Genomic DNA, 142,287 nt, shown 5'->3' on the forward strand with positions numbered 1-142,287 from the left:
TTCAATCGATTCGATACGATTAACATTATATATTTTATTATAAACCAAATTATATAACCGACTCCAAAAGAACGATTATTACCTCGTACATAGCGGACTATTGAAGAAATATGAGTTAGAATCGAGAAATCGGTCGAAAAATCCAAACTTTAGCTTCGTTATACTACTTCATTTCGTTTCAAATGAAATGAATATATGTTAAGTGACATTTTAGTCGTAGCTCAATCTCGCATTTTAATTCAAATTTTTAATTATCGTCCTAACAATTAGGCTAATAATCACCCATGGCACCTCAACTTTAAGGGTACGGGCGCTAAACCCTCTGATGTTTAAAAACGGGCGCTAAACCCCCTGATCTTTGTGGCGGCGCTCACTAAACCCCTTTTGGACGAAATATGACTAAAATACCCCTGGCGCCGTTTTTCCTGGTCAACTGACTTTTTTTTCAAAAAAAAAAATAGTGTTGCCACGTCAGCTGCTACGTCACCAAACTACCCTAAAAAATTAAAACACCCAAAACACCCCTAAAACACCCAACCCAATCAAATCAACCCAATAACATCCAACCAAACCACTTTCACCCGAACCACCACCCCACCGCTCTCCGGCCACCACGTCCGACCACCGCCACGGACGAAACATTTTCCGGCCGGTCTGTTCTTCGTGAAAGAACAGATCCCAGGCCTGTTCTTCCACGAAGAACAGACCTTGGATCTCTTCTTCGTGGAAGAACAGATCCCGTCTGTTCTTCCACGAAGAACAGACCCAGATGGGTCTGTTCTTCCACGATGACCGGAAAATTTTCCGGTCATTTCGGAGAAGATGACCGCAAAATTTTCCGGTCCGGCGGTGGCAGCGGCGGTTGCGGTGGTGGCGGTGGTTGGGTGGTGTTGGCGGTTGGGTTGGTTAATTAAATGGTTAAAAGTGGGTTGATTTGTTTTGTTTTTGTCTTTTCTAAATTAAATTAGGGGTATTTTAGGTGTTTTATTTTTTTAGGATAGTTTGGTGACGTGGCAGCACTATTTATTTATTTTTTTTTTAAAAAAAAGTCAGTTGACTAAGAAAAACGGCGTCAGGGGTATTTTGGTCATATTTCGTCCAAAAGAGATTTAGTGAGCGCCGCCACAAAGATCAGGGGGTTTAGCGCCCGTTTTTAAACATCAGGGGGTTTAGCGCCCGTACCCTTAAAGTTGAGGTGCCATGGATGATTATTAGCCTAACAATTACAGAATCTAAATCCATATTTCATGAAAATTTACCCAAAAATCCTATAAAATATAAAAACAATAAAAATATTTTTTTCTTTCATGAGACTTATATTTATTTTTTATAAATCTTTAAAATATTGGTCCCGCTCATTCCTACTTAATTATTTAAATTTATATAGCAAATATTAATCTTGAAAATATTCTCTAGAGAATTATAAATATTTTATTTTAATTTTCTAAATTTTCTTTAGTCCCGGTCACACCATTTTTTAAAATTTAAATTTTAAAATCCTATAATTACGATACAATTTTAGGAACACTTATAAATTAAATTTGCACTTAAATTTAATGTACGTACTTCTGACTATTAAAATTATCGCATGTGACATATCCTAATCACTTAAATTTACGGGGAGTTACAATAAACGCCGGACGGTAAACTGTTAGGACGTGGGTTCAAATTGCCTCACAAATGCTCCCCGTCTCTGATTATAAAAAAAAGATTCGGATAGAGTTGGCGAATTGATAGTTATACATTAATAATTTGTTTAGTCATTTTCTCCTAAAATTGATTGATATCAATAATTAAATATTCCAATTTTGATACAAAAGGACACATAAGTCTCAATTGGAAATATAACAGAAGATAATTGTAAAATAATCATTTAACTTAAGTCTCAGTCCAATTGAGTGTGTGCGAAACATAGCATGCATACACGTATAAGTGCCAAGTAAAATTTAAAAATAAAATAAAGGACTTTTAATGAATATTTTGAATTATTATTATAGGATTTCACATAAAACTAGTTTAAAAATTATTACTTCTAACTAATCAATTTTTATAACATTCATTTTGTTTAAAGCAATAATAATATTTAATTTTAAAATCAATTAATTTTTTTTAAATTGATAATACTTTTCTTAAATAATAATAATAAAAATTATAATAAGTTGGAAATTAATGAGTTTAACTAAGTAAAATTAAAAAAAATAAAATTTTGAACATTTTAAAAATAAAATTTTGAATATTTTTTTAAAAATAAAACTAAATAGATTATGTATACATACTAAAAAACTAAATTTATATAAATTAAGAGTGTTTTAAATTAAAAGCTAAACTCATTTAAAAGTCTTCTTATTATTATTCTTTTATTTCATTTAGTCTTAATAAAGTTTGGAACATAATACATGCGGAAAATATACTCCAACCAAAAAAGTTATAACGTAATACATGCGAGCCTTTAATAGTTTTTGAATAAATTATAGTTAAAATCATCTTTAAATTGGAGACATTTGATATTATTTTTAAATTTTAGAGTAACGAGAAGTATGGAAATTTTTTAAAATAAAAAATTAAACAAGAAATAAATGAAATAAAATCAAATAACAAGAGGACTTGAAGGAATTTAAATTAAATTGCATTACGTACTATAAGTGGGTACAATTAGGAGTAAGTAGAAACCAAACCAAATTAAAAAACCAAATTAAATCGAACCAAAATTTATTATTCAGTGATAATTTAGAAAAGTTTAGAAGTTTGGTTAACAGTCCGGTTTAAAGATTGTAAAATAATAATAACCGAAAAACCGGCTGAACCAAACTTTTAAAGAATAAAAATAATTGTTTTGACTTTAAATCTATTATTTAAAGAATTTTTTGTTATTTTATCTAAAATTTTAATTTTTTTTATTTACTTTAGAAATAAGTCCAAATCTAATTTTAAAACCAAAATCAAACTGTCCGAAGTCACCAAAAAAATTCGATATTTGGTTAAAAAATACAACTCGATTGAAAATTTAAAATATTTCAACACAGCTAATTTCGGTCGATTCAGAATCAGACCGACCGAAGCTCACCCCTAGATGCAAGAGTCATAGGTGAAAGTGAGCATGTGTTATCATAACTGTCAAAACAGCTTTTTCATCAGATACAAATTCTGCTGTACACATACATTCGAGTCACCATGATGCCGATAGTTTTGGGAAATGATCCACTACGTCACTGCCTTTCCTTCTTCCTCCCAACCAACAATATAAAATCATTTTCAACAATACTCTCTATTTTAAAGAGTATTTTTAATTAATTAAAAAATATTTTTAATAATAAAAAGTGTAAATTAAAATTATATCTAATGAACTCTTTATATTTATTTATTTTTTTAATTATTTAAATTTTCCTCTTTTTTTAATTAACCTATTTCAATAAAGATTAAACATAAATTTTGTAGATTGAAATTGAAATTTTTTTAACGGATCTTATATCAACAGACTTTGAAAGGAATAGATCAAAGTGATGAATAAAAAAGTTATTCTGATTCGAGAACCAAAGCTAATATCTCAAAGTTGTATTCGGATCTTTGTAAAAAAATTTGATTTTCAGATCCTTTTAAGGGACTGGAGGAACAAAAAAACTATAAATAAAAGAATTGAAAAAAACTAAAAAAAAATCTTAAAATTGAAAATTAAGTAAACAAAGAAACAAGAAAAAAATAGCAGTATAAATTTTTTTCAAACAAAAATAATATACTACAAAAATCTTTAAACGGGTTTAGCCAAAAAAAATACTAATTTCCACCAATGAATTATACAAATCCAAATTTGAGCGTAAAAGAGCTTAATTATTAAGTATCATTTCGAGGTCCAACGCGATTCAGGTTACTCAAATAAAGTCAAATTTAAGGTTGAACTCGATTTGAATTTAATAAAATTTATTATATTTAATATTATTTTTAAATATAGATAAAAAAATTCAACCAATTAAAAAAATAAAAATTTTAAAATGTAAAACATAAATAAAATAAAAATAGATTATTTTTTATGTACATAAAAAATTCATTTTAAATTCACGAATCTCATAAGTTTTGTTTATTTGATATTCTATTTCAATTCGATATTAAAAAAAAACTTTAAAATTAGAAATTTTATTAATTAACACGAACTTCCAATACATGTATTATTATATTTTTGCAGTTAAGGACACCAAACAATATTTATTTGAAAAAATGATGATGAAAATACCGGAATTTATATTATACCTGTGTTTACACCAGTAATTTTTTAATAAATAATTATTTGGTGGTTGAAGTTGCAATCTTCTTTATTGCAAGTGGGGGACCAATGTTGCTAAAATTAAAATTTTATATTAAATTTATAAAACACGTTAAAATTTGTGATTCTTGAAACAATTAAGCTTAAATTTTTTTTATTAACTAGTTCAAAACTGGATTTTCTTTTAAATTAGGTCTTCAAAATAGGGCGGCTCACGGCTCACGGCTCACCTATGAGTGGCTCGGCCATTACACTGCTGGTGAAGAATGATGTATTAGGTAGGGCGGCGGTGCACATGAAAATCTGCCATCTTTATCATTCAAAAAAGGTTTTTTGTATTTTACCCGTTTGTTTACGATTAGTTAGCTCATTCCAACATTTCTCCACAGAAAAATTATATAATATAACTGTTATGCCGTATAATTCATACAACAAATTAATAGTGCGTTATAATATGAAAAAAATTTATAATAAAAAAAATAACTAAAAAATTTCTATCTAAGTGTTTATTGTTTTGTTATGGCTAACGAGCTGAAAAAATCCCGACCTTTGTTTTAGTTTTCAATTCCACTCCAACGTAGCAATTTTTTCAATTATATCCTATTTTAGATTTTTAGTTTTCAATTGCACCTGATACACCAAATTGAGACTAATTTATTTTTTAATTTATTTATTTTCAAGATTTATCTAAAATTTATTTAAGTTTAAGTACTTGTTTGAATTTGGCCAAGAATTTTAATAACTAATAAAAATTGCTACGTTGGGGTGGATTGAAAACTAAAAATCCGAAATAGGATATAATTGAAAAAATTGCTACGTCGGGGTGAAATTGAAAATTAAAACAAAGGTCGGGATTTTTTCAGCCCATTATCTTTTTGTTATAAAAATAATGTGACAGTTGTATGCGATAGACACTCATTACAATAATAGCATTAAAATAATCAAAAAAAAATTATACTTCCCGCCATGGACAACCTCTGTCAATCAACACAAAATACGAGGCAGGACTTTCCTTCCTTTTAACGGAGTCCCTAAACTGCAATTTATCAACTTTCCAACTCCTTATATTTTAACTTCTTCAAACTCTCTATAAATAGCTGCATCATTTCACTCACTTTCAATCCAAATCTCCAATCTAAACCACCCCCGTTGAAGAGCAAAGATGACAGTTGGTGCAGGAATTACAGTTGCTGACGGGAATTTAACGGTTTTAGGGAACACAGTTTTACAAAATGTTCATCATAATATTGAGATCACACCAGTACAAGGTGACGCTTTTATCAATGGAGCTTTTCTTGGTGTTCAATCTGATCAACTTGGTTGCCGTAGAGTCTTTCCTGTTGGCAAGCTAGAGTATGTTCTTTTTTTTTTCTTCATTTTGTTAGTTAGATTTAGTGTTTTTGTGATGAGGGTAGGTGTTAAAAATTTGGATTCTTGGTTTGTTTTTGCAGGGGATTGCGGTTTATGTGTGTTTTTCGGTTTAAGTTATGGTGGATGACTCAAAGAATGGGGAGTTGTGGACAGGATATACCTTTTGAGACTCAGTTCTTGATTGTTGAAACGAGAGATGGGTCTAATTTTGATGATGTGAATGAGCAGTCTGCAGTTTATACAGTGTTTTTGCCCATTCTTGAAGGGGATTTTCGGGCTGTTCTTCAAGGGAATGAGCGAAATGAGCTCGAAATTTGCTTGGAAAGTGGTATGAATGTGTATATACACTCAATTTGATGATTTAATTTATGAAAAGATCTTGGTTGTTTTAGAGCTAATTAAAGTTGGTTTGGTATTACAGGAGATCCTGATGTACAGGAATTCGAGGGAAGTCGGTTGGTTTTTATGACTGTAGGATCAGATCCTTTTGATGTAATCACAAATGCTGTCAAGTAAGTCTCTATATCACTATCTGTTGTATTTTTCATCATTATATATGCAGTTTTGCAAGTAAATCGACTTTAAGCGTGGCCAATTCCGCTCGATTGAATCAATTGAGATTAACCTGCAGGCGGTGAATGGTTATCTCTTTTCGTGATTCACAATTGGCAACCATTTAACTGGCAGATTCTCCTGCAATATTCGATTTTAAGATCATTAGGGCATTTTAGATCTTATAGCATGTGAAATTTGGTCAGTTTGATTAATGAGAAGCATATAATTTAAGGGCTCATAATATGTTTTTTGTTCTTATTGCTAGTTTTATCATTTAAAAGTTGACTAAGGTAGGCTGTTTCTGCTTCTGCATCAGCTTATTTGATTGTACTAACTTGAATTTGTATTATTCACAGGACTGTAGAGAGACACTTGCAAACATTCTCCCATCGGGAGAGAAAAAAGGTAATTCGTAATATCTTTTAAATTTTGTTCGGTGCCGTCTTCTTAAGATTTCTGTTGGTAAATTATTAGCGTTCATTTTGATTGAAATTACACTTTGTTGTATAGATGCCAGATATGCTGAATTGGTTTGGTTGGTGCACTTGGGATGCTTTTTACACCGATGTTACAGCCGAAGGCGTAAAACAAGGATTAGAAAGGTATTTATGTGTTCTTTGCAGCTTCAAATACTTGCTTTCAAGCATTCTATGAGATTTATTGGTGGCGCACGAAACTTCTCGAATCCTACTTTTTTTGTCATTTTGTTTATGTTTTGAGAAATGTTTTTGAAGTTCTGAAGCTCAAACGATTCTAGTCTATTTTTATAAAGAAACATTGTTTCGGCGTTGACGTTATTTCATTCCAGCGTTTCCGTTTATGTATTATATAGGTGCTAATGAGTTGTCCTTGCAGCTTAGAGAAAGGTGGCATCTCTCCTAAGTTTGTTATAATCGACGACGGGTGGCAATCGGTCGGTATGGATACCACTAGTATCGAGACCAAAGCCGATAATACAGCCAAGTAAAGTTTTGAACACAAGTTTTGTATTTATACTTTTATCATTTTCCACTGGCTAATAATTATTTCGTTTCTTGCCCGTTTTCGTGTTCCTTCAGCTTTTCAAACAGATTAACAGATATCAAAGAAAACCACAAGTTCCAGAAAAATGGCAGAGAAGGCCACAAAGTAGAGGATCCAGCTTTGGGACTTCGCCACATCGTCACCGATATAAAAGAACATCATCATTTGAAGTATGGTTTTGTTATTGAAAATATAAACCAATTTTTAGGTAGTAAAAAAGAATCTCACAAGTACTTATGTGGATAACCTTTTGTAATATTATATTTAGGTACGTTTATGTCTGGCACGCGATTACCGGATACTGGGGTGGCGTAAGATCCGGTATAACTGAAATGGAGCAGTATGAATCGAAAATGGCTTACCCAATTTCATCTCCTGGAGTTCAGCTAAATGAGGATTGTGGTGCTCTACAGAGTATCACGAAGAACGGGCTAGGACTTGTGAACCCTGAGAAGGTCTTTAACTTTTATAACGAACTTCACTCGTATCTTGCATCTGCCGGAATCAATGGTGTCAAGGTTGACGTCCAAAACATTCTTGAAACTCTTGGAGCTGGCCATGGTGGAAGGGTTAAACTTGCTAGGAAATACCATCAAGCATTAGAGGCTTCAATTGCTCGAAACTTTAGCGACAACGGAATCATTTCTTGTATGAGTCACAATACTGATGGTTTGTACAGGTAATATCTCTCTCGAAACTTATAATCTATGCTTCACGGAAACATAAACACTGAAATAGAAATTGGTGAAAACAAAGTGCCGAAACCATATTTTTTACAACATTGTTAATAACTCATAGATATGATTGGTATATTTGTGGTTGATTTATGTTTTTTTTTTATCTATAGTGCAAAAAGAACTGCGGTTATAAGGGCATCGGATGATTTTTGGCCGAGAGACCCAGCATCACACACAATTCATATTGCATCGGTTGCTTACAATACCATTTTTCTTGGAGAATTTATGCAACCAGATTGGGATATGTTCCATGTAAGTAAAGAAATTTGATTTATCATTTTTGTTTGATTTGACAAGATATTCAACTCATTGAAGGGCAACATTAATTCACATTGTTTCTCATGACAGAGCTTACACCCAATGGCTGAATACCATGGAGCAGCACGAGCAGTCGGGGGATGTGCAATTTATGTCAGGTAGAGTTTCTTTTTCTATGAACATATTGCTAATTAATTTCCTTTCTAGTAGATAAATAAAAGGCGATGTTTCTCGTATTTATTATTTGCATCTATAATATTGTACTAGTGATAAGCCTGGACAACATGACTTTGATCTATTGAAGAAGCTTGTACTTCCGGATGGCTCTATATTGAGGGCTAAACTTCCTGGAAGACCTACAAGAGATTGCTTATTCTCTGATCCTGCCCGAGACGGAAAAAGGTATTAATTATAATATATCCGGGATCTAGTTTGTCGTCTTTAGTCCTATTTTCTTAAAAAGAAAATACTCTTCATGTTGCAGTCTTCTGAAGATATGGAATTTGAATGATTTCAACGGAGTCGTAGGGGTATTCAATTGCCAAGGAGCTGGATGGTGTCGGGTTGGAAAGACGAATCTTATCCACGATGAAAAGCCTGCCACAATTACCGGCTATATTAGAGCTAAAGATGTTGATTATTTGCCTAAAGTTGCTGACGATGGATGGACTGGGGATAGCATTCTGTACTCTCATCTTGGTGGTATGTTTCTTTTCGTTGTTGTGCATTCCGTTCAAATCAAACCAAACCAGAAATTTATTTTTATCAAACCCGACCAAACTGATTTTACTAGGTACTTAAGGATTTCAAACCAAATGGAATTAGTCGGTTAAGTTTTGTTGTTTTGGTAGTATTTTTTTGGGTTCAGTTCGTTATTTGGTTTGTTTTGGTTTTGTATATCTTGGTTATATATTCTTCTGCATTGGTTTAGCTTTTGCACATTTTCGTAGCTTGATTTTTCGCAACTCTGAAATGCAGGAGAGGTAATTTATCTCCCAAAAGTTGCAACTGTGCCAATCACCTTGAAGTCTCGAGAATACGAAGTTTTCACAGTCGTGCCCGTGAAGGAATTATCCACCGGGACTAAATTTGCTCCGATTGGTCTGGTCAAGATGTTCAATTCAGGTGGTGCTATTAAAGAGTTGAAATATGATTCTGAATTAAGTTCCACAGTTTGCATCAAAGTTCGAGGATGTGGCATGTTCGGAGCATATTCATCATCTCGACCTAAAACGATTAAAGTTGATTCCGAGAAGGTGGATTTCGTTTACCAAGAAAGGACTGGTTTGATCAGTATTAAATTGAGAGTTCCTGAGGAAGAATTGTACCTCTGGAACATAACTATTGAAGTATAGAGGATGGTGATCATTATTCTTTACTATTGATTCCGCATACGCGTCTCTCTCGACCGCTCACATTACTCTAGAGATTGAGCAAGAGAAATGTTGGTATGTGGAGATTTATCCTGCAGATCTTTTATAAGTCTGCATATTATCTCTTTAGATGATGAAATAATATTGTAAGCAATGCCATGTAATGTACAAGTTCAGAGGTCAAACTATGTATTAAGCCATTAGGATTCCCTCATATTCATTTGAACATGAGAGGTCATGTTCATTAAATCTACACCATTCATTACAAAATGAATGGTGTAGTTTGAAAAAGTCCAAATTTAGTTAAATTAATCTGCACCATCCATTTTATAATCAATGGTGTAGATTAGTGAACATGACCCATCATGTTCAAATGAACATGAGGGAATGGCTTAATACATAGTTTGACCTCTGAACTTGTACCCTTTTACCCATCTAACTCCTAAACTTAACGTCTCACCTATCGAACCTATGAACTTGTTAAATAATCCGATTTGACCCCTGAACTTGATAAATATGCAAATATTGAACCCTTCGTGTCCACCTGTCACTTGAAACGTTCTAGAAGAAATTGTGTACGGAGGGGTTCAATGTTTACGTATTTATCAACTTCGGGGGTCAAATCGGGTTATTTAACAAGTTCAGGCGTTCAATAGGTGAAACGTTAAGTTTGGAGGTTAGATGGGTAAAAGGGTACAAGTTCAGGGGTCAAACTATGTATTAAGCCATGAGGGAATCCCAATCCATTTGAAGAGTTTTGTTTTATTATTTACTTTTATTAATTATGACATAAAATATATTTTAAAAAAGTAATTTTAAATTTAATAAATGAAGGTTTAAATCCATTGCATTTAAAAAAAATTAATTATGAAATTAAAATGTAAATAGTCTAATTTATTTCTAATATTTAGTATATTGTATATTTGAATATTTCTAATGTTTAATATATTTTATTAATGTGTAAGAAGTTATAAATTTAAAGAGTTTTTGCATACATCATTAATGTTATAAATTATAAAATCAATTATTATTTCAAATTAGTTATAAATTTAATTAATTATAAGTTTTTAAAATTATTTATTATGAAATCTTAAAAGTCTTTAATACCAATGATACATACAGGGGTGGTATAAAGTTACCAAAGAAACCAATGATTGATAAACATTAGATAGTATAGAAACTTAAGAATAGATAAACATACATATATTCTAAATAAGTGATTTCAAGTGTTTATTTCCTATGCTATCTTCAAGTATTGTAACAACTGATGACCCTGAATTCATTGACATTTTTTATGCTTTTCTTCTTGATTAAACATCACCAGAAGAAGGGGAATTATCCCTCTTGTACGCCCTTCTAAAGTCACACCAATTTGTTTGTCTTGGCGAATTGAAAGAGCCGTTGCCATATTTGGTTGAGTCGAGATGTCCGTAAAGATTGTTGGTGGATTCCAAGTATAAGTTTGCTCTGGGATGAGGGTGGTGTTAGTGAGACTTTGTTCAGCAACAACATTACGTGAGTAGATTTGAATAAGGGGAAGCGACATGTTGTTTTTTTTTTTGATAATTTGAGAAGGGGGAGCGTTTGTGGAAGGAATCGAACCCACGACCTAACAGTTTGTTGCTTAGCGCTTATACCACGACATGTTGTTGATTGTTCAGTATGGCAGTGGCAGGATTTTTTCCCTCAAGGACCAATTTTTCCGGCCAGTTGGTAGCCCACGAATGGATACATCATACCGTTGTACATAAACTGAATTTGCTATCTCATCATATTAACAATCGCGACAAGAGGCTTCTTCATGGCCAAAAATGCTAAATAAAAACAGAGAAAGAGGTAATTTTTCACACCTAAAATTAACCTTGATGTGTTGAGTTGGTGCCAAGATAATTGTACTTCCTCTTGGTAAAGGCGTGTAGAGATCAATTTTGACATTTCATTTAACCAGAATACCTGGTTGTTTTAAGATAATATATACTGATGTATAAAAATCATTACCCATATGTTGTCCGATTTCTCGACCAACCTTTAACCGAATTATAAACCACCCATATTGGAGATGAAAGTTAATTGAAAACGGTTTTCTAAAGTGAAAGAAATTGACCGTTTTTTTTTTGGAAACTGCCCTGCCATTTGGAGAAGCGGGTATCAGTTTCCGTCGATTAACGATCATCCTTATTCAAACAACGCAAATTCAATACCGAACTACAGAATCAAAAGAAATTACAGCAACACAGACAAAAAATTAACACCAAACAAAAAACACAAACAGTACTCGTAAAGAAAAAAATTAACAACAAACAATTTTATTACAGTTGGATATTACTTTTTCGCCTCCTATATGGATATGAATTTGATTAGTCGAGTTTCTTTAACAAACTGTAATACAAAAGATATTAAACAAACTGTAATACAAAATAAATGTGATGGAAAATTGAATTTAGATATAGAATCATGTAAGTCTATCCTCTTCCATTTGTTAATGTAGGTAAAAAGTGTGTTTTATGGGTAATTACTTTGTTTGATTAGATTGTTGTACTTCTACAACATAGTAACAGAAGCATTCAGAATGAAAAACATTATTCTTTAGGATTGATTCCGACTGCACGTCTCTCTCTCCCGTTCTCATTTTTTTGATTCTGACTGCACGTCCCTCGCTCTCGCTCCCATTTCTCTAGATGTGGAGATTTACACTGCAGATCTTTTTTAAAGTTTGTAAATTTTCTGTTTACGTGATAAAATAAAATTGTAATGGCATAAAAATTATCAAATTTTTTAGTTTCCTCTAATATTTCATGTTCAACTAATGTTTTTCAACTAAAATATTTTAAAGCAAAATTTTGTTCCGCCTAATATGCATTTAAGCTATAATCATGGATGTGCTGCTCATATATATAATACTAAAAACATGCCATGGATGTGAAATTTTTAACAGCATTTTTTTCATGAATAAAAAAAACACATTACTCACTCTGGAAAGCAACTTGTACAATTTAATTTTTTGGTAATGGAGATGATTTGTTATGAATATAAGAAAATCTTTTTCACTTAAATATAAAATATTGTTTTATTTCATTAAGTAAACTCATAATTAAACAAAATAAAAAATAAAAATATTTTTTAAAAAATATATTAAAAATATTTTTTTTATTTTAAGTATATTTTTTAAAATTTTAAAATAACTTTTTTAATAATTATATATTTATTATTTATTATTAAAAAAATTTGTTAAATTTTAATTCCTATTCGCAAAAGTTCATTCCCATGAGGTAAGGGGGGATGGATGATTTCAATTAAAGGAGTAATCACATTTCCAATTCCTAGTGTAATTTGACAAAACAAACACAAACAATGGGAATCATTCCAATTCCTATTCTCATCTATTTTTGGCGAACCAAACGGCCTTACTTTTAATCAAATATCAGAGTTATTCATGTGCTTTAATATGTTCTTTAGGATTGATTAAGTGCTATAAGCTATCATGCTTGTATAAATATACTGTAATCAAGAAAACAGAATTGCTACTTCATGAAATACCTATCAGTTAAATTAGAAATTTAAAGTATTTATTTTAAGTAAATATTAATATTTGATAATAGAATTAAATTAAAATTAAAAATTAATTGAAAAACTCGAATTACTATTCTTTTATAAAAAAATTGAGGTGTTTTGGTTGCTCCAATTCAGCATCACCAGTATCAAATTGTGGTAAGTAAAAACACCGATCCACCAAATCAAATGAACCGAACATATATTTTTCGGAACATTCAATTACAAATTTGGGTTTGATTGCTTCGATTTTGACAAAAAGTTTGGTTTTTTATTGGTTCAGTTTAAGATTTGGATATCCATATTAACCAAACCAACCAAAAAAAAATCAAAAATTTGATTTTTTTAATCTTTTTCTTGTTGTTTTTTTCGGTTTAACCAAACCGACCAAATTACCATCCTATTCCATTAGTTTTTTTCTTCTTATTTTATTCAATCAGTTCGGTTTTTATTTGAGTTTCTAATTCAATCTTTTTAATTTTAAACATTCTATCGACCGATTAATTCAATTTTAGAATTTTTTGTTTAATTTTAACCGAACCGACCGAATGTTCACCCCTAGTATCAATAGGCAGCATTGAAAAATTTATTCATTTTTTTTTTTTCACAAAGGCTAAAATTTCCATTAATAATAACGAAAATTACATGAACGGTTTCTCAACATATTGAGTCAACTATTCTGGAGAAAATGATGAGAGCTGTAAAAATACAGTCATCGACTAGGGCTAAACTAACCACCATGGGTTATAGATCATTTTCCAAGCATTTTTGAAGTATTATTAGAAATGAGAGAGAAAAAACCACGGAAAAAGAAGCCACGTAGCTCATTTCTTAAGCCTCAAACCAGAAAACGCAGCGTTTTAAACTGTTGAAAGCCTATTTGTAAAGAACTATGGTAAATTTATATATATTTGTATCCAAAGGCAAAAACCTCATAAACCCATAGAAACCAGAGAGATGTTTCAAAGCAGAGTAATATCATCTCTTATAAAGAGAAACAAAGCAGCATTTAATACTGTAGTTTACAGTTTCAAAGGCAAAGCTTTACCCTTTAAAGATTTGAGACAAAACCCATCAAATAAATCATTCTTCAATGGCTTCAGATCGTTACCTGAGACATTTAAGGTAATCAAGCACTGCCCTTTTAATTTTTTGCTTATAAGATTGACCCAGATGTCATTTTCGCAATTTGAAGAACAGATTTGAATATATTTTAACAAATTTGGAATAAAAGTTGGATTGTTGATGCTAAATAACGAAAAATTTGATATTTTTACTAGTTTTTCATATTTTATTTTATGGGTATTACTTTGTTTCATCGGATTGTTGAATGGTAACTGCCATTTTGCAACTCAATTTGATATCTAACCAGCTCGATTCAGAACTAAATTTGACAAATTTGATTCCTTTAATGCGTTAGGGTCATCATGTCCCATCTATGAGGAATATGTCTACTGCTGCAGCATCTATTGGTGTGGAAGGTAAGGAGGGACTAAAGCTACTTGTAACAGGCGGACCTCGAGCTCAAAAAATGGTTGGGATATGGCTTTTTGGTTCTGCTGCCTGGGTTTTTAGCATGGTGGTGCTTGGTGGTGTCACACGTCTAACTCGATCTGGTCTTTCAATGACTGACTGGAAATTTACGGGTCAGCTCCCGCCGCTTTCAAATGAGGAATGGTTGAATGAGTTTGACAAATATAAGCAGTCGCCTGAATATAAGCGGTAAGACATAGCTGCGAGAGGTGCTCCTTGGTTTTATAGGTTCAGTTGCTTAATCTCATGTATTATCTTATGGTAAAAAAACTTGATTAGGCATTGTAACTTAGAGTAAGACAACTAAATAGTGTAGAAGTTCTTATGTACTAACTACACAGTTTTTTCTGGCCACTATATGATTGGAAGCTTTCAATATATCTATAAAGTGGTTGGCGAAAATGTCAATGAAAGTTATATGATTTTATGCATTTTGTTTTCTTCTTTGCCTTGAATATATGTGTTAGTCCTATCCGTTGGATTTACAAAAATGTTTAACAAGCTGAGTTGATTATGACTATTTGCAGTATAAATAAAGGAATGAGTATTGAAGATTTCAAATTTATTTATTGGATGGAATATGCACATCGTATGTGGGGAAGGGGACTGGGTATCATGTTTGCTCTGCCATTTTCTTATTTTCTGCGGCGGGGATATATAACATTGCGACTTGGACTAAAATTATCCGCTCTTTTTGCCCTTGGAGCTGGGCAGGGTTTCATTGGCTGGTGGATGGTCAAAAGTGGTCTAGAGGTAAGCACTTAACTTTTCTCCTGCATTCTTTTCGTTGCATTTAATTAATTTATGAGATGAGATTAATAATAGGTTTACTTAACCACTCCCCCATAGGAGCCAAATTCTGAATATGCTCAGCCAAGAGTAAGTCCTTATCGGCTTGCGGCTCATCTTACTTCAGCATTTGCCATCTATAGTGGCCTATTCTGGACTGCACTTTCAGTTGTCATGCCTGAACCGCCTGCAGAATCACTTGCATGGGTTCGTGGGGCGGCAACCGTTAAGAGACTTGCTCTTCCAGTTAGCCTCATCGTAGGTATTACTGCTATATCAGGGGCATTTGTTGCTGGCAATGATGCGGTATGTTAAATTTCTTTTTGTCTTGGTTCCCTCTTTTCTCATAAGAATGTGATCTGTATCCTCCAAGGATGCGATGAGAAACTTTTTGCTCATCATGGCTGCTGGAACAATGCAGGGTCGAGCATTTAACACTTTTCCCAAGATGGGCGAGTCATGGATTCCTGATGATATATTTGTCATGAAGCCTTTAATTCGGAACTTCTTTGAGAATACATCAATGGTTCAGGTAAATCCTCAGCGTAGAACTTTGTGTTGCAAACTCATGATTGTCTTGATAATTTCGGAATTAATTTTGTTAAATTGTTTTTCTCCAGCAAAACGAGAGTTTAAGACGAAAAGCTCATTAATTTTGTTTTGTTCTAAACTTACTAATTTTATGGAAAGTGCTTTCTGCAAGTTGTCTAGACTCTAGTATTAAAAAACCATAAAGTCATTCTGTTTCTTGCGTTAAAGCTGTGTTCTCTTGGTCAATAGCTCAGTTACTTATGAAGAAAATAATCATACACTAGTGTCGATAACTGACATTTAATCCTGTAATTTTGTAGAATATTTAAATATTAGGGAAGAATCTACGTTTTTAATTACGGATCATATATTCAAAGTTTTTACTTGTTGCAACTCTGTAAAACAAGCTATTATACCAGGAAGTACTGATTGATTTTGTTTAATGGTTGTAGCTTGACCACCGCATCCTTGCAACTACGACCTTAATTTCAATTTGCGCATTACGGTGGTTCACGAGAAAGTTGGACATACATCCAGCAGTCCGATCTTTGATTGGAACCACCCTAGGCATGGCTGCTCTTCAGGTGATTAGCGTAAAATATCCTTAAATCTCGTTCATGCTTGTTTTGTCATATCTTGTTTTCCATGGTGTAAATTGCTATCATGTCATTGTAACAGGTCACCTTAGGGATTTCAACACTTCTATCATATGTACCTGTATCACTTGGCTCTGCTCATCAGGCTGGAGCATTAACACTTCTAACACTTGTTATTCTGCTAAACCACACAGTACGGAAACCTTCCGTTTCCCTTCTTAAATTACTTCCTCTGAAGACCGTGTGATTGATCGAGACCTATGTTGCATGGAAATTTCACGAGCTTTACGTTTCGGCGTCTGTTTCTCTTTTTAGAAATGCTTTGGAAAACTTCGAAACTCTATATTTATAAATTATTCTTTTATATAAAAAATACCATTTTGTAGTTTTTTTGTTTTGGCGTTTCTCGTCCGATCTATGCTATGTAGATCGAGGCACTGAAAAAGGAGAATTAGGTTAGTTGTATCAAATACAGAAGTCATTAATTAGACTGTCATTGTTGTGAAATTACAATCAGCTATCGAGCAGCTTATGAATTTCCTTAGTTGAAATTTCATTCTTTATGTAATTGTACATGGTTGTTTGCAGTAAATAAATCCTCAAGTGCTTATGTTACCATGCCCCCTTGTTGAAAATTAGTGGTGTGCACTCTGTATTTGGGTTTGGTTTAGTTGTTGAAAAATTTGAAATAACAAAATGGCATAACCATTTTTCAAATCCAAATTTTTTGACTTTTATCGATTACGACCAAATCTTCTAATTTTTACAAGTATGTCCAATTTGAAAGCTGTTTTTGCAATTATGACAAAAACTCTAAATTTTATTTTTTAAATGCAAACATTTTAATTTTTATCAATTACGACCAAACATTTGTATTATCTCTTTTTAGAAGTTAGATATACTTTTTTAAAATTTGGTTGTATTGATAAAAAAATGAATGTCTTGAATTTAAAATATGAAACTCAAAAGTTTTGGGTTAAAATACTTTGCAGGTTATCGAACTATCAATTTATTTCAAAAAGTATACCAAACTTTAATTTATTTTAAAAAGGATACCGAACTTTCAATTTATTTCAAAAAGGCTACCGAACTCTCAATTTATTACAATATTGGTCTAATATTTTCAAGTCAAATTGTCTAGAAAAAACACCACCTTTTATCTGTTTTTCAATTATATGATCTTTACCTTATAAAATCGTCAATTTTGTCCAAATATCCATGAAGACGGATGCGTTTAAGTCCATTGTTATTATTTAGATGATGAGTAGAAGTTGTAATCTTGAGAATGCACTTTGATTATGTAAATGTTTAGAAAAAAAATTTCATTTTGGCATTCTTCTGTTCAATTGATCTGCTACTATTACAAACCAAACTCAATTCTTGTTAATCCAATGCAAGACCTAACAAGTGAAAAAAATTGATTTTATAAATTATACTTGTATTACAAGTAAAGACATTATAAAAGATATTAATTGGCGAGATAATTATAGAAGAAAAAAAAAGGAGCCACGAGAAATACTTGCATGGCCACGTAGGTTAAGACTCCTTATATTTAAGAATGATACGCTATCAGTATCATATAGAAACACAATCTCTGCTAATCTGGAGTTTCCTTAAATAACACGAAACAATCTTTACGTTGTAGTATTCTGTTCCTCGTACACTTCAAAAACTTCCCTATAAATATATTCAGCTGACTTCAAAAACTTCCCTATAATTAATATATATTCAACTATTTCGGTCTGCAATGTTGCTTTCAAAGGTGTCGTTAGTAGTTTTGTTTTGCAGCGTGTGGTGTTTGTTTCATGCAGTGCCATCTTCTGCTGTTAAACAGCCGTATGTAGTTTACCTGGGATCCCATAATCATGGCCCCGACGCTTCTGAGGCTGATTTTCATGCTGTTACCGATTCTCATTATGAGTTTCTTGCCTCCTTTTTAGGAAGGTATAGTATAATGTGAAACCTCAATTTATATTATGAATATGTATATGTGTTTAATTGATTATATGATTCAATTATTTGTTTTGATGCAGTAATGAAAAGGCCAAAGATTCACTCATTAACTCGTATCAAAGGAGTATCAACGGGTTTTCTGCGTTTCTTGATGAGGAAGAGGCAGCTGAAATTGCAAGTTAATATATATATTCTTACACTAATTAATTAATTTATAGACCTTTTTACAATTTGATATAGACTACTTACACTTGTTTATGTTGCATGCAGAGAATCCAAAAGTTGTGTCAGTTTTCGTCAACGGGGCGAAAAAATTGCACACTACACATTCGTGGGAGTTTCTGATGCAGGAAAAGGATGATATCGTCAAGGCCAATTCCTTATGGCAGAAAGCGGAGTTCGGTAAAGATGTCATTATTGCCAACCTCGACTCAGGTATGTATAGACTGTTTTAATTAGGCCTCAACATTTTTAAAATTAGATTTGGTAGTGAAATTCACATGTGTATAATTGAATTAATTAGGTGTATGGCCGGAATTGAAAAGCTTTAGCGACCAAGGTTATGGACCTGTGCCAGCAAGATGGAAAGGATTATGCAACAAAGGAGTACCTTGCAACAAGTAATTGGCACTACTTATATTATTTTGTTGGCAACTTTTTATGTATATGTAAATCTATGTTAATTGATGTACTTTTTGTAGGAAGCTTATTGGAGCGAAAAACTACGAAAAAGGTTTCGTGTCGGCTGGTGGTAAGCTGAATGCGTCTATGAACAATCCTCGTGACTATGAAGGACATGGAAGCCACACGCTATCAACAGCCGGTGGTGATTTTGTTCGTGGAGCCACTGTGTTTGGATTGGCGAATGTAACTTTAAAAGGCGGTTCCCCTAAAGCTAGAGTGGCTTCTTACAAGGTGTGCTGGGCAGGAGGGTGCTTTGATAGTGATATACTGGAAGCTTTCGACCATGCAATTCACGACGGGGTTGATGTGATCTCCATGTCTGTTGGGGGTCCTGCTACCGATTATTTCTACGATAGCATTGCGATTGGTTCGTTTCATGCTGTCAAGAAGGGTATTGTTGTTGTTTGCTCTGCAGGAAATTCAGGACCAATGCCTGGATCTGTCTCCAATCTTGCCCCTTGGATTATAACTGTCGGTGCAAGTACTGTGGATCGAGATTTTGAATCGTTTGCTTATCTTGGAGACGGACGGCGCCTTTTGGTAATATTTCATCAGTCACAAATGCTATTCTGTATATACTAATTTGCATTCGGATGATCATATTTCAAATTGCATTTCAGGGTGCAAGTCTTGCCGAGGGAACGCCTCAGAACAAACTTTTCCCACTCATCACTGGCTCGATGGCTAAGGCTGCCAATGCATCTTCTCTCAATGCGTAAGAAGAACTAAACATAAACATATTCAATCAGTTTGGTGGATGGTGTTATATATTGGAGTTTGACATGGTTTTTAATAATGCAGTGAGCTATGCGAACCGGGTTCATTGGATCCGATTAAGGTGAAGGGTAAGATCGTGGCTTGCTTGAGAGGAGACAATGCTAGAGTTGATAAGGGTAGAAATGCTGCTGAAGCTGGTGCAGCTGGGATGATCATTTGCAATGATAAAATGAATGGGAATGACCTCGTCGCGGATCCTCATGTTCTTCCAGCTACACATATCAGTTATATTGATGGCCTTGCTGTCTTCTCCTACATTAACAATTCCAGGTCTATATATATAACAAATTTTTGTTTTTTTATTATCTTGTATTAGACAAACATATCTCAATTTTACCTTGTATATTTTTATAGTAATCCCACCGGATCTATTTCTGCTTCGAATCAAGTATTTGGCGTGGAGCCTGCTCCATTCATGGCTGCATTTTCCTCTGTTGGTCCCAATACCATCACCCCCGAGATCCTCAAGGTTTGATTGCAAATTTAGATACTTATTTGGTTAAAATGTATTTTACATATATGTTAACATTGATTTGATTGCAAATTTGGATACTTATTAACACTTGTTTGATTGCAAATTTGGATACTTATTTAATATATTTTTAAATATATGTTAACATTAGAAAATATATGTTTTTGTTTCAGCCTGATATAACTGCCCCTGGAGTAAATATCATAGCAGGCTTCACTGGAGCCGTTAGCCCGACTGGTCTAGATTTCGACAAGCGTAGGGTTTCTTACAACATTATGTCTGGTACATCAATGTCTTGCCCTCATGTTGCCGGTGTTGTCGGTCTTCTCCGAAAGCTTTACCCTGACTGGAGTCCTGCAGCAATCAGATCAGCAATCTCTACTTCCGGTAATTTACTGATATTGCTAACTACAACTACTATAACTAATTCCAATGCTGAAATAAAATGTTTCTAATTGTTCGATAAATATATGATATTTGGCAGCGAGATCAAGGGACAACACAGTGCATCCAATGCTTGACGGGTCCACTTTTACAAAATCAACACCGTTTGGTCATGGTTCAGGACATATCAGGCCAAACCGTGCCATGGATCCAGGGTTGGTCTACGACTTGACCAAGACCGATTACTTGGATTTCCTCTGCGCCCAGGGCTACAATGAAACCTCCATCAAAGCCTTGAATGAGGATTCTTACAAATGCCCAGAATCAACCAGTCTTCTTGATTTCAACTACCCTTCTATTACGATTCCCAAGTTATCGGGTACCGTTACCGCCACTAGGAAGTTGAAGAATGTGGGTTCACCAGGCAAGTATCAAGTTGTTATTAAGGCGCCATATGGAATCTGGGTTTCGGTTGAACCAAGTGCTATTGTGTTTGAGAATCCCGGAGAAGAGAAAACCTTTAAGGTTAGCTTTAAGGCCAAGTGGGACGGTGCAGCTAAAGACTATGAATTTGGAGGTCTCACATGGACTGATGGTTCCCATTATGTCAGAAGTCCAATTGTCATTCGTTCTGCTTAATTTAGTTTTTATTTTTTTAGTTTATTGAAGCCCCAATATTTAGTTTAGATGGCAAAAATTTAGTAACTTTCTAATTTCCTCTAATGTTTCATGTTCAAATAATGTTTTTCTACTAAAAAAATTTAAAGCAAAATTGTGTGCTGCTTAATGAACCATAATATGCATTTAAGCCATAATCATGAATGTGCTGCTCATATATATATAACACTAAAAACATGCCATGGATGTGAAATTATTAACAGCATATTTTTCATGAATAAAAAGAACAAATCACCATGGAAAGAAACTCGAACATTTTTTTTTTGGAATGGAGATGATTTATTATGAATATAAGATAATCTGTTTCACTAAAATATAAAATATTGTTTTATTTCACAAAGCAAACTCATAAAAAAAAACATGAACTAATAATCAAAGATCAGAATTATTCGTGTGCTTTAATACGTTCTTTAGGATTGACTAAGTCGTAGCTATAAACTTTCATGCTCGTAAAAATATATTGTAATCAAGAAAACAGAATTGCTACTTCATGAAATGCCTATCTGTTAATTTAAAAATTTCAAGCATTTATTTTTATTAAATACTATATTTGATAATAGAAATTGAACCAAAATAAAAAGATTAATTGAAAAACTTAATTACAACTATTTTTTTTGAACTGTTGCATGAGGTCTGAGGTTCGAACTCCCGATTCTCCTCAAGCAGTGGTTTGTCTGATTTAACTTTAAAAAATGCTATACTAACCCCCGTTAACTCCCTTTTAACAACTAATACTAGAGTAGGTCTATCTCTGATTTTAAAAAAAAAAAGGTGTTCAGGTTGCTCCAATTCAATACCACTGGTATCAATTAGGATTAGAGTAATTAATCCTGACAGTTATTTAACTCTTTTTTTTATTCCAGCCACTAAATTTTAATATTTTTTTTAGTTATTGAACTTTTATTTTTTCATTTTGTTTTTTTTCAGACAAAAATATCTAGGTGGCAGCCGAAATTGAAATGTGGCAGCTAGATTTGTCTAGTTTACTTTGAAAATTTAGGTAATTTTCACCAAGTGCTCCTGAACTTTCGTCTTTTCCCCTAACCGTACTTTAATTCGTACCACAACTGTCCTTGAACTTTAATTTCATATTCCAAAGGTCCTTAACATCATCATTTTTATGGTAACTCTGTCCAATATGTTGCTGACTAGGCGGTTAGGTGGTGCAAATTAAAAATGTTGAGATGACGCTTATGTGGAAAAATAAAAAAAATAAAGACGCCTAGTCACGTTTCTAGTCAGCATATTGGACGGAATTACTAAGTGACGTTAGAGACTTTTGGAATATAAAATTAAAATTCAGGTATGGTTGGGAGACAAGTTAAAGTTTAAGGACGGTTGGAGGAGAGAGACAAAAGTTCAGGGACGATTGGCAAAAATTACCCCTGCAAATTAATCAAACAAGCATAATTTTAGTGTGAAAATTGTTCTAAGGCTAATTTATGTGTATATACATGATAAGTTTTAGGTAAAAAAGAATTTTCGGCTACCACCTAAGCAATTTGAACGAGAAAACCCAAAAAGAAAAAATTAAAATTTAGTAACCAAAAAGAAAAATTAAAGTTGAGTGACTGAAATAAAAAAAATTGAAAGTTTAATAAATATCAGGATCAAATACCATTATGGGTGAGTAAAAATACTGATCGACCAAATCAAATGACGGAACAGATGATTTGGAGCACTCTATTATAAATTTGGGTTTGATTGTTTAGATTTTGACAAAAAAAATAGTTTTTGATTATCGGTTTAGTTTAAAATATGAATATTCAAATTAATCAAACAACTCGAATAAATCAAAAATTCGGTCTTCTAATTTTTTTTCTTGTAGGTTTGCTTGTTTAATCGAACTGACTAAATCACCAACCTATTTCATTTGGTTTTAATTTTTTTTTCTTGTTTTATTTTATCAGTGCGGTTTTAGTTTTAGTTTTTGTTTGTTTCACCCTAGTATCAATAGTGGCATAGAGAAATTTATTTGTTAAAGTGAATTTTATATATGTATTTATTAAATCATAAAAAACAAATGATATGTTTATACCTTTTATTTTACTTTTGATATTATAACTAGATATTTTATATTTATTAATTTATATAAACATATATACAAAATTTATTAATTATTTTGTTAAATATTTAATGACTTAATTATAACATTTAATAGAAAAACTAATAGAAAAATAAAGAAAAACAATGATTAATTAAAATTATTAAATATATTATTTAATTTAGTATTTTAAATTTTATCTTTTCATAATTAAATTTTAGTTTTAGAAAGCTTTTTAAATTTATAATCTAAATTTATTATGCAATAATAATTATTATTGAGAGATTATATTTCAAGAAAAAGAGAATTGAGAGAGAAAAAGAAAACACATGTGTTCTTGATTCCTGTAGGGTTGTATGAGGAGTTAGAACGCATGATAGATTTGTCTTGATGGGGGAGTAAGCATGGTGTCAAGAAAGGAATTAAATTCGCTAATTGGGATAGGCTTTGTTTTAAGTTTGGTGGCTTGGGATTCAAAACCATTCGCGATTTTAATATTGCGATGTAGGGAAAATAAGCTTGGCGTTTGATTTCGTTGAAGGATAACTTGATGGTGAGGGTATATAAGGCTAAATATTTTCCAAACACTTCTTTATTTAGAAGCTAATTTAGGAGCTAATCCTAATTAGTTTGGAGAAGTATTTTGAGGCGCAATCGGTTATGAAATTGGAGGCTTGGGTTAGAATTGATAATGGTTTAAATGCTCGCATTTGATCAGACACTTGGCTTGCTGATGATGGGTCTGGTTTCATTATTGATTCCGCTCCGGTGGAGATGAGAGATTCAAGGGTTAACCAACTTATGATTTTCTAGTCTAGAATGTGGGATAATAGCTTGGATAGGGACTTGTTTTTTCCCAAGTTGCTAACAGGGTTTTGAATGTTCTGCTGAGCCTACGTAATGTAGAGGATCGTTGAGCTTGGTTAGGCAATTTCTCCATTAAAAGCTGCTACTGGTAGATTAGAGGTGAAGTTAATAATGAAGCTACTGACTTGTGTAGTTCTATATGAAAGTTATATGTACCCGTGCTCGTAAAGAATTTTTTTTGGAGGTCCAATGTCAGCTATCTTCCAACATATTATGCATTAGCTTCAAAAAGGGTATTTATAAGTAGGGCTAATGTTATAAAAATTCACAAAATTTACACGTTTTCTCATTTTAATCACATAGTTTAAATTTTCTCATTTTTATGCATGAACTGTCACTTTTTCTCAAATTCATACACGGTGCTGAGGTGTCACGGCTCCATTGGTGTAATTCGCTGAGGTGGAGGTCAATTTACACCAATGAATGAGTGTCACCTCATCACCGTGCATGAATTTGAGAAAAAGTGGTAGTTCGTGCATGAAAATGAGAAAATTTAAACTGTGTGATTAAAATGAGAAAATATGTAAAGTTCGTGATTTTTTTTGACATTAACCCTTATAAGTACTAACTATCAGATTTGCCAAAGTTTTGAAGGATCTTCTGTTCATCTGTTTGTTAAATGCCCTTTTGGCCGAAATTGCTAGAATTATGAAAGTCTGAATTCGCCGATGTTTTAGGTGGTATCTTGGTGGAATGGGTCAATTGAGGAGTTGTTGAGGAAGAGGAGGCCTATTTAACAGCTATGGTTTGATGGAATATTTGGACTAACTGGAACAATATGGTCTGGAATGATAGAGCGGCTCATCCCAAGAGGCGGTTAATGAAATAGACTATCAGCTGGTCGCTTGGCAGAAAGCTTGATCCGGCAAGAAAGCTTCTCCGGCTAAGCTGATGTTGAAGAATCATGGCAAGGTCAAATAGGTGAAGCCTCCTTCTTGCCAGTTCAAGGTTTATGTGGATGCAAGTTGTAGCCTTAATGAAAATTTGATTGACATTGAGTGTATAGTTTGCAATTGCAAAGGAGAGTTGGTTCAAGCAAGGGCTATTGTTATTTCGGGTAACTTCAGACCTCGTATTATAAAAATTAAGGAATTTGATAAGAGTTGAGTTGGATAAAAAGTTTCCATATATCATTGTGGAGTCGGATGCTCTCAAAGTGATTATGGGTTTTCGCAATCTTTTCAGAGCGGATACGGATTTGTTAGTTATGGATGTTGTTGAGTTAGCGAAGCAGTTTCCTAATTTATGTTTTATTTTTATAAGGCGATGCAACTCAGACTGAGCATTATGTTTGTTCCATGTCAGGTTATAATTAGGAATGGTTTTGCCATTTTTGCTCCTTGAAAATCAATAGGTCATTTTTTGCACTTTAATGGCAACATTAGAATTATTTACTACTCATTTTGTTATTAGGTATTAAAAAACTATTTTTTTCGAACTTCTAGTATAAAATAATCATATAAACTTGGAAAAAGGCTAAAAAATGATCCTAATATTGCCACCTAATCTCTTATAGCCTCTTTATATTTTTTGAGACTCAATTATGATCATCATATTAATAAAATCTAAAATTTGCACCTCTATCATGTTAACATTTTAAGTAACAATGTCTTAAAGAGTGCAAATTTTAGATTTTAGTAATAGGAGAGTTATAATTAAATTTTAAAAAATATAAAGGAATTATAAAAGTCTGAAAATATTAAAATCATTTTTTAGCCTTCTCCCTATGAGTTATTCCTCCAATCAAATAACTATTTTCAAATTTTTCACCTTTATTGTTTTCACTCTAATGACTTGAAATCCAAAAAGTTAAAAAATTAGAAAATTGAAACCGGTGTAAACAAAAAATAACCAAGAACTTTTGAAGTTCTAAAAGTTTTTTTTTTTTTGCGCCAATACATACAAAAAATATATTCTCCTTTCATCTACTTAGAATTCAATTTTTTAAAAGCCAAAATAAGAAATAGAAAATTTTCTTAAGAGGATCCATTAGATAAATGAGCAAATTTGTATAAGAATAATATCTAAACCAGAAAATAGTATTAGTAAACTTATAGTTATTGTTATGAGAAAAGAAAAAACTTACTGAATCTTCTATACTCAACCTAGAGTTTTTATCATTGAATTATTCAAAGCTATCTTCAAAATTCTCAGTACCTGCTTACCTTCGAGTCCAAGTAATATTAGTAAAAGTCTTTAGCAAGAAATTTGAAGTTCTAAGCCCCTCCAAGCAAAAACAGATATTGCTTATATACCCCCCTATTAATTTTAAAAATTATTATATTATTATACAATAAAGTTTTCTTAACTTGGTTTTCTTTAAAAAAAATATTTGGTGTATGTTTTTTTTTTGGGTTAAATGCAAATTCATACACCAACTTTGACCTAATTTGCAATTACGACATAAACTTTTAAACTTGGCAATGTCGATAATGAACTTTGCACTTTTGGCAAATCGATACACCGATTATTTTCCGGTACAATTTTGCTGAGTTGGAAGCCGGAATCAACACGTATACTGACACAATGGATTTCAGTATTTACCACGTAATTTGGCACGTTTGCAAATTAAATCATAAACTTTAACGTAATTTGCAATTACAACACTAATTTTAAAATTTTGGCAAAAACAGGCATCAACTTTTACTTTTTGGCAAATCGAAACACCGTTTATTTTCCAACTTGTCAGCCTACGTGGCAATTCCGACTTCAACTCAGCAAAAATGTCCTGGGAAAATATCGGTGTATTGATTTGTCAAAAGTGCAAAGTTCATTACTGACATTGCCAAGTTTAAAAGTTTATGTTATAATTGCAAATTAGGTTAAAATTGTTGTATGAATTGCATTTAACCCTTTTTTTTGGAATTATTACATGGACATGACAGCACTTTATCAACAAAAGATTATCAAAATAATATTCAGAATTATTGACCAAATTGTACAAATCAATAGCAGACTCATTGCAGGTCAAATAATAAAAAAAAGACTTATTGACCAAAACGTATGAAAGGGGACAATAAACTAAAAATATTCCTATGTTTTATTTTTTAGAAAAGCCATCCTATGTTTTATTTAATTAAGAAAAAGAAAACCAAGGTTCATTCCATAAATTTTCCCATTATTTTTAATTTTAACACATATATTAAAATAATAATAATTTTAAATTAATTCATTTATTTTTACTCATTTTAAATATATATTAGTAAATACTATGAAAAATATATTGGTAAATACTATAAAATAGTTATGTATTAACTAAAAGTAATTCATCAAAAAAGAAAAAAACTAAAAGTAGTAAATAAAACAAATAAATTAACTTTAACATCTCTCATATCTATACTATATATAAAAAGCACGGATGGAAGGGAGGGGAAAAGGGGAAAATTACGTTAATGTCTTTTTCACTTATAAAATATAATTATTAATTAAAAATTATTAATATAATCATTAAAATTAGAGTACTAATTAAAATAAACTATTATGTTAACATAAGTTAGAGTACTAAACAAAATAAACTATTATGTTGAGATAATTGTATAGAGTACTACTTTGACTATTTAATGATTACTATTTTAATTATTTTTTAATTATATATAATTCTAAACAAAGTAAACTATTTTAATGAACTACTATTTTAATTTATTTTATATTTTCTATCAAAATTATCTATAATTATAAATTTTGAGTACCAATTAAATTTTTTAAAACAATTAAAATAACCATCTAAAGTTTTTAATAAGATAAACTATTTCAAATTAACTACTCTCTTCAATTTTATTTGATAATTTTGAAGAGTCACACTACGAGCCACGTGTAAAACAAGTAAAACCATACTAGTTTTGTAAAAGTGGACAGCTATTTTTTTAAAAACAGAATTAGTATTTTGTTTTCTAATGCAAAAAAAATATTAAATCTTACGTGTTTTATTCACTCCTAAGAAAAGTTCAAACCAAGGACACTTCACCTAATAATCATTAATCATTGATAGGGAGATATAACTCCACAAACATAACTTTTGTTGTTCATTATGAACGTTTAAAAGTATAAATAATTTTGTTATTTTAATTTAAGTAGTTAAATTAAATAATAATTATATTCTTCAATAATTCTAATAATGTTTATTATATATTGTAATAAATTTTTATTTTATATTATTATAATTTTTATTAGTAATTTTGTTTAATAAAAAATTAAAGTAAATAAATTTTTAATTATGGTACAAATTTTTGTATATCTTTATATCACGGATGGAGTATTATTTTAGATAATAAAATCAAAGAGGATGGAACATGAAGTCATCTCCGACCTTCGGTCATTTGTTGTCTGTAATTGATAGTATCCTTTTATTTCGGCTTATAATTAAAAAAAATTATACCTTTTTTCAATATATAATCAAAGCTTTTAGTCTCTGCGATTTTAGCTCAATTTTGTAAATTAGTAGTAATCTTAGTTTAATTTCAGAAATTACCTGATATTGACATGTAAAATAATACTTATAAAATTTAATTTTGTAATTTATATGTAAAATTACCAAAAATAAAATAAATTGTTTTTGGAATATGATAAAATAATTTTCTTAAAAATACCAAAATATAGTAAAACATTGTAAGAGTACATATATAAATTTCTTAATTCATCTTTAAATTAAAATAATCTAAACTTAAAAGTTTTGATTAAATTTGTTCTAAATTAAAATGTTAGAGTCTTTTAGATGTTCAAGCCTCTTGTTTTTTTGGACATATCTTTTCTTATTAATCATTTTCTTTTATCTTTTTCTTATGGGATAATTACGAAATTAGTTTAAAATCGATTAAATTTTACAAAAATGCGCTTTTTAAAAATTTCACTCGGCACATTTGTTTTTTATCCGCTCTGTATCATAGATGTATTAAAGATGTATCACCAATGATAAAACCAAAAAATTATTCATATGGAACAATTTTATTATGTCATTCGACTATTTTTTAGATTGATCGATATATTGACTGATTTTTTTATAAAAAAATTAGAATAAATGATGTAACTTTTAGACCGAATGACATTAAAAAAATTTAGAATAAACGACATAACTTTTAGACCGAATGACATATAATCTACTTTTTTTAGTTTTTAACCGTTTTCAATTACCATTAGTTAATTTTTTTTCCTCCTAGATTTACATTTTTCATTTTCTTTTGGTTCCCACATACTATTATTTCCATATAAACGCGTTAGGTGGGCCAATCACTACACTAATATAAATAATCCCACCAATCTATCTTTCTAGCCATGCAAAATTGATTATCTTTAAATTACCAAAACATATAAACACTTATTTTTTCTTCACATTCTTTGTTCTTTATTCCTTATTCTTATTTATTTTGCAAAAATTCTCATTTTTATTTTATAACACAAAAATCATAGTATTATTTTCGATGGAGTTTAGCAATAATAACGGTTGGAAATACGACGTTTTTGTAAGTTTTAGAGGCGAAGATACTCGGAAAAATTTCACTAGCCATCTATATAGCGCATTAGGTCAAAAAGGAATTATAACATTTAAAGATGATAAACAACTGGAGAGGGGCAAAACTATTTCTCAAGAATTGCTTAAAGCAATCAAAGAATCGAAAATTTTGATAATAATTTTCTCGAGAAACTATGCATTTTCTAGTTGGTGTTTGGATGAGCTTGTGGAAATTTATGAGTGCTTGAAATTAGAAAAAGGACAGATGGCAATGCCTATTTTCTACAATGTGAGTCCTGATGATGTGACACTACAAACTGGAAATTATGGACAAGCTTTTGATGAGCATCAGAAACGTTTCGATATTATTAATGATAATAAGGTCCAACGTTGGAGAGTTGCTATGACTGAATTAGCTACCATTTCTGGTTGGGATTTGCAAGATAGGTATAATTTTTTTATCTTTGTGTTTAATGTTTTATTTACATTTTTTAACATTTTTTTCATATATAAAATAATATTAAAACATTAATATTGAACAATTAGATGTGTTATATATCTATTTCGAATTGTTATACATGTGTCTAGTGACGCAGTCAACAAATTTAATCATGGAGTAAACCGTAAGAAAGAAAATTATAATCGCTAATTTTTTCATATCAATCAGAATGAAGCTCAAAGTTGATTTTTTATAAAAAAAAATGCGTCTCGGATCAATTATGACTAGGGCAGACGCACGACCCCGTTTTAGTATATGTCTCATCATATAGCCGTTGTGTAATAGTTCCGGTTTAGTTATGTATTTTTCATAAATAAATTAATATTGCGTTCCACATATTGTTTTATATATTTTATTGATATGATCTTTTTTATAAATTATAATTCGATAACTCACTGGTTCATAATATTTGTCGTTTTGAGAAAATTCTTTTTGATCTATAATACTTGTCATTTTATAATATCTATATGATTTTTTTATATTTACATGTTATTAATTCATTAAAAGGATATAAAAATACAAAAAAAATGTCATAATCGTAAATATCAATAAGTTTCGAGAACATAATAATTTAATAAAAATATTTATAAATTTAGACATAGTTCTCATTATTTTTATTTTAAAAAATTTGAAAACATAAACAAAATATTGATTGAAGAATTATTCTAAATCTAATTTATATAAATTCAATTTTAAATGTTTAGAAACTAACTAGCAACTAACTTCATGAGATAAAATTTTGCATGATCATGCCTTTTTTAGAATAAATAATTCAGAAGCACTATATTATTACAATTTCATAAAATGTAATAATTGCTTTGATAAAAAGGAAAAATCCACACACTAAATTTTTTATTACCTAACTGAATCTCACCAAAAACAAATGAAAAAAAAAACTAACTAAACTTCAACTAACTAACTTATAAAGGAATATAATGAAACTGAAGATAATGTTATTTAATTTAGTTTGAGATTGGCGACTCACAATATAATATTAAGAAGTGAATTGTAAAATATTTATTTTGACTCGAATATTATTTTAACAAAAAAACTAAAACAATAAAAGCAAATTAAAAATCAAACCAAATATCAAAAGTCTTGCTTTCAGTCAATACAAACTGTGTTCCCTTTGCCACCACCACCGCCGTCCTTATTGCTCGCCACCGACGAAGACGGCGACCAGTTCTATCGCCTCTCATTTTTTCTTCTTCTCTCTATCTATTTGATCTTAGACAAAGTTCAAGATTTGACAAATACTTTAGAAATGGATTAACACACAAAGATTTTATTATGAGATTAATGGTGAGTTTTTACTTTATTTTATGATTTTTCTTTCTGGGTATATCATGAATTCCAATACTGTTGGATTTTTTTTTAATTAATTGTGATTTCATTTTAATAAATTTGTTCTACCATGGTTTAGTATTAGTTGGTGAAATTTGATAATTTAATATTGAAAGATGTGCCCGCACGGGTTTGGTTTAGTGGTGTAAGTCTCAACCATCTGAGCACTATCATCCCGGGATTTGATAGTGATCCTGGGCTTCGGCTCGGGAGAGTGAGTGCCCGTTACCAAAAAAGAAAATTGAAAGATGATTGTACTGTGATCATCATACATGTTCATCTTTCGATTATAATCTTTACCCTGATGTTTTGAGCAGAGAATTGTTAAGCATTTAGCTAGTTAAATGTTTAATTTTATTTGAATTGTTGTTGTTTGCCATGTTGTTGTCAAAGTTCTTCTATATAAAGTGGTAAGTATTACTTATGCAGGGATGAATCGGAGCTTATTGAAGAAATTGTTAAGGACGTCCTAGGAAAATTAAGAAAATCGAGTTTATTGTCGAGTACTATGAAGGATTTTGTCGGAATGAATCCGCGGTTGGTGGAAATGAGCATGAAACTAGACATGGGGCGGTTGAATGATGTTCTCTTTATAGGAATAAGTGGGATGGGCGGCATAGGCAAGACGACCATTGCTAGAGCTGTGTATGAAGAATTATCTTCTCAATTTGAGGGTAGTAGCTTTCTTGCTAATGTTAGAGAAGTTACGGAGAAACGTGGTTTAGTTCCTTTACAGCAGCAACTTCTTTCTGAAGTTTTAATGGATAGAAATACAGTTGTTTGGGATGTTCATAGCGGAACAAATGAGATCATTAACCGGGTGTGTAAGAAAAGGGTACTTCTCATTCTTGACGATGTCAATCATTTAGAGCAATTAAAACTGTTAGCTGGTAGGCATGATTGGTTTGGCAATGGAAGCAGGATAATAATAACAACTAGAAATGAGCATTTGTTGAAATCCCATGGGGTTGATAAAATTTATAAGGTTCAAGTACTAAATCAGGATGAAGCAACTCGTCTCTTTTGTTTGCGAGCCCTTAAGGATGAGTATCTTGCAGATGATTATGTGCAGCTCTCCCATGAGTTTGTGAATTATTGCAATGGTCTTCCCTTAGCTCTCGATGTTCTTGGTTCATTTCTGTTTGGTAAATCTGTAAATGAGTGGAGAAGTGCATTGTGTAGATTGAAAGAAATACCTAATCAAGAAATTATGGAGAAGCTTTTGATAAGTTTTGATGGGTTGGATGAAGTAGTGAAGAAGATCTTCCTCGATATTGCTTGTTTTTTCAATGGAGAGGAACACGATTATGTGATGAAAGTGTTGGAAAGTCGTGGTTTCTATCCACATCTGGGAATAAGAGATCTTGCCGATAAATCTCTCATAACCATTTCAAAACAGAGGATATGGATGCATGATCTACTTCAAGAAATGGGTCGAGAAATTGTTCGGCAAGAATCGCTCGAGGAACCAGGGAAAAGAAGTAGACTGTGGCTTTACAAGGACGTCTATCACGTTTTTTCAAATGATACGGTAAACAACTTAGCTCTTATGGCCTGTTATACATAGTTTAACCTTATAGTGCTTTTCTATGGCATTTTGTTCACTATTATTATTGTAATAAATGTTCAGGGTACGGAGCATGTTGAAGGCATAGTTCTCGATTCATGTGGACAAGAAGATGAAGAATTGAGTGCTAAAGCTTTCACAAAGATGAAAAGGCTAAGATTGCTCAAACTTCGAAATCTTCACCTTTCTAAAGGCCTTGAATATCTTTCAAATAAGTTGAGTTATCTCGAATGGGATAGATATCCCTTCAAATACTTTCCTTCGACCTTTCAGCCAAATGAACTTGTTGAGCTCTATTTACGTTGTAGTAGCCTACAACAAATGTGGAAGGGAATCAAAGTAAGTATAAATATGCAAATTCTTATGTCAATAAGTTACGGGTTTATTAGGTTATTGATTCTAACTTCTCGAGCTTCTTTCCTCTTGTGTATATTTTATCTGCACAGCCTTTGAGGATGTTGAAGGTCATTGATCTTAGTTACTCTGTTAAACTACTCAAGACCATGGATTTTAAGGATGTCCCAAACCTTGAAGAGTTGAATCTTGAGGGTTGCACAAGACTTGTTGAGGTTCACCAATCGATTGGAGTTCTCGCAAAACGTATCAGTTCATTGAACTTGAAGGATTGTAGAAGCCTCGTGACTCTTCCAAATAGTATATGTGATCTGAAGTCTCTTAAATATCTTAATTTGCATGGCTGCTCAAAACTTGAGAAGTTACCGGAGAGGTTGGGTGAAATGACATGTTTGGAGAAGCTCAATGCGGGGGAAGTTGCTACAAGACAACGGCCATTTACTAAGCTATGGGATTTTCTTCTTCCATGGCAAGAGATTTTCAGGCGGAAGAATCTTAATCCAATGGCTGCGGCGTTACCTTCCTTGTTATCCCTGCGATCTCTGAGGTCATTGAATCTAAGTTACTGCAATCTAACAGAGGAAGCACTTCCCAGTGATCTGAGCTGCTTCCCCTTGTTGAAGACATTTAATCTGAGTGGGAATAATTTTGTCACCATTCCTTCAAGCATTAGCCGACTTTCAAAACTTGAAGACTTCCAGTTTTCTGATTGCAAGAGGCTTCAGTCATTTCCAAATCTTCCATCAAGTATCTTATTTCTTAGTATGGAAGGTTGCAATGCGTTGGAAACTTTACTTCCTAAAAGTAACAGCAGTCAATTCGAACTTTTCAACGTCTGCGTTGATGGCTGCAAGAGGCTTCAGCTATTGCCAGATCTTTCATCAAGTATTTTGAAAGTAAGCATTGAAGGTTTTTCTGCGAATGGAACTATCCCAAATCCGTCTGGAACACATTCTTCAAAACCTTCTAGCTTGACTTTTATAAATGTCTTGAAGTCGATTGAAGTTGAAAGCGAAAATGTTCCACTGGTTGCAAGAATGTCCGGTTATCTACATTACCTGCTTCGGCACAGGCACAGCTCTCTGGTATATTTCTTACTATCTCTGTTATCTCTACCAACACACATAATTACTGAAATTTATTTTTAGGGTTAATTGCAAATAAATGATCAACTTTTAGTGCTTTAATCACAGCTACGTTAACCTTTATAATTTTTGCAATTCAATGCATAAAACCAATTGGCGGTGAAACTCTGCTCTAAAACGTCGTCGTTCCAGAAGTATCCCGGCGTTCTACATCAGCACAATTTCACCGCGGACGCGTTTTATGCATTGAATTGCAAAAATTACAAAGATAAGCAATAAATTTTGCTAAATTTAGAAGTCATGATTGAAGCGCTTAAATCATTGGACATTATTTACAATTGACCCTTTTTTATGCTAACATCATAACATTATAATTTATAAAAATGTTGCAGGGCTTCTTTAATCCAAGTACTCAGGTATCTGTTTGCTTGGCGGGAAGTGAAATTCCCGGTTGGTTCAACTATCAGTCACCGGGGAATACTCTAGAAATGCAGCTACCTCCATATTGGTGGACTAACAAATGGATGGGATTCACATTTTGTGTAGTTTTCAGATTCAATGAGCCTGTAGCTGGTACCTCTACAATCTTCTGTGATTTGCACGCGCACATGGCTGCTGATCAAGAGTTGTTTCTTGGTCGGACTTCTGTACGAATCTTGAAAGAATTGGATGTTACGTCAGATCAACTTTGGGTGAACTATATACCTCGTAGCTCTTTAACTTGTCTGGATAAGTGGGAAGAAAGTACTCGGCTTAAGTTGACGTTTTACTCTGAAGAATTGAGCTTGAAATATTGTGGGATTCGCAAGATGTATAGTCGAGATGCGGATGAGTTAGTTCTGTGCAGTAAGCCGTTGGCGAACATGGGATCGCTGCCCAATGATATAACGATTATTGAAAAAAATAAGAGGGGGCCAGATGATGCTAGAGATGACATGATAAATGAATTGCCTTCCAAGAAACTGAAAATGCAGGTTGATTCAAGAATGAGCTAAAGCTGCTCCATTCTGATCACACGATGTACTTCTTGTGTAATAGTAATATCGTGTTAATGACTATTATTCATGTTTCAAGCATTTAGGTTCTATATTACATTTGAAAGTGTTTATTAGGTGTATTTTAAGAGTTCTCTTAGTTTCTCTTAGTGTATTTTTAATGTATTTCCGATGTGTTTTTTTATTTTATTTTTCAACATATTTTCAGTGTTTTTCCCGTATAAAATTGAAAAAGTGGGGATTTAAATAAAATTTATAATTTTACAAGGTCAGGATATAAATAAACAGGACACATTTGGTTCTATTTTTTGAAAAGATATTTTTTTTTTCAAAAAATAAAATTATTAATAATATATTTAAATTTTTTTATTTAAATTTAATTAAATTATTATTAATATGTTTAAAATAATTGATTTAAATTAATTAATGTTTAAATTATGGAGAAGAATAGTTTTTTGTTCTAATTATAACATGAAAGACTATTTAAAATATGATAAAATATAAAAGTATTTACATGAATTTTTCCTAAATGGAAAAGAGATAATTTTAATCCTTGATTAAATTGAATCGCAAAGGTGTGGATTTAGATACAATTGACAATTTTAAGAGATTGAGATTTTTTTTGAGACTTTCAATGAATTAAACAAAAAAAATTAAAAAAAGTAGGAATAATACTCTTTTTTAAAAAATAATATGATTTCTTATCTCAACAAGAAAAAGATAGAGAAAATACTTCGCCCTTTTAATATAGTTATTGTTTTACTATAAGACATGTCTATATTATACTAATATATACTTCTTATTATTATTTTACTCTAATCATATTTCATTATACCACATGTCACTTTCTTTTTCTCTCTCTTTTTTTCTTCTTCTTCTTCTTCTTCTTCGTGTTTTTTTTCGCCATTTTTTTCCTGTTTTTTTTCTTCTTTTCTTCTCCATTTTTCTTTCCTTCTTCATCGTTCCTCCGTCGCTCCGCCGTTCTTTCATATTTAATTTTAGCGATTTTTTTCTTAATTTGTGGTGATAAATACGATTTATTTTAACTTTCAGATCCAAATAAATTACTCTTGAATTTTTTTTCAACTTTAGATCTAAAAATCTGCATAAAAAATGATTTTCTGCAAAAAAAACAGCATCTGATTATCATACGAATATCACAGCATTATCATATCATTATCACAACACTGCAGAGAAAAATATATATATTTTTTAAAAAGTGTATGATTATCATATATGAGTATCACTGTATTATCATGTAGTTATCATAACATTGCAAAAAAAAGATTAATGTTTGATTATCATATCATTATCACAATATTATCAATGTCGTTATCATAACATTATTATATGATACCAGAATGGTAATATCTATGGTAAGTAGATGATAATGTTCTGATAATATATATGATAATGTTATGATAAAGCAGTTTTTAATTAATATGTCAATATCACTACATTATTGTGTCGTTATCATATCACTGCAGTATGATAACTAGATGATAATGAAGTATGATAAAATTATGATAATTATATAATAACCTACGAAAAAAATAAACTACATAAGGATTTATGATAACCAGATAATAACGGAGTAAAAGCATAAATATTTTAATACCCAAAGTAAAAACATAAATCTGAAAAAAACGTGAGGTATGTTCTGTAACTTTTCCGTGTTGAGATAAAAAGTATAAGTATTTTTATTTTTGAGGTAAGTATCTGAATTTCCAAAAAAATTAACTTGTAAAATTATTTATATAACTATTATTAGGCAATGTTTATGGGCTGGGCTCGGGCCAAACCTGCCGGGTTTTTTTTAGTTTTTTTATACAAGTCTAAGACCGGCTCGAGCCCCACTCGGGCTTGGACGAACTTACAAAAATAAAAAGTCGAGCCTACCCATAAAATAACGAGCCTTTTTAGGTTTGGATTCCGGCCGTATTTAACGTAAGACCGGGCTTAAACGGGTCTGGATGGATACTCAATGAACATGTCTAACTCTTATAGACAAACTATTTGTAAAATAAAGGGTAAACCCCTTAGAAAAAACTCCCACCTTTGACCCCCAATTCAATTGCACCCTCAACTTGCAAAATTTTCAATTTTATCCAAATTTTCACCTTTCATTTTCAATTACATCCTGAAAGTATTAAATTGATCTCGTTTTATTTGAAAATAGTTCAAATTAATATTTTACACTTAACACATATTCTAAAAATTTCAACAATAAAACCATCTTCTTTCCTAAAATATTTCAAAAATAATAAATTTGACATCCACTCTTACTCAATTTTACCATTTTGGTTCCGCAAAATTAATTAAATTAAATTAAATTTTTAAACGAAATATTTGACTAACTTTTAATAAAGAAATGTACAAATTTTATCAAAAAGTCGGGATATCTTTCAAGAAAAAACAACCCAGATTCCTTGAGGAACAGCCTAGACTGTTCTTCCTTTCAAAGAAGAACAATGACTGTTCTTTTTTGATAAGAACAGTCCTGATCTGTTCTTCCTTGAGAAAAATAACCCTTATCTCTTCTTCACAAGGAAGAATAGATGAAGAAGACCGCCGGAAAATTTTTCCGGCGGTCGATTGTTGGTGGACTGAAATTTTTATAAGATATTCAATTTAAAAAGGGAGACACACTATTTTTTTAATTAATTTAAATTAAAAAGAATATAAATTTAAATTAAAAATAATATAAATTAAATTAGTTTTGCCGAATAAAGACGGTCGGTGATATACAATTCGATTCAAAATTTTAAATTAATTTTATATTTAAAAATATTATTTATATTTTTTAAAATTACTTTATGATATTTTTAATTAATTTATATTTAATGTGAAATTTATTAACTTTTCAAATTTTAGGAAAAATGGTGTTTTTATTATATGTTAACATTAAGCACTTTTTAGACTATTTGTTGAAATATAAAGTATTAATTTGAAATTTTTTTTGTGAAAAGAGATTAATTTAGTATTTTTAAAGTGCAACTAAAAATGAAAGGTGAAAATTTGGATAAAATTAAAATTTTTGCACGGGGTCAAAGATGGAGGGTTTTTAAAGAGATTAGCCTAAAATAAATACTTACATTATATATATGAGTTCTTTTTTTTTTTTTTTTGGTAAGCCCATCCGGTTTCCAAGGCTTCGCCTTAACTAATCCGGATTCGACCCGCGTCGCGCACCTGGCATGGTGGGTGAGTCTGCCAGTGGGAATTTTCTGCATTCACAAGGACTCGAACCCGAGACCTTGCTTAAGCGATATCAAGCCGCTTACCACTTGAACCAACTCCCATTGGTTATATGAGTTCTTTTCTATTTACTTGTTTTATTTCTCCTTCTCTTTTCCTTTTCATCGTCCCGCCTCTTCCAGGAAGCTAACAGTACAATTTTTTTTTTTTTCTTCTGTTAAACTTTCGTCTGGTTTCAAGTCTCTCATCTTTCTTTCTCTAAACTATTGAATCAGAAACTAAGGTAAATAATTTTGATCACATTTTTCCTCTCTTTCTATTTCGTTAGGGTTTTATGTATTTGTGCAGCACTTGTTCTAACTTGTTAATTTGAGCAGTTTTCTGAAAATGGATATTGATTCTGATTTTGACAAAACAAACGTTAAATCCGCCGATGAAGATTCATCCATGCAGTTGGATTCGAAGGTATGCTGGTAACCAATTTATAACCTGCTGCTCATTTACTCTAGGTAGCACGGACACGTCATTCAATCAACGTGTCCCGTTCTGGAAACATTTCAAACACTTTAGTTTCGGACACGAAACTTCACTTTTTATATATGAAACCTTAAAATAACATTGTTTTGCGGTGTCTCTGTATCCGTGCTACCTAGCATTTGCTTAATTGAGTTAATTGAATTCTTTTAATCTGAAGGGAGATGCTGAAGAGAAAGAAAAGCTTACTGAATCAATGGACAAGCTAAACATGAAGCAATCGCCTTCGGAACAGGCTGAGTCTTCCTCGATAACTTTCAAAAGAAAACCAGTTGTCATCATTGTTGTAGGAATGGCAGGTACACTCAATTTTATTGTTCTTGGCCTCAATATACTATGTTAAGTGGTTTACATTTTTACTTTGTTGTCATGGAAGTCGAAAATTTATTATGTTTGTGCGAATGTAGGTAGTGGGAAGACAACTTTTCTTCATAGGTTGGTTGCCCACACGCAAGCTTCGAAAATCCGTGGTTATGTACTCAATCTGGATCCTGCTGTGATGACTCTTCCATTTGGCGCTAACATTGACATAAGAGATACTGTTCGGTACAAGGAAGTCATGAAGCAGTTTAATCTTGGACCTAATGGTGGAATTTTGACGTCTTTGAACTTGTTTGCTACAAAGTTTGATGAGGTGAGACTTACTTATGGTATTCAAAGCATATATGTATTTTCTTCTGTTGTAGTTTATAATCTTAGTTCATTAGTGTGTTTCCGCTGTAATTAGTTCTCCATGGAAGTTTTGGGGTTATGTTTATTGGGTTGGTATATCTGGTTTTGTACCCGTTAGCTAAATGTACTGGTGATACGTGTAATGCTGTATTGATTTCATTCTTTATAGATTTTTTTTATATGTGCACTACTTTTGTCTTCTTTTTTTCTCGATATGCTGTCAATGGATCTCATTATCTGAATCCAAATTTCAGGTTATTTCAGTTATTGAGAAGAGGGCAGATCAGCTTGATTATGTCTTAGTAGATACACCAGGTCAAATTGAGATATTTACTTGGTCTGCTTCTGGAGCTATCATTACAGAAGCTTTTGCTTCAACATTTCCAACTATAATTGCATATGTAGTTGATACACCTCGCTCCTCAAGCCCAACTACTTTTATGAGCAATATGCTTTATGCTTGTAGCATACTTTACAAGACACGGTTACCTCTTGTTTTGGCATTCAACAAGACAGACGTGGCTCAACACCAGTTTGCTTTGGAGGTATAAACTAAATATTGAAATTCGCTTGCTAGCTATTATCTGCCAGTTTTTCCTTGCATCTGCTTACATTTTTTAGATTGTGCTTCTCGTGCTGTATTTTTATGCACTGTTGTTCTAAGAAGTTTGATCTATGCAGTGGATAGAAGATTTTGAAGCTTTTCAAGCTGCAGTCAGTTCAGATCACTCGTATTCTTCCACTTTAACTCAAAGTCTTTCACTTGTGCTTGATGAATTCTATAAAAATTTAAAATCAGTTGGCGTTTCTGCGGTTTCTGGAGCTGGAATGGAGGCCTTCTTTAAGGCTGTTGACGCAAGTGCTGAGGAATATATGGAAACATACAAGTATTGTCTCCATTCATAAATGCTATTACTTTCATTGAATGTAACTGCTGGGTTAGCTTGTCTAACATGTGAATTTTAATGGCGTAGGGCTGAACTTGATAAGAGACGGGAAGAGAAGCAACGTTTGGAGGAAGAACGCCGAAGAGAGAACATGGAAAAGCTGAGGAAAGATATGGAGAAATCTGGGGGAGAAACTGTGGTATTGAGCACTGGCTTGAAGGACAAAGCTAGAATGGAGGATAATGAGGAAGAAGAAGACGAAGATGAGTGTTTGGAAAGATTTTCAGAAGATGAAGATGATATTGATGAGGATGAAGATGATGAAATGTCAAGATTCTCATATTAGTCCAACTGTTTACAAAGAACAAGTTTCTCAAGACTTCCATCATTTTGTTGATCAAAATATGAAAAGGACATAAAATTGGTGCTTCTCATATGCATTGTTAATTTTCTTTTAGAACCATTAACTCGGGTATGTTTGATCAGTTTGGAGGCCGGCAAAAAGGTCGAAGAAGAAGAGGAATGGCTTACGAAATCTCCATTTTCAATTTTGTTTAACCATGGTTTGGGATTGTTAGGTGCAAAATGTCATGTGATTAAATTTTAAAAAATATCATGTAATCAAGTTCCTGTTTGTTTGTATTTCTTGGAATGGTGTCAATGATTCTGTGAACCCAGGAAATGCGTCATATTTGGAAGGACAAAACACTAGAGATCTGTAAATCTGAGTAGGTGATTTGGTTTGGAATTATGATTTTGGCTTTGGCCTTCTTTTAAAATTTCCAAGAATTTGAAAAGAAGAGTTATTCATTAGAAAAGATAGTAAAGTATTGGCCATAAAATGGAGAAAGAAACACACAATGAGAAATTAGGATAACAGAAGAAAAATGATAAAAATAAAGAGTCTTGATGGAGAAATTCGAGAAGAAATTGCAAATGGAGTTAGGGAAGAAATTAAAACTAATTGTTTTAAAAAATAGTCTTAAAAGAAAATTAAAGACATCAAATGTTAAAAAAACAAACACATGATAGCTATAAATATGTAAAGATTGTAAAATTTAAAATCACATAAAATTCTGCTGCTTGAGGTAGAAGAAGACTAATAGCAATTGATAAATTTCAAATCTAAACAAGTACAGGAGGGAACCTGTGAAATAATACATTCGATTGAATCGAGTTTGGTAGTATTGACGGAAACAGAAAAATAATGAACTGAGGGTCATTGCAGACTCTGAACTTGTACATCGAAATTAATTAACTCACACTTGAATATTTCAATCAATTAACTATATTTTGTACAATTTGGAAGTTAATCGACATAAAAATGGACAGTATTGTCCTCAGTTGAAATGGTCAAGTGTGAGTTAATTGACCATGACGCACAAACTCAGAGACCGGAATATCTCTTTGCTCCAATAACAATGCCCATTTGACGGTCGTCCTCGCCTATGAAAAAATTGACAAGTAGAAAATCAGCTGATGCATTGAACCTATATCATTAGGTTATTTTGAGGAGCGAGAAGAAATAATATGCACTGCACCTGATCTTAACTACACACTGGGGATGCTGAGTGATCCAATGTCCAGTAGTCTAGGCAAAATCTATAAAAACATGTCACATAAAAATCAATTAAAACTGCCACAAAACTGATGAAGTGAATCGAATCGATACCACAAGACTTCACCTCTCCCAATCTGGCATTAATCCTCAAGGGCACCAACTTATCCGCTCGTGTCTCTCCGACATTTACTATAGCTGTAGCAGCACCACCCTCATAGGCTGCTCTGTGAATCTCAATACGCCTTTATCAGCTAATCAATTCTTTACTAAACACAGTGTAAATACAAAATATATTTCATGTTAAATGCTGTTATCATATCAAAGGAAATAGACTAAGTGAGAAGTATTCTTGATTTCTTAAAGACTTTCCAAACATACTCTGATCACGAACACAATATTTTGTGGTTGAAAATGAGAATGGACTAAATGTATGACGATGCATGATGTACATTTTCTCATTTTTTTTAGAGTTATTTGCATATAAAATCTCAGCCTTTCACGTTGGTAGAGATTTAAGCACAACATTTAAACTTGGGAGTAAAAAAGCCCAATCTTTCATTTTTTGGCATTTTAAGGCACCAAGTATTTTTTCCTTCACCAGACGACATCGTTATGGCGGTTTTAATGACTTAAATGACATTGTATCATGACTTTGGTTTGTAAACAGCCAAAAAATGAAAGGTTAGGCTTGTTTTATGCCAAGTCGATGTGCTTAATCAATATAAACGCAAAAGGTTAGGATTTTATATGCAAATAACCCACCTGGTTGTCAAACAAGGGCAAGAGATGTATATATACCTACCTGACAAGTCGAAATGCAGACATGGTCATCAGAGATGATCCCAATACAAGGAATGCATCACAACTTTTTGCAGCCTCCATTGCCTTGTCAGCTCTATCCTTGGGAACATTATCGCCAAAGAATACTACCTTCAAAATAATCAAGCATGGTTCAAATATTAGAAAATTCAGTCATGTTTCAGTTTCAGCTACGGTGTCACAGTATCATTCGGTAAAGAAAGAGATCACAGGGCACACAAATGAAACAAGTCTATATGCATGTCCATATGACTTTAAAAGTATTTTGAACACAATCAAACTATTTAAACCTTCATGGCAGTCATATAAACTAATTCATTGCCTTATAGTACAAGAATTTAAAAGGAATTTAAGTGGTATAAATTATACATCTTCTATCGGTGGCCTTGTAGTAAATACAAAGTTGGCGATATGCAAATCACCTTGGTTAGCTGAAAAGATGCTAAACTGTAAATTATAAATCATGCATCTCTTTTAATTTAATCATCAAAATAGCAAGATGAAAGAACGTTGGCATTGGAATCAAGAAAGCATAAGTATCAAAACATATACTTCTATGGAAATTCTAACTTCTAAAATAAAAACAGTACATCTGGTTTGAGCACTCCGTTGCATTTTGGGCAAGTAGGTATGTGGAAATCTTCCTCCCAGAATTTCTCATCAATCTCAATATCACCGTCAGGCCTTTGCTTCATGCCAAAGCTTTTATCTGATCCAGGACTACCATAATCCAAACTTTCAATTGCTTCTGCCCACTGCAATAACATATAATTTGCTCAACCAACATTTGAATACATATTTTAAAAATAGGATATCATATCAATTTTTATTATGTAAACAGCTATAAACAAAACGATAAACCATCAAAAGTTTAAGAAGATGAAAAGAAAAATGATGCAAGTGATCACTTTGCATGACATTTTTTTATCACAAGATGTCCAAAGGAACTCAATTAGTCTCAAAATAATCATTCACCTTTATGTTCTTAAACAACCTAAGCATCATAGATAACTATGTCTGAAAACAAGACAAAGCTAAAGCTTCAAATAGTGTCTTAGTGCTATAAAAACAGTTCACCCAGCAATAAAAGGTGCATTACCTTGATTTCCTCTTACAGTTATGCAAATTTAAACGGATCAAAATATTGACATAAGGAAATGATGATCTGGTATGTGGCCCTACACATGTCAACTACATGGTAGGAAAAAAAAAACGCATAGCAATTATCATTCTCTCTGCATGAGTATCAGTCATTCATTCACTATTAGTACTGTTTGTGTTCCCATTTCTTCATCTTCATAGGGATGGATATGTGTATCTTTACCATTTATCCAACTAGCGCAGTGAAATTTTCAGTTTTACACAAAAAAAAATTCATGACATGCACATTCATTTCCTTAGATAGGAATCGGGCTTGAAAGCAAATGTTTTGCTATGATGTTTGGCAATGCCATATTGAGAATCAGTGAAGTTGGAAAGGATCCTAAGTCCCAACCATGCAACCCATCCTCTGACTTCAATATTACATTTTTAGACCAATTCAATGGGTGATATTCTCATATCTCTCTTTCCTAATATTTGCTATATTCTCTTAGCAAAACATGTATTCCCTGTCCTTTATTTGACGAAACAAGATTGTAAATCAAAATAGTAAGGATTTAGGCAGATTCAAAACACTATTTCAGTATAAAGTTGGAGTATTATAACTGAATATATGGTTCTTGACAATGTTTAATGAAATTTAGAGACTACATACTGATGAACTGCACAATATACAAACAATAGACATGTGAACTAAAGCAAAAAGGGTCCTAGGAACCTAGGTGTAAAGGGAATTAATGAGGTATGTTCCTAGAAAAAATTAACACACTTTTCTTTAAAAAAAATGTTTAACTTGGTATAAACATATTCAAGAAAGTTACACTGTTTGACAATCACAATTGTAAGCTTAGAGAATGAACATTTAGAAGCACACTTAACTCTTTTAATTAGTCAGCCTGCAGCCTTTATCATGGAAATTACATGAATGTATAGTACTTTAGTCATCTCAAGTTTCATCAATTAACAAATAATGTACCCAGTGCAACACAATATTACTGATTATGCAAATGCAAAAATCAACTCAAGTAGTGAAAGGCCATATTCATTTATAAAACAAAATTAAAAGTAATCACTAAACCAGCCTTTGGATTAAGCACTTTCAGTTGGTCCTGGAATAGATTACGACTAAAAGAAAATCCGCAATCAAGACAAATGACAGAATACACTGTTCCATGTAGTTCAAGTGGATTGCTCCCAGCACGGTGATGTAATCTGAAACAGGACATTAATATATTAGTCCCATTACAGTTGGAAAATATTCCTAAAATTATCTACGGCATAAGGCCAGCTACATATAGGTTTTTACCGGTCAACATTCTGTGTGACCATAAAATTTATCCTGGAAGCGTTTTCTAGAGATGCTAAAGCCAGATGACCTGCACTAGGCTGTGCTGCAGTAAATCGTCTCCATCCAGCATAGCTTCTAGCCCAATACCGCCTGCGGGCACGACTTGAACGGAGAAATTCCTGCTTAATTGCAGTTGGAAGTTTTAAGAATATTTCAGAACCAAGAACTCTACTTTTTACTGTGGAATAAAATACCGCAAGTTCTAAATTCAGACAACTATCCTATACTTAACAAGGAATCAGGCAGAAAGACTTGATACCAATCTCATAAATTTAGTAAGATAAAAGACACAGAATGAACTTTTCAAGATAAACTTCCTTGGTCAGTTTCTTTGCACTACACTATTAATAGAAACAAGAACACTATTCTTACATTAAATGATAAAAAAAATAAAAAAAGAATCCCACGAACATACAAGACCTACCTATGACTACTGAATTTTTTTGGTAAATTTAGGTACCAGGACTAAACTTTCTAAAATCCTAATACAAAAATGTAATCTAACAAAGCAATCAATGATGTATTATCCAAAATAGTGAAAAGAAACTAGCAAAGCTTATTAGATAAAGAAACAACACAAATAATGTTGCTACATTATTAATGACAATCACACAACTACAAGTAAATTAAAATCGATGAAAATATTCTCCCATAATGCTAATTTTTCCAACTAAGACCATGTAATTGATGAACATAATTATTCATCCAACACTATTACTGTGAGATATCGTGTTAGCTCAAGAGACGGAAAGTTTCTAGATGTTTTCAATTCTGAACAGATCACATACGAGCATCCTAGCATTGAACTTTAAGATAGGTGGTCATTAAAAACACTAATTTACCTCACTAGAAAACCATTACAAGTTAGGTGTTCATTTTTTGTGCGTGTCTTCTATACTGAAACTTAACATGTAAAAGCTAACTAATGCTAGAAAAAGATTCGGGTATTATCGCACACGTCTTTGAGATCACCTGATGAGTAATTGGCTTGAAACCAGTACTGTAAGCTCCATTCGGGCTGCAACCAAATAAGCATGTGATGTATTTTTAGTTAGAAAACAACATTTGTATGAACATAATGAAATACAAAAGGAAAAAAAATTAGTAACCTTCTATAATCAGGAATTCCACACTCTGTACTAATTCCAGCTCCAGTCAAAACCATAAGGTTAGTGCTGCAAAAAATAAATAAACAAATAAAATGCCTAGTATCTAGATACTCCATAATTATACAAACATATCAGTTGTGTCACATCATTCGTGCAATAAACTAATAAATTAATTAATATTTAATGATAACAAAATAAAAAATAATTAAAGATTCTTTCGTTGGCTTATTGTAAAAATGACATAGCTCAACTGTTGCATGGATAAATGTTCCGAAAAATTTCCGAAACGGGACAAGTTGATTGACTTAAGTATAAGTGAGATAAAAAGAGATTATACCTTTGTTGAAAAAATTGATACAAGAGATTGACATCAGCAATACTAGGAGGATCAGAATCAGGAACTGCCATCTTCTTCTTGTTGACATTATTATTTTGTTGATTCCCAGGAAATGTTATACGACATGTCGTTTGAAAAACTTTGACAGACATGAGCCTTCTGCTCTCATAGCTCGATGACGATGATGGTAAATGATGTAAAAGCCGAAGCATCATAAGCAATTGGTTGGTGAAATCAGACCGGCAATTTGAAAAATAGTTAATTTTGAGGTAGTTGGCATCGGAAGATAATTTTAGTTTGGGCGTTTCTGTTCCACGTTTCTTTCTTCATTACCTCAAAAATGCCTCATTAATTATTGGCTTAAGGTCTGAAAAACTACCGACCTTTCATTTTTTTTTCAATTGCACCCTCATCTTGTAATTTCTTCAATAACACCCTATTTCGTATTTTTGACTTTCAATAGCACCCCGACCTTGTAAAACAATCAATTTTACCCTATTTTGTATTTTTGACTTTCAATAGCACCCTAAATCATCAAATTAAACTCATTTTTCAAAGACTTATTGAATTTTTTAAAATTAAAGGACTTGTTTAAAAGTGTCCAAGTAGAAAAAAGTATGATTTCACCTTTAAATTTAATTTTTTTGAAAATTTTCATCCTTATAATAATCAAATCATCTAACTTTTTTAATTTAGAGTGCTATTGAAAGCCAAAAATACAAAATAGGGTGCTATTGAAAAAATTACAAGGTGAGGGTGCTATTGAAAAAAAATTGAAAGGTCGGTAGTTTTTCAGACCTTAAGCCTTAATTATTAATCTCTTGCTACAAAATTGAGAAGACACTGATTTATGTCAGGGTGAGAGATGAGCATTTGGTCGGTTCGGTTTAATCAAACCAAAATTTTTTAATCGGACCAAACTATCTTAAAACTGAAACTCGGTGAAGTTATTCTCGGATATGAAGTGAACCGATCATAAAAAAAGTTAAAACCGGAATGAATTGAAATCCAATTTTTTTTTTTTTTTTTTGAGGGAAAATCCAATTTTTTTTAAATATCGGTTGTTTCGGTTAAAACTGACAAAAATACAAAAAACAAAATCAAATATTTAGTTACTAGTTTGGTTTGTTTAGTTTGGTTTTCTAAAACAAATATTAAAAACTAAAACCAAAACCAAATTAAATGAACCGAACTAAAACAACAAAAAACAATTGAAACCAAAACCGAACTGACCTCAATATTAATCGAATTGAATAGACCATGTTTGGTCGATTAAAGCGGTCGTTCCGAAATTTTACTCACCCCTAAATTTATGAATCATTTTATAAATAATTAAATATTACTTATGTTTTTATTAGTTATAGTGCGTATAATTTTCATGCCTATAAAAATTATCCAATTGAAAAAACAATTTTGAAGCCTATCGTGTAATAATATTATGCTATTGATAAGCTTTTAGTTATATTATTAGTTATTTTTAATATAATAGTACTCTTAATTAATAAATTATAAATTTCTTTTTTAAAATATTAATTATAAATAAATTACATTAACAAGTTACGCCACTATGTGAATCGCATATAAAGTAACAAATATTTACCTTTTATGATTATAAATATATTAAATTTTATAATTTTCTGGAATCAACTTCTTTTATATAATAATATTTTTTAGTAGAAAAAATTAAAAATTATTTAACATAAAATATATATAAATAATAACTAATAAATATTAGTATTTTATTTTATTTATATCAATTAATAATAAATAATCATATATTAATTTATTAAATTACGAGAACAGCGAAGCTCGTAAAGCAACACATGCAAAAAGAATACATGAAATTTCTATAATAAATTAAATAGTTTTTTTATGAAAACAGTATGATTGTAGAATATTAATATAATTAGATATATAGTAAACATTTAAAACATAAATAATATATATATACACATATATATAGAGAGAGATTTTTAGGTAGACTCAGTTTACCACGTCATCCGTTAGAATAACCTATCACATTTTGACAAGTCATTAAAATAATGGCACTATCGTAATTTTGTTCCTAGTTGTTTACACCTTTGGATAGTAATATTACGATAGTGCCATTATTTTAATGACGCGTCAAAATGTGATAGGTTAGTCTACGGATGACGTGGTGGACTGAGTCTACCTAAAAATTTCTCTCTCTCTCTCTCTCTCTCTCTCTCTCTCTCTCTCTCTCTCTCTCTCTCTCTCTCTCTCTCTCTCTCTATATATATATATATATATATATATATATATATATATATATATATATAGGGAAAAGGGTCATCTATGCCCTTAAGATTTGCCTCGAGGATCAAGTAAGCCCTCAACGTCCGGAAAGGTTCAAATATGCCCCTAACGTTTTAAAAAGTGAACAACCAGGCCCTCCAATTTTGACAACCAGCCCCCTAACGTCTCATTTATGAGTCAAAATTAGGGCCTGATTGTACATTTTTTAAGACGTTAGGGGCATATTTGAACCTTTTCGGACGTTAAGGGCTCACTTGATCCTATAGACAAATGTTAGGGGCATAAATGACCATTTTCCCATATATATATATATATATATATATATATATATATATATATATATATATATATATCCACGTAAGTAGTACATGCCTTATTTTTCAACTTAAAATTATAAAATACTTTATGTTTTTAGATATCGTGCTTGGAAAATTGTTAATTTAGCAGATAAATCAAGCACGAAGCGCCTCACGTAAGTAGTACATGCTATATTTTCAACTTAAAATTATAAAATACTTTATGTTTTTAGATATCGTTCTTGAAAAATTGTTAATTTAGCAGATAAATCAAGCACGAAGCGCCTCAGAGAGACGAATGGACCTGAAAATAAAAAAAAATTGAGTTTCCAAGATAGCTTGAGCAAAGAACATCTTGTCCTCGAGCATGAGCTTATTCGAACAGGCTTGCAACTTCCAAATCCTCATCTTGGCAAGCTTCCATTAGTTCGTCGAGTTGATGTATATTTTTGGACCAGTTCGAGGAAATTCGTGATCAACTCAATGAGCTAATGGTTTCCTCAAGTTAGATTGCTCATGCCAAAAAATCAACTCGTCGAGATGATTTGATAATCAAATGATAAATCTTTAAGTGGAACATATCAAAATGTAAGCAGAACGGTCTTATTCAAATCACAACTTCTATACGCCGTGTATAAGTTCAACTTGTTATAAAAGGGAGAACTTAAGGTTATTAATAGAATAACATTATTTAATTTGCTTAGATTTCATTAAATTCTCTAAATACTTATCTTTAATTTTACTCTTTCAAAAAAAAAGAGTAAAATTATCCTTTCTTCATGATCCTGACTGCGGCCAACTCTCTTTATCTGTAGGAGGTGATTTTTGGTCCCTTTTGGCCAAATATCACCTCCCTACACCCGTAAATTCAAAATTTCAGTCTCGTTTTGGTTTCTATTCAATTTTTACATAGTTTATTCAATTGTTTAGTATACTCTCTTGACCATTTTTATTCTAAATCTATAATTTATCTCTAGCTTGACGTCTTAATGGGATTTGATCTAATTTAATCTAACTTAAAATTTGTACTTTTCGCCTTTAAATAGAGATGCAAGTTTTTTCAATTCGAGAGAGCTGAATTTCTGCAATCAAAGTCATCATCTTCAGAAAATCCCTGATGAATAGTTGAATATCTATGAATCTTCGGTATGTTTATCCCTCGTGGATCCTGACTACTTTTTTGGTTTCACTAAGAGGCAACTCCGTTTGATATTTCTTAGCTGTTCAGCTAGCTAGTAAAATTACAGTTTATGTTTATCTATTGTTATCTTTATCTATAATTTTTATAATTTTTTCTTTTATAGAGTTGTAATATTCTTATTTACTTAGTATGAATGAAGTTTTTAATCATGTTTTTTTAAAAAAATTATGCTATAAATTATTTACCTTTTTGAATTAAAAATGGATAATATGAACGTTTACAAATTTTTACCCAACATTTTTTGGTACCAAATTTAAATCTGTTTAACTTTTAATGTGCTATTCAATGGTACCAAAATATATATGCAGATTTTCTCATACTTGATAAATCACCGACACGGGATCCAATCTTCCAAATGATAAATCACCAAAATGGGATCCGATCTGCTCAACCTGCACAGACTAAAAAATAGAGGTCAGAAGGAACTTTCGGTGGGGGTCACCGGACGTTCGCTCCGACGCTCTAGTAAGTTTTCGGTGAAAGGAAGAAAAAGAAGAGAAAGAGTAATATTAAGTGAGTAGAAGAAGTACCTTAGGGTTCATATAATGTGACTTATATAGACCATGTCTGGTGGTTCTTTTTCCCATGTTAAGTAGGTCCCATGTTATATCCCGATACTTGTATCTCGGAATCTCGGTGTTCCCCTGTTAAGTAGGTCCCACGTTATTTCTCGGTATTTGTATCTCGGTATTTAGGTGCGAAAGCCGGAGAGTAAGTCATGTTATCATCGTGGTGATGCTAGGTAGGGTTTATTCATAGCTCGATCTTAGTATCTCGAAATTTAGGATTTTTGTAAGGTACATGTTTTTGTATCTCGTCCAATCGGTTACCGTTCTGGCATAACTAAGAGCTCGGTTCCCTGGACTTAGTGTCCACTTATTTTGTCGAGGTTGTTTCGCCCTTATGATCATACATTATCCATACGTTATCAATACTTATTAATATAAATATATATAAAGTAAATAAATATATAAGCATAAATTTTATATGATTTTTTGTGATTTAAAATGATTAATACTCGATGTTTTTAAGTTATTATACTTTGAAAAATGTTGGTTTAGTAAATAAATTATGTAAGAAGCATGATAAGTAAGGATCATACAAATGATATGCAAAACAGAAAAATCAAATTTTTCAAGACAACTCGAGCTAATGAGCTTTTTCGAACAGATTTGCAATTGCCCTCAACTTGTCAAGCTAACATTTACTCGTAGAGCTAATTTATATTTTTGTATTAGTTTGAAAATATTTGTGATCAGCTCGAGGAGTTAATGGTTTCCTCAAGATATATTGATGCTATTAAGAAGTCAACTCGTCAAGCTGATTGAAGAATTAAAAGCAAAACTTTGATATGTTCACAAGCGTGGGTACCTGCTAGGTGTGAGCTTGGACAATGTTCTTTGTCCTAAACCCAGCCAACCCGAACCTGAAAAAGGGCGAACCTTAAAAAACATGATATTTTATAGGAGTGTTTTTTTTTAATTCATCGGATCTCATTAAATTGAATATGAAACAGTTACATTTGTAAGAAACTCGGGATAATTTGAAAACTAAACCCGATGACCTGACATGGAACAGACAACATGCTGCCTGATTCGCAGACCTTACTTACGAAAATAAAATAAATTACTAACTGTTTCGCGAATTAAAGTGTCGTCTTCAATCACTCTTCGTTCAAACTTCTCCAAACACCCGCAAACTCACTGCATCCGATTCAATCAACACTTGATATAACTTATTCTAAAAAAGAGACAACAACTCCTTCTAAAAAGGAGACAACAAACCTTTCACAGAGAAAGGACAACAAACCTTTCATAAAGAAAGGACAAAGTAAAACATTCATACAAAAGTCAAAAAATAAAAAATAGATAAAACTAGTATAACTCATAGACGAATCCATTTTGTTACTGAAAGATCTTCAATCTATCGTCGTTTCTTGATAATTGAATTGCGCTTCGTGATAAATTTTAATCCGTCAGAAAAATGAAAAAGAATCGGCTATTTATTATATTCTATGAAATTAAAATAACATAAATAAAAGGGGTGACTATCGTCAATAGAAAAATTAAGCCATTGACGGCTGCCGAAGAAAAAAACTTTAGGTGGCTAGGGTTTGTTAGAGAGAAAAGAGAAGGCAGGTGGTGGTTCAGCATAATCACAGAGAAGGCAACCGAAGTGCCGACTAGATGGCCAACTATGGTTTCACTCACAATCTTGGAGCTGTTGTTTATGATTGTGCTCCGGAAGGAGTTAAAAGCATTATTCAGGAGGATATCATGGGAGTCTCCTTCCCTCGAATGTGTCGTTCCTTGTAATTCTGGCCTTGGCCAGCCTCTTTAATCAAAAAAAAAGAGAAGAGAAAGTGGTTAGGGTTTCATTTAGTTACCAGTGATTAGTTTTTTATAGGAGTGTTAATACTGTAAACATTTAATATATGTCCCTCTAAATCCGAACTGAACCAATAAAAGTAATATATTTTGGGGCCGAGTTTGGATAAGAAAAATTAACAAATACCCTAGGTGTGTGAAAATATTATAAATTTTACTAGAGTAAAAATCAAAGTTGAATAATACAATTACCAAATTTCAGATTGCACAAATATCAATTTTAATATAGGAAATACGGTTTGCATGGATAAGGAAACCAATTGTTATGATTTTTTTTATCTTCTACAAATAGGCAAACTAAGAATATATTTTCAAGAATCTTCAAGATTCATAAAGAGAAATAATGTTGCATTTAACAAACTTTCCATATATTATGGAATTTCAATGATTCTTTAAAAACGTACCATCATTCTACAAATAGCAAATTAAGAACTCATTAAGAACCCAGAAAATTTAGCAAAGAAGACAATCAAGAAATCATCAAATCAAAAAGGTTAGTGTTCTTAAAATCATATTTTATTACTTAATTAACTGAATAGGAAGCTTTTTCTGAAAATAATGTGTCTTAATTGGTGAATTACATGTGAATTTTGAAAGATGCAATGATTTTATGTAGATATGATTCGGAATTAAATAAAAAATAATGAACAGTTGAAATTATGTGATGAAATTTTGATTTGGAAACTTGTATTATGAACATAAAAAAGGCACTGTTAAAGCAATTTCGTGCATAATTTATTTAAAAAATAATGCAATTTATATCATATTAGTAAACTGCCGTTGTAAGTTTGTAATACTCACTTACAGAAAATATGAAATTTGTATGTATAATAGCAACATTTAACTAATAGTTAACTAAATGTTAACCTACATTAAGATTAACAAATTTTATATATTATCAATGCAGGAATGATCACATTGAAAGTTGTTGTTTCCTATGACGAATTTGGGATGAAAATCTTAACTACTCAAATTTTAAGATCAAAGGAATTTTAGCTAAAGACGATGCGGATTTCCAAGAATCAAAAAATCTCAAATTTACATATATAAAAAAGATTTCCAAGAATCTTTAAGAATCATTAATTACAATAACAATTTATTTAAATGTAATTCCCATATATAACGGTAAATACATAAATATTCAAATACATGATTCTCCAAAAACAATAACAATTTATTTAAAGCAACTGTAATTATTTCTTAAAAAAACGATTTGAATTTTTTTAAAATAATAAACTTTTACTAATAGATAACTAATGGTTAACTAATATGAAAATTAATAAAAAATTTATTTTATAAATACAGGAAGATTTTTATATGGATATTGGGTTTACTTTCAGTTAACTAATAGTATACTAATACTAATTAAAAAATATCAATTTGTTTGTAATAACTTAATATTTAGTTAAAAAATAAAGTTAACATAAAGTTAACATGCAGTTAACTAGTATTATATTATTATGTAATCCATTCTTATGTTATTTATAAATTTACTACTTCAAAGGTTTCTTTATGAGGACATTGAGTTTGTTTTCAGTTAACTAGTAGTATACTACTACTCATTAAAAAACATCAATTTGTTTTTAATAACTTAACATTTGGTTGAAAAATAAAATTAACATGAAGTTAACATGCAGTTAACTAGTAGGATATTATTAGTTAATTTAAACTTTAATGATGATCACATATAGTGCATATACACACAACACATTAAACTTAAAAAGTTGACTAACTGGTAATCAAAATATAATCTATGTTTGACAATAACAAATGTTTTCATAACAAAATAAAGAAAAACAGACTAGTCTATAATCAGTGACACAATTACAACTGTTTTCATTTAATAAAACAAAATTAAACATAAATCTTCCAATCTATTAATACATCTAATCATTCTGCCCCCCCCCCCCCTCCTTCAATTTTGGTTTCGGTTCCACTTTCTCATCGCTGTCAATGTTGCTACTATGTTTCATTTTTCTATAAAATAAAAATACTGGTTAACTGTCAGTTTATACATAGTTAATCACTGGTTAACTGCATATAATTAGATCTCTTGCCACATTCACCTGATAAAGATTACGACGCATAATATTTAATTACAGCAGATATACACAGTAAAATTCAATAATTAATTACAATCACAAACCGTAAACCCTTTAGTTTGAGAATAATCATTCTCAATGATTTAAACTGCAAAGGAATAATTATAAGTCTTAAAAGCCTCTCTGCCTTTAACTATATCATTTTATAATCAAAATCCATTAGTCATTACCTAATTAAATTGAGCACATATCAGTCTGAATAAATTAAAAATAGAACTTACTATAAGATGATGATGATGATGATGATGAGAGTCTGGAAGGTGAATTAGAGAGAGATTAGGAGAGAAAAGAAAAACCCAGATTTAGAATGAGTCAAAAAACCAAACCCATGATTTAGTTTGTTTTATTATAATTTTTAAGCCGAAAAAAGGAAGAAGAAATGGAAAAGAAGAGTCCATGAAAATGTTGCTTGAGTTTGATAACGAGTAAAAAAAAGTGAATGAAATTGATGTACCTAATTGAAAGTGAAAAGATTTGGTAAGTGGGATTGTAGAGTTATTTCCGGCAAGATTCTCTGACAAATCTATTTGAAATGGCAACATGCAAAATGAAGGCTAATAATCACCGACGGTCCTCGACTTTTACCCTAACCTTCCGTAAACCCCCAACCTTTCAAAAGCTTCCCTAAACCCCCCAACCTTTGTGGCGGCGCCATTCACGGTCCTTATAGACGAAACTACCCTTTTGGTTTTGGCGGCTGTCCTTTTTTTTGGAAAAAAACAAATAGTGGCGCCACATGTTAATTGACACGTCATTTAATGTCAAAACAAAATTGAAACACCCAAAATACCCCCTAAAAAATTAAACCAAATCAAATAGTTAATGGTTGTTTTTCTAATTTGAAAAGTCTATTATTGCTAATCAAAATCATAAAATTCAAAAAATATAAATGATAACCGTAAAAGTCCAAACTGATATTTGGAACCGTAATTTTCTCATTAAAAAGACCTAAGCCCGTATGTAGGCTAATTATCTCTTTAATATATGTCCCTCTAAATCCGAACTGAACCAATAAAAGTAATATATTTTGGGGCCGAGTTTGGATAAGATATTTGAAGTCTGAATAACACTCGGGCTGGGCTCAAATATTTTTAGAAAATGAAGTCCATCCAAATCTGTCTCGAACCGCCCAATCCTCACCATGGACATGTCCAAGAAAAACACACTAAGATTCTATACGTTACGTATTCAATTCAAACCGCTATTAAAGGGAAAATTCTCTAAATATTTATTTTTAATTTATTCAAGTTCTTTAATCAAAGAAAACCATGGTTGTCAACATCGACCCGGACCGTCCGGTTCAACCGGAAAATTCGGAACCGGTGCCTTGGCCAGACCGGAACACCCGTAAAACCCTTCTTTTAACAACACTGCCAAAATCCAGTCGACCCGTTCGACCCGGTCCGAATTTAATGGATATTACAGGTTTTTTTATATTTTAATTTAGCCTAATTTTTTCACTCTAAACCAAAATATTTATTTATTTCAAACTTAATTACCGAAAAACGGGCATAAAAGACATATATATCTAATTTTCTAATCAAATTACTCGATTAAATAGAGATTCATACTGTTTTATAGAGATTTTTTGAAATATTGGACTGAAATATTTTGATAAAATATATTTATTTTATTATTTAATAATTTATGTAATATATAATTATGTTTTCAAATAATTTTATTATATAAAATATTTATTTCTCACAGAATTATATAAATAATTATTAAATATATTATTATTTTTAATTTCCGGTTCAACCCCGATTTAATTCCGGTTGAACATCAAACCCTTTATCCTCCGTCATCACCTGTTCGATGACCGAATCATTTTTGACAACATTGAAGAAAACAATGTGAATTTTTACAAAACTTTTATTCAAAATTTTTTCCTCCCGAGTCCCAAATCTAAATTCGTTCAACTTCCAATGTGTTATCCAGTGGTGTTATGCCTGAAATTACCTGTATAGTATTATGGAAAAAATCCTAATTCAAGAGTGTTTATCCCATGCATTGGTTGTGCCATGTCATAATTACAACAAGCCAATGAAAATTTGCGATAGGGAATCTTTCATTTATTACTTAATTTTTTTATTATGAATTTTTCCACATGGCTAACGCACCATTGGTTTGTTGCACGAATGACATGGCGCAACGGTTGCGTGCAATAATTTTTCCTAATTCAAATGCCAACCATTACAAAAAGTCGTGGCCTGCACGAGTTTATCACATCAATGCTCGAAACTTCCTTGAATCATCAATCTTACAATGGTGCAACTAAATCTATTTATTTTTATTCATACAAAAATCCATTTATTTTTCTTTTAAAATTTTAAAACCAATAAATTATATCGTAAATGTTATATGTTTGATAGCAAACTATTATATCGTGTGTTCAATTATTTTCACAAACATTTTTCTTTCCTAATTATATATAGGAAAATGCTATTTAACCCACCATTTTGTACAACCTTCATTGTCCCTCCTTACGAGTCAGCATTTAATTCGTCAAATCCACCTCCAAAAGTGTATATCTTAAATTCCAATTTTTAACTCTCCTTTTTAACCCACCTGATGTGGCAACAAACTAGTGGATGTATTAAAAGTTTTTTTTGAGATATACATTTTTGAAGCGGAATTAGACGAATTAAATGCTGCCACGTAAGGAGGGACAATGAAGGAGGTACAAAATAATGGGTTAAATAGAATTTTTTTATATATAATAAAAAAGTTTTAAAAGAGAAAAAAATTGGCAAAAGACATTTAGATAATAAAGATAAAATAGAATAAAAAAATGAGAAAAATAAGGAAGAGAAAATTGGATCCGCCCGGCTGCAGTGTGTGTCTTGTCCAAAATTAGTAAACGCTTTTACTTCTAATAACCTCACAATAAAATATCCCAAATCTGATATTTTACTATTTGGGATATCTAAAATAAAAACGAATTCAGCGGACAAATCAATTATCAGACCACAAAAAATTAGTAAAGCTCAAATCTTTTCCGGTTTTTGTTAGGTGGGTACTTTTTTTTTGTTTTTGTTTTTGGATTTCCTCGTTTCTTACAACTTCCTCTGCAACTGTTTAAGGTTTGTTTATTGTTTTTTTAGTTGCCCAGATCCCATCTTCATGTACCCACCAAGTTTTTTTCCATGTTTTTGATTCTTGATCTGTAAAAATTGATGGGTTTTGTTTTTCTTGCAGTGTAATAGAGGATAGAATCTAATAAAGGGTACTCTTGATTTCAAGTTTTATTATTTTCTTTGTCTTAAAGATTTAGTTATTGCATTACATTGATGAATTGGGATTTAAGTGTGCTAATGAATTGGCTTGTGAATCTAGGACCCTGTTTTCTTTGAGATTGAGCAAGTTTTTGGAGTACTCAATGTGCTTGTAGAAAGGCTTTTTCATGGATGTGGCAGAAAGTTTGTACTTATAGCTTCAGGGTATGGACTACAAGTTACAAGTTGCAGGAATTGAATCCCAACTTGAAGTAAGTCGCGTACCCGTTTTGCTGCAGTTAATAATGAAACAGTGAAACTTATCAACCAATGCAATGTTTTCTGTTGTATATTGCCAAAAGAAAACGACTTTTTTGATCAGGAGAAGTTACATTGTATCCACTTCGGTTGCGTAATCTGTTGACTTTTAGATATTGTGATTTCTGAGTACTAGAGTTTTTGTTGCAACAGATGGGATCGCTGGCTGAGAACGGATCTGTGAATGAGTTTGAGGATGAGAGTCTTTTTACGCCCGAGTCAACGTGGAAGATGCAAGCTAATCATATATCTGAATATGGATCTGTATCTGGTGGTAGTAAGAACTGGAGGAGTAATATTTATAGGAGCGTAAAAATTGTTGTTTTTTCAAATAAATTAAACTTACTTATGCCATTTGGGCCACTTGCGATCCTTGTACATATATCAACTGGGCATAATGTGAGTTATAGTTGTCTGTATTCTGTTTCATATTACGGTGTCTGCTTTATATATTTTACTAATTTATGGAGATCAATGGCAGGGATGGGTCTTCTTTCTTAGTTTATTAGGGATAACGCCTTTGGCTGAGCGTTTAGGTTATGCTACAGAGTAAGAATTCTTTCTTTTTCTGAACTATTTTGTGTCATATGGTTGTTTAGCGGTTAACATTGCTTGCTTATTGCTCTGATGTAGGCAATTGGCTTTTTTCACGGGACCTACAGGTACAGGTTATCTTTCGTAACAGTGTATATTTGCAATCTGTCACATAGAAAATTTAATTTGCCTTTGCCCTCTTTACAATATCAAACTGTAACTGCAGTTGGTGGTCTTCTTAATGCTACGTTTGGAAATGCAACGGAACTAATTATTGCTATTTATGCACTGAGACATCGGATGATACGCGTTGTTCAATTGTCTTTACTTGGCTCCATTTTGTCAAACATGTTGCTGGTTCTTGGATGTGCATTCTTCTGTGGTGGGCTTGTGTTTTATCGGAAAGAACAAGTCTTTAACAAGGTATGCCTTTTACGAATTCTTTATTCTTCTATCTAGTATTTTTCCAGCTCTTTAATATGGTGATTTCTGCAATGGCTAATCTGAGTCGATGTGCAGGCAACTGCTGTTGTGAGTTCGGGATTGCTGTTGATGGCTGTCATGGGTTTACTCTTTCCAGCTGTATTGCACTATACGCACACAGAAGTGCATTATGGAAAGTCAGAGTTGGCTCTATCAAGATTTAGCAGTTGTGTCATGCTTGTGGTGTATGCTGCATATATTTTTTTCCAGTTAAAGGGTCATACAGATCCATATGTTCCTCTATCAGAGGTTAGTTATTTTTGTGTTATCAAATTCCTGTGTGTTTGTACCTGCTTGGGATTAGCGTAATTGATTCTGTGAACTCAGGAAGTGAGTCAAAATGTGGAAGGCGGGGATGAGGTCGATGAAGAAACACCCGAGATCTGTAAATCTGAATCGGTGATTTGGCTTGCAATAATGACAGTTTGGATCTCTATTCTATCAGAATATTTGGTTGATGCCATCGAGGTATAGATGATCTTCATACCGTGTTTTCGTAGATTAATTATTCATATTATTAATAATTATATCTCTTGATGACTGCTTAGTTTCTTAAGGTTATCTTTCTTTACATTCTTTCTCTTTATCCACAATCAATAATTATGAAACCTTGGTAGAAATTGTTTTAGGCAATTGCTATTCTGGGGATTAAAGAAAAGATTTCAAGATGTAATCATATTTTCCCAAAGTATTGATGTAACTTCAGCAACTTAGTAATCCTTTTTGGTGGGAATTGTTTTGCAGGGAGCATCTAAGGCATGGAACATACCGATTTCCTTTATTGGTGTTATCCTGCTTCCAATTGTGGGGAATGCTGCAGAGCATGCAAGTGCTATCATGTTTGCCATGAAAGACAAGCTTGTAGGAATTGTTTACGTTTCTAATATTTTTGCATCTTACTAAAGTTTATTTGTGCTGTTTTGTGACCATAAATTTGTTTGCAGGATATATCACTGGGAGTGGCCATTGGTTCATCGACGCAAATATCTATGTTTGCTGTAAGTGTCAGAGAGTGTAATATTCTACTAATCTTCTTCCTACTTTCTTATTACCAAAAAAGGAAAAGAAAATGAAAAGAAAAAAATGAAGTCGAAAGAGTTCCGGGTTATGGACTATTCTTATGCTTTTAACAAACAGTCTCAGAGATGTCATGTATTTTAGTGAAAAACATTCATTTTTAAATATCAATTTTCGATTTAGAATTATGATTCATTCTGATATGTACAACTTTTCCTCACACATCAAGAGTGAGCCGATTTTTTTTCTTTTATTGGATAAAACTTTCTTCTTTACTTGTTTAAAATATGTATTGTTGCCATTTTCTGCAGATTCCTTTCTGTGTTGTTGTTGGGTGGATTATGGGGCAGCCTATGGACTTGAACTTTCAACTATTTGAAACTGCAACTCTTTTCATAACAGTTATAGTTGTAGCCTTCTTTATACAGGTTTGTACTCCAAAGTTTTTAAGTAACATTTCATTTTCTCTGGCAATGTAGTCGTCATCAGTCATCAAGTCATAATATGTATTTAAAAATTGTGCTAGGTGTTTGACTTTACGAACCATTAAACTGTCTATCATATTGCAGGAAGGAACCTCTAATTACTTCAAAGGACTAATGCTCATTCTTTGTTATGTGATTGTTGCTGCAAGTTTCTTTGTGCATGAAGATCCTATTTCACCAGGTTAGTTGCTTATACGCCTAGTTCTTTTTCGAATTTAGGAACTCTCATTTTAGGAACACATAATTGCAGTGATCAAAGATTTGATCTAAATTGGAAAAACTAATCCAGAAAATGCTCTAAGCTATCCAGTTGGATTTATTAGATTTACGATTCTAGTTATTTAGTCTTGAAGTAATATAATATAATTTTTCGTTTTATCATCATCATCATCACAGTACACGTGATCACTATCAAACACTTTTAAGCTTAATTTAATTGTAATGTGATCAATTTATGATATGTACTTCGCTACATGTTCAGTACTATTTTTGTTAGATACATGAGTTTAGTAGAAGAATTGTAAATTGCAATTTGTTTTAGAATTGTATTTTGATACTATCGTCAATTTGTTTTAAGAATTTCGTAAACAGAACTAACTAAACCATTAAACTCCCGTAACCAGCTAAGATGATTTTGCATAGTTCAAAATCTACCCCTAATCCGACAAATTTGGATAGGATGGAACAAATATTGGCCAACGCCCATAATAAAAGGCCACGCTCTTACTAACTTGGTTCCGTTGTATTAGCTATGTAGATTAAATGCTGATATGCTTAGAAATATAATAATGAATCTGTTTTGTTGCAGATGGTGACAATCAAAAACCGTAAGTCATCACTGCAGCCGCATTATAGCCAGAAGTCAGATCCGTCATCTTGGTGTGTATATATCACCCACTTTGAAAAATCTAATGTTTCTGCTTGTGCAAGTGCTTGTTCAGATAATGTCGTCGAATGAGTATCACCATGCCCATATTTTTTGTTCGCTTTCTTCTGGCGCCTGGTTTCATGCTCAATGATCTATGGGGGTGAGGGTCAGAATTGTTAATATAGTAGAAACTTTGAAGTACAATTTTTGTAGTGTATTTTAAAGTATTTCAAGCATTTGTGATTCTGTTAATTGCAGTACAAGTGTCTGTGATTGGTTTTGATTAATGGGAATGCTGAACTTATGAATTATAGGGAACAATCTATTTGTGGTAACCATGAAAGGAAATAAAAAAAAAATTAGACTTACGTTTTCTTTTCTGATACATCCATTATTAGTTTAGTGCTTTGAAGCACAAACAGTGGGTATTATTCCTACTCGTTTTGAGGTGATAATCATACATGTTTGAGAATAAAGAAAATCATTTATTATTTTATAATTAATATAGTTAAGTAATTCTAAAATTCTTTAAAAGGATAATATTGTCATCTAATCATTTTTATGAGTTTAAATTTTAAAAATGAAGTTTAGTAGGTAACAATACATTAAAGTTAAATACTTCATTAATTTCAAATTGATAGACATTTGGGGTGCATAACAATATATATTTTTAATTAATTTAGATAAAATGAGTCGATGTATAAAAAATAGGATATCTATTCTTATTTAATGTCATAGTAATTTTTATTTTTTTATCCTTAATATATTTTAGGGTTAATTTCATATAAAATCATCACCTTTACATGTTTTTTCATTTTAATCACGTCTTTTAATAAGTGTTAAATAAAATCATCATCTTTCATTATTTTGCAAATCTATCACGAATGTGAAAATCCGGCGTATGTTTGTTAATTCGACAACCGGAATCAATAAGAAAAGAGTAAGAGGAATGTATTTTGTATGTTAATAGGGCATTAGTCAGATTAAAACATTTATTTGGGAGGTAAAATACATCAAATTTTACTTATCGATGATAGATTTGCAAAAAAAGAAAGGTGGTGATTTTATTAGACACTTTTTAAAGGACGTGATTAAAATGAAAAACCGTGTAAAGGTGGTGATTTTATATAGAATTAACCCTACATTTTACTATAATTAATGATGTGTACAATTTCTATATGAATTTCTCTAAATTTAATAATTATACTAGTAATTAAAGAAACAATTTAGAGTTCATTCTCTTAAAACAAAAGTTATGTATATATGGTTATTAAATATAAATTAAAGGAATTTAGATCCAACGGCTCTTCAGATGGAGATTACATTTGTATTTAATAAGCAAGTCTGTACGAGCAGGGTTAGGATGAAGTGGCAAACACTTATTTCTCCCTAATTGAAGTTTTGCATTCAAATACTGAAAATAAATAAGCTTTAAAAAATTTATTAAAGATTTTGTTGTTTTAATAAATTTTATTATCTTGAACTAATTGAGACAGTGATTCCGAACAGCGAAATGTACTTATACCAGAATATAGCCTCTCGAAATAGTTTTAAAAGGTATATCTTGAATCAAGATGACCGATAATGAAATGCTCAAATTAAGAGAGACAAATAAGTAAGCACATGCAAAGTTTTACATTTAAAAGCATCTAAAATTAATGAGAGAATCTAATGTTGGTTGGTATAGAAGAATATATATAAATACATATTATTGGGAGTGTGCACCAAATTAAGTTGCCCGAGAAATTCAAACTATATTAATTAATTTAATTTAATTTAATTATTACAACTTTCTAAAATTTTACTATTTAGTTTCATGTTTAATTTAAATAAAAATAATTATATAAAAAATAATTATTTTAAAAATGTAATATAATTTTTATATTTACAAATGAATAAAATGTATGATATATTATAGTTCAACTTTGATTTACATTTGAAGGTGTAATATTTTTAATTTTTTAATAAAAAAATATTATTGTATTTGTATTAGGTTTTTTGATCACGTATTTGTATTAGATTGAAATTCAAAACGAAACAAAATATACTCTTTAATGCGGTTTATTTATTATTTTCTTTTAAAAAATGGGTTTAATGCTTATAGACTTGCATGAATTCTTTTAATTTCTTAATAAATTTTTTTAACTCACCCTTTATTGGAAAAAATTTATCTTTATCTTTTAAAAATAAATTGTTGTTTTATTTTCGTCCAACTTAATTTTTTTATCATCTTATTTTTCATATATTTTGTCATTTGCAGCCTAACATGGATTAATTTTATCTATCATTTAGTTATATTTATGCCATTTAATTAGATCTTAATCATTACTTTTGTTATATACTAACTTTTTTTACAATAATTACATTCCTTTCATTACGGTATGGCCTCTGGCGATAAAATTCCAGTTGTTGCATGCGCTAGGAATTTTTTTAATTATTATTTAATTATTTTATAATTAATTTTTCTATATAACTAACGCTCATTAGTTTGTTTTATGGATGACATGGCGTAACGGCTGCATTTAATAATTTTTTTCTAACGATAAGCTTATCAGCAAAGAAAAAGGAAGGCAATAGGGAGAAAAACAAACATGACAATAGCCCATAACCAAAGCATATCTCCTATTTTCTTTAATCAGTGGTAGATGTTAAATCAACCAAAGTCACTGACTATACGAAAATTTGAATCAAGACATTATAAATATATGAACAAATTATTATGAGGCACTCAATATATAGTATAATTTATATTTTGATATTTTTTTATTTGAAAATATAATTTAATAGTTTTCCGTTTTAATTTTATTAATTATTACTCTTTTATTAATTTAGGGTATCAAATTTTTAGCAGAACTGAAAGTTAGGTATCAAATCATTTGAAAGTGAGGTAGTAAATTATTTAATAAAATTAAAAAATAAGGGACCGAATCGTTAACAAAATTGAAAGTTAGGTATCAAACCGTTTGAAAGTAAGTGCCAAAATTAGCGAAGAGGTCTAATAGTTAGCAAAATTGAAAGTGAGAGACTATTAAATAGAATTTTAAAATAAGCGGTATCAAACTGTTAATTATAGTATAACTGGGAAGCCTGAAAATAATTTGTTTTAAATACATTTGGAGAATCTAACTATATTAAAAAAATCTAAACATTATTTAAATCCAAACCTTTGCGTTTTTTCATCAATTATGACCAATTTTTTCAATTTTGTCGAATTTGAATTTTTTTTTACAATTATTGACCAAAATTTTAAATTTCATATTTTAAGTCCGATATATTTTTTTATCTATTGCTACCAAACATTCATATTAACTCTTTTTAAAAGTTAGACAAAAATTAAAAATTTGGTTGTAATTGATAAAATATGCAAAAATTTGTTTAAATATGAAACTGAAAATTTTGATCATAATAATAAAAAAACTTTCCAATTGGATATAATTGTAAAAAGTAAAAGGTTTGATCTTGATAAAAAAATGTAAAAGTTTATATTTAAAAAGTAATCTGGCCTTTGTAAAATAATCGATTAATTATTGAGACTGATATTTGCTATTTAATATAGGTTTAATGTCTTTCAGTTTTTAGATTCAATTATCAGAATGTTATTTACTCTATTTTAATGTTAATAAAAATGTAAAATTATAAGAATTTAACCCCCAAGTAATTAACTAATAAAATATCAACATATCAGTAATATTGCTGAAAATATTATTATAATTATTATAATTATCATTTTTTTTAACAAAAATATGCTATTTTATACTCCCTCCGTCCCGTTTAAGAAGGGACAAATGAGTTTTGCACAAAGATTAATAAAATAAGACAATATTTCATTTTGTCATGTTTACCCCTATTAATTAGTATGGTTTCTTCTAATAATAGAATATATGTATTGTAAATTGAGTTGCATTTAATGTATATTGAAATAACTAAAAGGATAAAAGTGGAAGTTTAATATAAATTGGCACAGAAAACACGATATGGCCTTCTTAGATGGGACAATTAAAAATGGGATATGTCCCTTCTTAAAGGGGACGGAGGGAGTATTAGTTATTAGTAAAAATTATCAAAAATTAATTTATATTAAATTTATTTTTTAACCGGACAAATCATGGTCTGAGAAAGAGAGTCGGAAGTCGAACTCCTAATCTCACGCACTGTAAAAACTGGCCATTAAGCCAAAGTCGCCGTGTGTTATTAGAGCATCTCCACTCTAGTGCCAAATTACCTCACAATGCTATAATTTAGTATTTAGTATAAAAAATACATCTCCATTGCACTTCTATTTCATGTGCTAAATTTAGCATATGCTAAATTTTGTGCCAAATTTGTTAGAAAATTTAGCATATGCCAAATTTTATTATATGTAAATTATTTACAGATTTTCCATCAATAATGATAATTACTTGTAAAATTATAAATTTAGCATTTAATTTAGCATTTTGCAATAGAGTGAATTTCAATAACATGTGCTATATGTAGCATTTTATCTTATTTTGTGCTAAAAATAGCATAAAAAATACAACATGCAATGGAGATGCTCTTATCATTTTGTAAACTATAAAATTGTTAAATCAAAACAAATTATTGCTCTCACAAGTAACATGTAGGGCTAGCTTTATGGATAACAATGTGTCTTTCTAATGTTATATTTATATTATTCAACTTACCATATGACACTTGAAGACCTTGCCTAGTTGGCTAAACTTTAATGATATGTGTATGAGGTTGAAGGTCACTCACAGGCAGTGTGTCTATTTAAAAAATATCTAACATTAACTCCCGCTGATCCCCACTAATAATTAGAATAGACTATTTTTGACCAAAAAAAAAAAAATTACCATATGAATTCAGCAAACACAAAAATACTAATGATATACATGGGACTTTTTGTTTTGGTAAAATAGACATGAGACTCTCATTCTTTGCAATTTTAATTAATATCATTGCATGATTGTAGAATAGATAATGATTGATAACGATAGATTAGTCCTCTTCATTAGGTGCTAATGCTGATCTAATTTTTTGCTTCGTACTAACTTTTATATTCATTATGGTTTCTTGTCTTCAACTCCAAAATATTTCGTTTGATTTTAATATCTAGTTTTACTTCATTATTAATAAATTATAAGAATATGATTTATAAAAAATATAAGAAGTAAACTGGATAATATGTTTATTTCAAGATTAATCAATACCTTTATCACTTTTCATAAGGGAAGAACTCGGTTTTAATATAAATAAAAGTAAATGGATTTAATTTATAGAAATTAAAGTATAGGGATTCAATATCGAAAGAAGTAAGAGTAGAAGGACCTAGTAGCGGGTTATGCCAAGAAAAAACATGTCTTCCTGTCAATTGGGGATGAATTGCGTCTTTCAAAGGAAAAGGACAAAAATGAAAGCAAATTGCATGGATCATTCATTTGACTTTTAATTTCAAACAAGTAGACTAGCCACCCACCTTGCTACTACTTATCCATACTATGTATTTCTAAAATTCCGATTAATTCCGCTAATCTTATTTTGATTAAATTGATTAATTCAGCAAATAAAAATAAAAGTTTAATTTTCACTAAATTGCTCCGTCAGGCTTTCGCCCATTGCAAAATTGCGGAGGCTTGGTCCGATCATTTACAATCAACCATTTACTGACCCCTAGTAGCTAAGCTAGCTAGTAGATAAATAAGGCAGTAAAATGCAAAAAGTTGAAATCATAGAATAGTAAAGGCTTAATGTCTTAAAAAAACCCCGACCTTTTAGCCCCTTTTCAATCATACCCTGATGTTGAAAATTTGTCAATTTTACCCTATTTCGCATTTTTGTGTTTCAATTGTACCCTGAAAAATTAAATTAACGTCTTTTGCGTTTGGAAATTTGTTTAAAATATTCTCCATGTCTCGCATATATTAATTGTATATTTTTAAAATTTATTTAAATTAATTAAGAATTTAAATTAGTGTTAATTTGATTATGGTTTTTAGTTAGTTTTTAAAAATAAAGGACTTATTTATACTTTTTTGAATAAAAAAGAATTTAATTTCATGTTTATACTTAATTAATTGAATGATTTCATCATTTAAGTAAAAAAATTAACAAAAATTAAAATATTGGGGTACAATTGAAAACGGAAAATTCAAAAGTGGGTAAAATTGACAAATTTTCAACGTCGGGGTGGAATTGAAAAAAGGTTTAAAGGTGAGGGGTTTTTGAGTGATTAGGCCAATAGTAAAATAAACTTATCGCTATTTTTTCTATTAGCAATGGCATATATTTTAGTATTATTTTGTCCAATTATTATGGTTAAATATATAGTCATTAATTGCATTGCTGTAATTTCTTTAACAAGTAATACCAGAGATATCAAAATATAGTTATGCAACCAATGGGGGTTGATGCAAGTGATAAACGGCTTGATATCGCTTAAGTAAGGTCTCGAGTTCGAGTTCTTGTGAATGTAGAAAATTTCCATTGGCAAACTCACCCACCATGCCAGATGCGCGACGCAGGTCGGATCCGGATTAGTCAGGGCGAAGCCTTGAAAATCGGGTGGGCACCCAAAAAAAATATAGTTATGCATGTCCAGTAGAAGTTGCTATTACACTTTCTTGAACTTATCGTTGGCTAAATGTTATGTCTATCATTGTCTACAAATTGGTAGCCACATACTGAACCTCCCTTCATTACAACCTTTGGCCTCATATCTATGAAAATGATTTCCACTATCAGCAATTATACGCTCATCGGTTAATGTCACTGCTAAAATACAAGTTTAACCGACCACTTTTATCGACGGACAACGGCGGAATTTCAATGGATAAATTCTTTTACCAACTATAAATCAATATTTTATAATGTTTTTAATGATACCTTTACAAAAAAGAAATTAAATAAGATTCAAGTTTCTTTTATAAAAAGAACAATAACCGTAGAACTTCTATGACATTTAACTTAAAACAATAAATTTAAATATATTTTGTCGTGTATGTATTTTTCATTTCACTCATTTATTTTGAACGTGTAGTTTTTTCAATTTAATAATTTAAACACGGTGCAATTAAATAACGTCTCTATACAAAATTAAATGAATTTGAATTTTGATGTAGATAAGTTTGGAATATAATCAAGTCAATTTATTATGACATGATTATTTTTATGTCTAAATAGGTTATAATACACACTCAATTCATTTAAATACAATTTTTTTAACTTATTTTAAAATTTCAGAATATAATTATTTTTATTTTTGTCTGTATATAATGTTGGTTCTTTATTTTAGTAATTTGTGTTAAATTAAAGAAATATATATACATACATGATTTCAATAATTAAATGAGTTTTAACTCACAATTTAAACATATTGATCTATTAACATATTTATTAAAAATATTTATACTTCATAAGTGTTGCGTCGTGAAGTTTACACAGTCAATGTGTCACGTTTAAGTTTTATATATCAAACACGATTATTGATTGTTTCGTGTTCGTATTTTGACTAGTCGTATTTCGCGCTTAGACATATCCGACCCGTTAATAACCCGCAAACACGAATTGACAAGTCTTGCAATATTTCAACATAAATGTACTTTTCGAAGCCTATTATTTTTATAAAGTGGGAGTTAATTAGAGGCTCTTTATTTCTACTAAACATGCGTTAGCTGCTAAAAACAAACATTCTCAGTCTCTGCCATGGCAGTACAAGAGCAACCTATTGATAGTTCATATGATGATGACGGCAAGCCACTAAGAACTGGTAAATATATATTTAAAAACTTATAGTTCTTGTTAATATATTTATTGCTTGTATTTTCTTGAAATTTAATCTTGAATTTAAACTTGTAGGAACTTTATGGAGCTGTATAGCGCACATAATCACTGCTGTGATAGGTTCTGGAGTTCTTTCTTTAGCTTGGAGTACAGCTCAGCTCGGATGGATCGCCGGCCCGATTTCATTGCTTTGTTTCGCAATTGTCACTTACATTTCTGCATTTCTGCTGTCGGATTGTTACCGGTCACCTGATCCGGTGACCGGAACGCGAAACTACTCTTACATGGATGCTGTTAGAGTTAACTTGGGTAATACGCAGACATGGTTTTGTGGGTTGCTTCAGTATTTAAGCATGTTTGGGACTGCTATTGCCTATGTTATTACTACTGCTACCAGCATGAGGTATATTTTTCTTTTTAATTTTTATCATGCTCACTTTAAAATTCATTCAATCAAGGTTTTTTTGTTTTTTTTTTTAAAGTTTTGGAGACAAATTTAGAACATCAACTTTTAAGAATATTATTTTTGTTGTATCTGTTTTGGAAATTTTTACCTAAGTTGATCTTTGTTGACCACACTCACATGGCATCACATGGCATCGGATGTGCTTAAATTATTATGAGTAACTACTAGCTAGGGTATTGCCAAAATCAAACTAAATTGAATATATAAATCAAATTGACTTGGGTACTGACTTTGGTTTGATTTGAACTATACAACTCAGTTCGATTTTAAAAGAAAAAAAAATTAGTTTTGGTTTTGATATAAATTACAAAATATATCCGAAATGATTGGTTTAGTTAATTTTTTAAAAAATTCTTAAAAAAATCGATTTGGTTTGAATTTGAAATAGAGTTGAAAATCGATTTGAACGGAATATACAACTCTAACTATAACTTGCGATTGTTGATACATGATTCTGAATTAGGTTATAGATTTTTATATACCCAATTGTAACTAAATTATATCATATCCATGCGTTACTAATTTTTTAATTTTGTTGAACTTATTCTAGATAGAACTGTCACTTCATTCAATCATGTCCTATGTTGGAAACGTTTCAGATATTTACAGTTTCAGATACGACATTTTATATAGAAAATCTTAAAATAATAATATTTCGTCGTGGCTGTGTTCAAGTGTCCCGTGTTTTTATATCCGTGTCCGTTTCTATGCTACATAGAACTTATTAATCACATAATGAAGTTAATTGATTAATGCAGAGCAATTCAAAGGTCAAATTGTTATCATAAGGAAGGGCATAAAGCTGCATGTTCATACGAGGATACATTGTTTATGCTTGCGTTTGGACTAGTGCAAATAGTAGTGTCACAAATCCCAAATTTTCATAACATGGAATGGCTCTCAGTTATTGCAGCAATCATGTCCTTCACTTACTCATTTATCGGATTTGGACTTGGCTTTGCTAAAGTATTAGGTACACATTTCAGTTTTTTTTTTTTTAATTTAATTAATTTGACCGGTTCGATTAAAAAAATAAAATAATTTCAGTTTCGGTTAAATCGGTCGGTTTTTAGTTAAAGGGGTTCTTTGGTTGAAGTAAATTTGTGGAAAATGCAGAAAATGGGACGATAAAGGGGAGCATAAGAGGAGTTCCAGCTGCTAATACTGCTGATAAATTATGGCTAGCATTTGAAGCACTAGGTGACATTGCTTTTGCATATCCATACTCACTTATTCTTCTTGAAATTCAGGTAATTTCATTTCTATTTCTATTTCTATTTTTCTAAGTTGCACGGAAACGGAAACGGCGAAACAGATTTTTTCAAAATATAAAAAACGAGTTTCCAATTTTTACTATTTACAGAAACGGGCCCGAAATGTTTCCGAAGAGTTTCTGAGAGTTTCCAAAACAGAAACGTTTCCGAAACGAGAAAACTCAGCATACATAAAGTTTCGCTGCATCCTAGTATTTCCTCAAACAAATATTCATCATAATATTAGCAAATTGTTGGAGAAGAAATTAAATAACAAAATAAATGTTTAAAATGATTGAAGGATACATTGAAGTCAAAACCAGCAGAGAACAAAACCATGAAGAAGGGATCAATGATTGCAATATTTATTACAACATTTTTTTACTTGTGCTGTGGATGCTTCGGATATGCAGCATTTGGGAACGAGACACCAGGAAATTTATTGACAGGATTTGGATTTTTTGAACCTTTTTGGCTCATTGATTTAGCTAATGCTTGCATTGTTCTTCATTTAATTGGAGGATATCAGGTACCGTACTACTCCCCTTTTTAAAATCTAAATATCAATTTACCTCCTCAACTTCTACGCGATAGTTAATTAATAAAAAATTATTAATTTTATCAATTAATCTGTTCAACTTGTCAATTTTATCAATTAGACTAAATGTATTAATTTTAAAAATTAATTAATAAAATTAAGGGGATAAATTGAACAAAATTTAGACTAATTGATATTCCAGGGACTAATTAATAAAATAAAATAGTATAGATTGTTCATGACCTACAAGTTAAAGGGGGAAAATTAGAGATGAGTAAAAGTTTGGTTAAAATTAAATTAATTAATTAACAATCTATTTCGGTTAATTGGGTCAAAGATTTACGGTCACTAATTTTTTTGGCTTCGTTTACTCACTGTTAAGAGTTTTAAGATTTTGGCTAACTCAACTAACCAATTGTTTTTTGTTTCATTTATATTTTAAATTATTATTGGTTTAATCAAATTAACAGACTAATTTAGTCGGTTTTTAGTTTTTGTTTATTTTAATTAATTCAGTCAATTTGGTTAAATTGATAAAGTAATTCAGTTTTGGTAAAATAAGTTAGTATTAACCGAACCGACCGTTTGCTTATCCCCATAAATTAGTATTTAAGACAAAATAGAATTATAGTTGACTCATGGATTTGTATTTTTGTTTCAGATATACAGCCAACCCGTATTTGCATTTGTGGAGCGTTGGCTCGGCAAGAAATATCCAAGAAGTAGATTAATAAATAAATTTTACACCATCAAACTCCCATTATTACCTCCTCTGCAACTCAACATTCTGAGGCTATGTTTCAGAACAGCTTACGTGGCAGCCACGACAGCAGCTGCCATGGCATTTCCTTACTTTAACAGTGTTTTGGGAGTTTTGGGAGCACTGAATTTTTGGCCTTTGGCCATTTATTTTCCGGTGGAAATGTATTTTGTGCAGAAGAAAATTGGAGCTTGGACAAGAAAATGGATTGTTCTTAGGATTTTTAGCTTTATTTGTTTGCTTGTCACTATTTTGGGATTAATTGGGTCAATTGAAGGGCTTATTAGTGCCAAAATTGGCTAATTGGATAGATTTTGTGATGCTAAATTATTTGTGGGCTATTATTAGAATATTGTTAATTAGGTGAATGTGTACTTGAAATTCAATTTGAAGTTGAAATAGTGTGAAGCTCTAATAATAGATTGTAAAATCCGAAAACAGAGTTTACTTTTTTGTTCAACTATGTAGCACGGAAACAGAAACTGTCACGAGAAATAGATCTCTGTATTCTAGTTTAAATCATGAAATTGATCACATTTTTATAAATAGATCTCTGTATTTCAGTTTTATTTAATTGATTTTCTTGATTTTCCTTTTTATAATGTTTAATATTTGTTAAAATAGAGGAAATGTGAGTAACGTCATTAAATAATATTAATTAATGGCATATTAAACTTAGTTATTTAATAATTGAATGAATTAAAATAAATCTAATTGTAAAATTTTAACTAAATCAATTGTGGAAAGTGATATATTGCAAAATTCTAACTTAACAAAAAGAAAATGATATTACAGATAGAAAAAATTATCATTATCTTTTAAATTATGATTTTATTAATTTAAACAAAACAATTTTAATTTTAAATTTTAAATGAGTAGTCTATAATTTTTAGATTTAGGCTCATAGGACCGCCTTAAACCCGGCCCTAAATATAAAATGGACATGTCTAGTCCAAGAATTGCTTGCATGACTCTCAAGTCTCAACAACCTGTACAATAGCCCGTTTTAGAATCCTCTAAACCATTGCAAAACAGACTTAAATAGCAATTTTTCCCTTTAACTTATAAAAGAATGGACAATTAATATATAAATTAATTTATTAGCAAATTAGTACACGGATTTATTGATTATGGGCAATTAGCCCATTTTGACAAATTAACTTACAAATTAAGGGGGCAAATTGTCAAAATGGGCAAATTGCCCATAATTACCAAGTTCGTGCGAAATCGGTTCCAATTTTCTTAGAAAAACGGTTCTGGTTCCAACCCTTTTAAAAATAATAATTTTAAAAGATCGACTATATATATACAACGAATAATAACTGAACATTTTACCGTATTTAGTTTTAGTATATTTTGTCATATATATAATTATTTATTTTTAAATATATCATACAATATATACTATAATTAATTAAATATTTATCTTTTTCTTCTATTGCTTAATTAGTTATAAATTATCAACCATATCTATATTTAGTTGAATTGTATTTAATTTAATCTATTTTTCTCTTTTATATACTACTCAAATATTTAATTTTTCATATTTATGACTTGATTAGCTATGATCATTGATTTTATATTGGTTAAATATTTGTCTTTTTATAACTTCAAACTATTTATAATTCAAACTATTAATAGTTTTAATCTTATCTATATTCTATTAGATATATTTAGTTGGATGTATTGATTTAAGATTTAATTTTATAGTAATTTTTTTATTGTCCAATTATCTCTAGATATTTAATGTTAATTAAAATCAAGTGAGATCCATATTTTAATATTAATGTAATATTTAATTTTGATTTTAAATTAATTTTTTTTTTCAAACCGGCCGAAACCAGAACCGTCCAAAAGGCGGTACAGAGCTGGTTCTAGTTTTCTTGAACTTCTGGCGGTTTCGAACCGAAACAGCCAGATTGTGAACCATGGCCACCTATACTCCTAATTAATACATCTCATTTAGATAATAACTGCCCCAAAAAAAGAGATTTTTTATAATTTAGTATAGTATACATTACCATTAGAGGCAGAGTTTCAAGTATAACACAATAAGTTTGTTATTTGTAAACTTAAACCTCAAACCCACTCCTCTCGCTCTCTCTATTTAATTCTGTTTCTGTTTTTGAAGAGAGCAAAAGTCATGGGAGAAGAAACTGATGCACCATTGTTACCATCTCAACACCTCAAAAGAACTGGTTTTTTCTTTGCTCTCTCTATGTTTTCTTTCTTTTTCTAAGTCATTTTGTTCTTGTTTTCAATAAAACTAACTCACATATATAAGTTTTTTCATGACTCTAACTTCAAATTTTATAGTCTTGATTCTAAGAATAAAAAGAATTATAGGTAATAAATTTTATTTAGTTTATGATTGGATAGTAAATTTATTGTTGAAGCCTCAGCTAACTGCTTGAATTTTAGTATCGATATGACATTAAAGTCTTTATATTTGAGAGATTTGAAATTCTATCTTTGATAACTTCATTTAGTACTTAGTTAAAAAAGTATATTTAAGCATAAAATGGAATAGACTTGTGTATTTATTGGTTCATGTTATAAATTTAATAGACATTCACGTATCATCAGATGTATTAAGATAATTAAAATTTTATTAGAAGCTCGTTTAATAGTTTAAACTTTTAAATGAATTAATTATATAACGATTTCTAGATTATCTTAATATGTATAACATTTCAAATGAATTACAAGAGCAGAAACTATAATTATCTAATGATATATGCAGAAATTTTGAATGATATTAGGAACTTCATAGTTTATAAGTAAAGAACAATGTTATTTCTCTCTGCCCTTCTTCATTTCTTATTTTTATGATGATTGGAAGATTAAAAACGTATGCAATTACTAAATTCTTTTCTAAAAAGGAATTAAAACGGAAGAAGGTACAAAGAATCCTCAAGTTATTCGGAAAGAGTATATAATTTTTTTTAAAATATTTTTTGGCCAATTTTTGCCCTTAAAGTTTTTATATGGAGCAAAGTGCCAGCAAATAAACAAAAAGGGCTTCAGTCTTTTCAAAAATTTAATTTTTTTTTTACAATGTTTAATAACGTTGACGGCTTAATGACAAAAAAATTAAATAAACTTATGTATTCTTTCTAATAACTTGGATTCTTTTAACTTTGACATATAAAAATTGACTACATTTTTAATTATAACTCTTACATCCAACAACACATCACATTGGATCCAAGGAGTTAGAATCCATAAATTACTCGACCAATCGAACAACATAAATATTATAACATTATGTCATTATCTATTTTGGATCTACATTTCAATTATTGGAAAAATATAATATTCTATAATAATGCCATTATTATATAAGCACTAAAACATATATATTCATGACTGAAATGGAATAATTTATATGTTGCATGAAGGGACAATATGGACGGCAGTGGCACATATAATTACCGGAGTAATAGGATCAGGAGTTTTGTCATTAGCATGGAGCATGGCACAATTAGGGTGGATTGCTGGTCCCTTAATTATGATCTTTTTTGCTTTGGTTACTCTTATTTCTACTTATTTACTCTCCGATTCCTATCGATTTCCTCATCCCCAATTTGGTCCTTCAACTAATACTTCTTATCTTCAAGCCGTCAATACCACTTTAGGTAATTTCGTCATCGCTCATCTCCTTTTTTTTGTCAAAAATATTCATTATATATCGAAAACATATATAAACACCGAATGAATTATATTTGACGGTGGAATCGAATGTATTATATTAATTTAACGGTAGAATTTAAGTAATATGACGCGTATTAAATGTTTGGTAATCAATTGATAAAACATTTAAAATGTGTATTAGTCATCACAAATTAGTTTTAAATGAGATTCCCATATTTATTTCTAATATTGGCACATGGCATAATAATACTTAAAATTTTAGATGATTGTATACAACTTAAGTTGCATGTTACATTATAAATGGCGTCTGAATCACGATAGCAATTAAATAAAAGTTTAAAATATTTAAAATGTGAATTAAAATTTATGAATGGTTCAGCAGAAAGAGAGATGATAGTGTACACTACCTCAAATGAAGCTGCTTTTAAAATTAAAAACTGATGTGTAATGAACAATACGTATTAAAAATATATATTTTATACTTAACTAATGTAAATTAGCGAGTGTCGTATTACTTAAATTCTACGTGAGATATATATAATATTCTGGTGTTTATAGAAAACAATTTCTGACAAATATTATTTTGTGTGGTATTTATCTTAATTTTTCATGATTCGTCATCATTTTTGTTTTGATGCACCCTATCAAGATATAATTGTTTTGTAACAGTATTTTGTGGTAAACCACACGTCATAAATAAAGTAAACTTCCATTAGTGATAATATTAAAGTTATAGAAGAGATTGATTAGTTTCATGAATTAATTATGTGGTTTGTCTTGATACCACAAATAATTCATTAGTGTTGAGTATAGTATAGTGTTTTGTCATTGACAACCTTATAGAGAAGAATAAATTAATTTAGTGGGATAAGGTGGATATCTAGTCGTTTTTAGTTGTGCAATGTTACTTGAGAAAGACATCATATTAAGAAAACAAATGATAATCTAATGATTATTAATATAAAATGTATTTTTTAAAAATTTTAATTGTGTTTTTTACTTAATGAATTTAATTTTTAATTTTTAATTTTTTAAAAAATAAAGTACTTATCTTACTTTTCAATAAATACTTAAAACTTATTTTCATAAAAGTAAAAAAATTAAAACATGGATTAGTATAGAAAACAAATAAGTTGAATTCATTAAATAACATAAAATATAATTTTTATTTATATTTATATTACAAAAATATTTAAAAACTAAACTGAAATTTAATTCTGTAGATTAATTAACTTAATCACCTAACATTAAAAATAAATGAAAGGATTAATATGTTAACAAAAATAAAAATGAATATTTAAATTATTTAAATAAGACAAATAAAATTGTGAATTATAATAAATATCAAAAATGTCAGAGTAAATTTTTTAGTTCTACTGCTTTTAAATATTTTGTTAAAATAAAATTATAAAATCCCTCTTGTCAAATAATTAATTATTTGGTGAGTAATAGTATCATATTTAAGATATAAAATTATAATCCTGTCATATTCCATCAACTTACACTTTTCATTTTAAAATGAGTAGTGAAAACTAAAAGTGAATCTATACTTTTTATTTTATAATGTGTGTAAGAACAAATAACTATAATTAGGACAATGGTTAGGAATGGTAGTAATGGACATCAAACATTAAAAACATAATTCTTAAAGGCTTAACCCCTGGAAAAACCCCCCACCTTTCAACCCTCTTTGGTTTGCACCCTCACCTTTCAAAATCCCCAATTTTATCCAAATTATCATCTTTCATTTTCAATTGCACCCTAAAAGTATTAAATTGGGCTTTTGTCACTAGAAAAAAGTTGAAATCGATATTTTATATTTTAATTTATGTTCTAAATAGTCCTTAATGTTTAAATTTCAACAACAAAACCATATTTAATGAGATTTTTAATTGATTTATATTTTATATAAAAAATTTAACTTTTAAAATTTTAGGAAATATGGTTTTATTGTTGAAATTTAAACATTGAGGACTATTTAGAATATGAATTAAAATATAAATTATCGATTTGAACTTTTTTATAGGGAGAAAGGGCTAATTTAATACTTTTAGGGGCAATTGACAATGAAAGGTGAGAATTTGGGTAAAATTGGAGATTTTAAAAGGTGAGGGTGCAAACGAAGGGGGTTGAAAGGTGGGAGGTTTTTCAGGGGATTAGCCATTCTTAAATTATCAAAAAAAGAAACATGATTCTTAATTATGGATACTAAAGTTATTTAATCTTAAAATTGGAGTGAAGATGACGTGAGATTAATGTTAACTTGTAGGGTAAAATGATCTAAAATAGACTAGTGTGTTTTTTTTATCCAATAATATTTTAAACTAGGTTAATTTTTTAGATTGAGATTTAGGGGTGCATGTCATGAATCTACAACATTCGTTATAAAATGAATGATATAAATTTATTTAATTAAAATTGAACTTTTTTTAATTTATACTATTCATTTTATAATAAATGATGTAAATTTACTAAACATGACCTTTCATGTTTAAATGAACATGAGGAAATTTTAATTTTAATTTTTTAGGCTAGTTTAGAGGGGCAAAATTAACTTTTGTCAAATAAGTTCTACACATTTTTTTTTGGGACGATGACAAAACTACCTAAAATTTTAAAAATATTTACAAAAGTACCTGTAAACTTTTTTTATTTACAAAAATACGACTGATTTAAAATTAATTACAAAAGTATCAAAAAATGAAAATTAATTACAAAAGTACGATTTGTATAATGTCGGTATAATTATGGTATAATTTTGGAATATTAAAACTATAAATCATATAATTTAAAAATAATATTTGGTTTATTATTGGTATAATTTCAGTATATTATTGGTATATTGATTATAAATTTTTATATATATTTTCTAGTTGATAACATGTATTTTTTTTTATGTGTATTTTTCACTATAGTTGGTAATGAACTAGAGAATTTGTATACTCTTGGTATACTGATGGTATAATTTTGGTATATTATTAATTTAATTTTCAGTATACGATTTGATGTAATTTTGGTCAATTTTCATTTAATATTAATAAAATCTCAGTATGTATAATGTTGGTATAATTTTGGTATAATGTTGATATAATGTTAGTTTATTAGTATACTAACATTATACCCACAGTATATACCGTATGTTTGATATTATTTTTTATTTTTTTGTACTTTTGTAAATATTATTAATATTTTTGTAAATGAAAAAAGTCAACATATACTTTTGTAATTATTTTTATTTTTTTTGGTAAATGGTGTAATTGCCTCTCTTTTTTTTTGTAAGTTTAAAGTAGTAATAGCTTTCACAAAATAATTAAACGGATTTAGGAAAGAAGGCTTCATGGATATGTGGTTTGATGGTAGAACTAAGCTTGTATGGGACAGGAATTGCTTATACCATTACTTCTGCTATCAGCATGAGGTATGTTCTTCAACTCTCACAAATCTACTTCTATTTTCTGTTTATTGATAATTATTAATGAGTAAATTGAGAAGTTAAAACAAATAGGTAAATATTATTGAAATAATGGACGATTCGTATTGGGCTTGATCATTGAAAAATGCCACATTTTTCGACTTTTTCGTTTTTACTCCAAACTTTCAAAATATTCAATTTTAATCAATTTTTTATTCAGTTTTAATTATAGCAATTTTATTAAATTCGAGTAGAAAAAAAAATTCAAATACATATCCTTTATATTTGAAAATCTTCATGGTAAAAAGCAAAGTGGAACAATATGAATAATATGAAGAGTATATATGAATTTTTTTCCACTCTACTTTAAACAATTTTTTTTTTGATAAATTAGGGAGGGGGAACGCTTGTGGGAGGAATTAAACCCACGGCCTAGCAGTTTGCTGCTCAGCGCTTATACCATTTGAGTTAAAGCTCATTGGTTACTTTAAACAAATTATTACAATCAAAATTTAAGAAATGAGTTAAAATTGACGATTTTGAAAGTTTGAACTGTAAAAGTGGAGTATTTTTTATTGATTACGCCTATTTTGAAGACGTGGAGAGTATATACTTGTCCAACGTTCCGGTTTCCCACTTTAAATTGAGTTTGAATACTTAATTTTACTACTCAATCTAGCCCGAGATAAACTGGTATCAAATCAAAGGTTTGAATTTTTTATATTTAGTTTAAATTTAACGTAAATCCAAAAAGTCCAATCCAAACACGCATAAATTCATCAGATCGAGTCTGGATCGTAAAACTTATAATTATATCGAACCAAATAGATTTGAGCTTGCATGCAAAAGAGTCGTATCCAACTAAACCGGACCGGAATCCACCCAAGTCCGATCCATGATTAAGAGAGTATTAGAGAAAACTTATTTCTCTAAAGAATATTTATGCTGGTTTAATTTAAGGTTTTGTAAATTTCTCTAAAGATTATTTATTTCTATTTGGATAAAGAGCAATTCAGAAATCCAACTGCTACCACAAAGAAGGGCATGATGGTAATTGCCAATACTCGGACACATCAAATATGATATTATTTGGAGCATTTCAAGTGATACTTTCTCAAATTCCAAATTTCCAAAACATGCAATGGCTATCAATTGTTGCTGCTCTCATGTCCTTCATCTACGCCTCCATAGGCTTCGCACTTGGCTTAGCACAAGTAATAGGTAATTTATACAAAATTTACCTATACTTAGACTGTTTTAAAATATATTTTTTTCAGGAAAAAATTATAACCGTTTCGTTCGTTAATTTTATAAACTAGACAATTATATTGAAAACGTATCTAATTCAACATGAATTGTCTATTAAGTGTTTTTTTCCGTCAAAGATGGTAATCAATTCTTAAAATCTCAATTGTTAGTTGTTAATTACGAAGGCGTGGTTTACAACTTCTCAATGCACGCAGAGATGCCTTAATCATTCAAGTTAGGCTGATATTGACATTTGTCTACTAAGTTCACTTTTGGTTAAATAGTTCAAAAAAGACTACTTCTTTTTACCTTCTATTAAGTAAATCCAAAATTTAAAAGTTTATAAATTAGTCTCAATTTTATAATTTCATCTTAAATCTATCCAATTTTTTTGTGGTAATTACCTGAAATACATGTTTTGATAACTTATTTACATTTTTACATGCCAAGTTTTGATTTTTCTTTTTTATCTTTTTTTATTTACGAAAAATACCTTTTTATTTTTTTAATTTTAAAAATACTTTTTTTTCGGTATCCAATTTTCGGTTTTCGGTTTTTTCGGTCCGGTCGACCGAACCGACTGACAGTTTTTTTATATAGTGTATATATAGTGTTAATTTTTATTTTTTATAGGTTTTTTTTCTGGATTTTTTTTTAATTTTTTATAGTGTATCAGTAGTGTATGTATAGTGTTTTTATAGTGTTTATATAGTGTAATATCAGTGTATAAGTAGTGTATATATAGTGTATAAGTAGTGTATTTATGACATTTTGTAGTGTTTTTTGTGGTTTACACCATGAAACACTGCAAATACACCATAAACACTGTAAATGGACCATAAATATACTAAAAACGGCAGAAATATACTATAAATATACCAATAATACACTAAGACGTAAATATATTATAAAATTACTATAAATGCATCATAAATCAATATTTTCTTTACAAAATCAGTAGTAATAAACAAATCTATGAATAAAAGAAGACAAAAAAAAATAATTATATAAATAATAGAACAATTTTATAAACAAAAAATTATAGATTTATAATAATTTATTTACAAAATATTTAAATCACTATAAATAAATCTAAAAAATTACATAAATCTAAAAACGAGTTGAGAAATCCATAACGCGAATGGAAGAGATGAACGGACTAGCGCGAACGGAAAAGACGAACGGAAAAACGATCGGAAACGACGAGAAATCCATCTGAAGTAGACGAACGGAAGCGCGACCGAAAAGACGAACGGAAAAGTAATCAGAGGAGATAAACTGAAAATTAAATGAAAAAAGAGAAGAAAAGAAGAGAGAAGAAGAGAGAGAAGAGAAAAAAATAAGGTGACTATGTAAAAATTTAAACTAAAATGAGATAAAACTTCTTTATATAGTGGGTATTTTTGATAAATAAGTTAGTTTATTAGGTAATGTAGGATAAGAGAAAAAGATGAGCCAAAATGTTGTAAATATTTTACCCAAAACAGGTATTTGGAAAATAATCCGAATTTTTTTCTATCAATTTAATTTATTCAAGCTTTTAGTTATAATTTTCTTTATTAACTCCTGAATTAAAAAATTTCTTATTCCAAAATTATAAAATTTATCTCCTAATTTAAAAACAATATCAAAAATCAAATATACCTTTAAGTTATTGAAATAAAAAAAAGAAAATTTGAAACTTAAATGAACCTAAAAGATAAATGAATATTGTACTGAGATAAAAGTTTAATACAATTAAAATATATGATTGGTAAAAAGTTAGATAAGTTTTCAACGAAATTATCAAATTGGGATAGACTTATAAGCTTTAATTTTTTTGGATAAATTTACAAAAAGTTAGAAAGATTTAATCTTTTGACACCATGAGACGTAAATTTTATGATTTTAACCAATTTACCATATCATTTGGCTTGATAGACATAATTTATATAAAAATGTCTCTTTATCTAACGTTAATATTCTCTTTTGAGATTTTAATTATATTATATATTTCCTTTAAGTGTAGAAAATGGATATGTTTTGGGTAGCATTACAGGAGTGGCAGCTTCTAGTGCAGCAGATAAAGTATGGAACATATCTCAAGCGATTGGTGACATCGCATTTGCATATCCATATGCCCTAATTCTTCTTGAAATTCAGGTCTTGTTTTTATATTTCGGATACACCAAATTCATGATGAACATATCGCTATGTAGCACGGAAACAAAAATATTAAAATATAAAAGAGTATAAATAAGAATAACCGTAAAATCATATTTCACAAAATATGTTATTTAAGGAGACAAAATGTAGGACACGAAAAAATTCCGCGCAACATAGTAACAACTTATGTTATCTCATTCTGGAGATTGATATGTATAATGGAACGTGAAGGATACGTTGAAATCGCTTCCGCCTGAAAATGTGACAATGAAGAAGGCGTCGACAATAGCCCTCGCCCTGACGACATTTTTCTATGTATGCTGTGGAGCATTTGGATACGCAGCTTTCGGAGAAAATACACCGGGGAATCTCCTCACAGGTTTCGGATTTTACGAACCATACTGGCTGATTGATTTTGCTAATGCTTCTATTGTGCTTCATCTACTTGGAGCTTATCAGGTATCTAATTATATGTGCTCTTCACCTTATACAAAAATCTACTATTTTTAAAATTATTTTGTAAATCCAACTAATAGTTACTAGTTTGATAATTTGCCAATTTTAAAGATCGACCGTAATTTTAGCATAATATCAAAATTTATTTAATTGACATGTGACATTATGTATTTAAAAAGTAATTTTAAAAATCATATGTATAAAACTATAAAAGTAATGTGAACCTTAGGGTTAAACTCAAATTAAACGAACTTAAACATATTTTGTGATTACAACACGAACTTTTATCTTGGTAATGTCTGACACGAATAATTAATTTTTTATAATTCGGAATAACGAATTATTTTATTCAATAAAAAATGTTGAGTGGATACCAGAATATACATTTTCCGCCATCCATATCAATGTTTTTTATCAGAAAATTAATTGATAGGTGCTTCCGAATTGCAAAATTTTGACGGTTCGTGTCTAATATTGCCAATTTTTAAATTCATATTATAATTGCTAAATACGCTAAAGTTCGTGATTGATTTTATCATTAATCTATATTTTTCATAGAGTTCATGATTTATTTTGTAATTAGTCCATATTTTCGTAGAATTCATGATTTAACTCATATCAGATTAAACAGTTAATAAAATTGAACCAAAATATTTTCAAATTGAATAAAATTATGGAAATTAATTTTTTGATTAAATTTAGGGTTAATTCCTAAAAAAAATCACAAACTTTACATGAAGTTTCATTTTAATCATGAACTTTAAAAGTTGTCATTTAAAGGCACGAACTTTCATTTTGTTTCAAATCTATCATCTTGGCAGATTTCTGGATTTTTTAAACTATTAGGCCTAAACAGAATATATACTTTGGTTTATAGTTCTATTGACATAATATCATCTTGGCAGGTATACAGTCAGCCTGTATTTGCAACAACTGAACAATGGTTCAAACAGAAATATCCTGACAGCTTATTCATAGACAAGAATTACATCCTGAAACTCCCCGGCTTTCCGGCTTTCCGATTAAACGGCTTCAGGGTATGTTTCCGAACATTATACGCGGTATCAATAACAGCTATTTCGATCACATTTCCTTATTTCAATCAGGTTATTGGATTGTTGGGAGCATTAAACTTTTGGCCCTTATCAATATATTTTCCAGTGAAAATGTATTTTAGGCAGAGAAATATTGAAGCTTGGACAGTTAAATGGGTTATGCTTCAAGTCTTTAGCATTGTGGTTTTTTGTTTGTCTGCATTTGCATTGGTTGGAGCAATTGAAGGGGTTTTAAGTGCAAGATTAAGGTAAGAAGACAAAATTGTAAAGTTGATGTCATATGAAGAATTAATTAGCACAATTTAAATTGTAATCGGAAGTAGGTTTAATTGCTTCAAAAATCACAAATTTTAGCGTCTTTTACAATTTTTACACGAACATTAACGTATTTTACAATTTTTACACTAATTTTTATTTTGACACTTTAGATTTTAGAACATGAAACTATTATATTTTTGCAATTTGACGCCAAGCAATTCTCTATTAAAAAAATGTTGATGCGGACAACGGAATATACACTGTTCCGGCGTCCACGTCATAATTTTTTAAACAGTAATAGCTCGCTATTTTAAGTAGTAAAAATTCTGGCATCCGATATTACAAAAATTTATAGTCCATGTTCACTTTTCCAAAGACACTAAAGTTCATGATTTTCTTAAGCAATTTCTTCATATTTCTATACATTGTAATTTAGAGTATGTATATATTTTCTTGTTCTATCTTTATTAGTAAATTGTAAATTATAGTGTGTGTGTGTATGTATGTATAAAAAAAATTCTTGTGATTTCTTCATGTTTTAGGGAAGAAGCATACATGGCAGGCAGGGGTTTGCAATATTCGAATATAACTGAATTAACTGACATAATCAAACTAATATATTACTCTGAGTTGATTTTTAGTTAATTTTTATTTGGTCTTCAATTGATTTTATTTGGTCATAGTTAAGAATTTAGAATATTGTAATTAATTTTCTGTCTGAAATTTCCGAATTAATCTAACCAATCTAATTAACCAAAAAATATAGTTACAATGTTGTTTTTGTAATTTTCAGTAGTTTAATGTACTTTTGTAATTTTTTTATAGAGTTTAGATATTAATTTTCCCCCTAAATTTGTATTTAATGAGCAAGTAACGCTAATATTTTTTTAATAGTTGAAGTTAATGAAATTTGATTATTCGGTTAATTCAAATAACCAATCTAACCAACTTACAATTTTGGATCGATTATAATACGGTTTATATATATTTTGATTACAGTTCGATTAAGAATTTTTTTTGATTTCGATTAACTTGGTTTTGTTTGATTCGAAGATTCAACCAATGATGCACGCCCCTCATCATAGGTTCAACATGTAATTGAAAGGATTCTGCAACTGTATTGAAACCGCAAATTAAAACCAATGAACTATATAGCTCAAATGATGTAAGCGATGAGCAGCAAACTGCTAGATCGTTGGTTCGATTCCTCCCACAAACGCTCCCTTCTTTTTCAAATTATCAAAAAAAATCTAAAATTAAATAATCTCAAAGTCAAAACCATTAAAATTGAGTTAAAATAAGTAAGATCCTTAGAAGCAAAAAACGTTATACAATGGAATTTAAATAAAACTCTACTGAAATCAACCGGCAGAGTAAAAAATCAAGTAGTTGAGTATTAAAGTAAAAACATTACATTATTGTTTTACTATTTTGGTTTATGTTTTACAATATTTTTAAATTTTTACATATTTTTTTAAATATCTCTAATTTTTTAAAGATATATTCAAAAGGATGTAACAAGTAAAGACACAAATTTACATCACTAATTCTAGGGGTGAGCAAAACCGAACAAAACCATTAATCCGATCAAAACAAATCTGAAATTTATTTTGGTTTGGTTAAAATGAATTGATTTGGTTTTAAATTATAAAAAAAATATATGGTTTTTGGTTTTTACTAGGGGTTAACCTAACCAATCGAAAAATCGTACTTTAAAATTATATTATTTTTATTTTTATTAATATATATACTTATATATATATATATATATATATATATATATATATATAAGTATAAATAAATATATAACTTACTTATTTAAATATGGGTTAATGTCAAAAAAAATTACGAACTTTACATGTTTTCTCATTTTAATCGTGTAGTTTAAATTTTCTCATTTTCATGCACGAACTAACACTTTTTCTCAAATTCATGCACGGTACTGAGGTGGCACTCATTCATTGGTGTAAAATGACCTCCACCTAAGCTAATTACACCAATGGAGTCGTGACACCTCAGCACCGTGCATGAATTTAAGAAAAAATGGTAGTTCGTGTATGAAAATGAGAAAATTTAAACTGTGTGATTAAAATGAGAAAACGTGTAAAGTTGGTGAATTTTTATGACATTAACCTTTTAAATATTTATGTATAAATATAATATGTGTGCATATATACATATATAAAAACTAGTTTCGCATTACGTGCTATGCACGTGGCTCGTAACGTAACTCGTCAATGAACATATTAGTAAATTTATTATAATTATATCAATTTTTTATTTATAGTTAATATTAAATTAGTTAAGAATTTTTATAAAAGTAAATATAATATATTTGGTAATTAAATTTTTTTCCATATTGAACTTTTTTTTGGTTTTATAATAAACATAATTAAATAATTAATTTTATTAATAATATCTTTAAAAATAATAAGGTAGAAATTTAAATAATATTATATTGACCAAATATGGTATTTTAATTTTGTAGTTTAATCAAAGTAAAAGATAGGTATTCCTACTAATTTGGAGACAATTTAGTTATTTTTTACATATTAAAAATTAAATTGTAGATAATTTAGCTACCTATTCTAATTAGGATTTTAATTACAATAGTGATTAATTAAATAACTAATTAGTTAATAACTATAAAACCTTTATTTAGTAGTGTTTCCCTGTTTTTTAAGAAAACGGTTGGTGCCTTTGAAGTGTGTGCGGGCGTGCCAGAGGTTGGACCTCAAATTGAAAATTAAAAATTGATCAAGCGATTGTGACTGATTTTCAAAGGACGTAAAAAATCTAAATGGTTCGTAAAGAAAAACTCTTGAAGAAACTTTCAAAACAAGAAGAAACTTCTGCAATTGAAATCTAAAATTCAACACTGTAAATGAACTAAAATAATGTTAAAAACAAAAAATTGAAATTGCGAAAGCTGTAAAGTGTTTACAAAGGATTTCATAAAATAAAAGCTTTTATTTTATGCAATCCTTTGTAAACGCTTTACAGCTTTCGCAATTTCAATCTTTTGTTTTTAACATTATTGCAGCAGTAGTTTCATTTACAGTGTTGAATTTTAGATTTTAATTGCAGAAGTTTATTCTTATTTTTAAAGTTTCTCCAAGAGTTTTTCTTTACGAACGTTTAGATTTTTTACGTCCTTTGAAAATCTGTCACAATCGCTTGATAAATTTTTAATTTCCAATTTGAGGTCCAACCTCTGGCACGCCCGCACACACTTCAAAGGCACCAACCGTTTTCTTAAAAAACAGGGAAACAAGTAGTAAACTGAAAAGGATTATTCAGTAAATTTGCCTGTCCCCCCCCTCCGTGCTTTTATATATAGTATAGATATAGATATAGATAAAACATATAAACTAATACATATATAAATATAAATTATTATATATTATTTTAATTATTATGTGTAATTTTTATCTCAATCTATATTAACCAAATCGAACCAAATCAAACCAAAACCGATGCTAAATTTTAGTTAACCAAACCGAAATTTTGTATAAATATTTGGTGCAGTTTGGTTTTTATTTTTCCCTTTAAAATATGGTTTGGTTTTAAATTTTACCAAACCAAACCGAACCATGCTCACCCCTAACTAATCCAACAAAAAAAATCCTTCCGTAATCTATCGAAAAAAATTCCCATCAAGTACTTTCCCGACATACAAGATCGCTCGAAAATCCGCCGGGAAATGAAGCAGAATGCATCAAAATGCCAATAATTTGTAGTTGTGATTGTGGAAAGTTGAAGGTAGTTAAGCAGAATTACGTACGGAAAACAGTTAAAAGTGGTACAAACATAGTTAGTTATGTAATGTTGCATGGAGAAGGCGCACGAGTGTAACTCTGTCTTCTTGTAGAAATCGAAATTGTGTGACCAAAGCAAAAAGCCACCCAACATTTTGCGATAAACCCTCTCTCTTATATTGCTTCAAATCGGTCAATCAACCAAACTAAATACGAAAAATTGCACCCAACAATGTCTCAACTTTTTTAAATCTTCTATTCAGCATCCGAACTTTTATTTTTTCTACATTAGTGTTTCAGATTTTTAAAAACATATCAAACGCGTATTTTTAATCATATTTGGTCACCAAACTAATAATATAACTAAAAAGATCTATATTATATCGATATGATTTATCATGAATTCCACATATATAAATATATTATCGTACACACAAATATCGTTCTTTTTGTTAATATACGCAATAAATAAGTACAAAATGAGGAGGTTTAATTTTATCTTTTAGCATATCGGCGACCAAAAATGGATAAAAACACTCATTCAACACACTTTTAGAAAGTTGAAACACTAATATAGAAAAGAAGTTCATGCATTGAAATAGAAAAATTGAAAAGTTCAGGCATTGTTTACATAATTTTTCCAACAAAATATAAAAGTTAGAGAGTGAGTTGACCAGGTGTCTTGTGGGTGAGCTACCTGCCATTGCTCTCACACACTCAATAGCGTTGAATTCTTTAATAAAATCATGCACCTTTCATGCTAAATAATAATCCCCATGCTCATTCCCATTTTTGCCCTAATTTAATTCACATTATATAACAATTAACCCACTTACCATTTCTTTTCTCATTTCATACTTGTTTTCTTTCTTTATTCCTTTTTTCCTAACCCTAATTAAAGTAAGGCAAGTAGAGAAATTCTCTTTTTACCTTTTTCTTTTTATTATCCATTAACCTAAGTCCTTGCATTTCTTAAGCACTTGTTTTTTCCTTAAACTAAAATTTAACTCACATTCATAAAGATGGGTAGAATCCCTTGCTGTGAGAAGGATAATGTGAAGAGGGGACAGTGGACACCTGAAGAAGACAACAAACTCTCGTCTTACATTGCGCAACACGGCACCCGAAATTGGCGGCTTATTCCGAAGAATGCTGGTTTGTTCCGACACGTTACTTGGGTATCAAGTTAATGACTAATTTAAGATTGTTAGTTGTTTTTTTCTTATGCTTTGCTTTGCCATGATTTATTCTAGGTCTCCAACGATGCGGAAAGAGTTGTAGGCTTCGGTGGACGAATTATCTTCGCCCTGATCTCAAGCACGGACAATTCAACGATGGAGAAGAACAAACCATCGTCAAGCTTCACTCAGTCGTTGGAAACCGGTAAGCATAAAAGCATAAGAATGGAATTGCTTTGTAGGTTTTGCATTTCAATGACATAGTTCTGTTTTTGCATTGCAGGTGGTCGTTGATTGCAGCGCAGCTTCCAGGTCGGACCGACAACGACGTTAAGAATCATTGGAATACTAAACTGAAAAAGAAGCTTTCTGGTATGGGTATTGATCCCGTCACGCATAAACCATTCTCGCATCTCATGGCTGAAATCGCCACCACATTGGCACCGCCACAGGTGGCTCACCTAGCTGAGGCAGCCCTAGGTTGCTTTAAAGATGAAATGTTGCACCTTCTAACTAAAAAGCGAATCGACTTCCAATTGCAACAGCCGAACTCTAATGCAGGACACGGGGGACACGGGAATGCAGTATCACCTTACATTGTCGGCAAACATGATGAGAATGATGATACAATTGAGAAAATCAAGCTCGGTTTATCAAGAGCTATGCAAGAACCTGGTTTGCTACCTCCAAACAAGAACTGGGATTCTACCGGAGCAACATCTGCAAATTTTGCAGGAGAATGCAGCGGCTTCCCTCAATCAATCACTGGATTTCAGTGCGGACCATCTTCATTCGGCAATGATGGGGATGTATCACCATGGAGTCAGAGTATGTGCACTGGAAGCACGTGCACAGCCGGAGATCAGCAAGGCCGATTGCATGATAAAATGGAAGATGACAACGGAGATGAATCTGAAGGCGGAAAAGAGATTCGGAACAACTCTGGCATATTTAATACAGACTGTGTACTATGGGATTTACCATCTGACGATTTAATGGATCCCATGGTTTAAGGAGATATACATGACAAGAAGGAAAAAAACAAGGCACCCTACCGGCTGAAATAAAATAAACTTCTTAAGGCAATGATAAATGAAGCTCATGTAAATAAAACTTCATTTCTAAAATTTATGCAATATTTATCAAGAATTAATTACACTATTTCCTGCCCAACCACTTGGTTCCTGTAATTTATATATAATCTCTTCCTAAGATTGTATTACCAAATCAAGCAAAATACGATGATGACGATGATGTGTCAGCCAGAACCTGCAAGAGTTAAACAAAAACCAAATTACGAAAACCCATCATAATTTGCATATAATCTTAAACTAAAAAGAAACTATGAAGCCACCTCGAGTTGCTCTTCAGTAAATGAATCTTTCTGGACATTCCAGGTATCTGCATGAGTCCGCCGGAATTCAGCAACTGCCTTAGTAACGGTAGATTTCACAGGCGATGGCTCTCCTCCAAAACGAGCAAGTAGAGTGACATGCTCAGGCAACCACCTATATAGAAATGATCAATTTGGTACAAAACACAAAAATGAATTCATTTATAATTGAAGTGAAGTCTATTGAAGAACTTTTTTTTATATAGAATTGATCTAATGTTTATGCCAAATAAAGAAGTTCTTTCACATTCACAGCATGACATCACGCTCATGAAGGGCTAAAAATTAGACAATAGAAACAAATACGCAGTATAAGATTTTAAATTGATGTAATTAAAGAATGAAAATGATATGATTCAAGCAGTAAAATGAACTCCACATATGTCAGTGCGCATGAGTGAGAAATAGAGAAAAAAGAATCATACAAATTCACACAAACTAGATTTAAATGATTCAATCATCTGATAAAGGATTCGATCATTTTGAATCCTCCCAGAAAGTCAACTTAACTTGCTCAATTGTAAATTGAATTTTCTTATGTTATGAGAAACTTACTAGAAAAGGAAACCCTTTTGAGAAAAGAAAAAAACCCTAGAAAGGGCTGCAAATAGAAAAGAAATTTGTGTAGCAACTTAATTTGGTTAAATTGGCTCCAAACTGGGTCTTAAATTCAAGATTGCGACGCCTTAGAATGACTCCTGGACCAATTGAGCTACAACCAAACTGATTTTGCAAGATTATAACCTATAGAGTATAGAATAACCAAAAATTGCCCAATAACCAAGCAAAAGCCCTAAAGAAGAAAGAATCACTTATTTAGCTAAATTCTTAACATAATTGCAAATGAAAATTCTATCAGACACCAGCTTCAATCAAAGACCAAAAGTTCAACTAATCGAGAATGACTAGTAAAGTTCAAATATACCATGTCTACCGAAGCCATGAAGATGATCACCTAAATTCTAGGTCAGGGCCACTCAATTTTCAGAAATTAACGCACCAAAAATGTTACTGAAGTGTAAGACATGTATGAATGAAAAATCTCATAAACCTGACCAAAGTGAGGTAAGATTGCAAATTGGAAATGAAAATGGTCATAAAACGTGTTTACAGCTGCATACCAGTCAAAAACACCAATAGATTCAACTTGGTTTAATTTCTTTTCTCTTCCAACTCAGCACAAACAAACTCATAAATCTAGTCACTAGCATAATCTGTCAGACCCGAAATCAGAACTTTGGATTTGAAGAAAATGAATAAGCCTTTGTTGGCTATTGCTACAAGAGACTTGACTGCTATCACCAGTAGTATAATAACTTAAGGATACTACTTTGACAACCTTATTTCATTTAATAGCTGCCCTAAACTGGTCATTTTCGATAGTAGTCTACAACTTTGCATCACCATATACATTTTAAATGCCATTTGTTACAGTACATCATCATCTACTAAAAATATAGAGCATGTACAGGTCATTCTATAAAGATGCATGATACTATGACACATCATATTGTATATTATCAGGATAAACTTACCCAGGCATATCATATGGAACAGATAATACAGAAGCTGCTAAAGCAAGCACAGCACCATGGACCGATGCTATAGGTTGGCCAGACTTCGAGTTTCTGCATCCATAATAAAAATTGTTGATAAGGAGCCATGAGTAATTGTGCAGTTCATAAAATAAAGTGGAACCCAAGAACAAAGTAAATGCACTGAACGCACAGTTGATGAAACAATGAACATGAAATTTATATCAAGACGTACCCATTAACTAATTTAAAGGAAAATAGAAACAAGACATAGCAAAGATTAACCTATGCACAAGAATTGCATGAGCGATCTATGTCATAGATTTTCAGCAAATTAACAAAAGAGGTCTTAGCTTTTCTACAATATGCACTCTGTAGATCCAAATAAGAACAAAGGAACAAGTACATGACTTGCACATGCACTCGCATCTTTGTTGAAAGAAACTAACAAATAAAAGACGGTAGATAAACAATTAACCTCTGCTTTTTCTTCCTTTGAATGGCATTAGCCTCTGTGTAAGCCCTATCACGGAAGTCTCTAGCAAGATCTTTGTCCCCGCCCTTCATTAAACCTGCTAGAACTGCTGCAGCATGCTCTCTTACCTGGGCAAGATATAAGCTATTAATAATTCAGAGGAAGCAAAATTCAATGGTCCCAAACAAGGACTCTTTCCAGAGGTCTGTAAGCTCATAAGATTTGACTTTGAACGAAGGATTTCTCCACAAATATTAGGCAACTTTTAAGCTCATAAGATTTGACTTTGGACAAAGGACTTCTCCACAAATATTAGGCAACTTTTAAGAACCCAAGCTAATCATATTTTTTTCAGGAATCTCTAACTTCAAAGGTCAACAATCATCCTCAAACTATTGATGAAGACAAAAGTTCTCCATCCATGTTCACAAATACACAATCCATTTTATTCTGCACAAGATTCAGCCAGGAACTTGCCTCTACTTGATTGTCTCTCAATAAATCCTCAACAGTTCTCCAAATTTGTTGTTTTTCTGGCATCGACAAAACATAAGTATGCCTGTCACAGAAAAACAGCCATTAGAATCCGCATCACAACAAACACTGCATGCAATCCAGTCAACTGGCACAAGCAGTCAACAAGTCTGCATTCCATACATATAATTGAGATCAAAGAGAGCTCAAGGGAACTAAGAAGCTAAGTGTTACTCTCAACAAAGAACATTATGCATATATAGCATGCCTTAGCTATGCACAAAAAATCAAAATTCACAAAAATTTAAAGATATGATATCCCAATAACTCGTGTATTAAACAACAATAAAAGTAAGAAAACTCTAACTAAAACTAATTAGGTTCTCAAGCTAAGTCTGATGCAACTAATAAATTTGATGCATAAGAGAAAAGTAGTATACCTATACATGAAAGTACGAAGATACGTCAGAGTAGCTGATCTGGTCCGCCAGTTAGAATCACTGGCTGAAGATAGAACCACTGAGACAATCCTCTGGAGATGAGGTTCCCAGAAAATCCTCCACTTAAGCAATTCAAAAGCAGCCTTTGCCAGGGTTGACAAGTCTTTATTTGATGTTTCCTTCAAAGTTTAAACATACACATCAGATTAAATATGCTGACCCGTCTTTGAGACCTTCAGGTACTTTTCACGAGTGAGAAAATAAGAGATAACTTGAATATGTTGCTATTGTATGTAATTACTTGAAATAATTAAGCTATTTTCCAGATGAATACAATCAACTTGGCAGATAGAGTCGCAAAATTAGCTCCGAAGAGCTGCATTAACATCCAAAAGAGAATAATTCTATGCCAAATCAGACAACCAAAAAGTTGCTGTGTCACAGATTTTACAGTTCAATTATGTAAAGCAAATACAATGCAGAGAATTTACTGAGATTCCAATTGCAAATTTGATTCAAATAAAGATTATAGTACAAGTACATTCACTGCATAAAGCAAATTCTAAACCAGAGTTGGAGTGGCTTTGAATTAAAAAATAGATTGTCAAAATTAACGGGTACTGCAGTAACCCAGTCAGGCTATAGTAACAGAAAAATACACCCATACCTGTAATGAAATGACAGGATAAAGAAATCCCACGATAACATCCAGCAAATAAGATGATCTTCCAGATTTCAATGTTGAGATGATAAAATGAAATAGCTACACCCAAAGAAAAGGCAATGAATAAATCAATTAGAGTGTCTAAAAGCTAGAAAATATATTTTTAAGTTACTCTAGGAGTCTGTACCGTCTCCATCCACTTGACATCATCTTGGGCATCCCCATTCAACGACCCATTTTGAGAAGCTGTCCTTGTTGGTATCTCCAAATTGTCTGCAGGACTAGTTTTCTGGATATTTGTGACCATATCTGATGCTCGTTCTGTCAGGAGTACAACCCAGTTTTCCTCTTTCAGTTGGTTATCAGAGTCACTTGAATGATTTTGAGTCAATGATGAATGAAGACGAATGTTGGAGCACAAAATTGACAAGGTAACACCTATAGCTTCTCTGACCTGACCCACACAAGAATCATATAAAAACATGATGAAAAATAAGAAGCCTTCATAGTGCAGGCTAGAATAGAATTGCAATTGGTCCTTTTAAAATCATTTGCTAAAAGTGATCTTTTGTTTCTTCCGGAAAAATATCAAAATTTAAAATTAAGAACACATGCAATTTGCAATGCTTACTTGGGCCGAGGAATGACACATATTAGCCAACAACTCATGAAGAAGTTTACTGTGGAGCTGTATCTCATGTAGCGGCAATTTCTGTGGGGACACTTCTATCAGTGCTGCAGAAAGGAACATGTAACGTTTTGCAACTACAGTGGTAGTTACTGCTGCAGGCAAAGGTGTCATCAAGCAGTCCAAAATTTGTTGCCTGAGAAGAGGAACTCTTGTACCATATTTTCCTTTTCCTGTAACTGCATAACGCACACAAGCTGTCCACTCAGGTACAGATTCTACTGATTGAGAAAGAATAACCCTCTGCAACTGAGCCATGATCCAATCGTCCCATTCTCCTAAAAGACCATTCACATCAGAATGCAGCACTCCTGCAAATGCTTCAGCAGCAACACATTGCTTAGACCTTTCCTTAGCATTTGAAAACTCCTCCAATGCATTTTTAAGTGCCAGTAAAACAGGCATGCCGCATTCTTGTATTAGCCGCTTAAAAATTCGTGCAAAATTTGAGTAGAAAGTATCATTTCCTAATAAGGAAATCCAACTAGGTGTACGAGGCCATGAAGATGTAAAATCAAAATAAAAACGGGTAATTGATTTGTCTGCCAGACTTTGAAAAGAAGAATTTCCATGACTTCCTCTAGATGTGCCATCATTATCAGTGATTATATGAACATGTGAAAGACTATTCAAAGTCTCACTAAAAAATCCATCCTCCTGGAAAATTTCTCTTAATGCGCCTTCAAGAGATGATTTGGTATTTGTATGTAGCTCCCCAGAGAATGTAGGTTCATTCTCAGCTGACAACTTATATGGCGACTCTTTTAATAATGTGTTAAGAGCAGAAATTGCAAGTATCCTTGTTTGAGGAAGCTGACTTTTCAAATTTTTTAGGAAGTGGCCTGAAAAGGAAAAAAAACAAGACAATGTAGGAACAGCTACTTCTTATTCTTAATTCATCAAAAGAATGCTAGTAGGCAACAAAGATGAAATCTAGAAGCCAAACAATAGAATTGGCAACCTGCAGTTTCACTCAATATCTTTGTAGAGAAATTTGGGTCGTTTCTAGATGTCATAGCCAACAAAAGCAGAACCCTATTAGCCATCAAGTTATACCTGACAAAAGAAAAAGAGTAAAATGAGAAAAAATCCAAACAAAAAGTATTTGTGATTAGCTTAATCTTCTGGATTTCTATGTTTCCAGTCACATTTAACTACATTTGCGCAGCATATGAAATCCTTAACTACATTTGTGGCACTCACCAACAACTCAAAGCAAGTTATAATACAGTTAAAACATACAAGCACAGTATCTATAACCATATGATTTCCCATTAAAAATATATTACCGCCAATGTAATCCACTAGATTCAAAACTCATAGATCCAATCTGTGAAACCAGATCTGTGAAATCTGATCCATCCATGTGATTGTCTGATGTCCTGAAAATGGCTCTAGATACTCCAGAGAAATGAATGTTGTACTTGACAAAAAGCTGTTGATCCTCAAAAAATATTAGAAATTAAGAATACAGGAATACATTTTATGAATTATAGATGTGAGAAGTCTTACCTCATTAATTGCTTTCTGGGCTTTCAGCGATTCATGATGTGAGCTACAATGCAAGTAAAAGGAAAAGTGAGACTCTAAATAGGATATAAAAATTAGGAAACAACTGGAAGCGATGAGAGAAAAAAATATAATTATATAGTCAACAATTGCCAAAATATTAGAGAAAGCAGAGGGTTTTCAAGGGTAACCTTGAAAGAATTCCAAGAAGAAATGAAGATAATGATTTTGCATCCTGAAATAAAAGATAACATATCAGGAGAAAAAATTATTTTCAAGAATGTATCTGGACTAATCTGTGAAGAATGACTACCGTTGTCAAATGTTTCAGTACTGTCTGTGTAGAAAGGACTGCACAAGAACCTAGGACTGCGTACTCTGGTGAGTTAGGATTTCGTAAATTTTCAGTGAGAGCGAGCACAGACTTTGAAATCATAGATGGCCATCTCTTTATCATCTTCAGCAGCGATTTTCCAGCAAGTCTAGATACCAAATCACCAATATACTTCAGTTATAATATTCATTTATTGATTGCAAGATACATTCAGTAAAGCATATGATATCAAATCAAATGAAAAACTAGAAAGAATAAGTAGGATTCAACATGAAACAAATTGCATGTACTAAATAATAATATGAAAAATATGCATATGTTAAGAAATTGTCAAAACAAAATCCTTACACATAGAATAAGAAGGGTGACAGATGGTAACAAGTTCAAAAACCTAATGAACTTATATTCAACTGTATCCCCATCAATCCAAAAAGAATAAGAGGGCTCCTATGGCAGACTAGTATGATTAAATAAAGGCCACAGAATAATGAAAAACTTACGCGCGAACAGTTCCATAGCTATGCAAAGAGAGATTCAGGAGATCTTCTATCAAAACTATTGCATGGTCAGATGGAGCAAGACTCGCACTTGTACGGAACAGATGATAGGATGATTGTGATGACCTCCATGTATTATGCATGTATGCCTTATCAATAAGAGCCCATCTAGGCCTGAAATAAGACATCGAATGTCTTCATTTAGAAGGAATACAATGATAAAACAAATAATTATACATGGAAACTGAAGTAAGACATACCTTTTCTTTCCTTTAGAATGAGATGAAACAATGAAGTTGACTGAAGGCTCTATAATTGCAGCAGATTCCAGCTTCCAAGCCTGCCTATGATTTGACCATTCATCATACTCCAAGCTTCCTGTTTAAAAAAAGAATATCAAAATAAGCTCAAAAAGATAGTTTGAAATGCTACTCTGACCAGTACCAAAAAAATTAGTTATAGATTCAGATCATCGAGATGCAGTCTGTCTGTTACCGTAGTTGCCCAAGGCATCCATGATACGAACAATGAGTATCAACAATATGCTGTCATCTGATTTTTCTTCCAACAGGTACCTGCCAAATTAAAAATAATATTTAGAAAAAGGGACTAAACAAGCAAACTGAGATACAATTGAATTCCAAAACTTGAATTACTTGCACGCTGTATGAATGATTTTAGCAGCTTTTTCACGTAGTTCAACACTGCCAACAGTTGAACCTGTTGCTCCAGCTATCAAGAAAGAAATACCACTTGCATCTCCAACAATCCCATTCCTGGAAGATGGGCTGAAATCAGGTAAACAAGATAAAACACCTTGCAATGAAGAATCAATACGCAAAAGAGTCACTTTCAAGTGCTCTTTCTCATTTCCTGCAAACAAGTAGCATTTAATTAGGAAATAAATAAATAATAAAACCAAATAAAAGAAGTACACACATATGTTATGATTATAATTTTACATGAGAAGAAGTTGCATAGTTCCTAACAAATAACAATTAGTTAACCGCCGAGGGATATGCCAATGGATGACACAAAATAGGATGAGTACCAGTGCAAGTTCAAAACTGTTTTGTTAGCTGGAGAAAACAATATCAAAATCAGGGCATTTTCTAAAAATCTAGCACGGAAACGGAAATGGGACATGTGATACTGTACGACACAGGAATACAAATAAAAAAAAAATAGCAACTGAAACATCTATGTAACAATAATTATAATAAAATACTCTAAATAAAGTTATAACATACTCATAAATATTGAAAAACTAAAAATTATAATAATTATTCTGAACTTCCAATTAACTTTATCATCTTTATCAATAATAGTAGTTAAAAATATAGATTTCATCTCTGACTTATCAAGACAAAGATTGGCAACTTCAAGTATTTTAGTATCCTCTAAGAGACAACTTCGTCCCCAGCAACATCCACATTTCAGTAATTTCAACATAATGTGGACTTCTTTATAATAAAAAGGCAAAGATTATTATGAACAAAAATTAAATTTTAGCACAATTTGGGGTTAATTTATTACTCTTTACTGAATCAGTGAAGATATATGCACTACAAATTCTTTTACAAGATGGAGAAGAAGATGGTTTTTCAAGCAATTTTAAAATCCACTTTTGGAGTGAAGTTCTCAAAAAAAAAAAAAAAAAAAGGAAAAAAAAAAAGTTTCTAAAAAGTATCTAGTGTTTCCTGAAGAGTTCCAATTTTTGAAAAAATTCCGGCACAGAAATATCAGCTATTTTAAGGTTTTCGTGCTTTCTAGAGTAATCACTACTATTTTATTTAAGCTCTTAAGAATATATTTCACAAGCATCCAGCATTATGGAGAAAAAAATACAGAATAATTAATTTGTTACCTGGATCAGAGTGGATCTTGTTTTGGCATATTCTCAAAAGATCATCTAAAGCTGACTGAAAATGGATGTTCAAAAGTTCATTTGCAAACTGTATTTCTTCATCATTTGGAACATGCCACTTGGGGCTCATCAATTGTTCATCACTGATATAATCCTTTGTGCTGATCCATTCTTCTAATGCTGCAGCAGCAGGATGGCGCAACATGCACCTAGGAAACCCAAATTCTATTTAACTATTTATAGATAAAGGAAATACTAAAAGATTAATTTCAATTACATGGACAGATAAAGAATAAAAGCTTACTTGTATTGATCAATGGGATAGTAGAGAATCACACTTCCAATGAGGGCTCTAAGAAGGTGATCACCAGCTCCATTAACCTGTCACATTTAACATGGTTTTCAGCATTTAAGATTAATATGCAAATGTATGTTTGGCAATGTATATAATAAGCACCCTAATCAAAATATATTCTTATAGAGAATGTTCAAGTTTCACATTTAACAAGCCAACTAGAGACAAATTAAAACCTTCCACGAAGGAGATTCAAAAGCAGATGAAATTGCTTCTTTAAATTGTTCCCTGTAACGAAGAAGTGCAGGACCTCCATAGCTGATGGTAACTGACAGCATTTTCAACTGATAATCAATTGCTGTTTCAAGAGCCGGAGATAGTGTTGGTTTTGCCTGGAAAAGAATCAATCAGCTTCATGTGACTCACGAATCTCAGAGAAAGATAGAAAAAACTCATTAAGAAACACAACATATACAATACCTTGGTCGAAAAAGAGGCATCAGGAAACCCTGTTCCTCCAAACCCTGTAACAGGAGTTCCTTTTAAAGATGATATAACAGATGACAAAATCGGCTCAACAAGAGAGCAAACTGCCTCATCTGGGTTTGAATGAACACATGCACAACAAAGCAGTCCGACCTCAGCAATAGCTCCTGGAAGAATATTGGTCCTAACAAACTTTGAAATTTTCTTCAAAGCCTGGTACAATAAAAGAAAAGTCAATAAAATAATAGTTTTTCCCGTAAAAATGGCCTACTTATCTAACTTTCATTTTAAGTGAACAATTAACCTGATTGTATAGAGATTTCGAAAGTCTCCCAAGCAAAATTTCAAGCATGCAATAATAATACGGACCATCCTCAACCAGAAAAGTCCCAGATGTTGCTGATGAATGTAGACCTTCATTCCTATCACATTAATAACCAGTTTTGGTAATCCCAAGGGCAAAGTTAGATGCTAATAGGAATCTAGAAAGCATTAATGAATCTTCAGAAGCAAAGAAGAAAAAATTGGAGACAGTAATTACTTACAGAACACTACTTGGTTCCAAATGTTGAAGTAAGGAAAATAGGCGACATAAGAACTCATCCAACCACTCAGAAAAGCGGCTCATTGGCATGATAGACAGATCATTATTGTCATCATCCAAAGTGGCAATCTGTAGTTATGCGTATAAAGAGCAATCACTTAATTCACAAATCATTAACTCATAAAACATTTTTCCCATTATAACCAGAGATTCAAGTTTAGAACTAACATTGGAAAAAATGGAACCAATTAACTGCAAGGTTGCCAAGGTTTTTGGAGGATCATTGGCATCCATACCAAGCAACGCATTGGATAAAGAAATCATCAGAAGATCAAGGAGTGGTTCATCATCAACGCCAACTTCAACCTCTCTTGCTGAAGCAGATAGGGCTGTAAGAAACAGTGAACGTCCCGCAAATGCTACAGACATCACAGCTGTTTTCAACTGGTGGGTGGCAGTCATCTGACTAGATGTAAACATGGATCACCGAGAAGTTAATGCGATAGAAGTGCAGAATTCAATCAATTAAGTAAGCGTCTATTGACTAATGCCAGAGCCACATTAATAGACCAGCAAATAATATCCAAGTGTTTATGACCCTAGGAATCTGTGCAGCACTACTAACCGTCTCCAACGCCAGATGAAATCGAGATGCTATAAATGGAAGAACCAAAGAAGGCTCCACATATGACAAAATGGACGTTGTTGCAGCAACAGTTTCAGAAAGATGTTCGTTCTTGCTATATTGTCCACGATCAATCAACTTCAGCAGCACATTAACAAAATTAGTCCTTTCCAATCCCCCAAGATATAATTCAGCTTGTCTATTGTCATCTGTACTCCTGTAAAACAAGCATTTTATAGGATTATTTTACAACATGTTAAAGCAAATACTTGTCTCATACATTGTGATGCCTGTATATACTTACTGTTGCTCATTCTGTAATCGCTTCTGGAATGTAATTACCAAATAAAGCAAAAATCGCTCCAATGGATAAGTCCAGCGACCACCATTTGAGGGATGGTAGTATCTAAGCCAATAAAAACAATTAACTGCTGGAATTACATATCAAGCAAAGTTCGGAAATAATAGTCATTAAGTATAAGATATAAACGCACTGCTCTAAGAGGTCGACCAATTTCTCAAAATGCTCCTGGGCTGAACTACCCGGTTTTAATAGATATACCTATCATTGCAAATACAAATGGAGCATCACAAACTAGAATTACTGATATGTTATCAACCCATAAATTCTGTCAAATGCAAGCTGCATATGAATCTTACAATTGATTTCGCAATAGCCTTTGCCGGCGTAACTGTTTTATTGGAGAACAAAAATCTCGTATTCCTGGGAACATCAACAGAAAAGGGATATGATCCACTTCCATTTGCCACTGGAACCTGGGATTGCCAGATTTTAAACATTACAGACTAGCTAAAAATCTAAATTATGACATAGAAAAGAAAAACAGAGTGCAAAGAGAGAAAAGGAAAAGGAGTAACATTTTCCTAAAAATGGAAAAATTCAAGTAAGATTTAACAGTGAAACATAGAGTTCTAATAATAAGCAAGATATTTTAGGCATTCCATTGCTTTTATTGCAGCAATTGTCCAAAAGGATTTATGAGCAAAACTGATTCAAAACTAGTCCAAAAGTTTCAGTTATAACAGTTACCTCAGTCTAATATCTCCTTACTACATGATGACATTGTCATCAAAATATTAGTACCTTAACTTTTTACTTCACTTCCTACATTTTCTGTTTTAATCATAAATTACAGATAGAAGAAGGTTAGCAGAAATTAGCAAATTAAAAAAGCAAGACTTGAGAAGTGAGAAACACATCACGTGCATGGATAAGTTCATAAGCCTGCTGTATTATACAGCCTTGAATTGGGAAAAATCATAAGGTAAAACTCGTGCTTATTAGTATACCTGACTAGACTAGAATACTAGTTAAAACTGAATGGACTTGAATACAGTTCAACAATGGTCCTATTAAATTTTCCTTTCTTTTTGCAAAATTTTTCCACATGTAATTAGCATACCTTGATAAGCAAACAATGCAATGGAATAGGGGTATGGGTAGTTCAATCTGATACTTCTTCCTCTATCTACCCTCACATTGGACACCATCAAACATCAGTCCCAAGTTGGGGAAGAACAAATATTCCCCAAAAAACCACCACTCAAAAGGGAAAACCTTTGGAGGAAAATAGGCAACGTGGCTCTAATTGGTGAATTACAATCTAATGAAGACACCAAGGAAAGATTCTCCACAGAACAAGATGAAAATGAAGAATCAGGGGTTTGATTCTCGAGCAACCAAAGGATGTGCTGATATGTAACAATGAAATCGAGGACGGTCAGCAGAAAATGATTTAGGAAACTCCCACTAATGAACAACATGTAACATGGAAAATATGGTAATGTAGATTGAAAAAAAGGGGGAGAGGAAGACCATTAACATGAACAAGTTAAAACTGAGATGATGATGGCTGTAATATGAGTGTTTCACCCAAGACATCAAAAAAATCTAGAATCAAAATATTTTATCGTTCCATTTTCTAAAAGCAAGTAAGGAGACAACATTTGGATTAAGTATCCAAATTAAGGAGACAATACATTGCCACTGCAACATGCATGATCATGGCTTCTCTTGTGTAGAGAAAATCATTCTGAAAATCAACGAGACATTTTGAGTAAATTTTAAAATATTGAATCATAATTTAGGACCTTATATTTAGGAAACATATAATTCTTCTCTTATCTAGGAATGTAAGCGATTAGCCTACAATTTAAAGATTTTCATTTTTGATATCTTGCAGTTTTTACTATCATTAAGCTCCACTGACATCACTAAATCATTCAACCTAAATTGCATTTAATAAACCACCATTTCTAGATTCTGGTTGAAGAATAGAAACTAGGTTTTGACATTTTAATCAAGTAAATTTATCTAGCTTCAAAATTATAAAAAAAATTAAAATAAATGTTCTTCTGTGGTTAATGCATCAAAAAATTGCTTAAAATTTGAAAGCAAATAGATAAAAAATTAAATAGCAATTCAACTGAAAAATCAATGTGAAATGTTTTGCGGATAGAATTTAAGGATCCGCGGCTGGGCTAAAATTCAGTGACTAGATGTGAAACTAGTCCTATTGAAAAAACTCTACCATCCTCTCCATACCCACATGCTTAGTTCTTTTAAAAAAAAAAACTCTTTTCTTTCATTCTATACTGCCAGAAATTTCCAGGCACAAAAATGCACCACTACAGGCTTCTTCTGCCCTCAAAATTAACTGCTTTTGCATACTATTCAAGTAAAAAAAATCAAGTTTTGACTGCTCTAAAAAGCACCAGTCAGTAGATTTTACCACCTGTCCTACATCACTTCAGTGCAGAGATCGAAACAATTAAGACAGGATTGTTAAACCAGTCTCTAACTCTCTATCTAAATCATAGTACAAGCCAGAAACAAAGCAGTTGAGGAATTTTAAGACCTTAAGACACTAAATTCCAGTAATCTGCATATCAAGCAAAAATCATGCTCAAGTTCAACCGCAGATCTCGGATGTTGGAAATCATGAAACTCATGAATAGCAGATAACTAGCTACAAATATTCATAAACTCACCTCAAACATATTTAGGTATCTGGTGAAAAGAGTAGGCAAGAATCCTTCCCAGTTGATAGAATTGCAGTTTTTTATGACACGTGCAATAACAGCTGCCCACTGGCTATTCCAAAATTGGCAATTTGGTATCGAGTCCCACAGTTCCAAACTCTTTCTGACCCAATCACTGTCATGTCAACATTAAAATCTAAACTTGCTCTAGGATTACATCCACAAATTATGAAGATAAGAGTTCCCAATATTATATGCTACTTACTCTGTGTAGAAGTCCTGGTTGTCCAAGTTGGTAGGTAAAAAAAGTCTCACAAATCCAGATCCTTCAAATGTTGAATTATGCCATGGATTCTCCAACAAAGACCTGCATTTAATAGATAAAAAAATCTGTATGAGTGAAGTTTGCTATCTTCACCTAGCTATTGACTCTATACATTTCAACATACATTAGGATCAAGTTTAAAGAATTTATCTTAAAATGGTCAAACTTTTAACTTATTTATAAAATTTAAACTTTTAGCCGTTGAAAGTCCTGACAAGTAATAAACTGTAATAATTAATATCATTGGTGTCAGAGGGTTCCCTGCCCAGTAAAAAGCAAAAGGCAAGGAAAAATCGATACTATCCCAAATTGGAATTGGAATGAGAGAAGAAAAGCTAGCTCATCTTCAACTATGATTCAAAGTTACTAATACACTAGAATGCCACCAATTAAATGAATCACAAACTGATACGCAAACCAAAAGAGAGCCCAAAAAACAAACTTACATGAACTCAGACCAAATCTCGCAGGCAGAACCCGGCGGAAAGAATCTCCGGCATGATCTAACAAGCGAAGTAACAGTCTCAAAATGACGTTGCCTCAACCTCCATCCTTCCGGACCACTATTCCTACAATCATCAACATTCAAAATATCAATTTCCAGGATCCCAATAGACAACCGAGAGCATAAAAAGTAAGCGAACTACTCCACTAGTAGTAGTAAACCGAACACTCTACAAAATACGATTAATCTTAAAAACAATCCTCACCTAGTGAAATGGGTGTGAATCAAAGTATCATACAACGGGCGCCACTGAACTTTCAAAGAATGCAACTTCTTTCTATACTTATTAAGCACTCTCACTAACAAACTCCCCCATCTAACCTACTCCACCATTAACAAAAACACATAATTTCAGCAACAAATCAACCAAAAACAAAACAAAACCAAACACAAATCAAAATTCATAACCAAAACCTGAACATAAAGCTTATTCTGAGAAACATTAAACAATTGAATCCCACTCTCAACAACTTCAGCTACATCCTCCAAAGCCACGTCACTCTTCGCCTTAATAAACCTGCTCCATCACAAATTATTAGTAAAATTAAATATTCAATTACACAAAACAGATTAAAACTAATCAAAATCAAGAGACTCAACAGTTCAATTACGGAAATCCATTTAAGAGTAGAGTAAACAGATTCAGGATCGTCCGGTTTATAACAAGACTTGAATGAGTTGACCACTCGACTGAACGATTCCCGCTCTTTCTTCGTCTCCTCCGCCACCGGCGGCGGTAGCCAAGAATTGTACAGATGCATTTCAATTTTTTGTGATTAATTAATTTTTTTATCTGATTAGTGAAGAACGAAAGGTATTTATAGTAAGCATGGATTATCAGATGGCTTTTTAAACAAGAAATGAAATTGATGGATCGGTTGTTGCTTACTGTTACTGGCTACCGGCGAACGGGTTTCTCATTTATGATGATGGATAAAACTTTTAACTAATGCGGTTTTATACCCCTAAAGTTTATTTTTTAATCACTTATGCACCTACTTAACAATAATTATGTATATATCACTAATAATATTACTTCTCAGTTTTTTCATGATAAAAATTGTAATAAATGTTAGAAAATAATTTGATTATAAATATGGATCTACAAAATTCATAATATAAATAATAAAATAATTATAACTAAATATTTTGACTAATAATTTTATAATCGTAAAAGAACATGTAAAATGTCAAATTAAATTATTTTTACTTTTTTTAGAGGAATTATTTGTACTTTTTTAAAAAATTAAAATTTACAAAAAATATGTCATTTGTTCCGAATTGATAGGCTATCTAATTACTTTGGGAAGTGTTTTAAAAATCGGATCGATTTGTCGAACCGGGATCCAGCTAGTGGTCTGGTTCAAAAAATACAAAAAACTGAAAATCTGGTTGGACCGGTTTGACGAACCGGTCATTGGACCTGTTGGACTGCTGTCAAACCGAATTAAAAGAATTAGCGACAAAAAAATCTGCTAAAAAACTAAAATCCATTGCTAATTTTATTTTTTTTAAATTTTCAAAAATTTCATTTAAGCAGTTCAACCGGCGGTTGAAGTGGAAACCGTAACTTCACTGGCTCAGGCACCGGTTAGATTTTTAAAACACTGCTTTAGGCATTCTAAATCTAAAGCCGCTTTTTCTTCCGACACACAATTTATATATCAACAAAGGATCACTTTAGCCCCTGAACTTGGCAAAGTATCAAAAACGTCCAAATTAGCAAAACGGGATCACTTTTATCCTGAATTTGTCAAAATTGGTACAAAAACCACCCTCCCCACTCTCACCTAAGAGAGTGATATACACTCTCCAGCCCTAGGTGGTTTTTAAAGGCAAAAGGCTTAAAATGATCCTAACTTTTTTAATTCATTTTAAATTAATACCAAATAATTAAAAAAAACAAACAAATCCTTTTTATTTTAAAATATTATATATCAAATTAATGTTAATTAAAAATGTAGAGGACCATTTCGTAATTTTTACAAAAAAAATTATTTAAAAAAAAAAAATTACCTCCGGCGAGGAGGAGCAGCTCAGTGCTCCTCTTCTCAGACAAGGAGGAACTGCTCCTCCTCGCCTGAGGATTGCTCCTCAGGCTGAGGAGCATGGAGCAGATCTGCTCCTCGTTAACGACCCACCGCGCGGTGGGTCGTTCAAAACAGACACTGGTGGGTCTGTTGTTAACAGACCCACCGGAGGGTCTGTTATTAACAGATCTGACGCCGGGTCTGCTTCTAACAGACCCGAACAAACCCACTGTCGAGTCTGTGTTTACAGACCCGATGGTGGGTCTGTTGGTGGGTCTGTAGCGGCGGGTCAAGAACAGACCCGCCGGTGGGTCTGTTGAAGGAATTAAAAAAAATTGGAAATTTTTTATTGGGGAAAAGATTCAAAAAGATCCCTGATGTTATTTATTTTAATTAAAATTTAATTAGAATTAATTAGTATTCAAGTGTGATTAATTAGAGTTAATTATGATTTTTATTAAACTCACTCTCCAATTAAGTGTCATGTCAGCACCGAGGGGGATTTTGAGCCGGTTTTGCCAAGTTCAGGGTAAAAGTGATCCGATTTTCGCAATTTGGACGTTTTTGATACTTTGTGCCAAGTTCAGGAGGAAAAGTGATCCTTTGTTCATTTATATATTGAAAAAATATAGTCATCTACAAATAAATCAAATACTTCATATTTTCCAATATGAATTTGACATTATGTCTATATATAATAAATTGTACTAATTAAATATTTTAATATAAATTTCAACAATTAAAAATAGTTATTTATATTACTTGTGTATTTAAAAATTGTAAAAAATTAATTAGAGAATAAATAAAAAAAAATTAATTTTAACTACTCCCCTCCATTCTAATAGAATATCCACTTTTTCTATTATTATTTTCAAATTCTTGTCTGTTTCTAATAAATAATACTCGTTCTGTCTCATTTTAAAAAGGACAAAAAATTTACACATAAATTAAAAAAATATTAATATTGTAGTTTTTGTTAAATAACACCTATTAATTTTTATTTGTATTTTATAATTAGGGAGCGGGGGCGCTTGTGGACTCACGACCTAGCAGTTTACTGCCCAGCGTTTATACCATTTGAGTTACAGCTCATTTGTTACCCCTGTTAATTATTGTCTTATAATTCATATATAGACTAATAATCATTAATTATAAAAAGAAAAAAGAAGATAAAAGAGAAAAATTTATATAAATTGGCACTAAAACACGATATGATCTTCTTAAATGGAACATGTAAAAATAAAATATCTCTTTTTTTTAAACGAGATGGGTAAAATAATTTTTAAAGTAAACTTTTTTTCATATTATCTCTATTTAAAACCTATTAATGAGATAGTATTTATTGTTATCTATAAGAAAATGAGATTTTATAATTATATTAAATCAAAATATATAGAAAAAAATAAGATTAAAATTGTAAACATTCATAGTATTCATGTTTTTCAAATTATATGATAATATAAAAGTGGACAATTTTATTGGAACGAGAGAGAATATAATCTTTATATTCTTATACTAATTCAAATGACATATTATTTTAAAATGGAAGGCGTATTAAATATTTTACTATGAGCTTATTAATGATTCTTTATTTTATATAACCAATGGAATGATATTTTAAAAAAGTACATTATTTTATTATTAGAAATAAGTGAAATTATGTTAAATTTATTTAAAATGAGCACACCGTATCTAACGTATTAATTGCGAGTACCTTTTTGACAAAAGCTTAACTTGTCGGACGGGTTAGAGACTTTGAAAAAGAAATTATTTTCGTTGGACTTTTTTTAATGGAAATTTGGGTTGTCCACTTATAAGGTTTACACGTGGAAGCCCTTTTGATCATTGAAACTCCCTGATCAAAAATGATTTCACAGTTCACATACCAAAAAAAAAATTATTTTGCCATCTAAATTTATCACAAAAATCAAATTAGATCAATTTTATAGTTTTGGATAAATATATTTTTAAAAGAGACATTTTAATATTTTTACCTCTTAATTTCAATTCATATATCATGCTCCGAAAAAAAAAACTCCCATCTTAGCTCCATTTATACATTACGTTGTAATAATTTTCTATCATCTCAATGATATTAATATATTATATTGAAATAATTTTTACCACCTCAACTCTATTACTATGCTCCGATCAATAACAGTTTCCTTCAAAATTAGGACTCTTGTCTATATGGTTTGGTAGGTCTTTATCGTCTTGTTCGATCAAGTTTTTGTCTCCGTTACATGGAAGTTTTATTTTCCGTTATGGCTGAGGAGGAAAAGGAGAAAGTACTAATAGAACTCGATAATGAACATGAAAAGAAAGTGAGAACAACTTTTTGCCTAGCTGGTAAAAAGGAAACAACAACAAAAGAAATTAGTAATTGTCACTCAAATGTATAGCCTATTGTGGTCTAAACATCACATAGACATATGAAACATAAAACTAGATGGTTGTTCTCTAACACTGATAGAGACAAACTGCACAATTGCAAGTTCTGATGTGTTATTCTTCTTGTAAACCTCATTCAGCTTCCTCTTGCATATCATAGTAATGGCAATCTCAATGTCATTTGCCTCTAAATTTTTTGTCTTATTTGCTGATTCGGATTTATCTTGAACACTTTCTGCATTATATAGTAACCAGTTTTTGAGACTTTTTGTAATACCCCGAATATATTTATCGTGTCACGTATCGTAAATTCCAAAAAATTAAATCAAGATAGATTTAATTTAATATATCAGGAATTCAGACTAATTTATATTAAGCTATTTAACGGAATTTAAGGAAATAGTTGAAAAAATTCATATAAAATAAATTATAAATCCCGAGTTGATAATTATTTAGCCAAAATCCGCGAAATATTTTAAAGTATCTATGGTAAAAGTTTCAAGTCAATCGGAGACTGTTTAAAATTTGGACGCGAATACGTTTTGGGCTAAATTGCAACTTTAAAAAGTTCAAGGACCCAAGTGTAAATTAGCCAATTAAATCTCGAGAATAGTAATTAAAAGGTTTTTGACGTAAAATAATAATTTTTGGGTTAGTATTATTTATATGGATATAAATAATACATATGTAATTGAGTTAAAAAGGATAATTTAATCGTTTGGTTAAATTAAAAAGTTTAAAAGAGAATTGGTTAGTTAAAGGAATGAAGGATTAAAATGGCTAATTAGCCACGATATATATATATATATATATATATATATATATAGTATGGAAAAAGAAAGGATCAGAAAGGAATAGAAGAAGGAAAAACGGCGATCGACTTCGATCCGTCGCCGCTTCGCCGGTTCTCGCCTAAATCGCGCGTTCTTTATATCGATTTGCTCAGAATTCAATCCTCTACTTACTATAAGCATCAAATCAAGGTAATCTTGACATTTTGGTTTAAGGTTTCGAGCGGTTTAATCGTTTTAACGATTTAGGATCGATTTTTAGCGTTTTAGGTTTGGATTTCGCGTTATAAACGTTTCTGAGCGTTGCAGAATTGATTTAGAATGCTTTAGCACGTCGGAATGGCCCGGGGAGTGAACCCCGGGCTGCACGTTCGTGCAGACTGCTGCACGATCGTGCAGTCTTTTGCCGACGAGGATGTCACGACCCAAAACTATTGAGCCGCAACCGGCGCTAGGGAACGGGAGTGGTAGCTCCGGAACCCGTAGCAAACCTAAAATCACAATTTATTTTTCGCAAATATAATATAAACAAATAACAACAAACAACGGAAGCAAATATACATATATATAACATATACCCGAATATATACACTAACTGTTTCAAAACCTCGCGGGCTCTAGTTACCGTACCCTGTACGAACTGGCCTCGCGGTACTATATACATCAGTTAGTATTTCAAACATCTCACTGGCATCTGGGGCCGTGGATCATATACAACGTACGTAGCCTAACAAAAAGCATATAAACAAAGACAGCAGTTGATATATACAATCAAAATAAACTGCTGACTAGGCTACTATTCTGTTGACACAGGACCACTACTGCAGCATTCACAGAAGTCATGAACTAACATATATAGCTACCTTCTGGACTTCAAAATTGGCCTCTAGCTAAGTCCACAATCTAAGCACCTGAAAGACATCAAAGGTGAGGGGTCAGTATTTGGGGAAATACTGAGTGAGTTGACATTTACTAACAGTATTAATATAAAAACATAGCATCGCATGTCAAGAAAATATTAATATAAAAGATATAAACATGTATTTGATCCGTGTGAAACTAATATCCTAGCATGCGACACATCTCTCGAATAATCATATATCATTCAACCCAATCGTAATTATCAATTGCGAGTCCAACTCGCTGGTGGCCCAGCCACTAGATACGGGGACTTCCAGGCTACACCGTAGCCGAGTTCACTCTCGTATCAAAATCATATACCCAATCGTAAATTTCATATTCATCAACAGCTCCCAGCTGTGTCAAGTCATTTCTCAATGCAAACATACTAGACTGACTCTATACTGGTGATCACACAGCCTATTGACACCCAATAGGTAGCTAGTTTCTTCGGATCGCATACTAGTTCTCGCATATAGAAATTAAATAAACATATAACATCCAATCAATTGTATATAATGCGATGCGTGAAAACAATATACTCCCTCCGTCCCAATAGAGTTGTCCACTTTGAGAAAAAAATTTGTCCCAAAACTCTTGTCCACTTTCAAAAAGTAACTAACTTTTACACTCAATTTTCCTATATTAGCCCTATTTAAAATCAACTAATGAGTAAAATGTAAGTGGGCCCTATATTAAATAGGGGTATAACAAGAAAAGTAAGGAAAATTTTACAAAATCCATAAGTAATAATTGCTTTTCTTAAACTGTGTGATAAAGGCAAAGTGGACAACTCTATTGGGACGGAGGGAGTATATAGTTTCATAAAATAATTTCAATATATATAATACATGAAAGTAAAAGTACAACTCACAGTGACCGCAATCCAAGAAATGATATGATCGATTTGATAGTACGCTCTCGCTAGTCCGCCTCTACTGACTCCACTATTCGCTGATACGTCTGATAAATCGTTAATAGTTAGACGTGATTTTCGCATTTTTATACGTATAATACTTTTAAGTTTTATGATTTAGTTTCATTTTATACTTGTTTACGTATTCGATATCTCTAGTCGTATAGACGACTTAGTGAATACTATTTCTCATAATTGAGAATTGTTTAACGTCCTTGACGTTTTCCATTATTATAATTCATTTAAAACGTCGAGCTAATCTCGATATTAATGATTCTCAAAGTCCGAAACCCGTCCTTTAGAGTCAAATTACTCAAAACGTCGAATGCCTAGGTCAATTACAGTTGTATACGCGTGGGGGCGAGTTGGGGTGCACGGGTGTGCGTTTTGGTGGGTGCACGATCGTGCAACTGAGTACACGTTCGTGCACCTCAGGGGTACACGTTCGTGTACTTCAGTACACGATCGTGTACCTTGCTAGGTGCACGTTCGTGTACTTCAGTACACGTTCGTGCACCCGTGGTACACGGTCGTGTACCACGTGCACAGCCCCGGAAATCAGATTTTCCGGGTTTCGCCACAATCCCGACGTGCTAAACATATCCACGCTCAATACCCATATCTCGGTTTCTTCGAAAACGCCATAATAACCTCAAAAACATCAAAATTTTTAACCTAAACTTAATCCCATTCAAAACAGCCCGCTATATCTAAATTTTCAACCAAATTTCTTGAAATTTACCTTGATGTGAAGCTTAGAACGAGTAGAGCTTTCGATTACGAAGAGATCGATGCGAAAATCGCTTGAATCGGACGTCAAACGAAGAAACCGTAAAGAAACGAAGTTGATCGATATAAAATGAAGCTTTTGGATCCTCACTCTCTGATGCCTTCCTTCATTCAAATGATAATCCTTATATTAAATGGCTAAAAGTCTGTTTTGGTCCTTTCTTTCTTTCCTTGTTACAATTTATCTTTCAAACTTTTCTTTCCTACGATTTAGTCCATAGCTAAATCGTTAAACTCTTTTATTACGACTTATACGTATTATTTATATCCTATAAAGCCCGATAATAACACTTTTCCGTCAAAATCCAATATTTCTATTTTCGACACAAAGTGGCTAAATTACCACTTTGGTCCCTGTACTTCATTTTAGACTTTTCTTGACATTTTTCCTTTTAATTCCAATTCTAACTTTAGAATTGAAATATAACCTTAATTTTCTCATAGTTAATTTCTCAAAACCGACCTACTTGAAACTTATTTATCGAAAAACTTTCCAATATCGCCACTTCCGCGACTCAAAACTGGACACGTGGTCCAATTAGCTAATTAATTATTTTGGGGTATTACAGAGGATCTTCAATTCGAGCTTTCTGGGGCCCTGACGTGACGCGGGAACTTGATTTTAGACAATTTTAAGTCGTGTAATCAATCGTGATTCGATTGAATTTCAAAACGTAGACTAGGACGTTTAAAAGAGAAATGTGATTAAAATATTATCAAAGTTGAGAGTTTTATTTGGAATAAGATCGTATTAACCTAAGTATATAACTTAGGGTTTTGGTACTAAGTCTACGTTTATGAACTAAACGTACAGGTAATTCAGACAAGTAACTACCGTATCGACGAGCTAACAGGCCGACGAGTTGGAATAGCTAGTGGATCAAACGACGTATGGAACTCGCATTCATGGAATCTTGATATTATTATTATTCGAAAAGCGGTCACTGTGAGTGGCAACCTTACTTTCGCGTATTATTATTATAAAAGTTATTTTCATACATTATGAATATTATTATCAATACATCACATGTATATGATTTGCTCGTATAAGATGTTATATTTGAAGAATTTGATTATACGAATGTTGTTATATTCATTGTTTTGAATATGAGTATCTAGTGTGCGATCCGAAAAAACCAACTACCTATTGGGTGTCAATGGGCTGTGTGATCATCAGTGAGTCAGTCTAGTGTAGTTGGTCTATCTGTGATGATATGAGAATACGCATGATTATGAACATCCGAATAAGAATGCGATACGAAAGTGAAGTCGGTTAGAGTAACCTGAGCCCCGTATCTAGTGGGTTGGACCCACCACTTTGGAATTAAGAGATTGGTCGTGAATGACGTGGTTGAGTGTGAACACTCCCGGGTCGGACCATTTGGATCAAGTTGATTTGATTATATACGTTTAGCAAGTCAAGGATTAGAGTTTCGATCGGGTCTGTTACTTAAGAATGTTTGTTGTTTGCTTATATCATGTATGGAATTTACATACGTATTAAGCATGCGACGCTATATTCATCATATTCTTATCACATATCAAATACGGAAGTTCGACAAAATGAATGAAGTTTAAGGCTGGACTATTAATGAAGCGTAACGGTTTCAAGAGAAACATTTCTCGTGCCAAAATTCTGATGTTTACCACCAGCCACACTGCTTACTTGGAAGCCTTGCAGAGGGAGCTGGTTGATGAGAAGCGTTTTGAGTTGGCAAGCCAAGCTCTTCCCCTGAACTGCCAAGTATAGAAAATAGGCATCCTTCATACCCTTCTTAGACCGATGGGAACGGATTCGGCGTGCAAGATCGCGATCACGCTGTCAAAACATTTTCAAAAATTTTAAAGTTTATTAAGAGTTTCCAGTCTTTTATAGAAGAACAAAATAGACCCGTCACCATTATATGGGGTCAAATACTTTCTGAATTTCTAAACTTATAACTTTTTTTCAAAACGATACCAAAATCAATTTATTTCATTAAGGTCACCAAACTTTAATTTTTATTTTAAAATGGTTGTTTCAATCTAATTTTGCTAATGTGATGACTCTTAAGTTAAGATTATTCAGAGAATATTTGTTATGTCCGTAATCTAGTCATATGCCATGTGATTACTAGCTCACTTGACGAATATTCTCTAAATTTTCCGACACAGATGGGAGGTCAACAAAGTTACTCTTCAGTTTTCTGTTGAGGTCTATCCTGTAGAGGTATTCAATTTGGATCAGTAGATCGAAAAGAACTTTTTGAAACAAAAAAATTAAAGTTTAGTGACCTTAAATACATAAATTGATGTTTAATATCTTTCTGAAATAACTTAAAACGTAAGTGACCACAATTTATTCAAGTGCAATATCAAAATTAATGACGAAAAAGCAAACAACGATAATGGCAATTAGTAATTACCACTCCAACGTATAACATGTTGTCCGGTAGAAACATCACATAGAGACATGAAACACAAACTGTTGATGGAGGTGGTTGTTCCCCAACATCGACAGAGACAAATTGCACAACTGCAGATTCTGATGTACTATTCTTTTTGTAAATCTCATTCAGCTTACTCTTACATATCATAGTAATGGTAGCTTCAACGTCCTGTGTTTTTAAATTTTCTGTCTTATTTGCTGTTTCTGTTTCATCTTGAAGACTTTCTGACTTAGGCTTTCTTGATGGACCATTAGTGCAATGTTGCCTTTCCAAAGATGCTTCTCTAGCATAGACAGAAAGGTTACATATTCCTAAACTTCTTGCTGTTTCAAGATCAAGGGGTTCTGTTTGTCCTTCAATATATCAGTGGCCAAATCAAAAACTCCAAGCAAGTGTATAGATACAATACCCAAACAGTTTTAAGTTTAACCAAAATATACAACTTAAATGCAAGAAAACATGAAAAACAAACCTGAGGAATTGCTCCTTAAAGTTGTGTGAAGAAATCGATGTTTGTACTTGGTAACCAAAGCCGTAAGACCATTGTCTATTGAATATGTTTTCACAGTCTCTAAGTCACGATCCTGATTAACCCCAGCAAGTCCAAATGCATATGGACTGTCTGGACGTGCATGCCTGAATAATTACAGAAATAAGTCAGAACAAGATATGAATGTAAGTAAATGTCAAGAGTTATTCTGTTTACAGGAACAATTAAGTATGACTTTTCTCCAAAAATAAGAACAATCATAATGATGCTGATAATGAAAGTAGTAAGTATACTGATAATAATTAACAATACATAAACAAAAATTGCAGCTATTATATAAAAAGCAGTTTTGTCACTGTGGACATGAAATCAATTTAAAAGTAAAAAAATTATTTCAAGAAGAGAGTCGAATCAATCACCCAGTTGCAAACCGGCTTTTACGAGATCGGACTTGTGTAGGAACCTGTACTTCATCCACTATGCCCTATCAAAACCATAAAAGAACGATCACTCAACAAATATTTATCAGACAGTGCACAACTGATGTTAAAATTTCAAAATAAGATAAAAATACCATTGAATGGCCATTACTATGGTCATTACGTGTAAAGCCATCTAAAATCTTCTGCAATTTCTACAAAAAGAGTAATTTTACAATTACTTGGAAAAACTTAACAAAATAAGACAACAATTTAAATTCATAAAACAGAAATAATGACGACCCAGTATCATGAAGGCATGAAAAAAAATAATATTGACGTACGTACAAGAATACTAGACTAGAGTTTACTAGTTTGGCCCTAAAATAGACATGAATGCTTACTCTGATCATAGTTCTTGAATTCTTGTTCAACATACTGATTTATGTCCTTTTGAGTCACCAACCGACAGGTTTCCAAGACCATTTAGTTGGATAAAGTACAATAAAGTCCTTGACGTTCTTTTGGAAAATTGATATGATGTATAAAATTTTAAAATTAGAAGATATTAATAATTTAAATTTCATCAGCGATTTCTTACAATAAACTTATGCATGAACTCGTCCTCAATCAAATTTAGCACATCAGGCTGTTTCTTCAATAAGTGGAACGCCAGCCTACGACATCGTTTTAATGAAATTAATCTAAAGTGGACTGGATGATGAAACTTTGAAGCCCAAATAAAGCCCATGAAGGAAGAAATAACCGTTGCGACAAACAATTAAAGAAAACAAAAGGAAAGAAATCTGACCGTTGGAAGAAACATAAATGTAACCGTTAAACCAACATGAAAATTATCAATCAGCCGTTTTTCATCAACAGTTTAAATATCTGAAAAACAAAAACAATCTTTACTTTACTCTTCACTATCAATCTCTAATCCTCACTTGAATCTTAACTGCACTTTCAAATAGCTCTCTTTTTTGTTTCTTGATTATTATTGCTGTTATTTTTATCTGTTAGTCTAATTTGTTTGAAAAATGTGTGAACTGAAAGATAGCCATATAGTAGAAATCCCAGTAGATGAAGAGCATCAGCAAAAACAGCAGCTTTGTATGATCACAACAGCAATTCAAAACCACCCATTAACTGAAATCTCTGCCGGGCCATTATCTTCTTCTCAAGCTCTGGCAGAGAGAAGAAGATGTTTTCAACAGAAGAATTTCTTCTAAAGAGTCAAGAATGGATTCTATCAAACGCGAACTCTTTCAACTCTGTTCCTTCTTTTTCATTTTCCACGGCTTGTTTTTAACAATCTTGTTTACTTCTTCTGATTCTGCAGCTAATTCGAATACTTGCAAGAAATGGTGGATACCATCTCTTGTTTCTGTTTCTACTTCACTTGTGTTTGTTTTTCTGGTTCAGCTTAAGCTTTTCAGGTACTGGAAAGTTTCGAAGCAATTGCAGAGGGAAAGGAATGATAACAGAGCGTTGATTCGGTGTATTCAAGAATTAAGAATGAAGGGCTCAACCTTTGATCTCTCTAAAGAGCCACAGTGTGCAAAAAGAATGAAGAGTTCAAGTGTGGAGATTAAATGGAAACCAATTACTTGGTTTTCGCAATATTTAGTTACTATTTCCCTTGTTTGTTTCTCAGGATTGATTTTTCCTGCTTCAAAATTCATGCTCTGTGGCTAATCTGCAATATTTACTGGGTTTTGTTTTGCCTATTCAAAAGTAATGCCAAGTTAGTATTTTAAGTCACAGTTGATATTAGGTTGTTGTGGTTTTAGTAGGGGTGATTGGTTTTTGACAGAATGGATTTTTTTGCAGGTTGCATGACATCTTTGAATAAGTTATAATTACGAAGGGTTTGGAGTTTCATAAGCGTTTTCCGGAATGGAAGAATTATGGGATCGTAGGACTCGGGGAGTTTCCCGTTGTGTGTATCTGTTAGCTGCATTGATCATTTTGATTAAGAATACTATGGCATCAAATACTCTAAGGTACTAATGGAATGGTCTTTGTTTTATACACTTATTTGGAATTCAAATTAACTAATGTTTGTTGAACTTTAGCAGATATTTTGTGCTGATAATGGACAATATTTGATCACTTCAAGGGGATGAAGCATTTCGGTCCGATGTGGAGGCCAACTCTTTGAGGATGAAGCAATGCGCTTTACACTTTATATGAATTTCTATGCTTGACAAGAAGAGTAATATTGAGCTATTTTACGGCTTTCCAGGCAGCTGAAGCTGCAGAACTCAGTAGAAGAACCCAGTCACCACTCAGCAGTCACTAGTATGAGATAAGATTGTCCAAAAATCATCATGAAAATTACGCGCTAATGGAAAATTTACATGCTTTCTATAATATGTTTTTTTTGATGCAATAATAAACTAATCAGTAGCTCATTGTCTCAAATAAAACAGAAAATTATTCATCACAACTATATGTAGTTATGTAATTTGGGTAAGATTAGGAGTCCTTTTTAGACACGGAAATCCTGCTTATCTCTATATATTGCTTCCATTCTATACGAATTGGTCATCTGTAAATTTTGTGAGTAAAATTATGGGAAGAATGAATGCCTTACCAAAAAAATATACGGGAAGAATGAAGAGTTGCCTGAGCGAATTTCCGGACGAAATCCTCCAGGAGATTATTTCACATTTGTCGATAACTGAAGCAGCCGCAACAAGTGTACTCGCGGCTAGATGGAGACATCTATGGAAAACCGTTGATTATCCAATTTTCGACATTGCTCTTCCACATTTAATCTCCAAACACGCTACATCATTCGAACAACAAAGAATTTTCAGTTTAGCATCGGCAATCTTGGATCAGCATCACGGCTCAACTATACATGAACTCAGAATTGGATTTCCTAACTCCTGCTTCGGGATCTCAGTTGATATGGTCCCATTCTTTTGTTGTTGGATTAACACAGCTTTTCAAAGAAGAGTTCGAAAACTTGTTATAGACTTGCCAGTAACTATTCGTAATCCTATTAATTCAAATTTGCTTCCTTCTAACTTCACCTCTCTCGTCTCTCTTAAACTCAGAGGTTTCATATATGTTTTATCTCACACATTGATTGACTACTTTTTGTCTAATTGTCCTTTTTTACAAGAATTGTACGTGCATCGACTTATTGGTTTGGAGAACCTGATAATTTGTGCTCCGAACCTAAAACACTTTACTTTTAGCCATTCATACGTCGATTATCTAGAAATTTCAGCACCGAAGCTCGTATCCTTCGAGTTTAGACACGATTCTAAGCCACTCATCTGCTTCAAAATGGTTCCGTCTCTTAAGCATGTGTCTTTGGAGGGATGCACGTCTTATGCGAATCTTCAAAGTAAAAATATAAAGGATACACTGTCTCAGCTTGACTCGCTTGCATTGACACTATGTTATTCTTTAAATATAACTCGTAGCCGTCCTATCACAAATTTTCCTATGCTAAAAAATCTCAAGCAGTTGAAGCTCTCAAAATTTTACTATACTGATTTCGGCTACATGCTTATTCCATTGCTGCAAGTTTCGCCGGGATTGCTTAAATTATCGCTCATCAATTTCCGAAAATCATTTGATCGGAGGAAATCAGCGCTGAATTGCTTTGCTATGTGTTCACATCGTCATCAATGTCTTGAGGTGGTGGAAATAGTCGGATTTCAAGGTTTAAACGAGGAGATAGAATTCGCCTGCTACTTAACTTGCTTTGCTGCGGCTTCAATCAAAAAGATAATAGTACATGCTGACAGCTCAAAGGGGTTGCTTCAGTTCAGGCGTAGGCTACCTTCAGCGGTGGCTTTGGTGTTATCGTCATAATTTAGTGCACTCTGTTTCAGCATCGTTTGTTGTTTTAAAATTGTGTCTTATGTATGATAAAAGACTGTTTGATTTTCAGATGATTAGCTCATTGAATATCATATCCTCATTTTGATTCTCCAGCTATCATTTACATCAATTTAAGAGTTATATTTCATCTAAAAGCATTGATCTTGCCTAACCATTCCAGCATGGTGTCAAAACGAATTAGTAATTTGGTTCTGTTCAATATAAAAATATAAAAATTAATTTTTTAGATCGGTTTGATTTGTTTTGATTTGAGGTGATTCAATTTGATTTGATTTGTTTCGGGTCATTTAATTTGTTTCGATTTGGTTCGATTTAAAGAATTTGCAATGAAAATGTAAAATATCAGTTTCCTTCCAAAGCATTAAATTCTCAATAACTAAAAACCTCTCAAACCCTAATAAGTTTTTCCTTTTTGTTCATTTGGGAGGTGGTTTTTGGCCATTCTTGGCCAAAAATCACCTCCCATGTCTCTTAAATTCTGTTTTTTTAGCTTTTTCCATAGTTTTGTCTTTAATTTTGAATAAAATTTTTTTCTTGGCCAATTTTAGTCTAGATCTAGAAATTATTTTTCTACCTTAGTATCTTAATTTTATTAGATCTGTTCTAATTGAAATTAAGAATAGTTTTTTTTCATCGTTGGAGATGAAATTGTATTTTGCGATGCAAGCGATTTGGATCTCTAAAACAATTAGAGCCACCATCTTACGACGGATTTCACCAAATATCGGTATATTTTTCGTCAGTATAGATGATGTCTTTAATGTTCAAGAGAAGAGATATGTCACAAAAGATGTGATTAGGGACTTTAACGATGAAGTTATAGCTGCTAGCTGTAGCAGTCGTGCGATTAAAGTTAGTATTATCATGACAAGCGAAGCTAATCTAATTCTCTTTATTTCAAAGGTTGTAATGGATGCCTTCAACAACAACTCTTTGCTTTGTAATATTATCAATTTGATAGCACATGACTACTTTAACTTAATTGAGATGCATATATGTTGTTTTAATTACGATAGAAAATCTCATGCGGTAGCATATGACTATTTTAGTTTATCTAATTGGTTGGGGCATGTCCCTCCGATTATCAAATTCTATGTACTGGCTGATCAATCAGCTTTTGATTAATAGAACTTTTTATAATAAAAAAAAATCTCAATAACTAAAGCATCAATTCCTCCAAAATCAATTAACAAAATTAGCATATTTAGGGTTTTTTTATATATGTATACACTTATATATTTCATGACAAAAAAATAGTAATTATTTGAAAAATATAAAAAGTTAGATGTTATATAAAATTTATTTTTAAAAATATAAAAAGTTAAAAAAAAAATTATTTAATACATTTGGTTTCATAACCTATAAATATTGATAATATTTAAAAACGCTTAATATTTTATAACTTATAAACATGAATAGAAACTCTTCAAATTTTATAATCATCAAATTTATAGTATTCTATAGCTTTAAATTTTAATTAATTTAATTTAATTTTAAAATTATTCATATTTTAGCATATAATGAAATAAAAATACTTTAGTTCTCATAATTTAATTTTTTAATTCTTATAATATTATTTTAAAATATGTAATTGCAATAGGATGTATTTTTAAATTACAAGAATTAAAAGATTTTTTGTATTATTATATATTTAAAATAAAATAAATAAAATAAAATTGAACTTAATTTAATTTAATTAATTCAAATTTAGACTTATAGAATTTTATAAATTTAATGGTGATGAGGTTTGAAGAGTGTTTTTTTATGTTCATAAGTTATAAAATCTTAAGAGTTTTTATACACTATTAATATTTATAAATTATGAAACAAATTTAATTATTACAAGTTTTAACTTTTCATTTATAATTTAAAAAAATATTAATTCTTAATTTTTTTAATAAAATAATAAATCAATTTTAAATGAGTAATTGTCACATGGCAATTTGTACTCGATCTACTTGTCAAAATATCCATGATGCTTAATTTGGAGTTCAAAATTCTATTTCCCTACAACCCATGCACACATTCTTAATCATAAACAAACATGGTTTTTTAGAGTTTATATCTTTTTCTTTCTATTTTTTCAATCATAAATAAAATTTGTCTATCTTTTTGATTTTGTTTAATTGATATGTATGGTTGTTGATGTTGTTGTATTTTAATTTATTTTAATGACATGTGACCTAACTTGCTAAACAATTAAAAAAAACAAGGATTGAATGCCATTGAAATATATATGTTTTAGACATGAATCATACAATCGTAATTATATGATTTCAATGATAATATTGATCTTATTAGGTTTATCAAAACAATTCAACATAAAATATTTTATGTTTTGCATTGAATTAATTTAAAGTTGACAATTATTTTCCATCAAATATCTTTTTTACTCATTTACATGACATATCTCCTTTTTTATTATATTTTAAAAAAATCAGTACGTTAATAAAAAAAATTGATTATGAATTTTAAATGTTTGATAATAATATTGTTATGAAATATGTTATGAAATATGATTTTTTTTTTAAATTAAATAAAAATAATTAAAATTTAATTTTATTAAATTTTTTATTGTTTTGATTATGAAATTTAATGAATTGTAGTTAAAATTTAATGATTTTTTTTAAGTTTATGAATAGTTCTAATTTATGTTTAAAAGGTATGAAATATGTTTATTAATGTATTAAATATATGAAACATTAAGAATTTTTGTTATATTTAAAACTTATGAAATTTATCATGTTCATAAATTATGATACATTTAAAGATGAATCTTCAACTACTGGACCACTACTAGTGGCGGTTTGACCCCTACTAGTGGATGTTTCTATTTTATTAATTTGGTCTATAATAATGAAATCAATCTTCTAATAAGAAGAAAATAAAACAATTTATTTCAACTAAAATAAGAGGTCCAATTTCAAAAAATAAAACACCAGTTAAAAATTAAAATTATAAAAAACAAGATAGAGGAACTCTAAAACCCTTTTGGAAAAGAAATTTGTTCTGAACTACCAAATGCTTTTTGGTCCAGAAAATAATATAGAGTATATTTATCTTATGAACCTCTTTTTGATGAGAAAAACATTCCTATTAAGGCTAGGCTAATTCAGATGAATGCTGAATTGGAACAGTTTTGTAGAAAGGGATTTCAAGATCTACAATATAAAGGATTGATCTCTAAATCTAGATCTCCTTGGAGTTGTGCAGCTTTTTATATAAACAAGACCTCAGAAATAGAAAAAGGAATTCCTATATTAGTTATTAATTATAAATCTTTAAATAAGACTTTAAGCTGGATTAGGTATCCCATACCTAATAAAAAGGACGTTTTGTATGTTCTTCATTTGTATTCTTAAAATTTGACATCTGATTTTGGCAAATATAAATTGACCTAAAATATAGGTATAAAACTACATTTACAGTTCAATTTGGGTATATTAATGGAAAGTAATGTCTTTTGATTTAAAAAATGCACCTTCTGAATTTCAGAGGATTATGAATGATATTTTTAATCCTTATTCAAAATTTTGTATTGTATATATTGACGATGTTCTTGATAAGAGTTAGAAATACTCCTATTTCCGTGGACATTTCTAGATGTTTATTGCGAATTTATCATGCCATTTGAACTTGTTTAAGTGTTTATTGTTGTGTGCAAGCTTTTCAGGTATATGTGATGAAACCGGTAATTTTCAGAGTTTAATGGAGCAATTGTGGACTTATGTGAAGAATCACAAGTGTTGGGATGAGTTTTAAGGCTTTTCGAGGAGAAATGGTGTTAGCACATCGTGCCAACATCTAGCATGTCGTGCTAAATGTTCAAAGTAGCCATCCTGAGTTCAGAAGGAAATGCAGGTTGGGGGATAGAGGTCAGCACGTCGTGCTGCTTGTGAAATATAAAGGGGCACGTCGTGCCAAAGTGAGCACGACGTGCTGAATGGGAATCCACAAACAGACCAGAATGCACGGTGGAGGAGAGACAGGGGCACGTCTGTAATAATAATAATATTTTATACCCTTTTAAGGTTATAAAACCAATCACACTTAGAAAAAACATTCTCACTTGGGAAACATCTAATGGAGCCATTGACCCGGAACATCCTCCTCTTAGCCAAGTTAGTTACACCTATGCGAACCAGAGAGTAGATGCTTGCCCAATTAAAAAAATCACAAGATACCGATTCTGCAAAATGTAAAAAAATATTGTTCTTCAAACTAATTTTACAAACATATGTCTAAACACTCTTGAAAAACAACTTTTTAGACTAGAAAGACAAGTGCAAAAGCCATAATTGTCCATCTATCCCGCAAGGATAGATAAAGGCAAACATGTGAAACTTATTTTTAAATCTTATCAAATATATTCCAGTGCCCAAAATGAGGTAAAAACTGCTAAAAATGAATTCCTTCAGGCTATTAAAGACCAAATTAATAAAATGAGTTAATTCCTAAAAAAATCACGAACTTTACACGAAATTTCATTTTAATCATGACCTTTAAAAGTTGTCATTTAAAGGCACGAACTTTCATTTTATTTCAGATCTATCACCAAAGTAAAATTTGATGTATTTTATTTGACTAAAAATTCCTAATCCTACATACTCTAACTGAAAGATAATAAGATTTGATGTTGATTAATAACTTGGGTCTTTCATTAATGGTTTAGTGAAGAATTTACTCAATAAAAATACACTGAAATGATGAATTTGAAATAATATGAAAGTTCGTGCCTTTAAATGACAACTTTTAAAGGTCATGATTGAAATAAAATTTCGTGTAAAGTTCGTGATCTTTTTAGGAATTAACCCTAATAAAATAGAAACATCCACTAGTAGGGGTCAAACCGCCACTAGTAGTGGTCCAGTAGTTGAAGATTCATCTCTGAGTATAGGTATATTAGAAAGAGGTGAAAATACATCTGATGAAGAAACTTTTCAAGAAAAGTCTCCAAAAATTAAAAAATTACGTTGGCATAATCCAAATTTTTTATCTATGATTCCTTCTAGGCATTCAGAATTAGAATTGGATAACCAATCTAACATGCTGGTTTAGCCTAGGTACTACATCTCCTCAGTTTACGAATGGAATACTGATGGTATGTCTGAATATCAAATCTTAAACTTATTATAATAAATGACTACGACATCCAATGCATATAAAATCCAAATAGTAACCTCTGATAGGACTGTAGTGTAGCTGAGAGAGAGAGAGAGAGAGAGAGAGAGAGTTATAATTTATAAAAATATATTTATCAGTTAACTACGGTTTTTAAAACTTCCAACCCTAAACTTAAACCGTTAACCATAAAAAATTATAATAAAAATTTAAACATTAACCAATAAAACGATTAACCATATTTTTCGGTTTGGTTTTTTGATTTCCGTTCGGTGAATCGGTTTCACCGGTTTTTTGCCCACACCTAATTAGCAATCTCACTCTTTTTTTTTGGTGTTTTTATGCTAGAGGGACTGATTTGATGCTAAATGACATAGTTGCGGATTTGTTTTTACCAAAATCTTCCAAAATAATTTTTTTGATATTTTATACTAAGTTTAGGGGGATGAATAAAAAGTGGCTGGATTATCAACCTCCAATTGCAGTCACTGGATACATATTTGAGACTTGAAATAACGATAACAAAAGAAACAGTATAGATGAAGGACTGCACAGCGAACAACAATAATTCACTAAAAGAACAGATTGTTGAAATAGCCGGTGAATTATTTCTAAAGTACAGATCATGTTGCACTCAAGATAGATATAACTGATTGTAAGAGTAAATACTAGACCTCAAATGTAGGAAGTTCTATATTAATTAATGTCAATGTTTGGAACACCTTTAGGCCAAACTATACCTTTAATTTTTAATTCTTATTTCAAATGTTGTGTGATGATGAATTGTCAGATTATTATATAAATACAATATTTAGATTGGTAGTACAAATTTTAAAATAAAAGATTATAAAGGGCAAATTTTCTATCTTGAAGTAAATAAATCTATATATTATATTTAGAAATACGGATGAAGGGTACAAACACATTTATTTAATAACTCTTTTAAATTTATAGCTAATTGATCACTTGAATAGTCGTTTTATGGCAATTAATTAATTGATTATATATATTATTAACTACTCCCACTTTATTTAGAATTTTAATTAAAGTTAAACTACTCCTAATATTAAACAATTTTTTTTAATCTCATTTATTTATTTATTTTTAAATATCATTTAGTATTCTTTAAAATTGATTATTCGATAGAAATATTTATAATTTTTTTATTTTTTAGATTATATGTACACATCATATGATATATTTTTCTTTTTTAAAATATTATACCATTAGTTGTAAGCTTGTGCATTTGCATGGAACTTAATTAATAATTATATTTGAAAAATTAATTCATAAAAGTTAATGGACTATAAAATACAAAAAAATAGTAAACATAAAAACACTTTTAAATAATATAAAAATATAATTAACTATAAAATATTTAACTACTAATGACATTTTTAGAAGTGCAAATATTTTTGCATGTTAAAAAGCAGGTGTAATTTTTTGTTTAAAAATTTTATTAGGCGCCTGTGCAACAAAAATAAATGTTGGAGAAAAACAACTGATAACATAAGGTATAATGAGTAAATAGGACAACCATGAAACATTGAAAAATAATAAAAGGAACTAAAGAAGGATAGTTAATAAAGGGTTGCTACGTCATTTACAATTAAACTTGGAGTGCATGAACTGTCGGGGTCCTGAGAGGGAAAAATAACTTAATTTGCAGAGAAAACATAAAAATCTGTAAATTTAAGTCGCATATTTACCTCTTCTTTTTTGGATGATCACTCTCAATAATCAAAGGTCTGAATCTTTCAGACTCTGTGTTGCCTGGATTGAACCCAAACAATATAGATATAATTAACTTCAAAAACGAAAATAAAAGTTACGGCATGCAAATCGCAAAAGCACCTGATCTGTTCATTCTTGATGATCGAATAACAGGAGCTATATCATCCTCAATTGCCACTATAAGCCCAAGAAACCAGTTTCTTTTAATTTAAAAAACAAACAAGAAAATGTAGTGGTATTTGAAAATTTACATTTCTTGAAATAAAAAAGAAAGAAAAGAAATGTATTACCGTTGTAGTCCGGATCATTCTGTTTATCCTCTTCAGGGGAACCGATTTCTTCGACAGATTCGTCTGTCAAGAACACAACTTTCTTTAATTATTAACTCGATGGAATTGGTAATTAAGAAGACTTCAAGTCTTTAATTTTTTATAAAGAAAGAATACAAGAATAAAAGAACCAGTTCCCTCCTCACCTTCATCGATCATGGGATCCATATCTTTGATCTTCGTCTTTTTAGTCTTCACTTCTGTGTTTTTCAATTTCAAGAATGTGAGCCATATTTTTTATTCTGATTTTGCTTTTCTTTTGTATTTTGGTTTTGCATTTTGAGATACCCCCTATTTATACCATTCCTCCGCGGTTTATTTTCTTATTGGTAATTAACTGGAAGCATTAATTAAAAGCATCCAGTTAAGTGGAGCTCGACAGGAAGATACCTGGCTTTGGAATTTAACACGAGACAAGGTGTATTCGGTAAAGAGTGCTTACAAAATGATCTCAGATTCTTCTGAGTTTAAAGTTGTGAACTGGAGCAGTAGCTTGTGGAAGAAGATTTGGCGTTGCAATATTCCTCCTAAAGTGAAGGATGTCGTTTGGAGGGCTTGTCGGGATGTCCTCCCTACGAGGGACCAACTCAGAAGGAAGCGAGTAGATGTGGAAGATCAGTGTCCGGTTTGTGGTCAGTTTAGAGAATCAGTTGCCCATATCCTAGTCAACTGCAGTTTTGCTCAAAAGTGCATGCTTTCTTCTTTCTCTGGGATGGCTATATTAGCGCAAGGAACATTTGCAGATTGGCTAGCTCGTATCGGCGAAGTGACTTCTGGAGATGGGTTCAAGTTGGTTTGTATGACTGTGTGGAGCATTTGGAAACACAGAAATTCTGTAGTCTGGAACAACAAATGGGATTCAGTATCTGTAGTGGTTAATGAGGGGTCCATGTTCCTAGCTCAATGGATGGCTGCAAAAACCCAGAAAGACGATGGTAGGGTCTTTGGGCATCGGGATGGAGCCGTTTGCTGGCAAAAACCTGCTTCGGGTTGGCAGAAATTTAACGTAGATGGCGCTGTTTTTTCCAGCTTGGGCTGTGGAGGTTATGGTTGGGTGGCTAGAGGTTCACATGGTCAATTTATTTCTTGTGCGTCCGGTTTGGTTCAAGGCCCTTGTGATGCTCGTTTGGTGGAGGCAGTAGGCATTAGGGAAGTGTTAAGTTGGATTCATAAGAAAAGTTTGTCTAGAGTTCTTATAGAATCAGATGCTTTAGATGTGATTTATAGCATCAGGAGCAGTAACTTGGATCTTTCATTATTTGGGTCCATTATTCTGGATATCAAAGCTCTTCTTAAAGAGTTAGTAGACGTTTTGGTCGTTTTTGTTTATCGATCAGCGAATTCGATTGCTCATTTGTTAGCTCGGGCATCGATTTCATCTCCTGATCTCTCTGTGTGGGAAGTTGTACCCCCAGAATTTATTTGTAATGCTCTTGCTCTTGAAGCTTAATGCAATTTTCTTAAGTTTCAAAAAAAAAAAAATTTTCTTATTGGAACGAGCCAACCCAGCCCAGCCCACGCCTACTTCAGATTATTATTCTTTTTTTTTTTAGAGGAGATTATTATTCTTTTACTTCTAAGATTGTACCGAACTAAAAATTTATTTTTTAAAAAAAATTGATTTTAATGGTGGGATTTGACTCTTGAATTTTATATTTTTAACCCGGATTTTATATTCCGACTTTTTACTTTTATCGTATTTCGGATTAAATTATGGATGATAGATTTTATATTGAGACTTATAAAAACTAGTTTCGCATTACGTGCTATGCACGTGGCTCGTAACGTAACTTGTTAATGTACATATTAGTAATTTATCATAATTATATCAATTTTTTATTTATAATTAATATTAAATTAGTTAAGAATTTTTGTAAAAGTAAATATAATATATTCTGTTATTAAATTTTTTTTACATACTGAATTTATTCTTCTTTTGGTTTTATAATAACCATAATCAAATAATTAACTTAATATTATTAATAATATTTTTAAAAATAATAAGATAGAAATTTAAATAATAATATATTGATCCAATATAGTATTTTAGTTTTATAGTTCAATCAAACTAAAAGATAGATATTCTTACTAATTTGGAGACAATTTAGTTATTTTTTACATACTAAAAATTAAATTGGAGATAATTTAACTACCTATTCTAATTAGGACTTTAATTACAATAGTGATTAATTAAATAATTAATTAGTTAATGACTATAAAACCTTTATTTAGTAATAAACTGAAAAGGATTATTCAGTAAATTTGTCTGTCCCCCCCCCTCCGTACTTTTATATATAGTATAGATAAGGCTTAATTGCATAAAAAAATCACCAACTTTCGCGTGTTTTTGGTATTTTAACATAATCTTTTTTTCTTGACATAAAATATCACCAACTTTCATTTTTTGACATATTTGGCCATGGTATATGAAACGGCGCCGTTTTGCGCTAAAACAGCGTCGTTTTTTGCTTAATTTTTCAAAGGAAACGGTTATGTGGACGGATATGCCAAAAAATTAAAGCTGATGATTTTTTATGCCAAGAAAAAAAGAGTATGTTAAATACCAAAAACACGCGAAAATTGGTGATTTTTGGTGCAATTAAGCCTAAAAATAACTATGATTTTATTTATCCAACACACGAGAATACGTCGCACGCATCTGACACAGCACTCGAGACATAACTGAATACGCCACCTCAATTAAACTACCTTATGTGTAAATCCTAAAGTACTTCTCTATTCACAATTTTACACAATTATTTTCTCTTCTCTCTTTTTTTACTCACTAAACTGACTTGAGCGTCGGAGCAAATGCCACGATCCAAATCTCGAGCCGCGACCAGCATTAGTGAATGGAAAATGATAGCTTCGAAATCCGTGCCAAGCCTAAAAACGAGTAAAAAAATTTCGCGATTCGATCATATAACGTTTTCAGAAAATTTCTTTAAACCATATAATTATAATTTTCAGTTATCGAAATCACTTTCTGAAAACCGGTGCAAAACGGTCTTTGAAAACCAGGGTCTTACAAGGCGATACCTCATATCAAAAAATGCCATGTTTCAGCTCATACAAAACCACAATTATAAACAATTTCATTCATAGGTAATGGACAAAGAAATCAAACGGTTAAAAATATAGTTTTATAAACTATGTACATACATATATATTATCAGAGTTTAAACAAAACATTTAAAACGATTGGACAAACCATATATATACCCCAGGACTCGGTTACTGCGGCACTACTGATTGACTCCTTCATTATGCACTCACAGACTTCTGAAACAAGGATAGAAGTCCTTCACAGCCAATACTATACACCTGAAATAAAATACTGTTGGGGGATCAGATAACGTTGAGTGAGTTCATATGATACTGCAGAAAATTAACAAAACAAAACATCTTCACGTGTATTTAAATACTGAACCGAATGAAACACTACGTTCATTTATGTTTCTTGTACATTATGTTTTTTTGATTACATTTGTATCTCTTACTTATCCGATCAAGGCTTAGTTATTAGTCTCAAGTTCAGGGATAGTTCCACCGAGTTAACTGGGGAGTTACAGGTCCCGAAATAATTTTACCGACTTAACCTCGTATCTCGATTAATGTAGTCTCGAGATAGTTCAACCGAGTTTAACTCGCATTAACCATTTCCTGATGCAGTCCCGAGATAATTCAACCGAGTTAAACTTGCATCAGTCGATATTAAGGGAGATTCTTTATGGTTTCATATCTTATTCGATATTGTTTGTACATTATGTATATCTAATGTATTATTGTTTGTATCTTACGTTTATCGAGTTTATTATGACAGGTGTACACACAATTCTATTTTTGCCAAACAGATAGCTTGTTCCATCGAATCTATATTAGGTTTCAAAACATTTAAATGCAATATGAAGTTCAATAAAACATTCTATAAAACAATGCAAATACTAATAATCGACAGTATAAATATAAACACACGATTTGCTATTCCAAAAACTTCGATCGATTGCAATGTCCGTCAAGCTTTCCGAGCTCCTTGACCGTTAGTAGGTTGATTTGTCGAACCAATGCCACATCCCTAAAAGTACACTCTCCAAGCCACATCATCACTCACTATAAAGACCTCAAACTTAGGTAAGGTTAAGGTTAGTATTTATTTTCACTCCATACTTGATATTATATTCACTTTTTTTTTCCGCTCATACTTGATCGTAGGAGAGGTGCCTCAGAATCCTCTTCGGGCACCCTTCTAACAATTTGTTCTTGACATTTCAAATGAGATTAGAAGACGGATTCGGTCGCAGACATACCTCGAGTTATCAAAATTAAATTTTAAATTTATTTTTATTTTAAACTATTTTTTCTCTTCGAACCAGCCGGTTCCAAACCAGTTTAGAACCGTCCCTCGGACTGTCCAGAGTCAATTTCACTCTCTTCTAAACAAAACCGTCGGATCTCTAAAACCTCAGTCACTCTAACTAGTTGAGTGATTTTAAAGGTAAAGCAGTAAGAAAGTAAAAAAAGGAGCAAGTTTAAAAAGCAAAACAAATAAATGAAACAACTAGATTTCCACCGACGCTAGATTGAGAGAGAGCTAAGCGTCTGGTCGGCATCATCCCTCTCTTACCCACCACCCATACCTATCCATCTCACCTACCTCACTCCGGCCACCTCTCGCCGCCCGCCGGTGATCTATCTTTATCTATCGTGTTTTACTCAACTCCGTCAAAACGGATATTTATACAGATATCGATTGGAGTACTTCCAAAATGACCACTACATCACTCGGCGGCGGCGGAGGTCTCGGTTTTGGAATTGGTGGTCGTTTTATGGGGTACTCTCCGTCTCCGTCTTCGGCTCCTCAGTCTCCTCATCTATCTGGTCTCCGTTCTGCCTCATCGGCTCTCGTCGAACAAGAAAAGTAAATTAAAGATCTATTATTAGTGTCAACTCTAGATCTTACTGTATCAGTGATCTCACTGTTAATTTTTTGTTTTTATATTTGAAACTTTTATCTGATCTGATGAGGTTTCTGTTTTGCTAGGCTAGGGTTTACTGTGCCTATTTATTCAGCTTCCAAATCTAATCACTGATCTGACGCCGTTTTAACATTATTATTTTTTGTGAAAAAAATCCTATGATAGTTTTGTTTGCAGATGATAGTTGTTTTATTGATTTGTGGAGATCAGAAATGATTGTATGCTTAATTTTTGATTATGCAGATATCTTTCGGACTTGTTAGAAGAGCGGCACAAGCTTAGTCCGTTTATTCCGGTGCTTCCTCATACTTATAGGTTGTTGAATCAGGGTGAGTTTCATGATAAATAGTGATTTGAATTATATATCAGTACTTCATTGTCCGCAAATGTGATTATTAAAGACCTTTCAATATTGAAATTGCTGATATGTGGAACATAAAATGCCTTTTAACAAACAGGTTGCATAGTTCTGCTCTGTGTTTGTGTGTCTGTGGTGGTCATTTCGAGTATCCCGTATATATTTTCCTCCTTTTCGATCGACAAATGTTTTAAATCTCCTAGATCTAGTGAACCAAGATGGTTTTGAATCATTTCTTGTATAAAATCATGGAAATCGTTAGTTGAGTACAAACATTGGCTTTTGCATTGTTTTCTGATCCTTCTGGTGTCGTCTATATGCTGGGTGCTTCACTTTTGTAATTCGTCACATTTTTGAGGTGTTAAGGCAGTTGGCTGTTGGATAGGGTATAAATTGGTTTGCAGATAACGAGATTGCCTGCATAATCTTAATTGCAATGTTGTTTGTTTTTCCTATATGATCATCAAATACTGCCATAAACAAAAGGATTTGATATATTTATTAGATTGTTAAAAAAAATATTGTTTTTTAGTTTATATAGATAAGGGCAGAGTACCATAGAGGCTAACATGTTACAGCATAATTGGACAAGGCAGCTTGTAAAACTGTGAAGTGACTACTACTAGTAAGGCGAGGGAAATGTTATCTAGAATTCTATGACAGTATGGATCTTAAAGTGTGTCGTTATTGTTCACTAGGCCCAGGGCACAACATTAGAGTTATGTTGTGTACATTACTCATAGTCATAGATATAAACCAAAATGATTGTAATGGACAAATGCAAAAACATTTTGTTTTCTGGTCATTGAGATTTCATTAGGCTAAAGGATAAAATATTTTGATTTTACTAGGATCCCGTTGAGTGCTTGTGTAATCAACAGCATCCCTGTTGTTTCAAACATTCATAATTTTTCTTTTAATGTTTGTTATAATTTGTTTACATTTATTTCAAATGTTTAAAAATGTTAAACTTTGGGAGAAAAAAAAGAGAGAAAAATGGGCAATCAGATTTGCAGTCTTGTCAAGATGATGGATCTCCAAACCTTACAATGTGAATTTAAACTCTTTCTCATGTGTGAAATTGTTCTTTAATATATCCCTTCCAAACCGTCAAACAACTTTATGTGAATAAACAACCAAAAGAATAATGTCATTGCTTTATTACCATAAGAATGATGTCATTAGTGTATTAGAGATGGAGGAAGATCTTCAGATAATGGAGAAAACCTTGAGCATGGCCTAACTAGAAGTTGTGCATCATAATTAGTAGGTTCATGTAGTTGGAGAGGAATAAAGAGGTAAATAAAAAAATAATGATTACAAAGTGGTGCAGAACTATTCATTAACTCCATAGCCTGCATAAGACTTAGCCCTGAACCAAGTTTGAGGGGACTAAGATGCAATTAAATGGCCTTTTTCAATTTGGGACTAAATTTCAACAAAGTCCGCTTTGGAGCTTGTTTGTAAAAAACTTATCCTCTCAGGAATTGAATATGATCTAACGGGATCTCTAATAAATTCCATTAATCACTAAAGATGTGGTGTAAGACACTTGATATTACATTGCTCTTGTATGCTCACTGTAATGCAAACATGATGACTCCTTTCAATTTGTGGCCAAAGAGATGCTCTAACTTAATTTAGTGGTATAGATTTGCTGGTTTTCCAAGCACCTAATCGTTCAGTGAGAATTTTTGGAATTGTGGGATTTTGTTGAGCGACACAAATAAAGCTCGAATTGGTTTCATAGAACTACTGTTGATATAAATTCAGAAAGTTTAGATGCTGATTGTTAGCTGAAAAGAATGTCTTGACTTGATATTTTTATGTGATATTTTGCTTTTTCCCCCTTTACTCTTTCTGATCCTTTAATTCTTGTTTTTCTTTGGCAAGCATGTTTTTTAACCATTCCTATTCTCTTCTTTTTTATAGATTTAATAAGTTTTTAAATCTAAATGACTAACTGTGCTAACTTCTGTCTGTTCAATGCTTGTTCTTGTGATGATGAACAAGTGACAACCTGCAGTTAGTCACTTAGCTGTGTTTAATAACATGATCTGTAGTCTCTTTATCAAACTAATACATCAGATTATGTATAATTATGTTATTTGTCTACCATTTCTCATCAGACTAAGTGCTGAAGTTTAAATACATTTATTGGGGCAAGCATTGATTCTTAACTAACTCAGTTAACAATCCGTCTTGTCTCTCCATTTTGTGGTGACTGCTAACAAATCTGTTAACAATGCTAACAGTACATCTTGTTCTTGAAAATTGACATTTTGGAGCAGAAATATTGCGTGTAACCACGCTGTTGGGGAATGCATCAGTTTTAGGTCAAAGTGGGCTTGAACATGCTAGCCCTCTGGCTTCTGGAGGAATGTTTTCAAATGGAGGAGCTGATGCAAATGGCTGGGCATCACGGTTTCAATCAGAAGTATGGATACTAACCATTAACATAACCTTATTTTCCCTCTAATTTTACTGTTTTTCTAGAGCATTTCTAACTTGATGCTTAAATTTGTGCTAACTTCAACTTTGTTTGAGATTGTAGTTTAAATTGCCAGGTTTCATGACAGGTAGTATGCGTCTGAGCCTAACTTCATCGACCAGCGGAAGTAGATTTTAACTTTAGCATGCTGTTCCAGAATGTCTGTTTGACTTAGCTGTTTAACCTTGTTTTTCTATAGAGATTCATGAGACTCAATACAGATCTTTTTTCCTTTCTAATTTTCATGACAAATTAGGGATCTAGTGACATGATATTTCTTTTCTGAAGGCTTACATCTAGATTCCTAAAATGGCACTCGGCTGTTATAAGATGCATGACAAAACAGCAGTTAACTGAGTTGCTCAATGGAGGAGCTCTAAGACAAATTAGAATTCTGTCATTTGAAGTACTGACCATTTTGTTGCTCAAATATTTTTATTTCCTCTCCTTCTGCCTAAATGATTCCTTGAATGCCTTGAAGTGAAAAACCAGAAGTCCTTTCAGAATGCTGGTTATTGTCAAATTTCTGACATTTTTGTCCCAGTACACTTCGTTTGGATTAGAGCTATAGTTGTTCTCATGTGTTGTTATGCTTGAGAATTAAATGCTTGGAGTGTTATATTGTCATAGTTGCAAGCTGTTTTACTACTCTTTGGTTATGGTTTTGCCCCATACTTGTGTAATGTTGTACACATATTTGTTTGAGCTGCTCCAAGGAAACTGTATATGCTGTGACTTTCTGAGGCTTATCATTTTTTTTTCGTCACCTAGAGAGCCGGATAGTTGCATTTTTTTAATATTATTTATAGTTTGACAATATTAGAATTATATTGGGCAGATGTCGGGTTTATTACAACCCTCATCAGCACAGAAGTGGCTGAATTCTCAGGGCAGCTCATCTGGTCTTATCGTTAAGAGAACAATCAGAGTTGATATTCCCATTGAGAAATATCCTAACGTATGAGGCATCGTTTCTTTTTTCATGTTCTTTTTCTGTCATTTTTTCCTCCATTAGTTGTCTGACATAGCTCGTGTCTCAGTACAACTTTGTTGGCCGTCTTCTTGGCCCTAGGGGACACTCCCTTAAGCGTGTAGAAGCAACTACTGAATGCCATGTTCTGATCAGAGGGCGTGGCAGCATCAAAGATCCAGTCAGGGTAATTACGAGATTTGTTTCTGTCATGTGTACTTTAATTGTTCATATGTGTTTGTAAAATTCATGGTTATTTTAAAAGGTCCACCTATTTGCGCTCTAAAATAGATTTTCGGCCCTCCTGAAATTTTTGAAGCCTCCTGACCTCCCTTAAATTATATGTTCCACTCTTTTAGTACTCTATTATGAGATATTATACTTTTTAAAATTAAAACTTGCTTTTATGTAAGAAAATATTTCGTCAGGAGTAATTATGCGAAAATAATTATTTAATGATGTTTTTAATTTTCATAAGCTAATTTTAAATATTTTATTGTCTTATTATAAAGTACTAATAATTAAAATATTTTGTGATATTCTATGTAATTACCATAATATTTTACCTAAAACTAAATTAGTAAATAAAACTATGAAATACAAAATTCTCAAAATTAGTTTCTTTACATGTTAAAATTTGATAACATTATTAACACCTATAACTATCTAGTCATCAAAATTTTAGTAAAATCTGAAGAAGAACGAAACAACTAATTATTTATTATAGTGTGAATGATACTCTTTTTTCCAAGTTATATTTAAAATTTTGACCATCAAAAGATACTGTAGTTGGCCAATAAAATAATATCATGTCTTATCTTAACATGTTATGAAAATTAATATTTATGTAGTGGACTTTGTTAAAGAATACAATGATGAGTAAAGTGAAGATATCTTAATTAATAATTTTATTAACCTTTTAAATAGATTTATACTGTCATACTATAATATTTATTAATAAACTTTGAAGTTAGAATGAATATATCTCCAATTGTTAAGGCAAGGATATAAAAGTCAATAAAACCACAGAACCAAAGTTCCACAAATGGCCCCGGAAATTTGAAAAACTAAAGGGTTCTAAAACGTTGAGGGAGCATTTGGTTCAAAGTTTGGAATGAGGGTTTTGTTCTGTTTTGGACATACAATTTTTTATAGTCAAGCTCTAATATAAGCCAAACCAAATAATTGAACCAAACTGAAAAGCTGACCAAACTGAAAAATTCTGAATCTGTTTAGCGGTTTTAAATTTTTTAAAATTTGAGCTTGAAGAAATATAGAATTTATGTTCAGTTCAGTTTCAAATGCATAGCCTTAGGAATGAGAATCGATTTAACTTTTTTTTAATTTTATTTTAATATTAAAAAGAAATTAAAAATTTAAATATTAATTATTTAAGAAATTTAAAAATACAATATTTTTCAATTATTTAGTTTTATTCAAATTGTTTATAATTTTATATTATTTATTTATCTTATATTTTTTAATATTGAATTTGATTTTCATAGTAATGAAAAATTCATTCCTATAGATGTGGGGCAGAATGGGTGATTTCTGTTGAAGGATAATCAATTTCAATTTTAAATGAAATTTAATAAAATTAATACAAATAGTGAGATTCATCCATTCTCATTCTTTTTTAATAAATTGAACACCCCCTAAGAGGAATGCGAGAAACTACTCATGAAGTTTGGATAGCCAACATTGGAATGGGTTTATGATGCCAAATTTAATTGACTTCTTATTAATATCTTCATTATGATTGATGACAAGCAATATTTCATGTCTCATTGGAGATATCACTTTGATATGGATTTCATTCGACCGTATCATACTGGTGCAATAAATTTTGCTTTATTGTGTAACAGTATACTTTTTATTTGATAGGAGGAAATGATGAGAGGGAAACCAGGATATGAGCATCTAAATGAACCTCTACATATCTTGGTTGAAGCAGAATTGCCTGTTGAAATAGTTGACGCTCGCATTGCACAAGCTCGTGGGATACTTGAAGACTTGTTAATGCCTGTGGTAATTGAGTTCTATCCTGTGCAGTTATATAGATCTTGATCGAGGATTCTTTTTCTTTTGTCGGTTCAGTGATAAAATTTCCCATTTTATAGGATGAATCTCAAGATTACTATAAAAAGCATCAGCTAAGAGAGCTAGCGTTGTTGAACGGTACACTACGTGAAGAAGGATCTCCAATGTCTGGTGGTGGTTCTGTCTCCCCTTTCCACAACAGCCTTGGTATGAAGAGAGCCAAGACCCGGGGGTAATCGATCCCCGTTGGCGGTAAGCTTTTTGAAGCTTGTTTGTTGTCCAGCCAGTAATTGGGAATTCCCAATGCACCAGGTGTTGCTGTATCAGCCTTTGCCTCCGACTGACTGCCATCCATCGGGGCACTGGCACTGTTGAATGCCAGTTCTAATTTTTATATGTCAAGTGTGTTTTATCTTATTTTAAGGAAAGTTTTAATCGCATAGTCAAGAGCCAGCTGAGTTCATGGGTTTTGCTATTTGATGTTGGTTAAGGCAGTTTGGACTCCTAGTCTGTTCCTGTGTTAAAAATTAGGGTTTACTAAAAGCTTGTATTAACAGTTTTGATAGTGTGTGAGGTATGGTTTGTATGGTAGTAATGAGCTAAACGTTTGTGTACCCTGTTCCATATTGTCTGAAATGGAGTGTTTTGTAATACCATATATAGTTTGAACTAGAATTTCAATGCACTATTTATATTCTACTGCATTGTACTTCTTTCTTTTCCCTTTCTTATTTTGTTCTGTTATTTCTTCATTGTGGTGGTTGTAGCTGGGCATTACTGATACTGGCTCTTCTTTTGGTTGCTTGCGGAGTTGAACTCTGAATCTCGGTAAGCTGAAAGTTGTTTTGCGTCATTGTAATACTACTGATTAGTCTTCTCTTCGTTTCTCTGAGGTTGAGGATATGTTCCGAAGTTTGACCAGAAAATTATTTTGCTCATTGTGTGGTGTTGGGCTTGCTCTTCAAACATCGCCTGATGGTTATAGTGTTTGTGTTACAGGTTAAATTTATAGCCAGAGTGTTGGTGGGTTATTTTTGAGAGCATGTACTGTATATAGCTCTTGGCTATCTCCCAAGTAGATTTGACCATGAATATAGTGTTTGGAGCGAGTTCAGTCGATCTCTACTCTTTTTATGTAAATTCAAATTTCAGAGTCAAGCTTCTGTTTGTGTCCTATTCAGATTTAATTAATCAAACCCGGTTTATGAATTTGCTTTGCCTGCTAGGACATGAGTTAGGCTGTCGTAATACTAAATGTCGAAATCTGCTCCCTAGCCCGCCCGAATGCACTCCTGACATGTCGGGTTCGACTCGAACCTTAGCTCAGCCTGTTGTTTTGACTAAATCAACTCAAATCCTACCTTTAAAAAACAATTCACTCAAATTGGGCGTGTTTGGGGTGGCCATGCCCATGTATTTTTAAACATTGAAACAAGGCAATTTCTTATGTGATTTTCTACCTTCTAACAAATGGTTGATTCTAGGCCTGATCACTTAAAAACCCCTCACCTTTAAACTTTTTTTCAATTCCACCCCGACGTCGAAAATTTGTCAATTTTTCCACTTTTGAAATATCCGTTTTCAGTTGTACTCCAATATTTTAATTTTTATCAATTTTTTTACTTAAATGATGAAATCATTCAATTAATTAAGTCTAAACATGAAATTAAATTCTTTTTTATTCAAAAAAGTACAAATAAGTCCTTTATTTTTAAAAACTAACTAAAAACCATAATCAAATTAACACTAATTTAAATTCTTAATTAATTTAACTAAATTTAAATAAATTTTAAAAATATACAATCAATATATGCGAGACATGGAGAATGTTTTAAACAAATTTTCAAACGCAAAAGACGTTAATTTAATTTTTCAGGATACAATTGAAACACAAAAATGCAAAATAGGGTAAAATTGACAAATTTTCAACGTCATGGTATGATTGAAAAGGAGCTAAAAGGTCTGGGTTTTTTTAAGACATTAGGCCTTGATTCTATGTCTCATATATGACTCCAATGCTTGGCCTAAAATCATATTAGCCTCCTTGATTGAAAATTTATGACAACAATGATTACAAATTTACAATCTGTTTGAAACCGTTTCTTTTATGTTTACAAAAGAAATTACCTGATGAAGTTCCTTGTCAAGAACTGAAGCTCAAACAATCTTTATTTCTTGCATAAGATTGATTAAAGAACAGCCAAAAAACATAATTGAAGGCATGAGCCCTTAAATAATCACAACTTGCTTCATTCAACCTGCTGATAAACTATGCTGAAATCATACAATACAGTGTTCATAATTACGAGCGCGGCGATATTTATTGCAATGCGTTTGTGGTTCTATTCTTGAAACTATATTTACAGCACAAAATTCAGGAAGGGGTGAAGAATTAAGCATTTCACGTAATATCAAATTCACCATTTCTGGAAATGTAAATCTGACGGACCTTGTGTGGGAAACAGCTTTCTCGGAAATTCACAGCGGCGATTCTCGAGTCCATAACTAGAATTCAGACATTAGCTTCATCATCTTCCTCATCCTCCATGTCATCTATTCCCACCCACCGCGTAAAAGCAAACATAAACTCTTTGAAATTAACCATTCCATTTTTGTCCCAGTCCATCTCTTCTGCAGTACAGCAACATTAAAGATGAACAACTTAGTAAAACATTTAAAAAGAAAAGAAAAAATATTACCTATTATTACAGTTTTGAGGGAAAATGTGCACTCAGTATATGATCTAGACGTGCAGAATAAGCTGATATTATAAAGCTAGTTGAGTTAATTAAGATGCCGTGCAAAACAATACAACTCAACTCAACTTAATCCCAATTTATGCCTTCCTAATTGAAATGAGTACCTAATTCAATATCCATCACATATGCATTCTGAATTGGCCTACAGGGCCCCTTATATACAAAACACACAAAAAAAACAAATGTGCATATAGACAGATAGATAGACGACAGTGAGAGAGAGAGAAAGAGATTAACCAAATCGTTTCATCGCTATTCGTCCAGATCCAGACGAACGTTCTCCAGATTCATTTATGGCTTGAACCATCTCATTCTTGCTGACGAAGCCATCCTTGTTTTTGTCCAAGAATGCAAATGCTCCGACCAATGTTTCAAATGTGGCCTCTAATTTGGGCATTCCCATTTTGGATTTCTAGTG

General features: G+C 31.5%; 14 protein-coding genes and 1 pseudogene across 22 annotated transcripts in view; 12 read left to right on the forward strand and 3 right to left on the reverse strand.

Annotated features, from left to right (window-relative positions):
• Positions 1–5,251: 5,251 nt before the first annotated feature.
• LOC126653721 (probable galactinol--sucrose galactosyltransferase 1) lies at positions 5,252–9,759 on the forward strand. Its single transcript, XM_050347648.2, has 13 exons — positions 5,252–5,608; positions 5,707–5,954; positions 6,048–6,138; positions 6,538–6,586; positions 6,692–6,783; positions 7,037–7,144; positions 7,240–7,374; positions 7,473–7,883; positions 8,052–8,193; positions 8,290–8,357; positions 8,467–8,601; positions 8,684–8,901; positions 9,178–9,759. The coding sequence occupies exons 1-13, from the start codon at positions 5,418–5,420 to the stop codon at positions 9,552–9,554; spliced, it is 2,265 nt and encodes a 754-aa protein (XP_050203605.1). The 5' UTR covers positions 5,252–5,417; the 3' UTR covers positions 9,555–9,759.
• Positions 9,760–14,019: 4,260 nt separating this feature from the next.
• LOC126654166 (cytochrome c oxidase assembly protein COX15) lies at positions 14,020–17,188 on the forward strand. Its single transcript, XM_050348243.2, has 7 exons — positions 14,020–14,246; positions 14,542–14,843; positions 15,182–15,407; positions 15,504–15,749; positions 15,865–15,975; positions 16,427–16,558; positions 16,653–17,188. The coding sequence occupies exons 1-7, from the start codon at positions 14,079–14,081 to the stop codon at positions 16,815–16,817; spliced, it is 1,350 nt and encodes a 449-aa protein (XP_050204200.1). The 5' UTR covers positions 14,020–14,078; the 3' UTR covers positions 16,818–17,188.
• Positions 17,189–18,306: 1,118 nt separating this feature from the next.
• On the forward strand, positions 18,307–21,581 carry LOC126686274 (subtilisin-like protease SBT5.4). Its single transcript, XM_050380313.1, has 10 exons — positions 18,307–18,514; positions 18,604–18,701; positions 18,794–18,958; positions 19,047–19,143; positions 19,225–19,747; positions 19,828–19,922; positions 20,009–20,254; positions 20,339–20,453; positions 20,630–20,843; positions 20,941–21,581. Exons 1-10 carry the CDS (start codon positions 18,318–18,320, stop codon positions 21,477–21,479), a joined length of 2,289 nt encoding a protein of 762 aa, XP_050236270.1. The 5' UTR covers positions 18,307–18,317; the 3' UTR covers positions 21,480–21,581.
• Positions 21,582–29,765: 8,184 nt separating this feature from the next.
• LOC126687339 (disease resistance protein RUN1-like) lies at positions 29,766–35,884 on the forward strand. 2 transcript variants are annotated; one of them, XM_050381882.2, is made up of 5 exons: positions 29,766–30,322; positions 32,148–33,249; positions 33,349–33,624; positions 33,732–34,724; positions 35,117–35,884. In XM_050381882.2, the coding sequence occupies exons 1-5, from the start codon at positions 29,844–29,846 to the stop codon at positions 35,717–35,719; spliced, it is 3,453 nt and encodes a 1,150-aa protein (XP_050237839.1). In that variant the 5' UTR covers positions 29,766–29,843; the 3' UTR covers positions 35,720–35,884. The 2 variants fall into 2 exon arrangements, with proteins under 2 accessions (XP_050237839.1, XP_050237840.1); XM_050381883.2 differs by lacking the exon at positions 29,766–30,322 and adding an exon at positions 31,420–31,676.
• Positions 35,885–39,057: 3,173 nt separating this feature from the next.
• On the forward strand, positions 39,058–41,652 carry LOC126653718 (GPN-loop GTPase QQT2). Of its 2 annotated transcripts, XM_050347644.2 has the most exons (8): positions 39,058–39,200; positions 39,295–39,313; positions 39,350–39,382; positions 39,612–39,750; positions 39,859–40,085; positions 40,378–40,668; positions 40,805–41,010; positions 41,098–41,652. In XM_050347644.2, the coding sequence occupies exons 2-8, from the start codon at positions 39,305–39,307 to the stop codon at positions 41,354–41,356; spliced, it is 1,164 nt and encodes a 387-aa protein (XP_050203601.1). In that variant the 5' UTR covers positions 39,058–39,200; positions 39,295–39,304; the 3' UTR covers positions 41,357–41,652. The 2 variants fall into 2 exon arrangements, with proteins under 2 accessions (XP_050203601.1, XP_050203600.1); XM_050347643.2 differs by having other exon boundaries at positions 39,295–39,382.
• Positions 41,653–42,099: 447 nt separating this feature from the next.
• On the reverse strand, positions 42,100–47,636 carry LOC126687360 (NAD-dependent protein deacylase SRT2). 3 transcript variants are annotated; one of them, XM_050381905.1, is made up of 10 exons: positions 47,286–47,636; positions 46,949–47,014; positions 46,812–46,857; positions 45,798–45,958; positions 45,574–45,703; positions 43,981–44,145; positions 43,374–43,501; positions 42,696–42,795; positions 42,552–42,612; positions 42,100–42,456 (listed from the first exon to the last, which is right to left on the reverse strand). In XM_050381905.1, exons 1-9 carry the CDS (start codon positions 47,498–47,500, stop codon positions 42,562–42,564), a joined length of 1,062 nt encoding a protein of 353 aa, XP_050237862.1. In that variant the 5' UTR covers positions 47,501–47,636; the 3' UTR covers positions 42,100–42,456; positions 42,552–42,561. The 3 variants fall into 3 exon arrangements, with proteins under 3 accessions (XP_050237862.1, XP_050237864.1, XP_050237863.1); XM_050381907.2 differs by lacking the exons at positions 42,100–42,456; positions 42,552–42,612 and having other exon boundaries at positions 42,696–42,832; XM_050381906.2 differs by lacking the exons at positions 42,100–42,456; positions 42,552–42,612 and having other exon boundaries at positions 42,696–42,837.
• Positions 47,637–58,384: 10,748 nt separating this feature from the next.
• Positions 58,385–62,779, forward strand: LOC126687181 (vacuolar cation/proton exchanger 5-like). 2 transcript variants are annotated; one of them, XM_050381616.2, is made up of 14 exons: positions 58,385–58,631; positions 58,747–58,774; positions 58,885–59,035; positions 59,235–59,480; positions 59,563–59,630; positions 59,715–59,743; positions 59,842–60,038; positions 60,135–60,347; positions 60,426–60,566; positions 60,843–60,959; positions 61,043–61,096; positions 61,427–61,543; positions 61,685–61,781; positions 62,409–62,779. In XM_050381616.2, the coding sequence occupies exons 3-14, from the start codon at positions 58,991–58,993 to the stop codon at positions 62,429–62,431; spliced, it is 1,347 nt and encodes a 448-aa protein (XP_050237573.1). In that variant the 5' UTR covers positions 58,385–58,631; positions 58,747–58,774; positions 58,885–58,990; the 3' UTR covers positions 62,432–62,779. The 2 variants fall into 2 exon arrangements, with proteins under 2 accessions (XP_050237573.1, XP_050237572.1); XM_050381615.2 differs by having other exon boundaries at positions 58,385–58,560.
• Positions 62,780–70,065: 7,286 nt separating this feature from the next.
• Positions 70,066–73,674, forward strand: LOC126654159 (probable amino acid permease 7). Its single transcript, XM_050348236.1, has 6 exons — positions 70,066–70,215; positions 70,305–70,632; positions 71,454–71,668; positions 71,812–71,945; positions 72,250–72,477; positions 73,148–73,674. The coding sequence occupies exons 1-6, from the start codon at positions 70,152–70,154 to the stop codon at positions 73,547–73,549; spliced, it is 1,371 nt and encodes a 456-aa protein (XP_050204193.1). The 5' UTR covers positions 70,066–70,151; the 3' UTR covers positions 73,550–73,674.
• A 1,597-nt stretch (positions 73,675–75,271) lies between these two features.
• LOC126686357 (probable amino acid permease 7) lies at positions 75,272–86,134 on the forward strand. 3 transcript variants are annotated; one of them, XM_050380396.2, is made up of 8 exons: positions 75,272–75,444; positions 76,648–76,884; positions 80,225–80,318; positions 81,319–81,533; positions 83,569–83,702; positions 83,937–84,164; positions 85,067–85,464; positions 86,017–86,134. In XM_050380396.2, exons 1-8 carry the CDS (start codon positions 75,390–75,392, stop codon positions 86,117–86,119), a joined length of 1,464 nt encoding a protein of 487 aa, XP_050236353.1. In that variant the 5' UTR covers positions 75,272–75,389; the 3' UTR covers positions 86,120–86,134. The 3 variants fall into 3 exon arrangements, with proteins under 3 accessions (XP_050236353.1, XP_050236350.1, XP_050236352.1); XM_050380395.2 differs by lacking the exon at positions 86,017–86,134 and having other exon boundaries at positions 75,274–75,444; positions 85,067–85,198; positions 85,323–85,517; XM_050380393.2 differs by lacking the exon at positions 86,017–86,134 and having other exon boundaries at positions 75,273–75,444; positions 85,067–85,612.
• Positions 86,135–90,082: 3,948 nt separating this feature from the next.
• On the forward strand, positions 90,083–91,571 carry LOC126686358 (transcription factor MYB80). Its single transcript, XM_050380397.2, has 3 exons — positions 90,083–90,387; positions 90,486–90,615; positions 90,694–91,571. Exons 1-3 carry the CDS (start codon positions 90,255–90,257, stop codon positions 91,421–91,423), a joined length of 993 nt encoding a protein of 330 aa, XP_050236354.1. The 5' UTR covers positions 90,083–90,254; the 3' UTR covers positions 91,424–91,571.
• Positions 91,504–106,966, reverse strand: LOC126686356 (proteasome activator subunit 4). The gene is made up of 35 exons (XM_050380392.2): positions 106,670–106,966; positions 106,484–106,586; positions 106,275–106,390; positions 106,011–106,133; positions 105,505–105,606; positions 105,249–105,414; positions 102,897–103,013; positions 102,731–102,798; positions 102,541–102,642; positions 102,237–102,453; positions 101,840–102,073; positions 101,613–101,740; positions 101,372–101,489; positions 101,062–101,280; positions 100,818–100,973; positions 100,591–100,667; positions 100,287–100,495; positions 99,076–99,292; positions 98,915–98,994; positions 98,680–98,797; positions 98,423–98,593; positions 97,902–98,070; positions 97,780–97,823; positions 97,592–97,634; positions 97,369–97,514; positions 97,041–97,135; positions 96,023–96,921; positions 95,579–95,845; positions 95,395–95,490; positions 94,728–94,906; positions 94,291–94,372; positions 93,817–93,941; positions 93,339–93,431; positions 91,765–91,918; positions 91,504–91,679 (listed from the first exon to the last, which is right to left on the reverse strand). The coding sequence occupies exons 1-35, from the start codon at positions 106,828–106,830 to the stop codon at positions 91,638–91,640; spliced, it is 5,436 nt and encodes a 1,811-aa protein (XP_050236349.1). The 5' UTR covers positions 106,831–106,966; the 3' UTR covers positions 91,504–91,637.
• Positions 106,967–118,090: 11,124 nt separating this feature from the next.
• Positions 118,091–120,262, forward strand: LOC126686361 (uncharacterized; annotated as a pseudogene).
• LOC126687493 (putative F-box/FBD/LRR-repeat protein At3g49030) lies at positions 119,802–121,061 on the forward strand. The gene has a single exon (XM_050382054.1). It carries the CDS (start codon positions 119,802–119,804, stop codon positions 121,059–121,061), a length of 1,260 nt encoding a protein of 419 aa, XP_050238011.1.
• Positions 121,062–132,818: 11,757 nt separating this feature from the next.
• LOC126686359 (KH domain-containing protein At5g56140) lies at positions 132,819–139,814 on the forward strand. The gene is made up of 7 exons (XM_050380398.2): positions 132,819–133,193; positions 133,495–133,580; positions 135,901–136,046; positions 136,939–137,058; positions 137,141–137,257; positions 138,955–139,098; positions 139,191–139,814. The coding sequence occupies exons 1-7, from the start codon at positions 133,042–133,044 to the stop codon at positions 139,344–139,346; spliced, it is 921 nt and encodes a 306-aa protein (XP_050236355.1). The 5' UTR covers positions 132,819–133,041; the 3' UTR covers positions 139,347–139,814.
• A 1,509-nt stretch (positions 139,815–141,323) lies between these two features.
• LOC126686360 (probable calcium-binding protein CML21) overlaps positions 141,324–142,287 on the reverse strand; it is a 3,347-nt gene continuing 2,383 nt past the window's right edge. For both annotated transcript variants that reach the window (XM_050380400.1, XM_050380399.1), the window contains exons 4-5: positions 142,107–142,281; positions 141,324–141,741 (exon numbers count right to left, since the gene is read on the reverse strand). In XM_050380400.1, the coding sequence (XP_050236357.1) occupies positions 141,623–141,741; positions 142,107–142,281 (294 nt within the window). In that variant the 3' untranslated portion in view covers positions 141,324–141,622. The remainder of the gene's footprint in view (positions 141,742–142,106; positions 142,282–142,287) is intronic.

Source organism: Mercurialis annua, linkage group LG6, assembly GCF_937616625.2.
Source record: "Mercurialis annua linkage group LG6, ddMerAnnu1.2, whole genome shotgun sequence".
In the NCBI taxonomy this organism is placed as follows: Eukaryota; Viridiplantae; Streptophyta; class Magnoliopsida; order Malpighiales; family Euphorbiaceae; genus Mercurialis; species Mercurialis annua.

Coding starts and splice junctions, on each gene's coding strand:
- LOC126653721 (XM_050347648.2), top strand. CDS start 5,418: ATGACAGTTGGTGCAGGAATTACAGTTGCTGACGGGAATTTAACGGTT. Junction 6,587..6,691: donor CCCATCGGGAGAGAAAAAAG/GTAATTCGTAAT, acceptor TTTGTTGTATAG/ATGCCAGATATGCTGAATTG. Junction 7,884..8,051: donor AATACTGATGGTTTGTACAG/GTAATATCTCTC, acceptor TTTTATCTATAG/TGCAAAAAGAACTGCGGTTA.
- LOC126654166 (XM_050348243.2), top strand. CDS start 14,079: ATGTTTCAAAGCAGAGTAATATCATCTCTTATAAAGAGAAACAAAGCA. Junction 14,247..14,541: donor CGTTACCTGAGACATTTAAG/GTAATCAAGCAC, acceptor TTAATGCGTTAG/GGTCATCATGTCCCATCTAT. Junction 14,844..15,181: donor CAGTCGCCTGAATATAAGCG/GTAAGACATAGC, acceptor GACTATTTGCAG/TATAAATAAAGGAATGAGTA.
- LOC126686274 (XM_050380313.1), top strand. CDS start 18,318: ATGTTGCTTTCAAAGGTGTCGTTAGTAGTTTTGTTTTGCAGCGTGTGG. Junction 18,959..19,046: donor TATTGCCAACCTCGACTCAG/GTATGTATAGAC, acceptor TGAATTAATTAG/GTGTATGGCCGGAATTGAAA. Junction 19,144..19,224: donor AAAGGAGTACCTTGCAACAA/GTAATTGGCACT, acceptor TACTTTTTGTAG/GAAGCTTATTGGAGCGAAAA.
- LOC126687339 (XM_050381882.2), top strand. CDS start 29,844: ATGGAGTTTAGCAATAATAACGGTTGGAAATACGACGTTTTTGTAAGT. Junction 30,323..32,147: donor GGTTGGGATTTGCAAGATAG/GTATAATTTTTT, acceptor TTACTTATGCAG/GGATGAATCGGAGCTTATTG. Junction 33,625..33,731: donor AAATGTGGAAGGGAATCAAA/GTAAGTATAAAT, acceptor TTATCTGCACAG/CCTTTGAGGATGTTGAAGGT.
- LOC126653718 (XM_050347643.2), top strand. CDS start 39,305: ATGGATATTGATTCTGATTTTGACAAAACAAACGTTAAATCCGCCGAT. Junction 40,086..40,377: donor TTGCTACAAAGTTTGATGAG/GTGAGACTTACT, acceptor TCCAAATTTCAG/GTTATTTCAGTTATTGAGAA. Junction 41,011..41,097: donor GAATATATGGAAACATACAA/GTATTGTCTCCA, acceptor TTAATGGCGTAG/GGCTGAACTTGATAAGAGAC.
- LOC126687360 (XM_050381905.1), bottom strand. CDS start 47,500: ATGATGCTTCGGCTTTTACATCATTTACCATCATCGTCATCGAGCTAT. Junction 45,959..46,811: donor TCAAGCCAATTACTCATCAG/GTGATCTCAAAG, acceptor GCAATTAAGCAG/GAATTTCTCCGTTCAAGTCG. Junction 45,704..45,797: donor GTCACACAGAATGTTGACCG/GTAAAAACCTAT, acceptor GTCCTGTTTCAG/ATTACATCACCGTGCTGGGA.
- LOC126687181 (XM_050381616.2), top strand. CDS start 58,991: ATGGACTACAAGTTACAAGTTGCAGGAATTGAATCCCAACTTGAA. Junction 59,481..59,562: donor ATATATCAACTGGGCATAAT/GTGAGTTATAGT, acceptor GATCAATGGCAG/GGATGGGTCTTCTTTCTTAG. Junction 61,544..61,684: donor TTGTAGCCTTCTTTATACAG/GTTTGTACTCCA, acceptor ATCATATTGCAG/GAAGGAACCTCTAATTACTT.
- LOC126654159 (XM_050348236.1), top strand. CDS start 70,152: ATGGCAGTACAAGAGCAACCTATTGATAGTTCATATGATGATGACGGC. Junction 70,216..70,304: donor CGGCAAGCCACTAAGAACTG/GTAAATATATAT, acceptor TTAAACTTGTAG/GAACTTTATGGAGCTGTATA. Junction 71,669..71,811: donor TGGCTTTGCTAAAGTATTAG/GTACACATTTCA, acceptor TGGAAAATGCAG/AAAATGGGACGATAAAGGGG.
- LOC126686357 (XM_050380396.2), top strand. CDS start 75,390: ATGGGAGAAGAAACTGATGCACCATTGTTACCATCTCAACACCTCAAA. Junction 75,445..76,647: donor TCAACACCTCAAAAGAACTG/GTTTTTTCTTTG, acceptor TGTTGCATGAAG/GGACAATATGGACGGCAGTG. Junction 81,534..83,568: donor TGGCTTAGCACAAGTAATAG/GTAATTTATACA, acceptor CTTTAAGTGTAG/AAAATGGATATGTTTTGGGT.
- LOC126686358 (XM_050380397.2), top strand. CDS start 90,255: ATGGGTAGAATCCCTTGCTGTGAGAAGGATAATGTGAAGAGGGGACAG. Junction 90,388..90,485: donor GCTTATTCCGAAGAATGCTG/GTTTGTTCCGAC, acceptor GATTTATTCTAG/GTCTCCAACGATGCGGAAAG. Junction 90,616..90,693: donor CACTCAGTCGTTGGAAACCG/GTAAGCATAAAA, acceptor TTTGCATTGCAG/GTGGTCGTTGATTGCAGCGC.
- LOC126686356 (XM_050380392.2), bottom strand. CDS start 106,830: ATGCATCTGTACAATTCTTGGCTACCGCCGCCGGTGGCGGAGGAGACG. Junction 106,134..106,274: donor ATTCACACCCATTTCACTAG/GTGAGGATTGTT, acceptor TGATGATTGTAG/GAATAGTGGTCCGGAAGGAT. Junction 105,607..106,010: donor GAGATTTGGTCTGAGTTCAT/GTAAGTTTGTTT, acceptor TATTAAATGCAG/GTCTTTGTTGGAGAATCCAT.
- LOC126687493 (XM_050382054.1), top strand. CDS start 119,802: ATGGGAAGAATGAATGCCTTACCAAAAAAATATACGGGAAGAATGAAG.
- LOC126686359 (XM_050380398.2), top strand. CDS start 133,042: ATGACCACTACATCACTCGGCGGCGGCGGAGGTCTCGGTTTTGGAATT. Junction 137,258..138,954: donor GCATCAAAGATCCAGTCAGG/GTAATTACGAGA, acceptor TTTATTTGATAG/GAGGAAATGATGAGAGGGAA. Junction 139,099..139,190: donor AAGACTTGTTAATGCCTGTG/GTAATTGAGTTC, acceptor CCCATTTTATAG/GATGAATCTCAAGATTACTA.